Source organism: Choloepus didactylus, chromosome 3, assembly GCF_015220235.1.
Source record: "Choloepus didactylus isolate mChoDid1 chromosome 3, mChoDid1.pri, whole genome shotgun sequence".
Classification (NCBI taxonomy): Eukaryota; Metazoa; Chordata; class Mammalia; order Pilosa; family Megalonychidae; genus Choloepus; species Choloepus didactylus.
In genome coordinates, this window is record NC_051309.1 from 78407236 (window position 1) to 78551414 (window position 144179).

Below are 144179 nucleotides of genomic sequence, written 5' to 3' on the forward strand. Positions count from 1 at the left end.
TTTTGTAAGTCTTATGTCTTTTTTTGTCCTCAATTCTTCCATTAATGCCTTCTTTCATATTTGTTTGATTTTGTATTGTAATTTTGAGTCCCTCCTTATTACCTTCCATGTATCTTTTTCAGATATTTTCTTTGGGGCTACTATGGGGCTTAAATTTAACATCTTAAGTATATAATAATCAAATTTGATTTGATACCAACTTAACTTCAACAGCATACACAAACACTCTTCTTTTTACCCATCTGTCTCCCTACCATTTTTGTACTTGTTACAAATTATATCTTTATACATTGTGTGTCCAAAATCATAGATTTATTTTTACATTTTATTCATTTGCATTTTCAAACCTCTAAGAAATAAATAGTGGGGTCACATACCATAAAATACAGTACAAAAGTACTGGCACTTATAATTACCCAAATGGTTGCCTTTATTGAATGTTTTCATTTTCTTATGCTGCTTTGACCTACTGTCTAATGTTTTTGCCTTTTAGTCTGAGGAACTTCCTTTAGTATTACTGTACAGCAAGTCTAATAGTGAGGAACTCCCTCAGGTTTTATATAGGAATATCTTAATGTCTCCCATGTTTTTGAAAGACAGTCCTATCCAATATAAAATTCTTGGTTGGTGATTATTTTCTTTCAGCACTTTAAATATTTCATCCCACTGCCTTCTTGCCTCCGTGAGAGGCTAACTTCTTTAGCCCTCTGATCAAGCAGATCAGCTGGGGGTGAAAGTGATGTGCAGGGTACTCTCCTCTTTTCTGAGTCTGTGTTTTTTCCTGGGCTTGTTCTCACTGGAGGCCTTAGGAATTCGCCAGTTTACAGGAAACTGAAGACTCCCTGTACTCCATATGTGACAGTCTTCCTCTCACCCTTCCGTTTACTGTATTTCATGTTTTAAAGTCAGAAACCCACCTTGATTTCATTGTTTCTTTACTGGGCTTTATCTGTCTGCAAGCTGCTTCTGCCTGCAGGACAGTTCTGGGAGGCTGAACCTTTGATGATCAAACAGGCACTGAGAAAGTGTCCTTGGAAAGAGCACAGTTAAAACAACAATCTCAGGCCATGGACATGTAAAGAACTGTCCTGGTTCAATTCCTCAGCTTGCCAGCCGACAGATGGGCACTAACATAAATGTATCCCAGTGTGTAGGGGTTACTCTGTTTCCTGTAGAACAGGGCCAGGGGCCCAGAATCACAGTGCAGGCTAGCTCCGGAGCTTGCCAGTAAGAGTGCCATGAGATTCTCCTACTGGTTTTAAGTTGTGTTTTCTTGATGTGGCACTTGCCCAGTTACTGCAATTCTTTAACTGTTTTCCAGAGTTTTGAGGAAGATGGCTCTGCTACTTTTCCTAGTAGTTCAAAGATTCTGTGGGGTAAATGGAACCCTAGAGCATTTTACACCACCACCTTTGTTGACCAGAAGTCTTTGCTTGCATTTAAAACTGTTTCTCTACACTCCCATGATTTCAAAATGTTTATATACATTGTAAATAAAATCCAATAAACTAATGTTGAGTACCTACTGCATTCAATACACTTTTCTAGGTGCTGCAAGAAGTAATACAAAGAAAAATATATTAAGGCCACAACACTAATGATTTCATACAAGATATACGATGAGCATGTAAGAAATTATAATGAAAGGCAAATTTCAAATTTCTGCCTCAAGAATAGAGTTAACTAAAAAGAGAGATATTGTATGTTACCACTAATGTGAATTCTGTGAAAAATGTACAATGTTTTATACTGTAGAATGTAGGGGACCTAGAGATACCAATTAGTGGAGGGGGAATGATAATCTAATAAGAACAGATAAACTATGGAGGGTAATCTCAATGTTATGGGAATGCTCAGGAATGATTATGGTTTGTAAACTTTCTTGGATATAGTAAGATCATGTTGGAAGCAATAGAGTTATCTTAGGTATTTTTTATCTTATTCCTTTGTTTTCTTAGGGGTTGTTAATTTTCTTGGGGTATGGTAGGAACATGTTGGAAGCAATGTAGTTATTTCAAATTATTTGTTTTTCTTACTCCTCTGTTTGGACATGGTTTATTAATTTTCTTGGGGTATGGTAGGAACATATTGGAAACAAAGTAATTATTTTAGGTTATTTGTTTTCCTTAATCCATTGCTTTGTTTGAAATGTTGTGGGGTTTTTTTGGTTGTTGTTTGCCTGTTTGTTTTTAATTTTTTGATAAACAAAGTTAAAAAATTGAAAAAAAAACAGTAGAAAAATGGGAGTAAAAACTAAATGACAAATAGGGTGGGATGGGGGGATGGTTTGGGTATTCTCTTTTCACTTTTATTTTTTATTCTCATTCTGATTCTTTCTGATGTAAGGAAAATGTTCAGAAATAGATTGTGGTGATGAACGCATAACTATATGATCATACTGTGAACAGTTGATTGTATACCATGGATGACTGTATGGTTTGTGAATATATGTCAATAAAACTGAATTAAAAAAAAAAAAAAAAGAATAGAGTTAACTGATATTGTGTTGTACACACTGAGTTCACACATTGGCACACAGACCAGGAAAGTCTTCATAGATGTGACTCTGGTCAAGGACTACAAAATGGGCAGTTACAACAGATATAAATGTGGCAAAGTGTGAGGTATTTCGGGGAATGGTGAGTGATTCAGTTTAATTGGTTTTAAGACAAGAAGCAAGGAGTTGTGGGCAGTAAGACATAGTGGGAGAATAGGTTATAATGGTGGGTGGGAACATGTAGTTTAATTATGACAATAGCTAATATTTATCAAACACTTCTTTTGTGCCCAGCACAGGGCCAGGCTTTACATGTATTATCTCAAATAACTCCCCAAACCATCCAATGAAGTACATGCTATTATCCCCATTTTAAAAATGAGAGCACACAAGAGAATGCCAGATTGTAGGAGAGTAGATTAGGGTGAGGATTTAGAATATGAGGGTTAAGACTGTGAAGTCCAGATGGAACTGTGGGTTCAAGTCCTACCTAGCTCTTCTATTAGAGACCTTAGTAAGTCATCTAACCTCTCCATGGCTTCATTTCCTCAGCTATAAAACAGGGTTGAAGTAGTAATTTCCTCATGGGATTGTAATAAGCATTAAATGAATTAATACATGTTAAGCCCTTACAATATTCCCTGACATAATGTAAGTGTTATTAGTTTGAACAATTGCTATTTTTATAGGTCAAATATTGGCAATTTCAAATGGTTTAATCTAAGGGTGCCAGTTGTTATTATTAATTTAGAAGACAAATGAATGCCATTGAAGGTTTTTGTCTTCCCTAATGGTATCCTAGTCCTTTCTTTCCTTTCACATGTAGCTATCTCAATCTAATTGTTATCCCCGACGTTTTTGTCCACTTTATCAACTGACTTGTAAATAGATTGCTTTCCCTTTCACTTACTGAAACCAATCAGAACATCTCTAAGCCAAATTCAACAGTAACATTGCTTGAGTGAACACTTCAATATTTCATACGGCCAAGAGATAAAACATACCACCATGTTAGAGAGAGTGTTAAAAAAGTTTCTGTATTTCTTTAGTTAGTGGCTCAGGCTTGTGGAAAAGGAGACAGATATACAGGGGGGTCAATAAATATATTTCAGATAATTTATTTTATTCATCCACTCACAAATTCATTCATTCCTTTATTCAATCGATTTTTATTGAGCACATCCTATAGGCAAGACACAACATTAAGTACAGCAAAGTATAAATGTGGTAGGGCCTCTACCATTAAGAAATACAACCTATAATCTAGAACTGAATTTAAATCAATATGTAACTGGTAGTGAAATATTTGGACCACCTAAAATGAGGATAAATGGTTTTGTGAAGAAAGTTTATTGTCTTGTATTATGCAAAGGTGACTCTGAAGTGAACATATTTTTGTCTCAGAAATTATATTAGTTATCCATTGCTATATAACAAATTATCCCCTAATTTAGCAGGCTACCAATAACAGACATTTATTATCTCACACAGATTTTTTTATTTTTTTGATTGTCTGTTGTTTTCTTTGGCTCAAGGTCTCTTGAGATTGCAGTCAAGTTGTCAGCCAGGCTGCAATCATCTGAAGGCATCCAAGATGTGGTCCACTCATGTAGCTGCTAGCAGGAGGTCTCATTTCCTCACTGGCTATGGTCAGAAGGTCTAAGTTTCTCACCATGTAGGCCTTTCCATAGGGCTGCTAACGACATGGCGGTTGTCTTCCCTCAGAACTAGTGATCTGAGGGAGAGAGAGAGAGAGAGAGCAAGGAAGAAGCCACAGTGACTTCTCTGACCTCATCTCCAAAGTCACATGCTGTCACTTCCACTCTAATTTTTAGAAGTGAGTCACTAAGTCCAGCCCATTTGCAAGGTGGGGGATTAGACTCCACCTCTTGAAAGGACGAGAGTCAAAGGCTTTATGGATATATTTTCAAACTGCCACAGAAGTAATGTTAATGTCCTGTTGAAATAATTTATTTAAACTTTTTGCATTGAGTAGAGCTCTGCACTTGCATGTACTTGCTACTTTTTGTTGACAACTTTTTAATCATAACTTTAAAATTCCTTGATTTAAAAAGTAACACATTATTTATAGACTGTTTAATAAATATAGAATAAAATAATAGTGATGAATCACCCATAATTCTACAATCCAGATATAATTATATTTAACATGTTTTTGGTTTGTCAATGTGTGCATAAATATTAATACACATATATCCATATCTTATGGATAATAAATATTTTGCAATATGTTTGTGAATTCTTATTTAGTTACATAAGGAGAATATACCTGGACTAGTCAGGGTTCTCCAGGGAAATAGAACTGACAGGACGTATAAATGTACACATATATTTTATGTAAATATTATGAGATTTATTATAGGAATTGGCTCACACAACCGTGGGTATAGGCAAGTCCAAATTCCATAGGGCAGGCCACAAGATGGGAACTCCATGAAGGTTTTCGATGATTTCCCCAGGAGAAGCTGACTGGCTGAAGAAGAGATGGAAATTTTTCCTGCTGACTGCCGAAATCACCAGTTCTCCTTTTAATGACTTCAACTTATGGATGAGACTTCTCTCATTGCTGAAGGCCATCTCCTCAGTTCACCGCAGGTATAATCAGACATAGATGCAGTCAACTTACTGATGACTTAAATCCAAGAAATATCCTCACAGTAAAAATAAGGCAATGCTTACCTGACCAAACAACTAGACACAACCACCTAGCCAAGCTGCCTCATGAACTTAACCATCACAGTACTTCTATAATGAAAATTTATTTGGAAATGTAATTCTAATGGTTGCATAACATCCTAGGAGTAAGTGTTCTTTCATCTTTTTTCCTTTTTTTAAAAACAATTAGGCTATTTACTTCTTTTTGTCACAATAAATAACAGTAATGAATCTTTGCATAATGTTTTTGTATTTATGATTATTTCTGTATAAGATCCTGGAATAGCATTATAGGATGAACTTAACAGTAAATTGCTTTCAAGAAAAGTTATATCCATTTGTATTTCCACCAGCAGTTTGAGTGCCCATCTCATTGTAATTTGTTGAGTATTTAATATTATCATTTACTAATCTTTTCTAATTAAATAGACCAAATAGTGACTCCCATTTTTCTTTACTTTGTGTTTTGTTGACGTGCCAGTTATCATTTTGCCTTTCAGTTCCGAATTCACTGTGTTAGAGGTCTCTGTGAAAATGGATGTGGGCTCTTAAAATGGTTTTCCTTTACAGCTTGCATGATGCTACGTTTTGTCAGTAGAGGGCGCTGGGGAAACATCGCAGGAGATACAGGCCATTAACCGTGAGGTGAGCGTGGGCTGGCTGATCAGGCTTCTCGAGAACGGGCTTTTTATTATTATTACTATTATTATTTCTCGTGTACTAGCTGCCTGCAGGGTGCAGCTACCTTCAGCAGTTATCTTCCCCACCCCTTTAGCTCTTGACTGGTGCAGCGGTGGCAGCGTAGCCTAGGGCCCCAGCGCAGGCCTGTGCCGAGCGCAGAACCTTACGCAAGCTCCGAGTGTGCCCTGCGGAGTTGGCTATCTAGACAGTCGGGCCCGACCTTTGTCCGGTGCAGCCTCTCAACGCCGTCCCTGCTTAAGTTACACACACAGGTGTACTAGTTTTCTGCAAAAGGACAGCTCTCCAGCTCCCAGTCTCAGCAGAGCCCGAGGCGACATCCCAACTCTCTCTGCGACGCTGACTCCTTTGCCTGTCAGCCTCTGCTTACCTGCGCCCCAAGGCTTTTACTGTGCCCTCCTGATTCTGACAGTCTGATAGCCCCTGCTATCAGACTCCTACTGCATACCTGCCTACACGCCTGGCTTCTCTGTACTTGGGAGGTTGTTTTTGCTCACCTGGTGACTGTGACCCAGCTCTGGCCTGGACTACCCAGCCAACTTCTCCTCCATCCAGGGGGCTGCAATTTCACCTTCTCCTGTGAATTATTAACGTACCACTCCAAGTTTGTTTTTGTTTTTGTTTTTCCTATTTTTCTTTTTGGGGTATTCTCCCTCAGCCTTAGAGTACCCTTTTAGAATCCTCTTTCCACCTCTTTCCATCTTTGCAGTAAGTCTCATATCAAAGCTTAATAATTCTTTTTATTAAAGTCCTCTGTTTAAATTGCTAAATGGTTTCTGTGTCCTGATTGGACCCAGATTATATAGCCGATAACTGGTAAGATGAAACTTGTTTCATATACTTAGTAGTCCATTGCATTTCTTCAGTAGTTTTTCTTTTCAGGCCATCTGCCTTTTTTCACCCTAAATGGGCCTGATAATTTTCTTATGCATTTTGTGGATTTTTAATATATTAAAGATTAATTTTTTTGTCATGTTTATGGCAAGTACCTGATACTACTTTAAACTTTTTATAAATATACTGAATTTTAACTATTACATTTGCCTTATTTTAGCAAGATGAGACCATTTCATTATTAATCAATACATGAAGAATGAAAATGCAAGCCTTTGCTTAACACAGTTAGGAGAGACTTCCTAGGACTGAAAAGGTTCTAGTATACTGTCACTTGCATCCAGTTTTTAAGTTTTGGTGATTATGAGAAGTAATATCTTTGTCTTAAAATGTTTCATATTTTAATATTGTAAATTAATTTTCCAACTAGTTTTATTACATACAACCGTATTCCTTAGCACATGTAACATAATCACTCTAATGCAATGCTATGAAAATAGTTTAAAAAATAGAAGAATGTTACTTGAAACACCATTTTTAATATAGAGGCCATAAATAAAATCAGGGATGATACTTTTGGCATCTTTTCATTCTCAGTGTTTTTTTCAAATGGGTTTCGCAGACTTGCAGACATTTGAGGAAGTACCTTGAGAGTTGTCTTGTAGAATAAGAGGAAAGCTGAGACGGCCAGTTCCAAATTCCCTGCCTGGCTTCAGTTACAACAGCTTTGCTTTATTCATTATATTCATTCAACAACAAATAGTTATTGTGGGCCAAGTACTGTCCTAGCTGTTGAAATATATTAGGCCTCTGTGGTATGTTTGAAAAAATAAAAAAGTAAATAGTTCATCTGACTTTTTTTTTTTTAAGCCTTTTTGAATACTTTTTAGAGTCACCGGTAGAACAGTACAAAAAAAGAGAAGGTGTCAGGTTGAGAAAATTAGAATTTGGATTTCTTACCAGTGTTCAGAATCCATTCCATCCCTTAGGACAGGTAGCTCTGATGTTACAGATAGCCAAAAGTCACCTAGTAGTATAAAGTCAGCCCTAGTTTTTATGAAGATGCCAGGGTTTTCAAGTAGCTGTGAAACACTGAAACCATTAGATTCCTTGGTGGTGTAAAAGAATGTGCTTCTTTTTTATTTCAGGAGCTGGCAGCTTTTACTTCTGAGTCATTTCTGAGAGTCAGTTGATGATATTTCAGTTCTCTTGAGAGTTCCAGCTACAAGAAGTTTAAACTGCATGATATCTGAAGATTGCATTTAAATTCAAGTTCATTGGATGTTTACTGTAAAAGATATTTGGAATACACAGTATCCAAGCTTATTTCAGTTACTGAAACTAAATTCAAGCTCATTTTAGTCCAACTGTGAACCCTAGTTAACCACATCACTTCGAAGACAGGCAACTTTTTTTGACATCAATTTTCTCTGGATTCAAGGTCATATACATTTGTGTGAATGCCAGTATAGAATTTATGAACTCATCAAATAGTAAGGCCTTTCTAACTCTGTTGGAGCATTTTAGCAATAACAACCTATAATGCTAAACTGTCGTCTCTGTTTTTACAACTTGTTTCCTTTGAAGACATTCCAGTATAATAGCCTTTTCCCTTCTGAATCTGAAAATGAGGAGAGAAAGAGTATTAAAAATTGAATGCATTTTGTGCCATTGAACCATTTTAGGACCAAGCACCTAGATTGCTTGCTCTTGACTTACTTTGTTATTGTTCTTTGAATCTCTCTTTTCTCTTCTTCATTTAATCTTTGAAGAATGGATTCCAAGAGAGAAAAATGAAAGTTAATGTACTGAGCCACCTGGCAGGGAAGAGAGAAGAAAGCAGAGCATTTATGTAAGAGGTGTTGAGTCAGGAGGGACACAAAGACAGATTTAGAGTAATGGGTGTCTGTACATCACTGCTAATTTCTTCTGCATCTTTATCCATGAGGAAAATGCGAGCATTCTTTTTCGAAGGTCCCTGTAGGAGCCTCTGCAGTAGTGGAATGTCTGTCTTCTTTAGTCGTCTCTGCTCTGCAAATGAAAATGAGAATCAACTACAGAAGAGTTCACAATAGAGAAAAAGAAGAAAGATAATTTGTCCATTACTTTTCTTTGTTTGGTTCATCTTCAAAGAAATAGGACCTGCAAAGAACGTACAACAGGGGGCACTCGCTTAAAAATTGAAATTAAAAACTTTCAATGAACTAAAAATAGAGTTCTTTCTTTTGATATATATCAAAAGAATTCAACCATGTATTTGGTTAGGATGTTCAGTTATCTTCAGGCCCATCTATGCCTTTTATCAAGCAACATACCTCAATAATTCCTTATCCTTTCTCATTCATTCATTCATTCATTCATACAGCAAATATTTATTGATTCTTTACCAGTTCAGTTAATGTTATTCCATCTTTCCAGTTGTTCAGGTCCAAAACCTTAGAATTATTCCCAATTCCTATTTTCTGACTCTAAATCCAATGCTTGGCTCTTCCTTAAAAGCATATTCACCCCCTATGTGGGACATGACTCCCAGGGGTGTAAATCTTCCTGGCAATGTGGGACAGGACTCGCAGGAATGAGTCTGGACCTGGCATTGTGGGATTTGGAAAGCCTTCTTGACCAAAAGGAGGAGGAGAAATGAAACAAAATATAGTTTCAGTGGCTGAGAGATTTCAAATGGAAATGAGAGGTCATTCTGGAGGTTATTCTTATGCATTATATAGATATCCCTTTTTATTTTTTAATGTATTGGAATAGCTAGAAGGAAAAACCTGAAACTGTTAAACTGCAACCCGGCAGCATTGATTTTTGAAGATGACTGTACACCTATATAGCTTACACAGTATAACCATGTGATTGTGAAAACCTGGTGGCTCACACTCCCTTTATCCAGTGTATGGACAGATGAGTAGACAAATAAGGACAAAAATAAATGAATAATAGGAGGGGGTGGGATATTTTGGGTTTTCTTTTTTACTTTAATTTTTATTCCTATTTTTATTTTTATTTTTTTTGAGTAATGAAAATGTTCAAAAATTAATTGTGGTGATTAATACACAACTGTATGATGTACTGTGAACAACTGATTGCACATTTTGAATGATTGTATGGTATGTGAATATATCTCAATAAAATAGAATTAAAAAACAAGACAAAAACAAAACAAAAACAAAAAACATATATTCAGAATATTTTTGAGATCAGCGGTCAGTGTTTTTATTATTTCTTTCATCTGTGGGCTTTATCTATTCATCTATGAAAAGGAGTTAAAGAAAATACCTTCCAATTTGATATATTCCCAGAACTTCAAACTTCTGAAGTTTCTAATATAAATACTCCCATCTCAAAAGTAACTAGCTTTTTGTCAATGCAGTTTCACATTGTGATTTCATTTTTATCAAAATAAAACATGAACATAGTGCCCTTATATTCACCTTCCTTCCTCCCCCCCTCCCCCACTTCCTTATTTCCTTCAGTGAAATTATTAGTGAGTGCCTCTGTGCCAGGGCACTGTTCTCTGTACTGGGGGCTATTGTTGAACAAAACCAACTAAAATCTCTTCCTTCATGGACCTTACATTCCAGTGGGAGAGAGATGATAAGGAAAGTAAATTAAATAAAACATGTCATATGTTAGTGATATGGAGAAGCATAAAGCAAGGGAGGGGCAGGGTAAAAAGTGTAAGTGTGTATGTGTGTGCATGTATTTGTGGGGGTGGAGATGGGTTTTGCAATTGTAGACACTGTGGACAAGGAAGGCCTTAACTGCAGAATTAACGTTTGAGTCAACACTTGAAGGAGATGAGGGATCCCGAACGATGAAGCTATCGAGGTAAAGTGTGTTCCAACAGAGGCACAAGTAAAAAGACCTGGAAGCTTGCACATGCCCGCTGCCCTCAAGGAGCAAAGAACCAGTGAGGCTGAGGTGGAGTAGATGAGGGTGGGCAGTACAAGATGAACAGGAGAAGTAATGGGGTCAGATCGGGCAGGGCCTTGCAGGTCAGGATAAAGCTGCTCTGACAGGAGAAGCCATTGGAAGATTTGAGAAGAATGAAACAGTCTGATTTACATTGGCTGCTATGCTAAAAATGGACTGAAGGGGTGGGCGGATGGAGAGCAAGTAGTCCTTTCCATGCTACCACTTATCCATAAGCCACACTTCCCAAGGCTCTGAAAAGTCCCAAGATTCCAGACTGTTCTCCTCCCCTGGGGTGGGCTTACTCCAGGAATAATTCCAGAAGTCGAGAATACAGAAGCCCAGCCTCCTCATAACTAAACTGACATTACCGTGCCTGTTTCCACGGTCATGGTTCATTGCCGTTTCCACGGAATAATTTATACCAGTTGAGTGGAGGGATTTCCATAATATATTTTTAAGTGAAAAATGTAAGATGCCTAAAAGTATATATAACATGATCTTATTTTTATAAAACAGTCGTAATTCCCTATTTAAGTATGTGGTAATTTAGTCGTAATAATTTAGCCTTTCTGATCAACCCAACAGAATACCTTTTTGACCTCCACATCTTACTTTAACTTGGTTTTGCATCCACAGTTTGTTTCATTCTTGATATTACAGAGCAAGACTTCTTGCTTCATGACCTTACTGCATAATCACCTGGGGTAATTATTGAAAATGCATTTTCCTAGACTGTCCCCGGATCTTGGCTCAGGAACCTATATTTTAAATGAACTCTCCAGGCAATTCTGCAGCACATTCAACTTTGAGAAGCACAGGCCTAGTGGATGTGAAGGGCAAAACCCATCTGTTTTCCAGAATCTCATCCCAAACAGGTGCCATGTGCTTCACTCTTTTCTCTGTCTCTGGTCCCTAATGAGTGCTGGCTATGATCCTTTTTGGTTACAGATGTTATGTATAAGAAAATTTGACACAAAATATAAAAGAAAATGTGATTTTCATGGGTGAAATATTAAAGAACTGTATTTTTTACAGTGAAAATAGCCATATTTTTTCTGATTATAAAAACAAAACATGCTATTATAATTGAAACTATGAAAGAAAGTAAAAGAAAGGAAGTAAAAAGCAACTAAAATCCCAGTATCCCAAGATAATCAGCATTACAATTTGAGTGGCCATCCCTTTATGCAAGTATACACAAATACAATTTTACATAAAGGCAGTCATACCATACCTGCCATTTTTATTGCACACATCCTTTTTAAAAATCATGTTTTAGTAGGCATTTTTTTGCTTATCATGCTCCTTCCCCTTCCCATCCTCTTTTCTGCTCCTCTCCACATCCCAACCAGTTAACCAGTGTCAACAACTTAGTATTTATCATTCCATACCTCTCTCCCTAATCAAATGATCATATACACCACATACTTAAGTACAGATTTATTATTGTTTACAAAAATGAGATTATATTATACGCACTTTTAGGTAACTTGCATTTTTCACTTAAAATATATTATGGAAATCCTGCCATTCAACTGGTATAAATCTAACTTATTTCATTTCAAGGCTGCAAAATAATTACATATTCAGTCATTCCCATGATAGGTAACTTTGTTTTAGCTTTCTGTCACTATAAATAAGCTTGTAGATTAATCTCTAGGTACTAATGTGTTTATTTTTGTTGAACAGATTCTTATAAGTGGGATTGCTGGCTAAAGGATATGTAAACTCTCAATTTTAAGAAATATTGCTAGAATGATTTTCAAAAAAAGCAAAAAAAAAATATATATATATATATATATATATATTTCACCAGTGTTGCATGAAAATACCCTTTCACCTGTATCCATGTCAGTCATAGGTAGAATCATTTAAAAAGATTTTGCCCATCTGAAAATGTGAAGTTGAACCTGCATTGTGGCTTGAACCTGCATTTCCCTGGTTACTGGTGTATTTAAGACTTTTCCTAAAAGCATCTACTGGTTATTTTAATCTACTCTTTAAGTTGCTTTAAATTACTTCATTCTATTTATATTTGATTGGTTGTCTTTTTGTTAACATTTCATGAGAATTCTCTGATGCTGCAAGTATTAATCTTTTATCTAATGTCTATTGAAAATATTGTTCATAACCTCTTCATATATTTTTTCAATAGAAAAATTTTAAGTTTTCATACAGTCTAGTAGCTCTTCTTTTTATTTTATATCTTTTGGTTTTCTTGTCCTTAACACTAATATATATATATATTAGAATTTTCAAATATATATGTGTGTGTATAGATATACACACACATATATATTTATTTGTATTTAAACTTGAAATTCACAAGGGCTTTAATTATGTACATGTTTGGAGATCCAGGTTCTATTTTCCTACAGTTGTAGTTGTTCTGGGATCAAAATTTTTAATTTTATTTGATTCACTTCTGGCTTAAACATTCTAACACTTAAATTATAACCTTAGCTCTTTCTACAATTTAGCACTTAAAATTTTTCATTTTTGAGATTTTCAAAAATTTCATTTTAGTACTGCCTTAGGTTTTCTCTAATCTCCCTAACACTCCCAGATCCTAGCACCTCATGTACAGCATCTTCCCAATGTCCTATTTCCAACTTTTTACCCCTTTCCACTAAGTTCTGAACATGCTTCTCTACTGAGGAGAAAATCACACTCGTACAATACGTCCGACCCTGTGCTGAGAAAAAAAGTATAACAAGGTCAGAGAAAAATGACATGCAATGATAACTACAGTGAAAGCTAGAATGAGATGGGAAAGCCAAAAAGAAAGAAATACAGAGCTGAACAGTGCCTAACAATTCCTGGAGAACACTCAAAGGGTCCCCAAGGGTTTTAATCTTCCAGATAATTCAATATCTGGCCAAGAAGCAAAACCTTTTGTATCAAAAAATCTTTAAAGATATTCTATTTTTCTTTTGCTTTCCTCTGAAATTGTGGAACATAATCTTCTACAACACAGACGACCTTCCTTCCTTCTTTCTTACCCTCTGGTCCTTTGCCCCTTCCCCTCTTCTCCCCATTGCCCCCCAGTAGGAGGTAAACTTCTCTTCCGCCTTCCCTATTGGAAGAAAATTATAACATACTGGAGTCACATAAACAGAGTGAGTTTTAAACTATCAAGCTTTCTTACCTCCTGTTGCAAAAATAATGTAAAGAGCAAAATCCTGGGGATTATTTTCAATCTGTCAAAAGGCAAAAATGAACAAACATGAATTCTTTATTGTCATATGATGTTCTCTAAGCCAACTAGATCCAATTTATATATCTGCTTCCTCACTTCTATTTTCACTCTCAGACATAAAACCTTCTCTTACCATTGGGAATAATATAAATCTTTCATGGCATAGTTAGTAAACACGGTCATATAGGAAAGAATCCTTCAGAACTGAACAGCTGATTCAAGTAGATTTTACATGATCATAAGTCTTTTTTTCAAAGAGTGTGGTTATGTGTCTAAATTTAAATTATATATAAGATATTTATAGATCAGTTTAGTGATAATTGTTACCTTAAATTTTTGGAGAAGTTGCTTTATTACTTCTTCAGTTCTCATGTTACTGTTTATTCTGACTTTAGTTTCTGATTCAAAGGCTGGAATAAAAATTGATGTCTAGAAAAAGAAAAGATTGTGGTATAAATCCTTTAGGTTATATCAAACTAACAATAGCCAACCTCTTGGACTTGGCCTTCTCATGGGGCAAAAAAGCCTAGGTCACTAGTTTAAAAAGTCTTCATTTTTTGTTTTTTTTTTTTGTTTTTTTTTTTTGTTGTTGTTGAATATTATCTAGTCCTTTAAGCAGCTTTATACTGTTTCTAGAAAAAGTTAGGTAAAATATCATTTGAGTATACTTACAACATCACCAGGTAATCCTACCATTCGTTGGTGTAATTTAAAATCTCAAAATTAACCATTATGATTAAGAAAAAATCAAAAGCAATGTGATTAGGATTTTTCAAACTTATGTGCCTTGCTTTCCTCTTTGGAAATAATTGTTCTAAATTGTTTTAGCTTGACTCATATGAAACCACTGCTTTTTAGTAGGTCAGAAATAGTCCAATGTTGGCAATTTCATATGCTTCAGCTTCTATTATAAAATCTCACTTGAGGATTGGAGTAAAAGTGCAACTGATTAAACTCTAGAATGATGTTTCCTAAAAGTTGCTCTAATCAAGAGTCAGCTTTTCAGATGATCATTGGTAAAAGATTTCTATGATCAGGTAAATCTAGGAGTTCCCTCTTCAGGACTAAAACTGCACCATAAAAAAAAATCATACAAAACTTGTAACCATGAAATTTTCACTCATAATGTGATTATTATCCCTATTTTAAATAAATAAAATCCTTTTTAAATATAATACCTATTAGTGGTCAATGGAACACACTTTGGAAAATGCTAGCCAACAATACTTGTTCAGCTAGGATTTCCCAATCTTGTACATGTTTTTTGGGCTGAACTATCTATTTTGGCAAGTCATTGTAATCAAATTAGTGATTAGATGGCAGAATATATAATCCCTGAGGGTTGTGACATTATTCTAGAAGATGTCACAGAATTCTCAAGTATCTATTAATTTAACATAGGGCTATGTACCAAGAACTATTCTAAGCCCTTTATAAATTAACTATTTTAATCCTTATGACAAGTAGACAAAATTAATTTTAAAATCTGTGACACAAATGATATATGTTCAAATTTACAGCAAAAGAAATCTTAGTGAGTGGAAGCGAACAAGATAGGAATTTGATGGCATAAATATAACTTATGACATTAATTGTAGAGGAAATGTGACTCAATGTTTGCCAGAGCATAGTGGAAACTAGCAAGATAGGAATTTGATGGCATAAATATAACTTATAACACTCATCGTAGAGGAAATGTGACTCTATGTTTGCTAGAGCATAAAATAGGGGAAAAAGTTTTACTCAGTAGGTAGCAGAAAGGAAGAAATAATGGCATGAGATCTGGATTTAAAAATAAAAAAGGATAATTAAGCAAAAAGTTTATTTCCATATATCTCATTTAGTAACAAATGGGGTAGGCTCAGCAGAAGTGAAGATGGGTAAATTTTAGAGTGGCTCAATGGAATTTTAGAGTGGCTCAATCAATTGGAAGATGGGTAGATATATGTCAAAGTGTATCTATGCATTGCATTTGTGTGAATAAAATCTAGAGGGATATATGTGAGTACCAGGCTTCAGGGTATGGAAGTAAGCAAGCTTTCAGGGAAACTATGTGGAGGATGTCTGGAATAAATTTTTCTAAGAATGAAAAAGCTCAGTCCTGTGGATGTTGTAAGGCATGGAGGAGGTACTCTGTGACACTTATGAGCAGTGCTTATGAGCTCCATGGAGCCCTGGAGAACTATATGTTTATCCTGCCCTCAGATAAGGGTATGTTAGATAAGTGGTTTAATGCTGCTTCATGGAGTATAGTAGGAACAGTAGTTAGAACTCAAAGAGACGTAGGTCCTAGTGAGACTAACTCCAACTTTGTCAACTCACTTAATATTGTAAGGCCTCAATAACTTCATTTATAAAATAAGAGAGAAGGACTAGATGATGTCCAAGAGCCTTTCTAAACAGCCAACATGCAATGAATTTGGAATCATGTTTTTCAGAGCTTTATTTTAAAACCCCCTTCTTTACATTAGTTTTGTTGGCCAAAACACATAACCCTGTTATAATAGAATTTATCGTTGCATGGATAGAAACATTCTACTGTTCAAATCATATTTGGCATAATTTATCTCCAAATATCACAATCTGAGGTTCAAACTATGGGTATTATCAGTGGTCTAACAATATTGGCTTTATCAAGGTGTCTTGTGCTATAAAAACATATTTTAAGACTACATCAACTTAAATTCCTGGATGTCAATCATTGCATACCCATTAATAGGCAGACTGCTCTTTTCTCTTAGTTAAATTGCTGTGAATGACATTTGTATAAAACATCTGTAGTGCCAGCTTGATCTCATTCAATCAACAACAATAAAGCTAACATAAATCAGATTCTTCCTTTGTGTCAGGCACTGTGCTAAGTGCTTGACATGCCTCATCTCAATTAATCCCCTCAACAATCTCATAAAGTAAAATGAGAGAATGATGGCCAAGAGATTATGTAATTTTTTAATCTGTGGTCAGCAAAGATTTTAATTCATTGCTCCAAACTCCAGAGCCCAAGCATTTGACCACTACTCCGTGCTGCCAACATAGTAGAAATTTCATATGCAGGACAGTAATTCCATCCGAACATTGCTTCTTTAGAACAATATGGCTTTCATAGGGCTACTTTAATACAAGTCACACAATGAGAAGATGACATGCAGCATAATTTCTGAAGAGAGGAAGAAACAGGAAGAATTGATAGTTGCATATCTGTGGGGACTGTCAAAATGACTTCATGGCCAGGAAGATAATTCTTGAATGAGAAAAATGTCTAATTTGAACAAAGAATTGAGAAGGGAGGGTTCTCCTCAGAAAGCTCCAAAAGGCAAATTACTGATATCCCAAGGGTGGAAGAAGAAGAAACCAGGTTGAAAGCCTGACAGAGAAAGCCCATAGAGAAATACATCAGTATTCTTAAAGGGTTCAGAATGGTGCCTGGCAAGAGTAAATGCTTTTTAAGTATTTTGTAAAATAAATGAATGAATGATTGTTAAAGTACATAACATGAAAAATATTTGAGTTCTAGAAAAAAGTAACACGAAATATTTCCCACCTTCAGCAAAGTGAAATGTCTTACAAATACTGTGGAAAGGTACTATGCTGGTTTGAATGTATGATGTCCCCCAAAATGCCATTATCTTGGATGTAATCTTGTGTGGGCAGATGTATCAGTGTTGATTAGATTGTAATTCTTTGAAAGTTTCCATGGAGATGCACCCCACCCAACTGTGGGTGATGACTCTGATTGGATAGTTTCCATGGAGGTGTGGCCCCACCCATTCAGCATGGGACTAGAGCACCATATAAGCTCAGACAGAAGGCGCGAGATTGCTATAGCCAAGAGGGACACTTTGAAGAATGTACAGGAGCTGAGAGGTGCTGCAGATGAGAGACAGTTTGAAGATGGCCGTTGAAAGCAGATTCTTGCTCCGGAGAAGCTAACAGAGGACAAACACCCCAAGAGCAACTAAGAGTGACATTTTTGAGGAACTGCTGCCTAGAGAGGAACGTCCCGGGAGAAAGCCATTTTGAAACCAGAACACTGGAGCAGATGCCAGCCACATGCCTTCCCAGCTAGCAGAGGTTTTCCGGACGTTATTGTCCATCCTCCAGTGAAGGTTCCCGATTGTTGATGTGTTACCTTGGACACTTTATGGCCTTAAGACTGCAACCGTGTAACCAAATAAGCCCCCTTTTATAAAAGCCAATCCATCTCTGGTGTTTTGCATTCCAGCAGCATTAGCAAACTAGAACAGGTACACAGAAATTTAACAAATATGAAATGAAAAAATAAGAATACAAATTGTATCTACACTATAACTATACTTCTGTAAATAAATGATATGGAAGGGAATGTGGTAAAATAAAAAGTTTGATTTATTTGAATAAATAGGTGTATGGCTGAGTTTTCCCCTTTTATTTAAATCTTGATATTCAAACATACTTTGAACTAATCTCTGTTGTAGCACCTCTATTATTTTGGCATCATTTGTTAATGTGTCTGTTTCTCTGCCCAACCCCTGAGTTCCTGTTCCCAGTGCTTGACACAGTGCCTGCCACTCCAATGGGGTTCACCCAGTATGTTGGTTTACAACTTGGTTTCTAGGATCAGACAAAGCTGGTTTCAATTTTGGGATTACTACTTAAAAGCAGTGTGCCCTAAGACAAATTACTTAGCCTTTGTGAACTTCAACAAACTCTTAGGTAAGGTGGGGAAAATTATAATATCTACTTCATAGGGTTGTTTTAATGATTATTGATTAATGAGAGAATGCATTAAAAATCCATTTAAAATTAAAAATTTTAAGTATAAATTGAATTGAGTGGTATTGTTAGTGCAATATACAATGTTATTTTAAATTGTATTAATGGAATTGTAACTCACTTCGTGGTCATAGAAGTGCCCGTTAATAGAGGCTCTATGGTTCTGTCTATCTTTTCTGTCCATTATTGGAGTCTTTTTCCTCACCAGGGTTGCTTCACTCATGCTTCTGTAGAGCAGTGGGGATTCTGGCTCTTCATCTGCACGAGGCTTCAGAGTACTGCTGTGATACAAAAAAGAATCTGGGAGGAATAAAGATTATAAGCCCATGTCATTTAGCTTCCCAACTCCTTGTTTCTTGGGTGAATTTGTATATATTTTCTTTAGCTTTAGGAATATTTCTATTACCTGGCTGTTTAAAAGTCCATTGCTTAGTTATTTATTTACTTATTAAATGCTGCCTGAGGCTGTCTTTGGCAAATTCTTCCAGTGAATTATGTATCAAAGAAATTGATCATATGATTGGAATTTGAATGCTCTTCCAACCTTAATTTTTTGGGAGATGAATACACCATATAGGATATCAGAATGTTAGAGCTGAAGAAAACTAATAGTCTATCAATTCTGACACCATAATTGAAGTACAGTAAACTGAAGCAACTTTTCTTTGGTCTCAGTACTTATAGAATCAGGTTTGGGTCCCTCTTTTTCTTTGACTTAAAGTTCTTTGAACATTTCCTAAAACAATAGACAAAGTTCTAGGAAGATCCTTGGGAAGGCAGTTATGCTCTAGGAAAAGGCTTGAAGGATTTTGTTTTCTACTTTTATAATAGCAAAAGGAAAACAATGCTTTGGTCTAGTACATATTAATAATATATCTCAGAGATAATGCACATATTTTTTCCAGAAAATGCAAAAAGTATGATATGAATGGCTTTTTAAAATGTAATTGCCCACTATCATATTACTTCTTTCACTGGGATAGGTACACATGACAGTGATCCATAATCTACTCGTCATAATTAGGTCAATGGGTTATTCAATTTCTATAGCATATTTTGGAATATAAGAATATAATATAGTATTGGACTGACCTAGTATCTATTGCGTGGGCAAAGAATATTTAAATGGAGTTAGGCCGAGCCGTAATGTGTTCCCAGCAGAGGTGGCAGAATATTTCAAATCTGTCTTCTCCCTTGTGGTTAGCATCCAGATGATGGGTAGTACTTTTGCTAATTTCTTTAACTAAGCATGTTCTTATCTAAGAATAGGACTATCTGGTGGCTTTGTGTTCTATTTGACTTTGAGCTTTTAAATAATTATCTATTGCAATTAAAATATCATCAAATACACAGGAGATTCTTCATCCTTCTCCAGCACTGGCACTTATCTAATTCAGACGCATTAGGATACAGATTTGTATGGTATCTTTGATGCCAAGATATTGGGATTCCATTAGGACTCAAAGGGCTAATTGGAAGGGCCTGTATATAACAAGATGCCAAGAGCACATAAGGTAAAGAAAAGGGACTCCTGACAGCAGAACATGTTTGTTATAGGACCTGGTTGTTAAGAAGAAAGCAGAGGAGGCTGAATTGACAAGGGTTTGGAAAAATAAAACAACTAAACATTAGAAGTTGTTAGAAAGCTCATGAAGTTAATGCCAGCAGGATATCTTGTTCAGTCTGAACTCAGCTTGATAATAATCTCACCCAGGAACATGAATGCATCCCCAACCCCAGTGATCAGTTTCTCCTTGGATATCTATAAATGAGAATTACATGAAAAAAATCCATGTAAAATACAAAGCTCCTAGGAGATCATTTGTATATATATATAAATATATATATATATATGTATAATATATATATATTGTTATATATAACAGGATTTTATTGAGTAGTAGAGTGTGAAGTGTTATGTTTCAGAGAAATATTTGTCATGTTTGATATAAGTTAAAAGTCTTACTAATAAGACTTTGATACTGACCTTCCTGAGAGTTGTTTGCTTCAGTCATTGGAATCTGGGTCCTGTCCAGCTCACTAATATGATAAAGATCATCACATTCCCCCCAGCGTGTCATTCGCCTGAAAAGTGGTAAGTCATGTAAGTGACAGCAATTCTATTCATATCGAGGCCCATGATGGTTTTCAGATTTAAAACATTAACATAGTACTTATGGGTCTCCATAGGGAAACATACCATCCAAAACTAATAATAATTTTATATTAAAATTATATTTATACCTGCATAGTCAAGACTGTGCTTTAAATACCTCCTGTACTTTCATTGAGCGTGTCTTGACATCATAACACAGTACAGTACAGGGGAACAAAAAAATGGCTCAATATATGCAGCGTTTGGCTCCCTTTCCTACCACACTGAAACATAAAGTTATATAGATTCTGTAAGACTTATGTGTAACCAACATAATCCATTGCTGTAAAGATAACTTACAATACTCTTAGAGAATTTAGGTACAAAAGTATTCATTCTGCAAACAGGTATTGAGTATCTATTGTATAGTATCCAAAGCATTGTCTAGGTAGAATGGATCTAAAATAACAAGACATGGCACCTGTCTTTAAGGCCCTTTACTACTTATGAAGAATGCAATTTACAAAGGAGAAAAAATGTTTGAGAATCGTCTTTGCTGGAAAATTATGATTTCAAATAGGATATTAACAGTTTGTAATGCACTCTAGCCCTCAGAATAAATAAAATTGGGAAACTTCTTATTTTTACAGCAGGGTCAAGACTCTATTTTATTTATCTAGTCTTAAGCAAGTTACCTTTGTTCTCTGTGCCTCTCAGTGTCCTAATTTGTAAAACAGGCATGACAATAGTATGAGGTAAGATACTGTTGTTGTAAGGATAGAGTTAACTCGTATGAAGTCCTGGAAACAGTTGTTAGCATATAGTAAGCAGTCAATATATGTTAAAAATTGTGATCATCCCCATCTTCATTGTCATCATTATCATCATCATCATCATCATCATCATAATCATCATGATCTGTATCCATTTTGTCATGGTCCAAGGACTATTGGAACACCAAGGCATTCTTGGATTGTTTTAGGTAAATAGGCACTAAAATCGATAGTATCAGTCTTTACGTTCCTCTTAACAGTCTTTTCCACAGTATCTGTTGTGCTTATGACCAAAAAATTATTCACCCATAGAGAATCTGTGGCATTAACTCTACCCAAGTATTAGTGGTGGCAACAAAAATTATTAATATTAATAGTGGTGAACATGAATAAGCATGATCTTTTTTCCCAGACCTTTGACTTTTATGAAGTCTTTTTACAACATTATATCATTCAACTTTCACAATAAATTTATAAATAGGTAAGTGTGCCAGTTTGGATATATTGTGTCCCCCAAAAGTCAGTCTTGTGAGGGCAGACATTAATCTTTTGATTGAGTTTTCCATGGAGACGTGACTCAATCAACTGTGGGCAAGACCTTTGATTAAATTACTTCCATGGAGATACGGACCCCACCCACTCAGTGTGGGTCCTATTAAAGCACTGGAGTCCTATAAGAGAGCTCACAGACAGATGGAGCTCAGAGCAACTGAAAGAGACTTTTGGAGAGATGCTAGGAGCCAACAGAGATGCTTGCTGATGCTTAGAGATGCTAAGCTAGGAGAAACCCAAAGATATTTTGGAGAATGCCATTTTGAAATGCAACCCAGGAGCGAAGGACCAGCAGATGCTAGCCAAGTGCCTTCCCAGCTGACAGAGGTGTTCCGGATGCCATTGACAATTCTTCATTGAAGGTATCCTCTTGTTGATGCCTTAGTTTGGACACTTCTATGGCCATAGAACTGTAAATCTGTAACCTAATAAATATGCTTTATAAAAGCTGATCCACTTCTGGTATGTTGCATAGCGGAAGCATTAGCAAACCGGAACAGTAAGAGAATCCTAATATATTTGTTAATTAATTTTCCAGCAAACTCTACTATCTATAATAGAGCCAAAGCAAATGTCGTATGGTTCATGAGCTATAGTTAATGAAGTTTCTCAGTTAACTCAGAAGAGAACTATTCAAGTCTTGATTCAGAATCTAGTTACTCTTTCATAGATACAATTATCTTTTCCCCCAGTCTATAGCAGATTAATAAGCAAAAGGTTGTAGATACAATTATCAGAGAAGGAGGATTTGCAATGGAAAAGACAGAAACTAAAAAGGTAGAGCAACCTGATGCTATTTCATATGGGGAATATGAGAGTCTCCAAGTATGCCAGATCAGTGATGTACTACATACATTCTTGGTGAACCTGGCAGACTTCACACCTGTCCTCCCACCCTCTTACAACTCACAAATACAGGAGGTAAATGTGGCTTGATATATATAGTGTTTGATCCCCCTTTTCTCCCTACCATCTACAGCAGAGACCATCAATTTCCAGGTCTAGATTGTGTAATTTGAAATGTCACCACATACAACTATGCCCATGACTAAGTTTAAAGGCAGTTACCCAGGGTTTTCAAAAGAAAGCTGGTTAGAACTTTACGTAATATCAAATAACTTAACTTGCCCAAACATGGGCTATTTGAATCACTCTGACCAAACTTTAGGATGTGTACATTTGCAAATTTAAATTGTGGGAAGGTCTTCTCATGAGTTGCAAAATAAAAAGGAGGTAAAAATTTGATAGACAAATAGAATGTGGTCATTTACCTAGATGTATTGTAAGAAAGAAAGAAAAACACTGTTGATGCTATTTACATATACACCTGTCTGGCCTCTGCTCTTTTTGTCATTGTGCCATGACTTGTCCAAAGCAAGCCAAAGCTGACTTTGGAAAAACATTCAAAACAGAAGTGAAAAATGGGTGCAAGCAAACATAACCTCAATGAGATTGTTCTTTTATTTTTTAATGAAAAATTTCCAAAACAAAACACTTGGACAAGATATGAAAGATCAAAGTACTGCCCACAGAATAACTTCCACAAAGGATCATAGGTGGTCACAGTTCAAACAAACTGATTTGTTTTTAAGCTTCTACCACTCTCATTAAGCTGACACTTCCTCAATGTGACTCATTTCAAATACAATTAAAACAAGCTAGCAAGACAAGGCTGATGATTCCTCCAAATGGTAAAGTGAAAGACATAAGACTGTAGCCCTTCCTGCAGCTGAGTACACAACTTCCATATTCTTTATTTCACTTCCACCCTCTGGAGCTATCAAACCTGTGATCGTGTGAGAGCAGAGGTTTAAGTTCTGCCCACAGAAACCCAGTATGGGAAAACAAACATAGAAGAAATCTTACAGAGTGAGGGGAGAGTCAATTTCCTTACAATATTTGGTTTGAATTTAAATGAATGTCACCTTAGGAGTGGCAATATAAGTGAGGATATCTAGGATTGCACTGAAACAAAGAATAGTCCCCTAAGTGGATGTGCACCTCATCAGAGAACCAGAGGCCAGGGGAAAGCTATTCCAAATTGTGCTGTCTTCCTGCCCTGTGTGTTCAGCTGGCTACCATTAAGTATTCTTGGCTAATTACCTGGAACAGCACTACTATCCAGTGTCTTTTCTTTTTCAGTGTGAACTCCTTTATTATTGCTTATAGGGCAGGTCTAGTGGTGATCAACTCCATCAGCATTTGTTTATCTGGGAATGTCTTAATCTCTCCCTCATTTTTGAAAGAAAATCTTGCTGGATATAAAATTTTTGTTTGGCAGTTGTTTTCTTTCAGTGCTTTAAGTATTTCAATCCACTGCCTTCTTTCCTCCATGGTTTCTGATGAGAAGTTGGTACCTAATCCAAATAAGACTTCCTTGTACATGTTGCTTTTCTTTTGCAGCTTTCAGAACTCTCTCCCTGTCCTTTGCATTTGACAGTTTGGTTAGTATGTGAAGGGGCATATATTTTTTCAAGTTTATCCTCTTTGATGTTCTCTGGGCTTCTTAGATATGCATATTCATGTTTTTTGCTAAGTTTGGGAAGTTTTCAGTCATTACTAATAAAGATATCCTTTCTGCCTCTTTCTCTCTTTCTTCTTCTGAGACTTCCATAATGTATACTGGTATGCTTGTGTCCCAGAGGTGTCATAGGTTATTTTTTTTTTAATTCAATTTTATTGAGGTATATTCATATACCATACAATCATCCAAAGTGTACAATCAGTTGTTCACAGTACCATCATATAGTTGTGCATTCATTACCCCAATCTATTTTTTGAACATTTTCCTTGTACCAGAAAAAGTGAAAATAAGAATAAAAAATAAAAGTAAAGAACATCCAAAACACCCCCCCACCCCATTTTTCATTTAGTTTTTTGTCCCTGTTTTTCCATTCATCCATCCAGATACTGGATAAAGGGAGTGTGATCCACAAGGCTTTCACAATCACACTGTCAACTGTCATAGGTTATTTTTGCTTTTTGTAATTCTTTTTACTTTCTGTTCCTCAACCTGACTCATTTCAATTGTCTTGTCTTTGAGTTCATGGATTCTTTCTTCTGCCAGCTCCAGTCTGCTGTTGAAACACTCCTGGGAATTTTTCATTTCAGTTATTATGATCTTCAACTCTAGTAGTTCTGTTTGACTTCTTTTTAAAATTACTCTCTCTTTATTGAGATCCTCACATTGTTCATTCATTGTTTTTCTGAATTCATTTAGTTCTTTCTCTGTATTTTCCCTCATCTCCTTGAGCATACTGAGGATCTTGTTTTAAAAAGTCTTTGTCTAATATGCCCATAGTCTGGTTTTCTTCATTGATGTTTTCTGGATTTTCGTTCTCTTCCTTTATATGGGTCATTTGTTTCCTGTTTCCTTGTTTGTCTTGAACTCTTGTTGCATACTGTACATTTTAATATTTTAAATTTATTCTCTGAGATATCTGTTTCTTGAGTGTGTAACCAGCTGGTGACATGACAGAGATTTTCTTGAGTGTCAGCTCTCCTGTCAGGAAGGTCCATCCAAAGGGAATGCAAAGGGTAGGGTCCTCCCTGTCTTTCCTGGGCCTGGGTCTTGTCCTGAGCTTGTGCTTCCTAGCAGCCTTAGGAGTTCCCCTGTTTACAGGAGTTTGAATGCCCCTCTACTTTCCAGGAGACAGACCTTCTCTCTCTCTGGTGTTCCATTGCTGGACTAAAGCATGTAAGACTTTGCCCCAGGCGATCTGCCTTAATTGTTTGTTATACTCCTTTCCTTGTCACAAGATGGTTTTACGTGAAGGGCAAATTTTGGGGGGTGGGCGGACTAGGGGAGTACGGGGACATGCCAGAGAGGAGTTTACCAAGTCAGTCTTTCCCAGCTGGAACAAGGCCTGAGGCCCACAAAGGGAGTATCCACTTGCTTCAAAACTGCCCTTGAGAGGGCTGAGGGAGAGGCCAGGAAGGATACCAGGGGCAGCTTCCCAAAGCTGCACTCTTCTTGAACTACCCAGTGAATACAACCCTTCAACTGTTCTCTGAAGCTCTGTGGAAGACTACTGTCTTTTAAGTCTCCTCTGCTGCCTTTGTCCAGGGCAGGTTGGGGTAATGGCTGCTCTCAGACATAGGACCCCAATGATCTAAGGTAGGTAATTAAAAGCTGTGATCAGCAAAGAGCTAAGTCTGGGAAGTTTTCAGTCATTATTACTACAAATATTCCTTCTGCCTCTTTCTCTCTTTCTTCTTCTGGGACTCTACCCATATATCAGTGGTGGGCAAACGGATTTTTACATGCTTTTCTGGCAACAGCAAGCTACACCTGGGTGCAGACCCTATTCCTGCCTGCCAGGAGACTGGGAGATCTTCAACAGAGAGAGCAATTTACTGGTATTTACCATAATTTACTAGCCTCTTCCTCCTGCTCTTCTCTGGATTTGTACATTGTTCTTCTGAACTCCGGAGATTCAAAATAGTTAATTCAGGCAGTTCCTGCCTCTTTAATAGCTGTTCTGATGGAGGGACTGGTTCCTAGAGCTTTCTACTCTGCCATCTTCCCACAACCCCAGCCAATTTTTTCTGCCAATTCTTACCTCAAAGAAATATCTGATACATTCCAAGGGTATGTGCAAATGTTCTCTGAGGAAGTCTTGTTACTGTGGTAAAGGGTAAGGGGATGATGTTTTCAAGGTAGTTTTTCCTTAACTTAAAAGTAAATAATTCTATTTGCTGCACAGCAATTGTCTGATATTTAAAATGCAAATGCGCTCCTATAGAAGGTGCATATGAAGTGATGACATTATTTTATCATCTGCTACAGTATAAAGAAAGGTCTCAATATTACCTTGTCCATCTAGGCTCATGAAACTCATCCATAAGATTAGGATTTCTACGGAACAAGCCTTTTGAATTTGAGAAATTAAAAAATAGCTTGGGATAGCCATTCAAAACAATGTTGGCTTAATGTACTAATTCAAGTACCATACTTCATCCTCTTGACATCTTCCTTTAATGTTTCATGCTTATACTTATCAAGGTTTCATGAATCAAATAATTAAAATGCAGCAGAGAGAGCTGGCTGCCAAGAGAACTTTGCAACAAGTTCTTAGGCAGTAAGAATGATGGCTAATTTTGCTAATTCATATCTTGCACAGTTTTCTAGCAGCAGGGCCCACAGAATTTTTTTTTTCCTTTTAATTGATGCTTCCAGTCATTTAGAATCATTGACCCCATCAGTCATTTAGAACCAGAAGGGCATCATCGGGCTAATGCTGCAGCCTCCCTTCTGCTCTTCCACTGCACACGGACAAGCCTTAGCTTAGATGGTGGACTAGTTGGTGTGGTGCATAGACAGTGTTCTCACAATAAAGCAGAGCTAATTTAACCACAGGATTCTGGGGGATACACTAGACACTAAATTTTGAGTCCCCTCTTCATGACAAGCACACTGCAATGCACTGGGATACAAAGATAACAAAGGCATGTTTCCTACAATCCCATTGTGTGGAGGGCAAGACATTTGCTCAGATATACATTAACTACCTGCTCTGAAAGTGACAACCTCTGAAAGGTTGTCAGTGCACTTAATACATACTGAGGGATCAGAAAAGGTTTTCTGGAGAAGGTGTTACCTGATCTGAGTCTTAAAGAATTGGTAGAAGAGAGTCTGGCAAATGGTTATAGAGAAGTGTGTGGAATTCCAGGCCAAGGGTCATAAAGGTTAGAACTGCATGACACGTGCAGGGAATTATGAAATGTTCAGCATTTCTAGAACACACTGTTAGAGAAAGGTTGACAAGGCGCAAATCATGGTGGGGCTTACATGTTTTCTCCAAACAAAAAACAAGTCTTCCCTCAAGGTGAAATCTGAGTTTCCTTGGTTACAACCAAAGATGAGATTGAGGAAACTGTCCAGGCACATTCTGTCCATCCTCTCCTCTGCTAGAACTCCAAACCATCTAGCTATGGATGGGAGGATGGATGGTATGAAGGGAATGCTTGGTATCTCTAGGTATACACAAAATGGAGATGCATTGGAAAGTCAAGTACTAAAAAGGAAGGGAAACAGCAAGGAGATAAGGAAGGAAAGAAAGAAGGAAGGGTGGGAAAAAAACTTTTATAGGTATTATTATTATTGGAAATATTTATTAATTTTCCTGAAAATTGTAAGGAGTGATGAAAAAAATCAACTCAATTTGCATATTCAAGTTATAGTTGACTAAAACCACACAGGGAAGTGTTTTGTGCATTTATTTAACTTCAAATAAATAACTTCTGCTGCACAAGATCAGAACAAATTGGTGAAGCATAATTAAGTCTCCCTTCTGGAAAGCAAGGAGGGCCCTTTGTTCCAAGGGAAGGAAAATTAAAAATTTATCCCCTTTCTTGGTGACCAGGCCAGGCTTAATCTAATCTTGCCTTCAGATTTTATCTTTTTGAATGAAAGGAATGTGTTCTCCCAGGAGAGAAGCAATACAGTGGAAAGATTAAGAGCATGGGCTTTGGGGCCTGTAGACCGGAGGTCCAGGTCCAGCTCTGCTACATGATAATTGAGTATCTTGCACAAGTTTCTTAACCTCTCAGAGACCTGGTTCCTGGATACATACATCACAGAGTTGCTGGAGAATTAAATGAGATTGTGTACAAGGCATTTGCTAGAGCTCCCACCTTTAAGAAGGCATACAATAAAGCTGGATATTAAGATCATCTTTAAAGGAATTAAAAACATGAAAGGTTGCTTACCCTTTGCAGGAAAACACGTCTGGCGACTTAAGTGCAGTAAAAGAAGGGATTTGTTTCTCATCTTGTATTTTCAGCTGTATAGGCCGTTTTACTCCCCAGAAAATGTCCAGCATTCCTTCAACAATTAGCTTGCCATCTTCAGACTAGGGAAGAGACAAATAATCCCAAACATTGTTTTGTATTATTTATTGAAGGTAAACATTTTAACTGAAGATATAAAAATTAAGTCTGTAAGATCTCTTAATAGATAAAGAAACCCCAGGGGGAATTGTTTGGCTTCTAAATTTATCTGCAAAATAATACGATTTTAGGGAACATTCTTTTAGTTTTCGAAACAGTTAAATACAGCAAAGCAAGTAAGTCAAAATGGTAATGACATATCCACCAGAGGGCACAGTAAGTTAAAATGCTTTCTGAATTCCAATTCTTCAGTTAAGTGGGAGTTTAATTCTCTAATTTTGTTTAATTTAAAATTATAGCAGATTTTAAAACTATACTAAACTAGGAATTAGAAGAAACAGCTATTGAGAGACTTAGTGGTTGTCTTCTCACTTTTGACAAGGAAAAATTTAACTCAGAATTATGAAGAACAAATCAAATAATGTATGCGGAAACACTTTAAAATGCAAAACACTACAGAAAAGTGATATTTTACAAAATCAATAGCATTTGAAAATTTTTTTTAAATTAGAAATATAACAAAAGAAGGAAAATCTATGCAAACAAAGAAAAATGAGCAAACATGGATTGAACCCTTACTTACAGTGGGATATAAAGAAATGGCAAGACCAAGCCACATCCCCATGGAACTAATGTTCTATTTTTCTCTTTTATATGTAAAATTATTTTTCTGTTATTAAAATAATGCATTATCATTAGAGAAAATCTGGAAAATACAGAAACTAAGAAGAGTTATATTCCAACCATCGAAGCCTAACTACTGTTATTATAAAAATCAGTTATTAGACAGATTAATATGACTCAATTCTTATTTGAGAGCATAATGATGAAAACTTCTGGAATCAGATAAATCTTGTTTGAACCTTAGCTCTGCTACTTCTTAGCAAAGTGAACTTGGACAGGTTGCTGAATGCCCTTTAGCCTGGGTTTCCTCTTCTGAAAAATGGGTATTAGAATAGTCCCTAATTTATAGGGACTTGCATTCAATAAATGTTCAATAAATATTATTGCTTATTAATTTTTTTGGTTCATAAGCCTATTTTGGAGTCACTTCTGAAACAAAGTTTTGCTCTTTCTACCACTTTTGAGCTCACATTTCAGATTACTGAGAGTTCAGGTTACTGGTCAACTGTTTTCAACAGCCAAACATAATTTGTTTTTTAGAAGACACTGATGATGCAGCTCCTACAGTTTTGGCTATTGATATATAATATCTTTTTTTGCCAAGTTAGAACCCAGTTAATACTTTATGTAAAAAAAACATAGAATAACTGTTGTCTTGAGGTTATCTGATTCTTACCTTCAAGAAGAAATACTCCAACTAATCTCAGACAATGATTTTTTTTTTTCATTTAGTGAATACCAGACTATTTTCTAATATTAGAAAACATCTCCTCAGAGATTGACTACAAAGAAGTCTTTCCATAATCTGGCCAAATATCACCACTTCTACCACCACAGGCCTAGTTCAAGCCACTGTCCCTGTGTGCTTGAATTATTGCAATAGTTTTCCATCTGGTTTACCCCTCTCTTCCCTTTGGTCCTCCAATATGCTCAGAGTAGTTAGAGTGATGCTTTTACAGTGTAAGTTAGTTAATGTCTCTCCTCTAATCAAACCCTGCAGTGGCTTTTCATCTCATTCCAATTACAGACCAAAGTCTCTACAATGATCTACAAGACCCTACACAGTCATGCCCCGCTTTATTGTCTACTTCTGTACTTTCCCTTTCTTACTTGCTTCCAGCCACACTGGCCTCTTTGCTGTACCTTGAGTGCACCTGCTAGGCTCAGGAACTATATTTAGGTGGCCTTTCTACCTAGAATGTTGTCCCACAGACCTCTACATGGTTGGTTCCTTCACAGCTTTCAGAGTCTTTGCACTATGCCCCTCTTACCCCACCCTACTCTGATTCCTGAGTCTCCTTCTATGCTTTGCTTTTTTCCATAGCTCTTAACATTGTCAGACATACCACATATTTTACTACTCTACTCGTTTCTTGTCTGTCTACTCTACTAAAATATAAGCAACATGAAGGCAGGGCATTTGTCTAGTTTCTCCATTGCTATATCTTTAGCTTTTAGTACAGTGTCGGGCACATGGTAGACAATAAATATGCTTTTTTGCTTGATTAATTAATCAATCGATTAATTAGTTAACCACAGATGAAGAAAGCTGCACATCATTCTCCATGAACTGCTCCTTTTAACAGTGTCCATCATTGTAATTAAGTCTCCCATAAGTCAGAAGATTTTGAGAATGGTGGATTTTAACTTTATTGTCCAGCAAGTAAAGATTGAAAGGTTTAGCAATCTTTACTTTTGAGAAGGTAACTGAAATACCTAATTGAACTAAATAATTTAAGCTCACTAATAAGGGACAGAATTCTTTGTAAATTTCCCTTCTGCCCCAACTGCAGATTCAAGTCAATCATTGCTTAGTCAATAGTGTGCCATGAAATCTGAAGGTTTAAATCAGGGGTAGAAAAGTCTAATGTTCCTTGGGGCCATGAAGATTTTGTAAATATGTGAAATGAGTTCCACTAGAATACAAAACTGAGTGGAGAGACCAGTGGAGAAACAGCATTCAAGTTTTTTAAAAAATTAACCCTATCAGCTGAAAGCAAGGAAACCAAGGAGAGAAGGGAAAAACTAGCAGATGCTGCCCTGTGCCTTGGCATGTGGCAGAGGAGCCAAGTATCTCCAGCAGCCGGTCTTTGGGGAGAAAGCATCAACTTGATATGCCTTGATTTGAACATTTTCCTAGACTCTAACTGTCAGTGAATACATTTCCATTGCTTGAGCTGAACCATTTCATGGTATTGCTTTAAGCAGCTTAGGAAACTAAAACAAACAAAAACTAGAGAGTAATAATAATTTTAATGCATTTATAGTACTTAATAGAATATATCCAAGCATAATTTAAATAAGCTTATATAATCATCTAGGTCCCTTCCAAATTCACAGAGTCAAAAAATGGAAATTACAGCACAAGTTATAATTTGAATGATACATAATATTTAGGCATGATTTCTGATCTCCAAACAAAAATGTATCTGTATGAAAAACAGAACATCTTTTAGACTAAAAACTAGTGGCACTGCAAAATACTAGCAAAATTGCAGAATAAATTAAGCTTTATAATACATTTATCTTACTCAAATTTAATCTTAACCAATGAAAAAAATTAATCCTATATTTGAAAAAACAAAAACAAAAACAAAAAAAAACTAAGGAAATACAAAGACAATTTGACTAGTAGTCTGTCAGTTGTACCCCCAAAAATGCTTTCTAGCTTTCAGGACTTTCCCAAATGTTTTCTTAACAGTTTTAATTAGTTATTATTATGATACAGTACACATTCATGGTATCTAACTTACTCATTTAGCAACTAAATTGAAGTTCACTTTACATATATGTCATGATTTATTTGAACAATCCCCCATTGGTAGAGATTTTAGATATTTTCAAGTTTTCTCCATTACAAGTGATACCACAATGCACATCCTTTTACATATATCCTGGTTTATTTGTAACAGAGTATCTAGGATAGATTCCTAGAAGAGTTGCTGTTCAAAAGATATTCATACTCTGGTTTTAAGATAGAAAGGAAACATGCTACTAAAATTATTTTTAAATGCTTTCCTATTCCAAAAACGCTCAGAAAGTCACAGATATTCCAGCACTGGGATTTTGCAACATAGTCTAAAAAAAAAAATCAGAATCAAATTAAAGATTCCCCTGTTTCTCTCAGATCATTTGTGCCACTAGACGATGACTCCAACTCATCCTGACTCCTCTGTACATTGATAGCATTTTTTCTGTGACTCAAACTGTATTGCATTTCTTTGATGGGCTTACCTGTCCACATAAAATGTGCAGATTTTTCTGGTTTCTATAAAAAATGTTATAGGTCTTCAATAAAGAATTAAGTTGTTCCCTAAAAAAAAATTATTAAATTCAGTTACAATCAATCTTAGGCTCTTTAAGTAAGTACTTTCAATTTATAAAGGTGTGAGGTAGGAAAAAAAAAAAGGTTCAATGGAATATTTTGGTCACTTTAACTTAATGTATGTCATTGACAACTGGAGCATTCTTAGAAGATCAATTACTGATGAAGCTGTTGATTCAAAAATATAAATAACCAAAGACAGGGAAATGACTGAGGTCAAAGTTGTAAGGAAAGTATTATGTGACAGGAGGCAGCCATGAAACAAAAATTTGGTTTCATGTTTCTTTTCTTCTTGCAACTTTTAACCAACCTCAATTAAGCACCTATTACACGTCTGCCACTGTGCTTCCCTCTGGGGATACAGAGATGGTTAAGGAGTGGTCGCTGCTTCTGGAGACCTCACCTTTGTGGCAGGTAGACTCTGGGGGTGGGAATGCGGTTCCTGCCATGCTTCTACCCTTCTCCTCCATGCCCTCACAGCTCGAGATGCTTATCCTATCCTCTAGCCCCTAAATACGAGCCTTTAGAAAATAAATGCTTTCCTGTTCTTGAACTGAGTAATTAACCAGAAGACTGCCACATGTTAAACTTACCTCATTGGAAGAAACATATTAGAGATCAGATTCTCTTAGCTGAGGAATTGGGTTGGTCATCCAGAGTTTCTGTAGTTCTCTGGGAATATATTTCATTCATTTCTGCTTCTACTTGTGGGTAGAAGTGAATACTTAATTATTCAAATAAACACCTTTTATTTTTTTAAGAGGGATGTTGTCAGGACTATCACATAGAATCATGCCCAGAATTTAGAGTCAGAAGATATTACAGTACAATCCCCTTATTTCACAACTGAGGACACAGGTGCCTTAGGAGATCAGGTAACTGCCCAGACCCCACAGCTAAATGGGTAGTAAGGAAACAACGATGTGCTCCAGTTGCCTAGACATTTCAGGAATGCCAATCTAGAATTACCCAATGATTCTCTTAGGAACTTTAATCATGCCTTCAGGTATTTAGGAAATGCTGCATCACAAGTTTTAAATACTTGAAGCACAGTATAAAACCCAGAACACTATTCCTGTGGTGCTGACAAGCTGCATATTGGACGCTTCCCTTCAAGTCTTTGCCTCTCTAGATACAAGGAAATGACCCTCATTCCAGAGGACACAAACACATCAAGCAATATGACATCTTCTGGGCAATTGCTGATAATAGACAACTGCTCAGATTTATTGAATTCTGGTTATGTGCCCAAGATTATGCTACACACTTTAAGGAGATTATCTCATTGAAATCTCATGGCACCTCCATAAGGCTCATGCCATATGCTTAGGAAATTGGGGCTTAGTATGGATGACAACCTTCCCAGGACCACAGAGCTGGGATCTGAATTCAGGCAGTGCTCTATGCTGCCTTCTGAAGGAGAAAGGGAGTTGCCTCTTCCTCTGAGAGCAGGATTTGCCTGGCTGCACAATCTATGTCTGTTCAATTTTCACTTTTCACAGTGTTTCAGGTTACAAAGTACTTAGGGATACAAGGGCAGAGAACTGGATTAAAAGGCATCAAGGAACTAACGCCTCTTGATGGTGACATAAAGCATTGTGGAATTCCTTTCCCTCACTTAGCTCCAAGAGTCATGCTATGTAGAAATAAGATAGCGGAAAACCCCCAAATGGTAAATTAGCTTATAGAAAACAGAACAGGAATCTGAACCCTTTACTGGGGGAAACAGAGATCTTGCTTAGACCATAGTTAGTATAAAACAGGTTCACATAGTATAAAACAGTTACAGTAAACTCCTCTGACTGTTGTTTTATTTGGTAAGGATACTATATCTAACTGTGAGATGGTAGGAACAGGGGGTTTAATGATGATTAGAAGTAGCACAGAGAAATTCTAATACTCTAACAGAGCATATGAAATCTAGAGTGGTGGCAACAGGGAAGAACAGATATCTGATTGTTGTGTGCTGGGTACCTGGGGAACAAATTCTCTACTGGACCTCAGAATACAGGTTTGCCAAATCGACCAAATGTATTTATGCTATTTCTCATGAAATGCTTTTTCAAAATGAGATTTGTCACTCCATGGCTGACCTTAGGTAAAGTCAAAGGAAAGAACTACTTTTTAACAAAGAAATCAAACTGGCTCAAAGTTATTACATTCTTCTCTATGGGCACAGTTAAGATTTGGCCACATCATCACCCTAAACTGTAGAAAATATTTTACTAGAATCCTATGCTTTAGTGATCACTAACCTAGAAGAACCCCTGGAGACAGTGAGGACCCAAGTCTAGAAGTAGGAGCATGAGCAGAAAGGCTGATGATGGCATTCCACATGCATTGGAGAAATTGGAGAAATGACTGAATGAAGAGATGAATAAATGGATATGCTAACCCTGAAGACTCCAAGGGGAGGTTAGGAAGGGTGAAGAAAATGGAGGAGTAATGGATGGCACAGCAGGATGTACTTGCTTTGGAATACTGGCCCATGGGGAAGAAAGAAGTGTGAAGGTGGTGGTGGTAAAAGGGCAAAGAGAGATGAGGGTAGGAACTGAGTGCTTAAAACAGTCAGGAGAGAGCTTCTACCATCTCCCATGATCACATATACTTTCCAAACTTCATCTGGACCCATCTGCATTGTGACTGAACTCTTTGTACTCGTGACTAAAGCCAATCCCTCTACTTATACACTAGATTCTATCTTTCTTGTTTGCTCAAGGACATTGCTCCAGTAATTCTCCCTTCTCTACCACACCCCATATCTTCATATTTTCCTTCTTTTTTGGATAATTCCCATCAGTGCAAAAACATGCCTTATTTTTCCAATTTTTTTTTTAAAATATGAACAAATTTATACTGACTTCACTTCCTTTCCAGCTTCCACCCTCTTTCTCTCCTTCCTTTTAAAGAAAAAATCCTTGAAAGTGGTGTTAATATTGGCTGACCCCAAGTCCACTCTTTTCATTCTCTCTTGAGCTTTTTTCTACCACTCCAAGAAAACAACACTTCTCAAGGTCACCAACGACTTCCATTGGTACTACATCCAATGGTTTTTTTCCGTCAATCCTTATAAGCTGACCTGTCCTGCAGGATTTGATCCAATTTATTCCCCTCTCTTCCTTGAAGGATATTTACTTGTCAGGCAGGATATCACACTGGCCTGCTTTTCCTCTCAACTTTCTGCCCAGAACTTCTCAGTCCTTATTGCTTGCTACTCCCTGACCACTAAATGTTGGCATCCTCATGGGCTCAATTCTTAGACTCCTTATTTTTTCTGTCTGGACTCTCTCACAGTTTATCTCCCTACTTTGATGTCTGTGTTGATGACTGTAATATCTCCAGCCCAGACATTTCTCCTAAGCTCTGGACTCATATATGCAACTGCCTACTCTACCTCTCTATGTGGATGACAGTAGGCATCTCAAACTTATGTCCAAAACTGAGCTCCCATCATCACATCCAACTTGCTCCTGTGCCAGTTTTACAAACTTCAGTTAATGGCAGCTCCATTCTTTGAGTTTCTCAGGCCAGAATCCTTGGTGTTATTTCTTGATGCCATTTTTTTCTCTCACAATCCATATGCAGTTCATCAGCTTGCTTTAAAAATATCTCCAGAATTTCACTGGTTATATCATCACTCTCGCTGCTACCACCTGCGTCTAAGTCACCATCATTTCTCATGTTGATTTTTCTAACAGGCTCCTAAAAGCCTCCCTGCATCAGCCCTCGACCTCCTGCATCTATCTTCAATTCAGCAGAAATTCTTTTAATGCAAATCTAATCACAATTCTACTTTGCTTAAAACTCTCCAGTGTCTTCCCATTATTCAGAATACAAACCAACATTCTCACAATGACTTAAGAAGCCAGCCGTGATCTGGCCTTTGTTATATTTCATTTCTTACTATTCTCTCATTGACTCACTACACTCCAGCCCACTGGTCTTGATGTTCCCTGAATACCCAGGTGCCCTTCCATCTTGTACTTGCTGGTCCCTATGTGCAGAGTGATCATCACAATGCTAGCTAACTCATTGATTTTCTTTAACTATTTACTCAAAAATCAATTTCTCAGGGAGTCCTTCTTGAATACCCAGTCTAAAATTTTGCCCTTCCCCCAGATTTCATATCCTCTTTCTCTCCTTCCCCTCTTCCCCTAGTCACCATCTAGACTATTATACATTTTACTCATTTATTTTGCTTATTTTCTAGAATGTCATATTCATGAGGGCAGGGGCATTTTTATGTTTTGCTCACACTCTATTCCATGTGCCTGGAAGAGTGCCTGGCACATAGTAGGAACAAATTATTGAATGAAAGTTTCAGAAAATTCTTATTCTAAAAAAAATGAAACTTACCTAACAAAGGGGGAAAGCTTTTTTGATATACGCAGTTCTCTGAAAAAAAAAGCTCATGATACTAAAATATCAATTCACATGCTAAAAATCCCTTTGATCCTCGATATCTGTCTCCTTCAACAAGAATATAGGATCCATGAGGGCAGGGATTTTGGTTTATTTTTTACACTGCTCTATATCCAGTATTTAGAGCAAAGATTTGCTTATAGTAGGCTTGTATTCAATAAATACTTACTGAAAATTGAATAGAATTCATGTATATTAATTTTGACATGTTTAAGATCATGTAAAAATACTTTTTGTGTTTGAATTTTCTTACTTATAATTTTTATTTTGCACGTTTTCAAAGATCAATGTGCTCCACATAATTATCACTTAAAAAGATTCTACAAAATTCCTCCTGCTATCACTCCATTTCCCAAGTGGGTTACTTAACATTTTTAATGCTAGTGAATATTTCTGCTCTAAGTATCTTTGGAGCACACTGACCTTTTTCCCTTGGGGTCCTTGCTGTGGGCTATTTCTTAAGAATTATAGTACTGGTAAAGACTATGGTCACTTTTATAGCTCTCATTATTGAGTGCAAGAGCAGCACACAGAAATTTCAGGTTCACTTGGGATACAACTCCTGAAATGCTGAGATGCAAGAGTTATTATTGAAGCAAATGAAGTTTTACACAATCTTACTCCCCCAGCTTCTGTTTCTGATAAAACTGCATTCTAGGGTATGTAATGTATTTATCTCAGGACCATGTAGTCAGAAAGTTTATTTTGCGGGAGCAAGTAACTTGGAAAATGTTTCTGTACCTGAACAGAGCTTCGTTGATCTTTCCCAATTGAAGCAAATCTCCGAACAACCTAGGGAGTCAGCAAATTGTGGTCTGGGGCCACTTGTTTTGGTACATAAAATTTTATTGGAACACAGCTATGGTAATTTGTCCATGCATTGTGTTATAGCTGCTTTCCTGCTATCACTGCAGAGTTGAGGAGCTGCAACGGTGATCATATGACCCACAAAGCCTGAAATATTTATTACCTGGCTCTTTACAGAGAAAGTTTGCTGATGCCTAAATTATTGTGTAACTGGATATCTTCCAGGCAGGGTCTTTCTGATTGAGTTTTAATGTGTATAAATGGCAATTGGAAGGATCTGGAAGTGTGGAAGATGATTGGAGTGCAGTAAAACAAAATGAGGAATTATAAAAGAGAATTCAGAAGTTGTACGAATAACTATAGCAATGGTGAATGAATTCCAAATGTTTATTACACCTTATCAAAAGAATAAATGGTAGCCTGTAACATTCTTGTTTGACTTATTGGCATGGGCGGCCCAAGAAGGGTTATTCTCAAATTGATCGCCAATGGATCAATGTCATTTTAGGGATTGGAAAAATGTAGACTTCTTAAAGTGATAGCCCACAATGGTGATCTGGAACCAAGAAAAATAATAGCTAACATTTATTAAACACCTATTACATGTTATGTTTTGTTCTAACAGCTGTATGAATTAGCCCTTTAAATTTTCCTGGCAATGCTAAAGATAGATCTTATTCTCATTCTCAATAACAAATGAAGAAATTGAGGTTCAGAGAAGTCAAGACAACTCTCAAGTCACATAGCCAAGGAGGTCTGCCACCTGTGTCCCCCACATGTACACTCTACCCTAACCCGTTTCTCACATGGTCTCAGGAAGCGGCAGAATGCTGAAAGAAAAAATCTGAGTTCTAAACTGCCTTGGTAAATTAAAGCTGTGATCATAAATTCATTTCAGTAAGAATTAGTGGAGAGATTATTTTAGGGGGAAAAGAAGCTGTCCAGATAGAAATGGCCAAGTGCTGACACAAAAAAGAGACTGGAAACTTAGTGGCTAATGAGCTAACAATTAGTCAGCAATCAATATCATTTTTAAAGTGACACCTCACACTGGGAAGAGTAAATAAAATTTTGAGAATGTGGAACTACGAAATAATCTCCAAAAATCATGGTAAAAGAAATATGTGAAAAAATATTATGCCACATGAGAACTTTAAAGTAGTAAAAAACAAAACAAAACAAAAGTGTACACTTATACTTACATGGGCAAGAGTTTTGATTATTCTACTTGAGCATATGAAGGCCGAGGGAGAATGTAAAAATATTCCTTCTCCTTAACTATTTATAAAGAATGGACACTAGCTAATTTACCCTTCCTCTGATATAGATATAACAAAAGTAAAGACATATGCTTTAAATTCAACATGAGTAAATTGGAGAAAGTACAACAGAACATTTCTAGGCACTATTAGTGGTTAACCACTGTAATGAATTATAGAGTAAGGACATAGACTTCCTGGGAATCTCCCCTCTCTGAAGGCCTTTAAAAATAAATCCTGGGAGAACCTAAGATGGCAGCTAAGTGAGACAGGGCAAAAAACACCTCCGTGAAAAATACTAGATAAAAGCCAGAAAGTGACCCAGAACACCAATTCTAGTGATGCACCAGCCAGACAAGGTCTGCTAAATCCACAGGGACTGTGCATTTGGTGAAACCGGGAGTCTGCATTCTGAAACGAGTGAGTGAGCTGGCTGAAAGTCCGGTGGCTGCGCTGTGGTGTGGGGAAACCGTGGGTTGGCGTTTGGAGATGGACTAGTTCTTTAAAAAAAAAAAAAAAACAACCCGGGAGTGGCTGTAGATACGGCAGTGAGAACTGCGCAGTGAAGCGTGGCAGGAACGAGCTGTGCCAACACCACAATATCTGGCGTGGAAGATAGCCCTTCCCACACCAGCTGCTAATTGTCTCAGAGCCAGGAGGGCAGAGGGGAGCTAAAAGGAGAAAGAAACCACGCCCCTTGCAGCCATCTTCCTGGCAGGCTGGGGACACTCTGGCTCAGGGCTGGAGCCATAGCCCAGAGCCACGCCAAGGGTCCCAGTGTGATGGGGAGTGTTTCCAGCAGCACCGCGCACACGCCACAATATCGGCCGTGGACAGGGGCCTTTAGTGCACCCACAGCTAATTGTCCTGGAGCTTGGAAGGCGGAGCTGTGCGAAAAGGGGGAAATTGACATGCCCGATTCAGCCATCTTTACAGCAGGCTGGGAATGCCCCTGCATGGCCCGGTGTCCCAGGGCTTCCCTGGAGGGCCGGCGAGCACTTGTGATGTGGCACAGCCTCCCCTCAGCAGAGGTCCTGGAAGAGCACAGCTGAGAAGGGGGACCCGCTCAGAAATCCCAGGGACCCTACACCAATACCAAGGACTTGTGGGTCAGTGGCAGAGACAATGTGTGGCAAGACTGAAATGAAGGCTTAGACTCTTGCAACAGCCTTAAATCTCCGGGAACACCTGGGAGGTTTGATTATTAAAGCTGCCCTGCCTCCCTAACCACTCAGACACACACCCCACATTCAGGGCAAACAGCACCAACAACACACCCAAACTTAGAGCACCAACTGAACCCTACAAGAATCAGATCCCCACACACCACAAAGACAAAGTTGGGGAGAACTGACTTGAGGGGAATAGTTGGCTCATGGATGCCATCTGCTGGTTAGTTAGAGAAAGTGTACACCACCAAACTGTAGATCTGACAAATTAGAGACTGGTATTTTTCATATACTGAAAGAACCCTATCAAGCAAAGCAAATGCCAAGAGCCCAAAAACAACAGAAAATTTTAAAGCATATGATAAAACCAGATGATATGGAGAACCCAAACCCAAACACCCAAATCAAAAGATCAGAAGAGACAAAGTACTTGGAGCAATTAATCAAAGAACTAAAGACAAACAACAAGAGCTTGGCACAGGATATAAAGGAGATGAAGAAGAGCATGGCACAGGATATAAAGGACATGAAGAAGAGCATGGCACAGGACATGAAGGACATAAAGAAGACCCTAGAAGAACATAAAGAAGAACTTGCAAGAGTAAATAAAAAAATAGATGATCTTATGGAAATAAAAGAAACTGTTGGCCAAATTAAAAAGACTCTGGATACTCACAGTACAAGATTAGAGGAAGCTGAGCAACAACTCAGTGTTCTTGAGGACCACAGAACGGAAAATGAAAGAACAAAAGAAAGAATGGGGAAAAAATGGAAAAAATAAAAATGGATCTCAGGGATATGATAGATAAAATAAAACGCCCAAATTTAAGACTCATTGGTGTCCCAGAAGGGGAAGAGAAGGGTAAAGGTCTAGAGAGAGCACTCAAAGAAATTGTTGGGGAAAACTTCCCAAACCTTCTACACAATATAAATACACAAAGCATAAATGCCCAGTGAACTCCAAATAGAATAAATCCAAATAAACCCACTCCAAGACATATTCTGATCAGACTATCAAATACTGAAGGAAGGAGCAAGTTCTGAAAGCAGCAAGAGAAAAGCAATACACCACATACAAAGGAAACAAAATAAGACTAAGTTGTGACTACTCAGCGGCCACCATGGAGGCGAGAAGACAGTGGCAGGACATATTTAAAATTCTGAGAGAGAAAAATTTCCAACCAAGAATACTTTATCCAGCAAAACTCTCCTTCAAATTTGAGGGAGAGCTTAAATTTTTCACAGACAAGCAAATGCTGAGAGATTTTGCTAATAAAAGACCTGCCCTACTTCAGATACTAAAGGGAGCCCTACCGACAGAGAAACAAAGAAAAGAGAGAGATAGAGAGAAATGTAACAGACATATATAGAACATTACATCCCAAACCACCAGGACACACATTCTTCTCTAGTGATCATGGATCTTTCTCCAGAATAGATCATATGCTGGGACATAAAACAAGCCTCAATAAATTTAAAAAAATTGAATTTATTCAAAGCACATTCTCTGACCACAGTGGAATACAAATAGAAGTCAATAACCATCAGAGACTTAGAAAATTCACAAACACCTGGAGGGTAAAAATGAGGGGGAGATGAAAACATTCCCAGATAATCAAAAGCTGAGGAACTTCATCACCAGTAGATCAGTCCTGTAAGAAATGCTAAAGGGAATTGTGCAGGCTGAAAGGAAGGGACACTAAACAATTGACTGAAACCACATGAAGAAATAAAGATTTCCAGTAAAGATCACATGGTAAATATAAATACCAATATTACTGTATTTTTGATTTGTAACTCCGCTATTTACTTCCTACAGTATCTAAAATACATAAACTGTAATGATAAATCAGTGGTTTTGGACTCAATGTAAAATATGTAATTTTTGACAACTACATAAAGGTGGGGGAATGGAGGAGTATAGGAACATGGTTTATGTGTCCTATTGAAGTTAAGTTGGTATCAAAGAAAAACAAGATTGTTATAGATTTAAGAGGTTAAATTTAAGCCCCATGGTAAACACAAAGAAAGCATCAGAGAATATGACCATAGAGATGAAAAGTAGAGTAGGGGTTATGAGTAGTGGGGAAAGGGGCAATGGGGAGTTAAGAAATGAGTGTAGGGTTTCTGTTTGGGGTGAAGGGAAATTTCTAGTAATGGATGGTGGGAAGGTGAGGGCATTGCAACATTCTAAATGTGATTAATCCCACTAATGGAATGCCAGGGAGGGTTGGAATGGGAAGATTTAGGCTGTATATGTTTCCACAATTGAAAAAAAAAAAAAAAAAAAAAAAGACAGTCTAAGTAATGACAATTAAAAGCCAAGGATGATCCAGGATGGGAACTGAAGATGGAGGAGAGGAGGCTCAAAGGGTCACATTTGGGACATAAGAAAAAAAAAAAGGAAATATAGAATGTAAGCTTTGTATCAATGTTGAATTTCTTGAAGTTCTTAGCTGCGCTTAATGGGATTGCATAAAAGAGTGTTCCTTTTCATTGGAAACGTATATGTGAATTATATTGTTCAAGGATGTGTGCAGCTTGCTCTCATATGTTCAGAAGACAGAGCAATAGATGATGGATGATAGAGTGGAAGGGAGGGAGGGAAAGAAAGAAAGAAATGGTGTGACAGAATGTTCAAGTTGGTGGATTGGGGTATTGGGGGAGGGGGATCGGGGTATGCTGGAGTTCTGTGTATGGGGTTTGTATTGTTTTTGCAACTGTTCCTGTAAGTTTGAATCTATTTCAAAATGAAATTTTAAAAAAAAGATAAATAAATAAATTAATTAATTAATCCTTACCTTTCCCAGTTATTTAGGTGTGTCCCATTAGACAGCAAGAATGATAACTTTTTAGGTTATCATTCTATAGGAAACCAAGTACTATATATATAATGTCATTATGTCTGCTGACTGATTGAAATTCTGTCCTCTAGCAGAAGGCATGCACTAATGATCATCCATTCATACCTGCCAGAGATTCGGTGTGAGCACAATTAAGGGACCTCAGTCACATACTGAGGGTGAGTGAGAGCTTCAAGGAATAGATGCTGCCTATGTAAACCTTGGAGGGCAAGAATTAAGGAAGGGTGAGAAGAGTGTACCAGGCAAGGGCAACATTACAAAGGCCTTGTAGCTATTTCTAGTTTTTGGAGAAAACTCAAGAGTTGGAACTCTGAAAGTATAATAGGTAAAATTGGTAGTGGTGAGCAATTTCTTCAGCTTAGACTTCATTCTGCATGTACTAGGCAGCCACTGAAGGTTCTCAGCAAGAGAAACACATATACTAAGGGTCACTAGGTACAGTATGGAAGATGGGTCTCCCGACAAGACCAGATGGAGACAATAAGACAGTAAGACTGTTGCAACACTGTTGGGTTAAGGGTGTGGAACAAGGCTGATGTTCCATGGAAAGGGGGTCAAATGTCCCACATATGTGGAAGGATCTAAAGTCTGGAAGGGGCCTAAAAGAAGAATAGGGATTTTATCATTTTAGGCATCACAAAGTAATCAATTAACTGTTATCTGGGCAGTCCCTAGTAAGGAAAGAGGGTACCTGTTTAATATACTATGTACCTATCAATAGTAATTTTTCTACAGATTTTCTAGGGTGCACTTAAATATTACATATGGCCAAAAGAAAAAGAAAAGAAAGCACCATTAACCTCTCAACCCTTAAACAGTTCCCCACCCAGCCTACACCAGATGGTTTAGCATGTACTATATAATTGTCATAACAAAGCTATAACACAAGTGATAAGAAATGGATTCTATAGCCAACTTTTCAGTTTATAAACTTGTGATATCTAGCTGCAGGGATGGCCAACAAGTAGTCACAAGGTTCCAACAGCTTTTATACTTTATGTATGATACATAGGAAAATGATTTTCTAAGAAAAGGGCTTACTTTTTGGGAATAGGGAATATTGCTTGACACAATAAAAATGGAGTGAATGACTCTTTTCCTAAACTAAAGAATGTCAAACTTCCATATAAACTGGACATTCAACTAAAGGAACACATAGAACCATAAGCTTCTCCAGAACAAGAGTTGTCACTGTACCACTGGCAGTACAGGGAGAGGCTCCTGGAAGTGGCTGACGGACACTTAGAATTCTTCAGCACCACCCCTGGAAGAGTGCTAGTCAGGGCGAGATTTAAATGGGGGCAACAGGTGGGACTGAGGGGGCTGAGGGGACTCCAGGGCTCCTGTTCCTTTAAGGCCCCCAGCTTGACTCTAATGAGTAATGCAGGACCCGAAGCTAACTGTACAATGCTTGGATGTACGTTGGACTTTATGGGTAGAGTTGCAGCTGCTTAGCAGATGGGAATTACCTACATTCTGACATTTGCATGAATAATGGACTTCACCAGAAGGAAGTTTCTTAACCCTATCAGACTATTTAGCTGGCCTGAAGAAAGAATTTTTATTTGATTTTATAAAACTGTACTATTATGCATGGACATAGAACAGCATGGTGGGTGGAAGGGAAGTATGAATGGATGCCAAATATTAGTTGTAATTAGAGTTTTTCCTCTTCTTTAAATCATGATTTGTAGCATAATTATGTGGATATCTGATTTCTTTTGAAGTCAAAGAACTCTGTTCCCCCCTTTACAAGTACTTCTTTCAAGGGAACCCACTAAGGACAAAACAGAAATACTCTTGGGAGCTGTAACCCAACACAAACATCAGAAACTGCCAGGTGACGCAAAATAAAACATCAGCGCAAAATGCAACCAATGTAGCTGCCAAAGGCTTTAGCCATGACTGTGTTTCCTGAGTTTGTGTCACTTCTGTCTCTTGGGGACTTGCTCAAAAACATTCATGGTTCAAATTAGGCAACCACTGAAATTCATCATGCGTGCAACATTTGGAACAACATTCTGCTGTGTGTTGCCATGTTTAAGAGCCAGAACCGAAAACGTTTTAGTCTCTTCAAAGAGATGAAAAATTGAGGCAGAATTAAAAAGTTAACTTACTCTCTTGTACATTTAGTTTCTTTTTCACTGATTTTATTTCAGAGTGTTAAATTTTAGCAATGAAATAATTTAACAATTTTCATATAAGTTCAAAAAGCTGAGTTAAAATTAATGTAATATAAAGGCTCTTTTTTGTAAGATAGCTAGGAATTAAACATGCCATGGTAATGTAATTATTACATGATTATTAGCTAGGTAGTAAGTTTACTAGTGATTTTTATTTTATATGTTACAATTCTGAATATTATCTGCACTTTATATGAGTGTTTACTACTCAAGTTTTTTTTCACAATTTTACTTTCATAAAACCATAAAATATAAACTCATGCGTGTTTTTTGGAAAGGTGGAATCAGGAAACATGAGGACCACAGAAAAGAATAGACAGTCTTATTATAAATACTAAGCCATTTGACAAGGCAAACCATCATTCCGTCTTACTAAAGTCTGCAAGCAGGGGCAGAATTCTCTTAACCCACTTCATCCTTCATTACTATCAAACTTGAATCCTGGTATTAAAATTGGAAACTTCTGCATCCCCTCTTCCGTGTTCATCCATGGCTCCAGGCCCTTGCCTTTGGCCTCATCTCCTTGCTCAAATAAAATTATGAAAAAGAATGCCTTTCAATCTTCATAGACACCATCTGTACCTGGCAAAGGTGGTTATTCACATTTCCATTGCAAATGAAGCCAATGGGTTACAGTTTGAAAACTGAGAAGCAGGGGTTAGAGAATGGGTATCTTGACTGGAGAAAAAAAAATGCAAACTCCAAATCATCAGGGAGCTCTGAATTTTGTTTAACTCTCCAGACTTCAAAGCCCTGAGGCTACCCTTTTTTAAAAGGAAATGTTTCTAATTTGAAGCAAGTATGTTAGAGTATCACTGGTTGTTTTTGGTGGTGGTTGGGATGGTGATGTCTATGATTTGTTTTCTCCATTACTTCTAGGAGATCTATCCTTAGACCCCAATTCCATCTTCAGTGCTGACAACCAATGACAAAAGGACCTCCATTAGTGATCTAATCCGGAAAGCAATATGACTAAATTTCTTTCACCCTCTACCATAGATTAGAGCAAAACAATGAAAGACTAAGTTATATTTTCACAGTATTTAAAAGAAACTTGAAGAAGTGATGGCTAGTTCAAAGATACAAAACAAAGAAAACACCCAAAATTTTTGCTCAACTAACAAAACTCACCCTTTGAATAGAGAGGCTTTAGGGACTCAGAACTCTGTCACTAGATGTTGACAGATGTGTGGCAGAGTATAGAAGAGAGAGGCAAAAAAAGGATTGTATAGTGTTCTAGATCTGATAATTCTTATTTTTAAGAGGATCCCTTTACAAGGATAAATTTCAGTATTTGATATTTTAACACAGCAGCATGTTTTCCAACAGCCTTAAATGAGAGGAGACTCTTGTCCCTACTCCATTCCTATTTGTGGCTTGGCTTCTAAATATTTTTATGAAAAAAAAAAAACATTTAAAAAAAGGACAATCTGTTATTCCAGTTGGCAATGCAAAAGTTGCTTCCATATCAGATCCTGTTTTCTATTGCACGTGCAGCTGATACCCCAGGGGCAGCCCAAGCAGGTGGTAGATGGGAAAGGAGTGAAGAATGCATATGTTCTGCAATGTCCTCCTGCGGCCTGACATAATCCACAAATTATTATCAATTTTTATTTTTTGATTCTAATTCAGTAGGGACTTGAAACTACCTCTATTTTGATGAAATACAGAATTTCTTTTTAATAGCTTATTTTTTGTGTGTGCTGGGGTGGGGGTTGGGAGGTTAGGCTGGAGGGGTGGAGAACAGATAAAGGAATATCTAATAGCTAAGAATACTGTTTGAAAGCTCCAGAAAAATTGTGTGCCCCTATCTATATGGACAACATGAAAACTAGTGGTACATATGCTCATTTCAGATCAGTGGTTCTCAAACTTGAGCGTCAAAATCAGCTGAAGGACTTATGGAAACACAGATTGCTGGGCCACACCTGCAAAATTTCTTATTAATATATCTGGGCTGGGGCCCAAGAATTTGCATTTCTAACACACCATAGATGATTCTGATGTTGCGCTTGGACAGTGAACTGCACTTAAGAACCACTCTGAGATCTTGGGGTGCTAAGAACCAAGGTGATATTATTCTTTAAAGGAAGAGAAGTCTTTCTAGTGGCAGGATGCAGTTGAAATAGGTGGTCATTCCAATTAGAATCAAAATAATTACATATAATTGGCCTACTAACACTCCCACTGCTCCCCCAACTGTTACTTCAGTAAGAATGTGAGAACACTGTCCCATCAGACATACACTGGAATGAGGTTTGCATGTTTCCTATTGCCACTGAAACAAATAGCCACAAACTTAGTGGCTTCAAAGAATATAAATGTATTATTCACAATTCTGTACACCGGAATTCTGATGTAGGTATCACTGGGCTAAAATCAAGGTGTCAGCAAAGCTGCATTTCCTCCCAAGGCTCTAGGAGAGAGTCTGTTTCCTTGCCTCTTCTAGCTTCTAAAGGTTGCCTGCATTCCTTGGCTCATGACCACTTCCTCCATCTTCAAAGCCAGCAACAGTGTGTCATGTCTTTCTCACACAACATCACTCTGACACTGACTCTTCTGCCCTCTTCCATATTTACGGGTCCTTATGATTACATCAGGACTATCTGGACAGTACAGGATAATTTTATTTTAAGGTCAGCTGATAAGCAACCTTAATTCCATCTGCAACCTTAATTACCCTTTGCCCTGGAACCTAACATATTCATAGTTTCCAGGGATTAGACCATAAACATCCCTGGGAGGCCATTATTCTGCTTACCACAGGATTTAAGAGTGTCTCCTTCTATTCAACTCTTGTCTGAACATATGGGAGATAATTTGTTAGGAATCAGTGAGAGGCTGACTATACAAATGGACAATGACCCACTATCAGCAGCAACCAGACTGGGAAACTGTGGCCCACTACCTACAGAAATCAGTCCAGGAAACTGGTCACCATCTACAGCAACCATTCTAGGAAGCCAAACCATAACACCAGTATTAACTGACCCAGGACTTGATCAATAACTAACAGCTTCCCTAATTACTACTCCTGCTTCCAAGGTAGGACCAACTGGAGACAGACAAATATGCTTCCCTACCCAATCATATATGAAGCTCCATTCTTGTAAGTTGCCTCCAGCTTCCTTGTGTCAGCAGCCTCTAATAAGGCCATATTTGAAGTCTTCCCTTTTTCCACTATCAACTTTCCCACTTCTTCTTTACCTTTGAACCTTTGCCAAACGCAAGTGATGGTGGCCAACTCCTTTGCTACAGTAAGCTTAAAATAAATAAGGTTTGTTTATTCTCATTAGTTTTCTTCATTTGTTTCCACATCAGAATATGCATTTTAAGCAAGATTCCCAGGAAATCTGTATGCACGTTAAAGTGAGAAGCACTGACGTTAGGTAGCCTTTGTGTCCCTAGATACGAAACCGTATTTAAGGGTGACATGTCAGTCAAGCCATAGTACCAACATCCCAACTTAAGTTCTTTGAGGTTGGCCATTCACATACTCATTCCTATTCAACAAATATTTATTGAGGGAATACTCTGTAATAATGTAATACATGTTGGGGGCACCAGAGTGCACCAACTGATGAGGTCCCTGTAGTGATGGGACTTATATTCTTGGTGGAGGAAGATGGAAGAAAACAAAAGAGTAAATAAATAAATATGATAATTTCATGTAGGGATAAATGCTATGAGAACAATAAAACAGGATCATGCAACACAGTGCTTAGAAAGAGGGCGTTTTGGAGAGGTAGTCAGGAGGCCTTAAATCTTAAACTGAAACCTCAATAATGGGAAGGAACCAACCACATGAAGAGTCAAAGGAGAATGTTGCAGGCAGAAGATGCAGATGCCACATCCCATACACAGGGCTGAGCTTGGCAATTTTTAAGGACAGAAAGAAGGTCAGTAAATGAGGAGAGAATGGTTCATGATGAAGTTATAAAAGTCCTCCCAGCCAAAGGGAGTTAGAGACTTTGGTAAGGAGTTTGTGTTTTATTCTGAGTGCAACAGGAAACCTTTGGAAGGTTAAAGTAGGATGATGTAATTTACATTTTGAATGGTCACTCTGGCTACCTGGAAGAGAGTAGAAGATAGGGTCAAAGAAATGGAAGCAGGGAGTCCAGATAGGAGGCTATCACAGATGTCCAGGCAAGAGATAATGGGTAGCTTGAACTAGATTGGCAGCAGTGGAGATGGTGAGAAGAGGTTGTATTTGGGAATACATTTTGGAGGTATTGCTGTTTGGACTTGCCGGGGGGCTGGGTATAGAAATGAGGGAATGGGAGCTATTTAGTTGGTACCTAGCTCACAATGGGGTCTTGCTTCTCATTCTCCAAGGTTTGTTCTTTCACTTTAGGTTTTTCTGATAGAAAGACTTATAGATTTGTCTTTTAAAGCCAGTTAGAAGGTAAACACAGGTGTACCCACAACAGCAGCCATTATTGGAGCAGATGCAAACTGGCTGTAAAACAACACCCTTTGCATACAAACAGCTAAGGACTTTTGAGTTTATCGAGGATGATTAGTTTGCCTTCACCATCTGATGTCCCTTGTTCCCTTGGGAGGGAGAAATAATCTCTTCATTATATTAATGAAGTTTTTTATTTATTTTACTGATATGCCTTTCAGCCTCCTGAACCTCTGGGATTGTTACTATAGGGTCAGAAGCACAACAGGTGGTCGGTGATTCTCTGGACCATCAATATGGGCATGAGCTAGAGACAGGAGCTTTCCTGTTGCACAGGCTCTCACATCTAGTGGTCCTTAACTTTGTTCTCTGTGATGCTGCCATGACTTTGACTGCTGATTCTTACTGTATTTGATAAACAAATTAAGCAGCCTCCTCATTTCTATTCTAAGCATCTTCCATTTATTCTCTACACTATATAGAATGTGTTTAATCATATCATCTGCTTTGTTCAAAATCCTTAAATGTCTTCCCATTGGTCTTGGGATTAAAAACCCCAAATCCTTATCACGGCAGATAAAGTCCTGCTTGGTCTCTTTGCCGCCTTCCTCTTTAGTCTTCTTTCAAGAGAAGTTTTTCTCTGTGTCCTGTATCTTAGCCCCACTAGGCACCTTTCACTGCTGGGACTCTGTGCTGCTCCCTTTGGCCATAAGGATTCCTGTGGCAGAAATGCTTTCCTGCCTACTTCCCTTAACCTCATTCATTCTCCCCTCTTTCAGATCTGGGCACAAATATCATTTCCAGGAAGACTCCTTCCTGGAACTCCTTGTTTAGACTAGGTCTCATACAACTGGGTTCCTTCCTTTAGAATACTTACCTCAGTTTGCTATTGGTCCTTGTTGCTGGACTAGCAACATCAGCACCACCTGGAACTCATTAGATATGCAAATGCCTGGGCCCCACACCAGACCTACTGACTGGGAAACTAGGGCAGTAGAGTGCAGCAATCTTTAGTTTAATAACCTCTCCAGGTGGTCCTGATGAAGACTCTAGTTGGATCTGCAGCTTTAGACAGCAAGGTCCATGAGAGTAGAGCTCTTGTCTGCTTTGCTCAAAATTTTATACTCTAGTATCCTCCAGTACACATCTGGCTCATGGTATATTCTCAGTAATTATTTAAGAAATAAAAAGATAAAATTGAACCCTGAAGTACTCTTAGGGGAAAAAAAAAATCTTTCACCAGTGTAGCTAACGCCCCTGGAAATTCAAGGAAGCACCTTAAGAGTAATATTTGGAAGTTTTTGACTATTGACTTCATCAGACTCTCTATGGAAACATTTTTGGTATATCTTGGGCATATAGATGACCTTTTTTTTTCACCTACAGAAATAACAAAGTAGGTAAATGTGGAGTAGATAAACTTTATTGGGAATAACAGATTGATTCATATTTATATACTCAATATATACTTTAATAATCTCCCATTTAAAGTAGGGCTCAATGAATCACTATTGACAGTACATGTGTACTGAAGAATATCTACTCTGAAGAAAGCTTCATAAATGACTTATTGACGTTTTGTGACATGACACATGTAATCAAGTTTCTTGTACTGAAAATTTCTTTTAGTTTTACTGGGTCATCAAACATGAATCATGTGATTTTTAAAAACAATCCCCATGGAGAAAGCATTTCTCATTTTTAAAAGAGTTGATACTAAACAAATGTTCCTGACCTTTTGCCTCTGGCTTATTTTAAAATCCTGACCTCTTATAAAAATATGTCAGGACGGGCTTCCTTAGCCTTTGCTAAAGACAGAAATCCAACAGTGGGAGAGTGATGCCCTCTCATTATAAACCCACCTATAGGGCTCACTGAGGCAGGCAGTGTCTGCTCCTATTCCTTTGATCAAGGGAAGATCCTGGAATGTGGAACCTGGACAAACATTGCCTTCTGGCTCTACTGGCGAAGTAAGAAGTAGTCTCTGGAACACTGGCCCTTTGTGTTGAATTTGTGCTTAGAAGTGCACATGGCTGGGTTCCTTTGTTTCAGTCAAGGGTGCAGCTAACATACTTGGAAAAAGAAAATATTTGGAAAATATTTGGAAAAAATACACTTTTTGCTAAAATTCATTATCTGGCTGATTAAACTCATTTACTAAGGACGGGGAAGCACGCGTGTCTTTTGGGCTGTTGGTAGAAGAGGTGCAGCCTGGAAGGATTTGCATTGGGTTCCTAAATGGGAGAAAAAGGCTAGCAGGCTCTGAGAGTGAAATCTGATCTTCATTCTAAAGCCGGATTTGAACCTTTATTTTTTTTTAGAGGGTTGGCATTTACTACCTCGAAATGCCCTGATTTCATGCTGGGCCCTGAAATGGAAGTACTTTGGCTTTGAAAGCAACCATGCTGGTGAACCAATTTTTGCTCAGCTCTCTTAGAATAGTAACCCTGTACAGCAGAGAGCAGTAGTGGCCCCAGGCAGTGTTACAGCAAATGGAAACTTAGTCATTAGACCGTGAAGCTAAACTATGCCAACACCCTTCAGAGAAGTGTCTAAACTCAGAGAATTCTAGTCCAGTAGGAAGATAGTTTTTTTTGCTCACCATACTATCAATATCAGGACCTGTTGCTCTATTGATCATATAAATTCTCATATGAAATTTGCTGAAACCAAAATTTCAATTAAGCAGATTCTATTTTCCTATTAATTTCTAATATTTCCATCTATTTCTGTGCAGGAAAATAAAAATCCATTAGGAAGTTGGTAAGTTCTGTCTTATTCACTAGAGCAATGTCTAGCACAAATTGAGAACTGAATAACTAACTACTTGTTAATTGAATAAAAGAATGGGGTTATTTGGCTTGTGGATATCATAATTGGTCAGCCGTGTTTTATTTCTAGGGACTGTTTTGCAGAGATTTCAGAACCTTTGGTGTCTCCTCTTCAGCAGAGCTGCCCTCCCTTGACCATCCCGGATGTAGGAATTTCACTTACGGGGGGAGGTCTGGAGTTTTCAGAACTTTAATCTTTGTTTCCTCTGAGCAGTGATTCTTAGACTTCAGTATGCATCAGAATCTCTCGATCAGTCCTGAGGCAGAGCCAGGATCTACGTTGTTAAGGGGTCTACCCTGTCAAGAAGCATCTGAATCAGAATCAGATGGTCCATTGATTTTGAGACATGCCATCTTCAAGTCTGGTTTTGTGTAAACGTGTTGCTATAACGTTTCACTTTACCAACTGGAGCACCAATCAAACATGGGTACCAGGGCCTGAAAGGGGCTCTGGATTATAGAAGATAAACTACTAGTCTCAATTCTGTCAATTCAAATATGACTCAAAACAGGGAGCACTAGAATCTCAGGCCTTTCTTTGGACCATCTCCTTCAAAAAATATGTGGTTTCACTGTGACATTCTACTGTAGATAAATAATAAAATGGAAATGCAGATAGGTTTTCAAGATTTAATAGTTTTCTTCCTCTTCTTATAGTCCTAATTGCTACCAAATATTTATTAAAAAGATTTTCAGAGATAAGAATTATTACAGAAGGTTGACTTTAAGACTATTTTGGAGAAGAGGGCCACAGTGGGCTTTTCAAACTAATTATTCCTGCACTACTTTCATGATTTTGGCCAATTCCAAGACCCAGCTGTGCTCACTTAATTTTTTTCTAATCCAGCAATAACATTTTGTGAAATCAAAGATTGTATTGGCTAGTTAATGTTTTCTAATACTTTCTGTATGTGTTCAAATAAAAAAAATTGTCGCCTGTTTCACCTATAATCATCTTATGTACTAAAGTCATTCAGGTACCCTTTGGGAAATTGGGGGTGCAAAAGATGCTTGGATCTTACCCTCAGAAGGTTTATATTCTACCTGGGGAAATTGAGTGCCTGTTCATGAAACAATAAAGAGAGGCCAGGAGGTCTTAAGCTGTTGGTGAGAGGGTAAACTTATAAAATTTTTTAGAAAGCTAATTTGTAGTCATAATATTACATTTATTTGTACACTTTTATCTAGTAATTCCACTTCTGAACTAGTCATTGTATATTCAAAATTGGAGCCATCTTGAAGACCAAAACTGAATGTTTATATTATGACATTTCTATATCACTGAATATTACAATGTCATTAAAATCATCTTTAGCAAGATTTTCTAGTGGTATGGGGAAATACTTTTAATATATTGTAAGGTGTGTAAAACAAGATACACTGTGATCTCAACTATGTAAAATAGAATCCCCAGAAGGTGAGAAAATGCCAAAATTAAAGAGTGCATTTTTTTTTCCTGGATGGTGGGATTATGGATTACTTTTATTTTCTCCATTTACTTGGCTCTATATTTTGTCAGCTTTTACAATAACAATTTATAATAAAATAGAAGATATTATAAAAACATAATTATAATTGTGAAGAAAATACGTTTAAAGACCAACTAAAAAATAATTAACAAGGGCTGATTAAAATCTTCCTGAGGCTCAGGGAGAATTTTATGGGGAAAATGAGAACCTGAGATCAGGCTATTATAAAATATTGCCAAGGAAACAACAAGATGACTTGGTGATGAGCAGTGTATGGAATAGACGTCTATTTCAGTGAAAATCAAGACATAAATTCATGGTATGATCACAGAGATGAATAAAAGAAGGGGATGTGGTAAACTAGGATGAGAAGTTACCACTGACTGGCTGGTTATGGCTACATATGATATGGATATATATCATTTAGAACAGAACCAGTAGCTCTGGGAAGGTGAAAGATTAAACTGTTCTAGAGAAACTGAGGATTAAAGAAACATGAGGTATCTAGAGAATAAAGAGAAACACACAAATACAAATGACCTAAAGAAAAAAGAGTAGGAGTACCCCTAAAAGCAGGAGAGGACAAGTGTGGGTGAGGAGCGTCTGTCGGACATTTGTCTGGAGGTTTCATCTGAGTAGAGAGGTCCTAGCTCATGGGGACATCAGTGAGTACAGCCAGGGGACTATTGATTGCCATTTGGTATACCTGGTACCTGTTTAGAGGGCTTTCCAATCTGATCAGAAGAGTCCTGTTTAAAGAACTGGGGGAGAAAGTCCCTTGCTTCCTCAGGAATTCAGGAAATAAAGAAATAAAGATAAGAAAGCTATTTCACTGCTGAAGTAGACTAAGGGGAAACAGCTGTAACCTCAAACAGAGAGGCGGGTCCAAAGAGTAGTTTAGCGATGCATTGGTCGAGTTAGATCAGAATCATGATTTCATGAGATGAACTTAGTTAAGCCCATTAACAGCAAAATATGTACACATGTTTTTCATTCTTTTTGGTTGTGTGCTGTCCCTTCCCGGACCTTCCCTCCCAGTGTGGTAAATTTGTTTTCCTGATTGGTTAAACATACACTGTGCAGAAGGCAGATGGGCAAAAAGGGACACTGGTGTGGACCCACTCTGTGGTCTTTGGAGTCTCCTCTCTTCCTTCCACAGTTTTCTTTTGGAGGAGGCCAATGTAGTGAGGGGACTTTTCCTTGGAACCGTTCTGAGTTCTTTCCATCTTCTTCACCTTCTATCACTCTCTCATGAGCCTTTCACCCTTTTATTCACAACTCCTCCCATTTCTCTATCATTTACCTTGAACCCCGTTTGCCTCTGTCCCTCTGTGCCTCCCGTAGATAACCGTGATCTGCAGCTAGAGTGATCTTTGTAAAATGTTCAGTCAGATCCTGTTACTCATGTGCTCAAGCCCCTTCAAGGGCCTTTCATTTTATTTACTTGGAAAGACAAAGTCCTGTTAAGATCTAGGAGACCCTCCATGCTCTGGCCCCCTTATGCCTCTGACCTCACATTCTCTTACTGTCCTTGCCACTCACTTCCCCTGCCCTGGCCTCCTAGAGCCTCACAGGCATGCTCTTGCCTCAGGGCGGTCCACTTTCTGTCCCTTGCCTGGAAGGCTCCCAGCCAGACATCTGCATGCTTGCCTTTTACCTCCTTCAGGTTTTTACTCAATTGCTACCTCCTCATTCAGGTCTTCTCTGACCATCTTAAATAAAACCACCCCCCTTCTCACTCCTCACCCCCAATACTCCTTACTCTCCTTTCCTGCTTTATTTTTACTCTTTGTACCTTTCAGCATTTAATAGCACATAGTTTTAACCCATTTATCTTACTTTTGCCTGTATCTCCCTTTATAGGATATAGCCCCATGTGGCCAGGGATTTTGTTTGTTTTTTTCATTGCTGAATGCTCAGGGCCCAGAAGAGAATCTGGTCCACAGTCAACACACATTTGATGATCAGATAAATTAATCATCTATCTTTCAGCTCATGTTTTCTTCATACCTTTCTCATATTTCACATTTATCTTCCAGGGGTGGCTTCAATTCCATCTATGACCATGTTTGTTTCCTCTGCTCCCCTGTCACCCAATCCGGTATCATTTATGTCCCTTTCCTCAATCATTTATTTGGCTTTGTTTCCCTTCCCATCCCCTGTGAGACTTAAATCATGTTCCAGTACCACTTTGTCTTTTTGTTCCATCTCCCCACACCCCTTCAGCTTCTGTTCTAGCTCAGCCTGCTTCAGTTCCATCTTTATTTTTATAGTTTACAAATCCCAAACCAACATTCAGGGCTATTTGCTGTATATAGGAAAACAGCTGTGGATATTGGCCATATATTGCATAACCTAATATTAAAAATGAAAAACGTGTGTCCTGAGGAGCAAGGTGGGGGAAGAGGCGAGGACAGGAAAGCCTGTTTTTAAACCCCTTGAGCTAAGTCTTTCTTTGGATGTATCATTTATGAAGAGCCTTAGATAGTTCACTTAATGCTGCTTTAAGAATTGTGCCAATTATTAAGACAGAAATTTAGCTTTTAATGAATTTAAACCACTGTTTATGAAACATGAGTGATCGTTCCATGAGAAGCTATGGCTTAGTAGTTTTTAGGCACATAGTTATTCAATTTATTATCAGGGTTTCATCTAGTGAATCATATTTTTGGTCTTATAGATTATAAATCATGTTTAGGAAAAAACTTTGAATGGAATAAGCCATAAATGACTGGCAAGTAGAATAATAAATAGTAGGGGTGTGTGGTTACCTGGTAATGAATGTCCTCTCATTGATGAAGATCCAAGAAGGGTACTGGTGGGCCATCATAGTCATCTTTCTCTCTTTCTTGAGAGTGTCCGAGGATATCCTAAAACATTAGAATAACATTAATGATTTGTTCTTCTGATGCATTCAGAAATTAGTTTATGACTTAAATAGAAAATTTTGCTGTGTCTATAGCATGTAAAAATATTCTGAGGAGATGTTAAGTGCTATTTCATGTATGGGCATGAAGATAGGGTTGGAGAAGGAAGAAAAAGGAAGAATATTTTCTTATCATGTGCCTGCTATAGATCTTACACTATGTGTGCTAGGCATCTTATAGATGTTATCTCATTTAATCCTCACACCATATCAGCAAGGTATAGGTATTACTATCTTCTTTCAAATCCCTTAGTAAGTAGAGAAACAGATAATTTGAAACAATGTTTGAATGTTTTCAAGTCTCCAGATTTTTTCTTTTCCCCAATATTGTTTTTGTAACCTATCTATGAATGGGCCCATTCAGAAAGATTCTTTCCAAAGATTTTTTCTTTCTACAGGAATTAATATTGAAAATAATTAAGATGTTCTTCTTGAAAATCTTCAATCACAAGAGCATAAGCTCAGAACTCAGAATTTTAATCACAATTTACTTTGAGCAGTTTTCTGAATGGCATCCCCTAAACCTCCTTTTCATGATAGTTCATGATAATTCATTTAAGGAACAGGTAATAAGGTGTTGTTTTCTCTGTTTTTTTTTTTTTTTCCATAGAAGTTTTAAGCAGTGTTTGGGTATTTTCCTCAATATATGCTTTTGAGAAAATCCATTTTATCTCACCTTATATGTGTTCCCATTTTAAAATCAAAAATTATACCTTTCATCAAATTTAGGAAAATACATAATAAAGAAAGGGGACATGTAATATAAGTTTGACAATCTCTAAAGAGATGAAAAGGAGAAAGAGAGCATATTAAAAGAGAAGTACAGGATAGGCCACATATATATAACTTGACATATAATTTTTGGTAATCCAAGAGATTGATAATTGTGGGATAGAGAGAGAAAGAAAGAGGAGAAGGTATATAGAGGTTGAGGACATAATGCAGTAAGAGTCTTGGACCATTATAAATGCTAATTATTTGCAAATTTATAATCAAATTCCTGGATCAAAATTGCACTGATAACACCATTTTACTGTTGAAAGCTGTATTAGCTATGTTCCTGGTAAGAAATGCATCCAGTATGTTTGAATCTTGCATAACTCCTAGTATAAAGAATCCCACTTCTGACTCTTTAAATATTTGATTTGTAATAGGACTCTGTGGACTTTTTCATTTTTCAATTCTATCCAGGTTTCTGATGCCACAAGGTTCTAGTGATTTAAAAGTTATTATCCTGTTCCATCTCTCTATAAATGTCCAGATTGCTTGGAGTGTTTGAAGCTGTTATTTCCTGATACAGGGCCTACTTTTTATTAAGAAGAATTTAAAGAAAAAAGAGGAGTCATATGAAGAATTCTTCCTGGCTGTGATAACATCTCTGAGATCTTGCTGGTTTTATATTTTACAATAAAATTTCCAGAAACTTATGAAAAACTCAGTTTTAAACTTCTGCTTACTTAGAAGTTGCGTTATTTTCCTTAAGAAGGAATCAGATTCCCAAATGCTTTACAATCCAAACAGAGGCACTTTGCAATCGTTGGAATTTGGAGGAGGCAACATGGAAACAAAAATTGGTTAAAGTAGAGAAGAAATCCTAGGGCAATGTTTGGACAGGTGCCCAGAAGAGACAAATGTATTTTGTAAACTGAAAAGCTACAGATACAGTGGCTCAAGGCAAGGGTGGATTGGCTGAATTGGCAAGTCTGCTTTTGCAAAATTTCTAGAAAGAGTTCTCTTCTATATAATTCTGTGCGTAGAAACATATTCCTTCTATTGCAGCAACTCAACCCAAACAGGTTGAATCTACCCCAGTCAGAAAAACATAATTTCAAGTTTCTAGTTGAGTAAAATCAAGCTCTGACTTGTCGGCTCAATTAAATATGAGGTAACATCCTTCAAGTCTCCTTCAGGCTCTGGAAACTGCAGTCAATCATGAATAATCTCCTTCTTTATGTTTTCACATAAATGGCATTTGGGTGTGACTGGAGATTTTAAGGTTAATATTTTCTAGTTATTCCATTTTGCAGAACTTGAGTATTTAATTACCATTGTTCCAAGCCCATAGAATCAAAGGGAGAAGAATCGGAATAAAAACATATGGTGGTGCAGAGAAAAGTTGTTCTCTATAAAAAGTAAAATGGGAAGTGTGATTTCCTCCTTTTCCTTCCAAACAGGATTATTTTGGATGAGGTAAGGTACTGGTCCAGAATACTATTCCAAAGAAACCTATTCTCACAAAATCTCTTTTCCTCTATAGCACTTTGTTAATTTGAAGTCTTACATTGTTTAAAAGCCATGAGCAGGTCTAACTAGGCATACTGTAATAGTTTCTAAGCTGACTTCTTATTGAGAAACTTCCTTTATACGTTTACCATTTTGACCATCACGTCATCCCTTGTCCACACACCTTCCATGGGATCTCATTCTTATTAAATTCAACCCAAGTCCTTAACTGAACATTTAGGCTTCCTTGAATTCTACCCAAACCTACTTTTCCAAACTCAAAGTTAAAGTTCTTCTTCAACACCAGAACTTTTAGTTCTACTGGCATCTCATACCACCAAGTCTCTGCTGCTCACCTGCTCCTTCCCACTGGGGGACTGTTATCTTTTCAGGTCTGTATATCTGCTTCCCTGCTCAGTGGGCCTCATGAAGTCTCCCTAGAGCCCATCTACACTGCTTTGATGTTACATGTTGCTTTCTACCTCTATTTTCATTATTAATTTATACCTTATTCCCCTTTCTGCTCATATTCCCTTTTTCAAAGATAGGTGCTCCTGTAGGTGGGACTGTCATCCTTTTTGACTGAGAGTACGTCATTGGGAGGACATCACATGGAGGACTCACAGAGGACTCACACGGGAAGGGACAGAAAGTTAGCCAACCAGATTAGGCACATTAATTTTAGTCAGAAGCCACATGGGCATTTTAGGCTGCCCTGGGATAGAGCCACAACATGCCCCATGAACCCAACAAATCCCAGTTACTCATTCACAGGATTTGGTCAGGGCTGACTGGTTATACAGCTCTTGCTTCTGCTTTTAAAACCCGAGTTTTGCCCCTAGATTTTGTCATTCTTGGTACCAATACAAAGGGTTATTGATTCCCTCACCCCTGTGAGATTCCCCAGTAATGACCTGCTACCCAAACACTACCTTCTCTCTCTTAGATCTGGACTATTTACCCCTTTAATTTTACCCCTCACTGTTCCTCTTCTCACATATGCCAATGGCCTATACCTTGCCAAATGGTTCATTCTCTGTCCTCATTTTCTTTGCCTTTTAGCAGCATTTGACAAATTAGTTGCTTCTTCCTTTTGAAATACTTTCTTTTGAGGCATTTGAGACAAAATAACAACAGTCACTTTGTCTTACTTTTTGCTATCTCACAGGCTTCAACTTTTCATTCTTCTCACCCTCCTCCTCTTTCAGATCACTACATGCTGGCTTGTGCTAGTTGTCTTTCCTTGGCTCCTGTTCCAGTTTGCTAATGCTACCATTATGCAAAACATCAGAAATGGATTGGCTTTTATAAAGGGGTTTATTTGATTACAAATTTACAGTCTGAAGGCCATGAAATTGTCCAAATTAAGGCACCAACAAGAGGGTACCTTCACTGAAGAAAGGCTGATGGTGTCTGGGAAACCTGTTAGCTGGGAAGGCACATAGCTGGCGTCTGCTGATCCCAGGTTGTGTTCCAGCTCCTTTCTCAGCTCCTGTGCATTTTTCACAATGTTGCTCTTGGAACGTTTTGTCCTCTCTTAGCTTCTCTTGAGCAAACTCTGGCCTAGCATCTCCAAAGCATCAGCAAAAGTCTACTTTTAGTGGCTGTCTCCAAAATGTCTCTCTCAGCTGCTTTAAGTTCCTTCTGTTTGTGAGCTCTTTTATAGGACCCTAGTGATTAAATCAAGACCCATCCTGTATGGGTGGGGTCCATATCTCCATGGAAACACACAGTCAAGAGATTCCAACCCAATCAACACTAATACATCTGCCCCCACAAGATTGCCTTAAAGAATATGGCTTTTGGGGAAAAATGTAGCCAAACTGGCACAGCTCCCTTCTCTTCTCTACTTTATTCCATGTAATCGAATTCATCTGCAGCCTAGCCTCTCTGCTAAGCTCCAGACTCACATGGCTGTCTAATCTTTACTTGGATGTCTAACAGGCATCTCGATGTCAACACAGCCAAAACAGAATGATTGACTTTCTTCTATGCTCCAGATTTCCTTCTCCAAAATTCTTTCCCATCTACCTAATTTGGCATTACAACTAGGAATCAGTCTAGTTTTTATCTCCTTCATAATAACTGGATTCTAATCCAAAAATAAGTCTAATTCACTATCTTCAACATATTTTTGGAATTCAAAACCTCCTATTTCCACTCCACAGCTCTAAGCCAAGTCACCATCACTTTTTTTTCTCCTGGATTACTGCATTACTGGATTTCAGCCTTCTAACTGGTTTCACTGTATTCACATTGTGACTTGTATTTCATTCTCCACACAGCATCCAGGATGATGGATTTAAAGGTCTTTTCATGCCATGATTAAAATCCTGCAGAGAGTAGAATCAAAGATGGCAGCATAGAGAGGATTGGAAACTAGTTAGTCCCCCTGGAACAGCTAATAAACAACCAGAACAACTAGTAAATAATCTGGAATAACTGCGGGGGGACAAACATGACCATCCACTCATCATACACCAACCTGAATTGGGAGGAATGCCCGAGATTGCAGCATAAATCCTGTAAGCAAAAACTGCAGATCCAACCCAGGAGCTCCATCCCCCCATGGCCCAAGCTGCAAAGCCTCATGGTGCTAGAGAGCAGCTCTCTCTGAGGAAGTGAATACAGCTCAGCTGATCTCCAACTGGGGTTTTAATTAACAAATGTGGACTGCTCCATACAAGCTATGAATCCCCAACAAGCAGACAGAGGCTTTGGGTGATGACTGACCTTGAAGAGCTGGAGGGTAGCCACGAACTGGCCCTGAAGGGGGCTTTCTGTCCCTTTTTCTGCTCAGTGGAAAAAGCCTCAGCCATTTTCAGTTCCCAGCGCTCTGACCCAGACAAAGGTGGAGATAGCACAGGCAGAGAGAGACTATTCAAATGCTTATGACCTCTCCCTAGGGGGTCTATTTTCTCTAAGAGGAAAGAGGTGGGGCCCAGCTCTACTACCCGCCTTCCATTCAGAACCAGATCCCAGAGCCTGGGGGAAATTAGCCACCGGCCACACCTCCTTACACCAGTCTGGAGTTACAGGCTGACAGGCACCACCTGCTGGGCAGAAAAGCACAGTGACCTGAGGCCTCACAGAGTGTACCAATTTTCTAAGACGCACCCTCAGGGAAACTGGATACTGAATAGTTCTTCCTTCTGGGACTGGAGGCTGTTTTGGTCTGGGAAAACCTGATTGGGGTAACCAAGGAAACCATGCCTAGACAACAGAAAACTACAACCTACACTAAGAAAAATGAAGCTATGGCCCAGTCAAAGGAACAAACTTATATTTCAACTGAGATACAGGAATTGAAACAACTAATAATAAGTCAATTCAAAAAGTTTAGGGAAGATATGGCAAAAGAGCTGAACCATATAATGAAAACACTGGGCGTGCATAAGGTAGAAATTGAAAGTTCAAAAAACCAACTGGCAGAATCTATGGAAATGAAAGGCACAACACAAGAGATGAAAGACACAATGGAAACATACAACAGCAGATCTCAAGAGGCAGAAGAAAACACTCAGGAACTGCAGAACAAGACTCCTGAAAGCCTACACACAAAAGAACAGTTAGAGAAAAGAATGGAAAAATACGAGCAATGTCTCCGGGAACTTAAAGACAAAATGAAAAGCAGGAATGTATGTGTCACTGGTGTCCCAGAAGGAAAAGAGAAGGCAAAAGGGGCAGAAGCAATAATAGAGGAAATAATCAATGAAAATTTCCCATCTCTTATGAAAAACATAAAATTATGGAGCCAAGAATCATAGCATACCCTAAACAGAACAGATCTGTATAGGCCTACACCAAGACGCTTAATAATCAGATTATCAAACATCAAAGATAAAGAAAGAATCCTGAAAGCCACAAGAGAAAAGCGATCCATCACATACAAAGGAAGCTTGATAAGACTATGTAGGTTTCTCAATAGAAACCATGAAGGCAAGAAGGAAGTAGGGTGATATATATAAGATACTGAAAGAGAAAAACCACCAACCAAGAATCCTATATCCAGCAAAACTGTCCTTCAAATATGAGGAAGAGCTTAAAATATTCTCAGACAAACAGACAATGACAGAGTTTGTGAACAAGAAACACTAAAGGAAGCGCTACAGACAGAAAGGAAAAGACAGGAGTGAGAGGTATGGAAAACAATTTTGGGAGATAGTAGCACAGCAATGTAAGTACACTGAACAAAAATGACTGTGAGTATGGTTGAAAGAGGAAGCCTGGGACCATGCGGGGCACCAGAACAAAAGACAAAGGATAAAGACTGGGACTGTGTAACTCAGGGAAACCTAGGGTGCTCCACAATTGTAATAAAAGGTACAAATATGTTTTTCATGAGGTAAAATGAATGAATGTCAACATTGCAAGGTGTTAAAATAGGGTGGAATTGGGGGGAAAATACAATCAATGCAAACTAGAGATTATAATTAACAGAAACATTGTATTATCCTTCCTTTAATATAAAAGGCAATATATAAAAGCTAAAGGCATATGGTGGGGGAGGGAGTGGTGGATAGGGGAAGGGTATGGAACTCCTGGCATTGGTGATGTTGTCTGACTTTTTATTCTGCTTTAGGTTAATGCTATCTTTCCTTTTGTTGCTTTCTAGCTGTCATTTCTCTCTCTCTCTCTCTCTCTCTCTCTCTCTCTCTCTTTCTCTTTTTCTTTTGTCTGTCTTCTTTGACTCTTCCTCCTTCTTTGTGGAATAAATGGAGATGTCCTTATATAGATAGTGGTGATGGTGGTGAATACATAAATACATGAATATACAGGGAACTATCGAGTGTTTACTTAGGATGGAATATATGGTGTGTGAACAAAACCATCTTAAAAAAATGGGTTGATGAAGAAACCTTGAGTGCACTATATTGAGTGAAATAAGGCAGACACATAAGGACAAATATTGTAGGGTCTCACTTGATATGAACTAGTTATAATATGTGAACTCATAGACATGAAATATAAGTTACCAGGATATAGAATAGGGCTAAACAATGGGGAGTAGTTGCTTATTATGAGCAGAATGTTCAACTAGGGTGAACTTAAACATTTAGAAATGGACAGGGGTGATAGTAGCATGTTGTGAGAATAACTAACAGTGCTGAAAGGTGTGCAAAGTTGGTGGAAAGGGTAAGCTCAGAATCACGTATGTCACCAGAAGGAAAGTTGGAGGTTAAAAGATGGGAATGTGTAAAAGACTGAATCTTGTGGTGGACAATATCCATGATTAACTGTACAAATATTAGAAATCCCTCTCACGAACTAGAACAAATGTATGACACTCTAACTAGAAGTTAATACTAGAGGGGTATATAGGAAAAATATATATATAGCTATTGCAAACTATATACTACAGTTAGTAGTATTTTAACATTCTTTTATCAACAGTAACAAATGTACTATACCAAAACTATGAATCAATAATGGTGGGGGGGTGGTTAGGGGTATGGGAGGATTTGAGTTTCCTTTTTTTGTCTTTATTGCTTTTCTGGAGTAATGAAAATGTTCTAAAAATTGAAAAAAATTAATTTTGTTGATGGATGCACAGTTGTATGATGATGCCATGGGCAATCGATTGTATACTTTGGATCTTTGGATAGTTGTATGGTAAGTGAACAATCTCAAGGAAAAAAAAATGTATATATATATATATATATCCTGCAAAGGCTTTTCAAGAATGAACTAAAATAAAATATAATCTCCTTATTATGGCCCACAAGGTCCAGTCTAGCTCTTTAGCATTCTCCCTCTTCATATTTCCTCACTGATCAAATTCCACCTACATTGGCCTTCTTTTTGGTTTTCAGTCACTCCCTAAATTCATTCCTGTCTCAGAGATTTGTACTGGCCTCTCGTCTTACTCTTCCCTGGGACTTTCCCATGGCTGCCCCCTTCTCACATGCTGTTTTGGTTTGCTTAAGCTGCTGATGGATTGGCTTTTACAAATTTACAGTTCTAAGGCCATGAAAATGTCCCAATTAAGGCATCAGTAGGATGATACCTTCTCTGAAAAAAGGCCAATGGTGTCTGGGGTTCCTCTGTCACATGGGAACACACATGGCCAGAGTTTGCTGGTCCTTTCTGGGGTTTTGCTTCTGTTTTTAGTGGCTTTCTCTAAAATGTCTCTGGGCTTCTGTCTTAGCTTCTCTAAACTCTCTCCAAAATGTCTCTGCCTTTATCCTCTCATAGAGGACTCCACCAAAGGGATTAAGAACCACCTTGCATGGGTGGGGTCACATCTCCATGGAAACAACCTAACCAAAAGGTCCCTCCCACAATACGTATGCCTTCACAAGACTGGATTAAGAGAACATAGCCTTTTATGGGGTACATAACAAATCCAAATTAGCACACATGCAGATCCTAGTTCAAGCATCTCTTCTCACAGAGGACTTCCTTAACCAAGAGTCAGGCTGTCACTATTACATTATTGTCATTTTAGCACTTACCAGTATCTAAAAAGAGCTTATTTATTTACACAGTCTTCTTCATCTTGCATACAAACTTCTTGAGGACAGGGATTTTTAATTTTTATTTATTTATTTTTTTAACATTTCTCTGTGTACCTTTAACTCTTAGAATTTTGTCTGGAACAGGGCAAAAAAAAACTGTTGAATGACTGACTAAATGTAAATTTGCAGATGAGATATGGTCTGAAAGATTAAGTACTGCTTCTAAAATCTTCTTGATCTCATGGTTAACATGATATTTTAGCTGGGACCAGAAGTTAGGGATATTATGAAATGAATGGATATTTTGAACTAATGAAGGCTTCTTAAAATTACAACGTGAAAATCCACAGTGATGGGCTGAAGAATCATTGCAGTGGCTTCCTGGTTGGCTCCCTCTCTATTTATAGTCATAAAAAATATAGCAAAGATGTCATTAACAATAGTAATAATCACTATGTAATTATACTGCCAAACTCATTGTGATCTACGCTGAACTATATCCCAGCCAGCCTCAGAAGATTTCAGATGTGATTAAAGGATATCATAAGCACTTACATTATTCTCTGAATTGAGGAAATCAATGGAAACAGGATACTATTTTGGTTCATAGGTAGTATATAGGAAAGAAGTAAATAGGAAACAATATTGACCATACCAGAATCTAGAAATTTGCTAAACAAAACATTCAAGCAGTTTAAATACCTGAAAGGAAAAACGTGATTTGGTAATTTTCACCATTATAAGTAGCTCAATTGAGGCACAGACCTATGACTACAAATAGTTTCCCCTCCCCTTTTCCTCATGCCAATTAACCATGATTCATAACTAATTAGAACTTGGTGAGTCCCTTGTGAATGTCTTATAAATTTTAAAGACTTGGTAGATTTAGGGGCCTAAATTTGTTTCCTCAAAGGCATAAAAGGAGGATGACAGAGGTTATAGAAAGCAGAGACAAAGAGGGAATTGTGAAGAAAAATAATTACAGTGATCTAGAACCGTACAAGTCTTATTTTGGACATTCACAATTATGTTGGTAGATCAGAATAAACTATGACTTGAGGAGGAAAATAATTGTTAAAAAGCTCATGTACTTTACTTGGAAGGTGATGCATACTTAACTACCAGGTCCTAGGGCCAGAGCTCATTAACTTAGAACTGTCTATGAAATAAGGTCACAGATTTACTAAGCTTGTATTTACTTTTTTATTTTGTCCAGACCAAATGGGGTTTTGAGAGATAGGGAATTAGATAGGTCAGCAATTAAGTCCTGGAGAAATAAACAGTCCTGGCACTATTAGGCAGGTTTAGGCTTACACAGGCCCAGGTGGCTCAACAGTGGGAAGAGACCAGGCTCGATAAGGAAGTGTGAAGAGAACAGGGTAGAATTGTTAGGAGCAGGCAGATGGGATGTGGAGCCTGAGAAGGAAAATGAGATAGCACGTTTGTGCAAGCAGCGCCGAGACTCTGGAACATCTGAGAGCACCAGTAGTTTGCCTTCCACCCTGCTCTCCAGTTAACTTGTGACCAGAAGAGGCCAGAGGACAGGAGTTGAGTCCAAGCCCTGAAGAACTCAAATGGGCTGGTCATTTAAAGTTCCTCCCTGTGCCCAAGCATGGGTCAATAAATGGCTTACTTACTTAAAAGTGGAAAATATGGTTCACTTCTTTGCATAGTCAACAAATATTACATGAGCTTCTCCTCTGGGCCTGCTGCTATGCTGGCCAAAAGATGCAAAGCCTATACCTGTCTCTACAGTCCATTATTCCTGAGGCCACTGGGGACATGAAGTGTCACAATGGCCACATGTTCAAATGAATTGAAAAAAAAAACAAAACTCACATATGCTAACTTTCCTATATTTCCTAGACAAAGAGAAATTCTCCTGCCTCTGAATTTTCACAGCAAATTATCTGCAGCTTTCTAATCACTTACTGCTTTCTCTCTCTAACCATATTTTATTTTACTGAATTTCACTGTTAGCTCCTTTAGGATTATTACTTACTTTTGTTTTCTGTCTTCCAGAGTGAGTGCACATATATAAGTATATAGATAAAACATACAAATATTGAATATATTCAATATACAGGGCCTTGTATTAATATACTAACAGTATTTAATTGACAGAAATGAGACTATGTATGATTATTTTCTTTTTAATTTCATATGTACTTTCTAAATCACATGCAAGGAACATATCTTACTTATATAACACATACACACAAAACCCGCATAAAAGTTACCAAAAAAAAAAAAAAAAAACAGAAAATATCACATTGGAATAAAAAGTGTATACTTCCATTATCAAGTAAGGTTATATGAAGGGCTTTACTCCTGGAGGTTTTTTTAAAAAATTATTGCCTTTGCCTGAAGTAGCAATGGGAATTCACAAATTCATCTCCAGAATAAAGCTGTTTTCTCCAAGCTCTGACCTGGACCCTTGGACTAGAGAAAAGCAGCGGCATATACAATTGCACCACTTCAAGGAAATGAGACAAAGCATCTAGTGATTCTATCCATTATCCAGTTCTTTGGACAGGAAAGGAAGCAATAGAAGTACGTTTTCTGGGAAATATTTGGCTCCATTTATTTCTAAAGAATGTGCCTCATTTGCAGAAAAGTTGAAAGTTAGCATATAAATACTGTCACTTTATTGAGTGATATTGATTGCAGCCAAGAATTATTTACTTTGAGATGCAAGTAAAAATTTAGTATAGTCATTGAGTTGAAGACAGGAAAAAAACAGGATGTGGACCAGACAGACTTCTACGTGAGCATGCCATTGCAGTGGGTTCAAGTAGACTTTAAGTGTCAGACCTTTAATATTTTACTGCATATTTATATGATATCTAATGTCATGACCTTTATTTCCCCTAGAGTGCCCTCTGGGAGGTGAGGAAAGCCAGAGTTAGAGGAGAAGCAAGCTAGTATAAGCATAAGTAAGCTAGCCACTTAAGGTCTCAAGACATCTTGCCACCACTCAGTCTGGGGGAGGGCACTCAGTTTGCCAATGACATCTTCTGGAATTACTGCTGTGGCACAGCTCAAGGGTTCTATGCTTCATCTGCATTTCCAAGAGGAAATATTCAAGTTGACTTCACAGGTATCACGACTCATTTATCTGTTCATATGTTGGATGTAAAAAAAACCAGCATCCTCTCACCTCATGCTCAACTTACTAGACTCTGGGATGATGATCAGAAGAACTTTTCCTTCAACCTCTAAGCTACTTTTTATATCATAGACCCACAACACTTAAAGAGGAGACACTTGAATGTTCAACTACTGAAGGCAAAGGTGTCAGTTAGTTTGGTACATGAGATTATGTCAAAGCAGAATGTTACAGTGCATCTGATATGAAAGTGATGAAACTGCTATAATTGATAGTTTGGATAGAGATAGATTAATTATTGCAAGAGAGTTAAGTCTCTAATCCTAGACTTTAGTGCAAAGGGAGAATATCCCTAAGGAGTTCTTTCTTAGAAGTCATATTTTTCAGTTGACTTATACCTGGATATTTTGGAAAAAATAAATATTCATATGTATCTATGTTCAACACCAATGTTTTAACCAACAAATCTGTACAAGGAAATTGATCAGGTTTCTGCCTAGATCAATTAAAGATGTAGGATGCTTCCTATTTTATGAACTTGAAACAAGTGTCATGTATCAAACTTTTTATTACATGTCAGAAAGACATGTTACATGCATGTATACTGTTGTGAAGTAACTGGAAAAATGGACTTTTTAAAATTAATCATTGCTGGTTATTTATCTCTCTCTCTTTTTTGATTGACCAAAATATTTAATAGTTTATCACAAAATATTATACACATAATAGAAAAGCTTTTATACTAAAACAGGCTTTAGAAAGATTTACACCCAGTTATGTGGTTTAGTAAATTAATCTCAAATATTTATCTGAATTGGACTACTATTCTTTATTTAGACATATGCCTATAAGAAATAGAAAATCAAATAACTTGATTTAAGGCATTCTAACAATATCAATTCAGTATAAAGTTGTATTGAAGATATGAAAAACATGAAAAATATTTAGTGAATACTGGTACTCTAATTTATTCTAAACACATTTGATTCTTTTATGTCCTTAGCTAAACTGCATTAAATATAATCAGACCCCAGAGGATAATAACTTAGTAAATTTTAGTTTGGTTGGCTTTAGAATTCTACAAATTTTACAGATCTGTAATAAATTTTAGTTTGGTTGGCTTTAGAATTCTACAAATCTGTAGAATTCTCCAGTCAATATGCAATTATAAATACATTGGAATATTTCTATAACTTGGAAAAAATCCCTAAAATTAATGACCATGTTAAGCTAGGAACAACTGCAAATGATTTGAATATTTTATTTTATATTAATAAAATTAAAAGACAAAATAACATGAATGGAAAAATCTACCAAGTTTGTCACCCTTCCTGAAGTTAGCAATGCTAATAAAACTAACAGCAAAAATAACAAAAATGGCCTTTAAATAAAGTTTCATAAAATAAAGTCACTTCCCTGTGGTTTAAGCTTCAGAGGTAGAAACTGACAAAACACAGGTATTCTTTTATATTCTTGTTCATAAACACAAATGAAAGTCAATATCATTTCAGTACAAGCAATTCAATACATGCTACAATATAAGGACATGGACTATATGGCCTAATGTGAGCAAAGTTATTTAAGAGAAGTCTCTCCATCAGAACTCAAATGCTATAGGTTCTATAATATAGTAGTGTGTGTAACTCACCAGCTGTAAAATTCTCTTTTCTTTTTTAAAACAAAAGATTAATATAATTGTGAGTTTTCCATAATAAAAGTGATTGAGTAGCAACCACTGTTTGAATTTGTCACCAGGTACTGTATTTGAAAAGTGGCAAGAAGCCAAATAGTTTCATTGCTACTCAGACAGGTGATGCTTTGTCTACCTGCCACCTGCACACATATCCTGGACCCACTTTCTGGAAACCAACCCCAGTGTCCCCAGCTGGCCACCCTCCCTCTGATGGCCCCTTTTGTGGAGATGCTTAGTTTTAAATTCTAACAGGAGATGCCATGTATAGAACATTTGGTGTGTGTTCTAATTAATTCTGTTTAATAAGAATCTATTTCTATTTAATTCCCATCAAAGCTCTATTTCACAGATTTTATTATAATGCCTATTATATGGATGCCAGATTGAAGTCTAAATAGGTTAAGTAACCTCTATTAATTGGTGGAACCTCTTATCAATTGGCGGAAACAAATGTTTAGTTCAGTCCTCAGTTTAAAAGATCTTCCCAGTTTGACGATTCAATACACTGTTTTAACTGTAAGGATGCTCAGAGAAAGTGGGCTGACATCCAGGAGTCTGGTATCTTTGTGAGGGTTAGCATGGCACGAATTCAAGTAAAGCCCTCATTGGGTTGCTTCCGTGGAGGAAAGGGGAGGAGGAAGGTTCCAAGCCCTTCCCGCCCCCAACACTCCTCCCACCCTCAACGCATCTAAACACATAGAACTTACCTTGGCCAGGAAAGGAAATCAGAGAAAATCAAGAGGAAAAATAATGTCCTGGTTCAAGCTGCTTTGAATGTGCTAAGTATGGGTTCTGCTTTCTGCTATCTTGCCCTCAACTTGACCCCAGGGAGTGGATTAGAAGGGTTCAATCTCCTGACCCCAATTTTCACCTGGTATTCACACTGAGCAGAAGAAGCCTTTTTACCTTAGCTGTTGTGCTAAACTTGCCTAGGAAAGTTTGTTCCCCTGGCCGATCGCAAACTCTGATTGTCGGAAAGTCAGTGCTCTGCACCTCGCCTGGGACTTCACAGTTCGCTCACCTGTACGGAAGTTCCGAGTCAAGCTTGAGAGGGGGGGCGGCTGGCGTCACTTTCCCGAGCATGGCTGTGCGCACTGCGCCGGCCAGTGCCTCTCCACACAGAAGTCAAGCTCAGGAGGCTGTTAATTATTACTCCTTTTCACCACCGCAGGGAAATTTTAGAAACCTGAGCCACTCCCTGTGCCACGGTGCATGTTGGGAGTGTTTACTTTCTTTCTTAGGAGCAGTTGATAGGAACCCTCCTTTGCTCCCTGCCACATGTCTTCAGGAGAAATGAACTGACGTCCTGGTTAACGCTTTAACCACTGAATTTGATTCTAATCTCTAATCTCTACTCTCTGATCTATCTGAACTATATATGGCTGCAAGAAACGACACTAACTAGGACTGAATGCCATTTTTCACGTTTCTTTTTAAAATGTTCTCTTTCAGTTTGAAATTTCTTAATTTTCTCTCTTTTCTTCTTTTCCTATCCCATTTTCCTACCAGTATCTTCTCCCCCAGCAGGTTCTCACACCTGAGGATGTATCACAACCACCTATGTAGCTCTCTGAATCTGCATAATCTGGGCCTCTCCAACTGTAAGATTGATCTAGCAGGTCTGGGGTAGGCATCAGGCATCTCTATTTTAAAAAATAAGCTCTACAGTAGAATCTGTAAACATCGAAGTTTGGAAACTTCTGTAATGAAGCATAAAAGAGGAGACGAGTTATGATTTAATTATCCACTGAATTTAATTTGGAGCCTGCTTTTCTTTAATACCTCCAATTTCCAAAAAGTACACCAAAAGACTTAGAGACCCTCAGAAGACAGGTGCTATGGAAATAACAAGTATTATTGGTATTTTACCTGTTTCCTGTGTAAAGCAACTATTGATAATTCTTTTTAATAATGGGTTATTTTACAAATGTAAATCGTAGAGCCCTTAAAATTAATTCACTATGACTCTTACAATGAGTTCAGCAAGCACAGTTGATTCCTGGTGTCCTCTGGGTTCAAATGCCAAGTGGCTGACCATCATCCTAGATTTGTAGGTTACATATTTGATAGACACAGATCATCATTTTAAGCAGGATTCTATAGGTCTTTAACCCATGAGGTGTGGAGACTATGAACGATCATATTTATCATATTTGGGGCTATTTTTAATGAACTGAACTGAATCAGGCAAATGGGCTTATTGAATCCCAACCAAATCCTTTACAATCCTATGTATGAGGACAGTGTGACTTGGCATTACTTGTGGGTGTAAGTTTGATTGCCGAGTCATACTGTAGAACTCCCTGGTTGTGACTGCTGGTAGGGACTGACCTTTGAGAGATGACTAACAGGGCTTGCAATGTTTACAGCAGCTCAGTTCCAGAATGTCTTTGTTCAAATCCAAGGTTCACCTCCTCTCTTTGTACTCTATAAGGATATTTGCTTATTATCAGTATTCAGTCAACATCGTTTTGCATTTTTTGTCTGTAAGTATCTTAGGAGCATTTATTCTGGTTGCTGGTTTCCAACTGGTTTCCTTTAGTTAGAGGCTCAGTGACTCCTCTGTTTTTGTATGTTTATTCTTTTGAAATATATAATTTTTATTTTGTAATTTACAATATACATGATTACACATATGCAATGTGGAAAATTTGGAAAACAGAAAAGCAGAGGAAAAAATCACCTACAGTTCGACCTCTCAAATATGGTTACTATGAACAATTTGATGAATGTCTTTATTGACATATTTTTCCTATGGATATTTATCAAACTGGTATTACCTTTGGCCTGTTGTTTTATAACCTGCTTTTATTATATAAAATATATGTTGAACAATTTACCATAAGTCAGTTAGCCTTTTTTCTGCAACACAATTTTAAATAGCTGCACTGCATTCCACCATATGGATGTAGCATTATTTAATCAGATCCATATTGTGAGAAATTTATGTTACTATAAAGAACACTACACTGAATATTTACACATAGCTGCACACTTCTATGTTTAAGCTTTTTAGATAAATTTTGAGAAATGAAGTTGCCAGATGAAAGGGGAAAAGGTAGAATGCTTTTTCTTCAGACTTACTTTGTAAATATTTTTTGGCTCATCGTTTTCTTATTGATTTTATAAGATTTTTTATATATTAAGCACATCAATTCTTTGTCATTTACACTGGGATTACATTTCCCACATTATTCTTTGCCTTCTAGCTTTGTTTATGGTAGATTTTGACATACAGAAGTTTAACACTTCAGTCAGAGCTATTAATATTTTTCTTTAAAACTTATTCATCAGTGTTATAAAAGCTTTCCAATCCTTAGAGTATATAAATATTCATATTGTTTTCTTGTAACTTTTTAATTTAGTTATTATATATTTATTAAGTTTAACGTTTTAATCCATCTGGACTCTATTATGTTAAAAGCAACGATATTTAAATCTAACTTAGTTTTTCTAAATTATTAGTCTATTATGCAAGTAGCATTCATTGAATGATTATAGATTCTTGAGTCCATGAAGGCAAGGACATCTGTCTTATTGTCTATTTTATTCCCAAAGTTTGGTGCAGTCACTGGCATGCCTGTGGTTGCTCAGGCCAAATGTGCAGTGGTCACTCTTGATTCCTTTCTTTCCTTGACTCCTCACCCATTAAATCAGCAAGATCTGAGGTTGTATCTTCTCTGCATCTTCACTATTACCACCTAAGATGAAGCCAGCATCATCTCTTGCCATGACTCTACAAATGGCCTCCTAATTGGTCTTTATCTGCTGCGCCACATCCATTCTCCACTTGCAGCCAGTGTAATATTTTACAAACATAAATCAGATTCCAATACCACCTCTCATTTTCTTTGCTGAAAACCTTCCCAGTGACTTCTCCTGCATCTGGAATAAAATCTAATACCCGAACTGCTTACTATGGCCTCCAAGGCACTACATCACCTGGCTGCCTCCCTACCTCTTTGACCTTATCTATCCTCTGCTTTCTTGATACTTACTCTGTACCAGCTACTCTGGTTTGATTTTTGCTCCTGCAACTCACAAAGCTTGTTCCTGCCTCACTGCCTTTGCACTTGCTATGTCTCTGCCAAGAAAACTCTGCTTTTGTCACAGCTAGTTTCTTTTTAATATTCTGCTTATTTTTCCTCAAATGTATCTCCTCAGAGAGGACTTCCATCACTGTCCTATCCAAAGAATGTTCCCAATATTTCTTTCTCACCATACCTTATATTATTGTATTCATGAAAATTACCACTATCTGAATGTATTTTACTATTTGGGGTAATCTGTTCATTTTATGTCACCTCTCATTGAAACATAAGCTCTAAGAGATCAGAGAACTTGACTTCTGGGTTTACTGCTCTATCCCCAGTGTCTAAAACAAGGTCAGGCCCATGTAAGAGGCTCAAGAAACATTGTTTCATGAATGAATAATGGTAGCAGAATAAATATATGTTGAGTGAATAAATGTAATTTTTCCTGATTTGAAGTGACACCTTTATCAAATACTGTAGACATACATATTTTTTAACACACTCCTAGAATGTGTATTCTCTTCTATTGACTGACATGTCTATGCTGGCATTATTTCAACATTATATAGCTTTAAGGTACAATTTAATATCTGGCAGTACAATCTTGCCACCATTTTTTCAAAAATTTTCTTGACTATTTTTCCCTTATAATACTATATTTTCGTTTCCAAGATGCTAAAACAAATACCATGCAATTGGTTGGCTGAACAAAGGGATTTTATTGGCTCATAGTTTCAGAGGCTAGAAGGTTTGTTTCTTTCAGGGGTCAGCATATTCTGGTTAGCTGGCAATCTTGGAATTCCTTGGCTTTTCCATTACCTGGCAATTCACATGGCAGTGTCTTCTCCTTTCTTTTCCAGGTTCCATTGACTTCCAGTTTCTGGCTGCTCCATGTGGCCTTTTTTTTTTTTAGCCTGTGTCTGAATTTCATTCTGCTTCTGAAGGACTCCAGTAATCCAGATTAAAGCCCAACCTGATTCAGTTGGGCCACATCTTAACTGAAGTAATATCTTTAAGAGATCCTATTTACAGTGAGTCCACACCCACCAGAATATGGACCAAGATGTAGAACATGTCCAAATGGGGACACAACTCAGTCCATCACATACCATAATAGCTGCTCACTGTAGAATAATAATAATTTAATTCCCATTTAGTGACTTAACCATAAAGCATTGTCATTGGCAATTTCTTCTAAGCCAGCAGGCCAATTCACATCAGCAAACTATGATTTCAGGTCCATGAGCAAGGATCCCAAAAGAATGGATTCTTCTTGGTTACTGCCTTTTTCCAGGGTGATGAAGCATGTGCTGGATTGACTGCAGTAATGGCTCTGATTTGTTCATGTCTCCCTGTATCCTCTGTATCTTCTGGAAGGGTCCTCCCACACTGATTCTAGGTTTGACTGTGTGACTTGGTTTGGCCAGTGGGTCAGTACTAATTTTATATATGCAGGACTTGAAAATCACATGTGCCTTGGGGCTTTCCCTCTTGTTCCGCCTATGGCCCTGAACCACCGTATGAACAATCCTTGCCTGTTGGATGATAACAGACACTTGCCCTAGCTGATAGTTACCCAACCACTTGCAGGCCTGCAGCTGACTGCAGTGAGTTCAGATGAGCACAGCAGAAGAACTGCCCTTCTGAGTATAGCCCAAACTGCCAGTCCACAGAATTGTGAGCTTTTACTGTAGATCATTGTTTAAATTTTGGGGGTGGTATGTATAGTAGCTAACAAATCAATACATCTGGTATGTTTTTCACACACATATACTAACACCACACACACACACACACACACACACACACACACACACAAGCACATATACCAATATTACTAATTGGAAAGTAAGAAAAATACTTGGTTCACAGTATGCTCCTACCACGATTCTGCTTAGGAAGATATAGGCACATAGAAATGGAGAAGAAAAAAAGAAGAGATTTGGATTATAGTTATGTTGGGACTTTTCCACAGACCACAAAGTCACTCATGAAAAATATTTAGAGGTGCCCATAACTTGAAGAAAATAAGTGGAGAATATGAAATTACCTGATTCTAACACTGTATGACCCAACCGCCATGGGCTTTTCATATCAGTTTCTTTCACCCCATTTCATATTTGAGGCTCTATTTGAAGCCTAAAAACTAAGCAGAGTAGCTTCAAACAATGTGGGGACACCCAATAAAATCCTAACCAAAAAAATTGCCTTAATGAGGAAACTAAGTATTCATAGAGAGCATGAAAAAATTACTTTTCTGATATATAAAACGTAAGATAAATATATTTTACAATTGGAAGTTTTTACCATAAAGATTTTAATAAATTAAAATAACTATAACAGAATTATTTTCTGGGAAAAAATCCCAAAATTTATCTTGAACTTGATGAATGAGCCATCATTTCCTGTTTAAATTAAGGAACATGTAACTGCTTTTCTAGGAAAACAAAGACTTTAAAACTTTGATTCCTAAAACATTCTTTGTTGAGAAAAATAAGAAAAGAAAGGGGAAATTCCCTTTAAAAATTTCCCCAAAATTTCATCAAAGCAATGCTGTTATTGATTTACAGGTCATTCTCAAGCTTTTAAATAGTTGATGGATTGTTTAAAAGTCTAACCCTTCCATAGTTATATTGTAGGGCTGAACAGTGACTTTTGAGTCAGGTTATAATTTACCCTGATGATGATGATGGATGCCACATGGCTGTTTTTACAACTTGGACATTGAAAAAATGATTATATTAATTGATAAGTGATAAAACAATTTCTACTTCTAATGCATTTTTTTTGTCCTCCAAGAGGCAGTTTTTTAAATGCTATTTTATTGAGTTATACTCACACACCAAATAATCCATCCAAAGAATACAATCTGTGGCACACAGAACCATCATATTGCTGTGCATTCATTGCCACAGTCAATTTTGGAATATTTCATTACTCAAAAATAAGGAAAACTAAATAAATGAATGAATAAAAAGAACACACAAACCATCCCATACCCCTTATGCCACCCTATTATTTATGTATGTGTTTGTCTTTATTCTATTACTTAGCTGCCCATTCACTGGTTAAAGGGAGTGCCAGTCACCAGGTTTTCACTATTACATGGTCTCAAGATAAAAGCTATATAGTTATACAATTATCAACAAGAAACAAGTCTACTGGATTACTGTTTGTTCTGGTTTGCTAATGTTGCCATTACAAAAAACATCAGAAATGGATTGGCTTTTATAAAGGGGATTTATTAGGTTACAGATTTACAGTTCTAGGGCCATAAAAGTATCTAAACTAAGGCATCAGCAAGAGGATAACTTCACTGAAGAAAGGCCAATGGTGTCCAGAACATCTCCGTCAGCTGGGAAGGCATGTGGCTGTGTCTGCTGGCCCTTTTCTCCTGGGTTGCATTTCAAAATGGCTTTTTCCAAAATGTCTCTGGGCTTCTGTCTCTCTTAGCTTCTCTCAGCAATCTGCTTGGTTCTCCTGGGGCAAGCATCTGAGTCTGTGTTGGCTCTTAGCTTCTCTCCAAAATGTCTCTCTCAGCTTCTCTCTAAAGGACTCCAGTGATCTAATTAAGACCTGCCTTGAATGGGCAGGGTAACACCTCTGTGGAAATAATGTAATCAAAGTTCTCTCTTACAGTTGTATGGGTCTCACCTCCATGATAATAACCTAATCAAAAGTCCCATCTTAATCAAAAGGCTAATAAGTCTGCTCCCACTGGATTGCATTAAGGAGCATGGCTTTTGTGGGGGACATAATAGTTTCAAACCAGCACATTCCACTCCCTGGACCCCCCAAAAAAATTTCTTTCCAAACGCAAAATATATTCATTCCATCACAATGCATATAAGTAAAAAGTCTTATCAAAATCAGTTAAGGCATAGTTTGTCCTAAGGCAAAATTCTCCTCCGGTTGTGAATCTGTGGAATTCAGAACAAGTTATCTGCTTCCTATATACAAAGGAGGTATAGTCATAGGATAAACATTCCCATTGCCATAGGGAGAAATTGAAAGGAAAACAAGCATCACCAGACCTAAGCAGTTCTGAGAACCCGCAGGGCATACTCCATTAGAATTCAAAGTCTGACAGTCATTTATAGAATGACATTTTATCCTCAAGGCTTGAGAGAGCAGGAATCCCACCCTTCCCAATGGCCTTTGCTGTGGCCCTGTCCTCTCTGAATGCTGGGATGATTGCTCCATGCAGCGGGGAAACCACCTTCTTCTTGGCCCCACCATCCTCAAGCATCGGAGCACCACCCAGACTCTGCATCTCCAGGCAAAGGCCTTCCCCTCTCTGAAGAGTGGGGTGGTGGCCAGGCTCTCCCCAACATTGAGGGAATGTTCTCTACCAAGGCCTGGGGCAGCAGCACTCTTCCTGAGCATTGAGGCAGAGGATTGCCCTCTGTCTCCAAGGCAAATTCACTCTTTCCATTTACATAGGTAGGTATGCTCTCCTGGTCTGAGATTTCTTGGCATCAGACCTTAGCTTCCATGGTTCTGCCTTTGAAGAAAATTTTCCTTCAATTGTCCCTTTTCTGTCCCTTTTAGTCCCAGACCAGCAGTGGTTTTGTTTATACAATGTTGCAAAAAAAAAAAAAAAATTTGTTGGCTTGGCATGCAGCATGCAAGGGTCAGAACCATCAGACAATAGGACTTTTTCCACAAATCCTTTCTGGAGAACTCCATCTCCAATCATGGCTTGTACTGAAATAGCTAGCTAGTTCCATGTTTCAGTAAAGCCTCATGTGGCACACTATCCTCTGGGGTCTCACTTTCTGGAAGCTCAGAAATTTCCAGACCATCAATTCATGGTTTCTTTGTACCCAAGAGATCCCAGCTTCTCTCTTTCCTCTCGCATTTTACTATAAGCTCCAAGGAGAAGTCCAGCTGCATTTTCCACTTTCAGTTTGGAGATCTCTTCAGCTAAGTATCCCAGCTCATCACTTTCAAATTCTGCCTTCCATCTGACACCCGGACTCAATTTTGCCAAATTCTCTGCCACTTTAAAACAAGGATCTCCTCCCTTCTAGCTGGCAATGATACATTCATCATTTCTGTCTAAGACCTCATCAAAAGTAACTTTAGAGTCCATCTTTCTACCAACAGTCTCTTCGAAGAAGTCTAGGCCTTTTTTATCAAACTTCTCACAACTGTTCCAGAATCTTCCTCTTATCCATTTAAAAAGCCATTCCAACAGGTTTGGTATTTGCAAACTCAGCAGCACCCCACTTTACTGTTACCAAAATCTGTTCTGGTTTGCTAATGCTGCCATTACACAAAACACCAGAAATGGATTGGCTTTTATAAAGGGCATTTATTCGGTTACAAATTTACAGTTCTAAGGCCATAAAAGTGTCTAAACTAAGGCATCAGTAAGAGGATACATTCACTGAAGAAAGGCTGATGGCATGTGGAGCACCTCTGTAAGCTGGGAAGGCATGTGGCTGGTCATCTGCTTGTCCTTTGCTGGTTTTTATATATTATATCCCCCAGAAAAAGTGATATTCTTTGATGCAATCTTGTGGGGGCAGATTGATTAATCTTTTTGATTAGGGTGTGAACTCTTGATTGGATGTTTCCATGGAGATTTGACCCACCCAACTGTGGTTAAAACCTTTGATTAGGTTATTTCCAAGGAGATACAGACCACGCCCATACAGGGTGGGTCTTGATTTAATCACTGCAGTCCTATAAAAGAGCTCACAAAGAGAGGGACCTCAGAGCAGCTGAGAGTGATATTTTGGAGAGCAACTGAGAGACACATTTTGGAGGTGGCCATTGAAAGCAGACTTTTGCTGAAACTTTGGAGATGCTAGCCCAGAGTTTGCTCTGGAGAAGCTAAGAGAGGACAAAATACCTCCACAGCAACATTTTGAAGAATGCACAGAAGCTGAGAGAGGAGCTGGAACACAACCTGGATCAGTATATGTCAGCCTTGTGCCTTCCCAGCTCACAGAGCTTTTTCTGGACACCATTGGCCTTCCTTTGGTGAAGGTATACTTTTGTGATGCCTTAATTTGGAAACTTTCATGGCCTTCAGACTGTAAATTTGTAACCAAATAAACCCCTTTGATAAAAGCCATTCCATTTCTGGTATTTTGCTTAATGGCAGCACTAGCAACCCGGAATAGACACCTTCCCTGAAGAAAGGCCTCTGGAACACCTCTGTCAGCTGGGAAGGCATGTGGCTGTTGTCTCCTGGTCCTTTTCTCCTGGGTTGCATTTCCCAATGGCTTTTTCCAAAATGTCTCTAGGCTTCTGTCGCTCTTACTTCTCTCAGCTCTCTGCTTGGTTCTCCTAGTGTGTTTCTCTAACTGTCTGAGGTTCCTCTCTTAGCTTCTTTGAGGCAAACTCTGGGGTTTGTCTCTTAGCTTAGCATCTCCAAATGTCCTTCTGTCTGCATCTCCCAGCATCTCCAAGCATCTGGGTCTCTGTCAGCTCTTAGATTCTCTCCAAAATGTCTCTCTCAGCTTCTCTCTAAAGAACTCCAGTGATCTAATTAAGACCCACCCTGAATGGGTGGGTTAACATCTTTGTGGAAATAATATAACCAAAGGTCTCATCTGCAGTTGGGTGGGTCACATCTCCATGAAAACAACCTAATCAAAAGACTAATAAGTCTGCCCTATGAGATTGAATTAAAGAACATGGATTTTGTGGAGGACATAATAGATTCAAACCAGCACACCATTCAACAGATTCAGGTATTTCCTACTAGCTATTCGAATACACTAGAAACTGAACAGGAATATCTATATAATGTATAAGAATAACTTTCATATTGACCTCTTGACCCTATTTGAGATCTCTCAGCCACTGAAGCTTTATTTTGTTTCATTTCTTTTCACCCTTTGGTCAGGAAGGCATTCTCAATCCCATGAGGCCAAGGCCAGGCTTATCCCTGGGAGTCCCTGTCACTTGTTGCCCAGGAAACTTACACCCATGGGAATCATGTCCCACGTAGGTGGGAGGGTAGTGAGCTTATCTGCAGAGTTGGCTGAGAGAGAATCTATATCTGAACAACAGAAGAGGTTCTAAGAGGCAGGGTTTTTTTTTGTTGTTGTTTTTTGTTTTGTTTTGTTTTCTTGCTTTCTGTTTTTTTAATCTAGACAGCTTTTCAACAGTGAAATGGAGCTTAAAAATATCTTCAACAAGGCGGACTCTGTAACGGTTTTAGATATTACCTTCTTAGGTGAAGGATAAACTGTTGCATCTTGTCCCTAATACAACCAAAGAAGAGGCCCAGGGACTACTTGGCCTTTTTGGATTTTGGAGACAACATAGTCCTCATTTGGGTGTGCTACTCTGGCCCATTTACCAAGTGACCAGAAAAGCTCTTAGTTTTGTGTGGGGACTGGAACAAGAAGAGGTTCTTTGACAGGTCCAGGCTGCAGTGCAAGCTGCTCTGCCACTTGGACCATATGATCCAGCTGATCCAATGGTGGTGGAAGTGTCAGTGGCAAATAGAGATGCTGTTTTGAGCCTTTGGCAGGCTCCTATAGGAGAATCACAACACAGGTCTTTAGGATTCTGGAATAAAGCCTTGTCGTCCTATGCAGATAACTACTCTCCTTTTGAAAAACTTCTTTTGGCCTGCTACTGGGCCTTAGTAGAGATAGAACATTTAACCATGGGCCACCAAGTCACCATGAGACCTGAGTTGCCTGTCATGAGCTGAATGTTGTCTGACCTGCCAAGCCATAAAGTTGGGCATGCACAGCAGCACTACATCATGAAATGGAGATGGTATATATGAGATACAAGATAGGGCCCTAGCAGGTCCTGAAGGCCCAAGTAAGCTACATGAGGAAGTGGCCCAAATGCCCATGCCCCCACTCCTGCCACATTACCTTCTCTTTCCCAGTCCAGAGCTATGGCCTCTTGGGGAGTTCCTTACAATCAGTTGACTGAGGAAGAGAAAACTTAGGCCTGGTTTACAAATGGTTCTGCATGATATGCAGGCACCACCTGAAAGTGGACAGCTGCAGCACTGCATCCCCTTTCTGGGATGTCCCTGAAGGACAGTGGTAAGGGGAAATCCTCCCAGTGGGCAGAACTCTGAGCAGTGCACCTGGTTGTTCATTTTGCTTGGAAGGAGAACTGGCCGGAGGCGCATCTTTATACTGATTAATGGGTTGTTGTTAATGGTTTGGCTGGATGGTCGGGGGCTTGGAAGGAACACGATTGGAAAATTGGTGACAAAGAGGTCTGGGTAAAATGCATGTGGATAGACCTGTCTGTGTGGGCAAAACCATGAGGATATTTGTGTCCCATGTGAATGCTCACTAGAGGGTGATTTCAGCAGAGGAAGATTTTAATAATCAAGTGGACAAGATGACCCATTCTGTGGATACTTGTCCACCTCTTTCCCCAGCCACTCCTGTCACAGCCCAATGGGCTCATGAAAAAAGTGGTCATGGTGGTAGGGATGGAGGTTATGCATGGGCTCAGCAACATGGACTTCCACTTACCAAGGCCAACCTGGCCACAGCTACTGCTGAGTGCCCAATCTGCCAGCAGCAGAGACCCACACTCAGTTCCCGATATGGCACCATTCCCTGAGGTGATCAGCCTGCTACCTGGTGGCAGGTTGATTACATTGGACCACTTCCATCATGGAAGGGGCAGTGATTTGTTCTAACTGAAATAAGCACATACTTGGGATATGGGTTTACCTTCCCTGCACACAATGATTATGGCAAAAACTACCATCCATAGATTTACAGAATGCCTTATCCACTGTCGTGGTATTCCACACAGCATTGCTTCTGATCAAGGAACCCACTTCACAGCAAATGAAGTGAGGGAATGGGCACGTGCTTATGGAATTCTCTGGTCTTACCATGTTCCCCATCATCCAGAGGCAGCTGGGTTGATAAAATGTGGAATGGTCTTTTGAAGGCTCAATTACAGTGCCAACTAGGTGGCAATACCTTGCAGGGCTGGGCCAGTGTTCTCCTGGAGGCTGTGTATGCTCTGAATCAGTATCCACTCTATGGTGCTGTTTCTCCCATAGCCAGGATTCATGGGTCCAGGAATCAAGGGGTGGAAACAGGAGTGGCACCAGTCACTATCACCCCTCATGATCCACTAGGAAAATTTTTGCTTCCTGTCCCTGCAACCTTAAGCTTTGTTGGTCTACAAGTCTTAGTTCCAAAGGGAGGAGTGCTCCAACCAGGAGACACAACAATGATTCCATTGAACTGGAAGCTAATACTGCCACTTGGCCACTTTGGGCTTCTCATGCCTCTGAATCAATAGGCAAAGAAGGGGATTACTGTACTGGCTGGGGTGATTGATCCTGACTGTCAGGAGGAAATAGCACTGTAACTACACAATGGAGGTAAAGAAGACTTTTCCTGGAATAAAGGAGATTCTCTAGGGCATCTCTTAGTACTACCATGCCCTGTGATTAAAGTCAGTGGAAAACTGCAACAACCCAATCCAAGCAGGACTACCAATGAACCAGATACTTCTGGAATGAAGGTTTGGGTCACCCCACCAGGCAAAGAATCATGGCCAGCTGAAGTGCTTGCTGAGGGTAAATGGAACATGGAATGGGTAGTGGAGGAAGGTAGTGATAAATATGAACTATGCCCACATGACCAGTTACAGAAATGAGGACTATAATGGCATGAATATTTCTTCCTTGTTTTGTTATGAGTATGTTTGTACATAAAGCAAATATTCTTTTTCTTATCCCCTTATATGATATAAGTTATACTGTTCATGCTAGAGTATCTAAGTTTTAGGATACCAAGTTTAAGAATGAATATTACCCAAGGATTTGCACCCTATTCTGGAGAGATTTAATGCATTTCCAGTTGTATGCAGGACAGTTGAGTATTGTTAGATGTAAAATATATCAGTTTTTTTTATTTATAAATTAAGCATGGATTAAGGTGATGCGTATAGCTGCCAAGTTGACGAGAGGTAAATTGTGATGGTTAGGTTCATGTGTCAACTTGGCCAGGTGATGGTGCCCATTGTTTGGTCAAGCAAACACTGACTTATCTGTTGCTGTGAGGACATTTTGTGGACTTAAATCATCAGTACATTGATTGCATCTATGGCTGATTATATCTGCCCTTGTAAGGGGAGTGTCTTCTGCAATGAGAGACATTTAATCTAATCTGTTGAAGGTTTTTAAGGGGGAGGTGATAGCTTCAGTAGTCAGAAGAGAGAACTTTCATCTCTACTTCAGCCAGTCAGCCTCTCCTGGGAATTCACTGAAGACCTTCAGTGGAGTGCCAGCTTGTAGCCTGCTGTATGGAATTTGGACTTGTGTATCCCCACAGTTGTATGAGACAATTTTATAAAATCTCATACTATTTACAGATATCTGCTGTTGGTTCTATTTCCCTGGAGAACTCTGACTAATACAAACCCCATTAAGTCTTCTCTGTTGGAGAAGAGAAGAGATTTAAAAGTACAGATACATTAAAAATTTAATGGCAGAAAGAAGCATAGGGTATTGTGGTATTTTGATAGATTTTAAGAGGTAGTAGAAGAAAAAAATTACCAAATGCTCATGTTCAATGAATGGAGAATCATTTTCAAGTAAATGAAATAGGCAGTAATCATCCTCTTACTCCCAATGTTACTGTCTTTTAAAACTGGCTATTGTGTAAAAACTTGAAATACAATGAAATATGACAGTGATTGCTGTTTTTCTAAATATGACATTTAACAAGTTTTGATTTGTATTCTATTCTGCTTTTCCATTCCTTCTCCCCCAATATATGCATACACATACACTTCTTAATACCATACAAGACATCTTTTCAAGTATTGAAAATTATCAATATATTTTATTAAAAATTAAATCCCAAGTGCCAAGAGCTTATGAGCAAGTAAGATCAATGTACTTAAACCTCTATTTCAAAAGTTGAATGACATCACAAGTCAAGTTATAGCCTTGGCATGCTTTAGGGATTATTGTTATAGTGACCATATTTCCAAACTAAAAATTGGGTTGCTTGGTTTGACTTCTGGACAGAATACATGAAATTAGGACTTTAATTGGAGGTCAGAGCTATGTGATTATTAAACAAATAACACATTGTACTCATTAATATAGGCGATATATGATATGCCCTGTAGTTGTCCCTTCATATTTACCCTAAGGACCACAGTATTGACTGCCCCCATCAATTACACATTTATTCCACCATCTTGTTCTTATAGCACACACTTGGCTCAGTAGTCATACTGGAAGGTAACAGTCTGTGTGTGTGTGTGTGTGTGTGTGTGTGTGTGTGTGTGTGTGTGTTTTAGTTTTTCATGCAAAAGTTCTCATGCCATATTTAACATAAAGTTATGAACTGTTGTTTTTCCTAGGAGGATCTGCATTTTGTTCTTGATGCCAACTACATACAGGACATATATTGTAAGCATAGGTGTTTGTATAATTTCAGAAAACAGGATAACGTAGATTTTGTAGCCACAACATGTAGCTTCTGGAGCATATCCTGTTTCCACTTCCTTCCTGGGGTAAATTCTTGTGACATCACATAGAGACCAGCACATTGGCAGAATGATGTTAAACACTTGAGCAATGTAGTTTTATATCTTCAGGGTGGTGTCAGCTCATTAGTTAGAATAAAATACTGATCAAAAATAAATATTAGTCTATCTGAACTGCTGCCATTTAGGCTATGTATTTTTTTTTCACATTTCCTCAGTGGCCTTTCCTTTCAGCTTCTAACATTCTGTGGTTTTACTGCTTTTATTTCTTACTGGTCCAAGGATCTCAGTAATTGAAAAGAATGGTCCCCAGATTTCCCATGCACTATAAGCTACTTTTTCTTTTTAAATACACTTTTTGAGGTATAATTTATATTTAATAAATGTAGCCATTTTATGTGTACAGTTTATGAGTTTTGACAAATGTGTATGCCCTGTAACCATCAAGAGAAAAAACATTTCTTTTTTATTTTCAGTACAGACAGCTTCTTCTTATGGTCCTTTGAAGTTCCCTTACCCCTAGACACAGACTACTACTGATATGTTCCTTATCATTATAGATTATTTTGCCTGTTCAAAATTTCATAAAAATGGAATTAATCAGCATATACCTTTTGTGTCTGGCTCCTTTTGTTTTGTCTAACATTTCTGAGATTCATCTACGTTGTTGCATGTGTTAGTAGTTTATTCTCTGATCCGCTGAGTAGTAATCTGTTGTATGAATGTAATTTGGATTTTGAGTTGTCTCTATTTTGGGGCTAGTATGAATAAAGCTCCTATGAATTTTCATGTACACATCTTTTTGTGAACATGTTTTCTTCTTTTTGGAGTAAATATTTAGTGTAATGGTCAGTGTTCTCTAGGGAAACAGAACTGACAGGATATATATATCCATAAACATTGTGAGATTTTTAATAAGAATTGGCTCATGTGGCTGTGGGGATAGGCACATCCAAAATTTGTGGGGCAGGTGGGAAACCTGATGAAGATTTTTGATGAATTCCCCAGGAGAAGCTGACTGGCTGAAGTAGAAATGGAAATTCTCCCTTCTAACTGCTGAAATAATCACTTCTCCTTTTAAAGCTTCCACTGATTGGATAAGACTTATCTCATTGTTGAAGGCAATCTCCTCAGTTGATTGCAGATGTAATCAGCCATAGATGCAATCAACTTACTGATGATTTAAGCCCATGGAATAGCCTTACAGTAACAATCAGGCCAGTGCTTGTATGACCAAACAACTGGACACAAAAACTTGGCCAAGTTGACACATGAACTTAACCATCATACCTAGGTATTGCATTGCTGGGTGGCAAGTAATTGTGCTTTCAAATTTAATTTTAAAAATGCCAAACGGTTGTCCAAAGTTATTGTATCATTCTACCTCTCACTTGTATTGACATAATATAAACTGTACATATGAAAGTGTACAATTTAATAAGTTTTGACACACATATACCCCCATGAAATTATCACTGCAATCACGATAATGTACTTATCCATCATGCTCAAACATACTCAGGACTTTTTGTAATCTTGCACAATTTTACATTCACACCAACAATATATGAGAGTTCTGTTAATTCATATTCTCATCAATACTTACAATAGTCAGAATTTTAAATTTTAGCCATTCTAATAGGTGAATAGTGATGTTTTGTTGTGGTGTTAATTTACATTATCCTAATGACTATGCTGATTTGAAGCTGCATGTACCTCAGAAAGTCCCCATTCTTTTAATCCATTCCTGTGGGTGTAGACCTATTGTGGATGGGACCTTTTGATTAGGTTATTTCAATTGAGATGTGACCCATCCAATTCAAAGTGGGTATTAATCCTTTTTACTGGAGCCCTTTATAAGAGGATAAAGGACAGAAAAAGGCAGAAATAGTTTAGAGAGAAAAGCCTTGGAGATGCTAAGAGAGGAAACACAACAGTTTGGAGAGAAGCCACTGGAACCAGGAGCTGAAAGTAAGGAAACCCAGGAGTGAAGGACCAACAGACTCCAGCCCTGTGCCTTGCTCTCTGACAGAAGAGCCCCAGATGCCAGCAGTCTTTCTTCAGAGAAGCTATAATCCTGCTGATGCTTTAATTGGGACATTTTCATGGCCTTAGAACTGCAAATTTGTAAAACTAATACATTTTCATTGTAAAAGCTAGCCCATTTCTGGTATATTGCATTTCTGTAGCTTTAGCAAACGGAAACACTAGTGATGTTGAGTATATTTTACATAATTATTAGCCATCCATGTTTCTTCTTTGGTGAAGTGTCTGTTCAGATATCTTACTCGTTTTTATTCTGTTGTCTGTTTTGTTATTGTTATTGAGAGCTCTTTACTCTGGATGCAAGCCCTCTATCAAATATGTAATTTGCAAATATGTTCTCCTAGTTTACAACTTGTGTTTTCACTGCAATAAGGGTGTCTTTCAATGAGCAGAAGTTTTTAATTTTTATGAAGTCCAATCTATTAATTTTTATTTTATGTGTTTTGTACCTAAGAGTTTTCTACTTTTACCTTTGTATCTAAGGAAATTTTGCTTAACCCAAGATCAAAAAGATTTTCTCTTATGTTTTTTCTAGAAGTTTTATAGTTTTAGGCTTTATGTTTAGACCTATAATCCATTTTGTTTTAATTATTGTATATTGTGTGGGAAATAGATCAAAGTGTTGTTTTGCATATGGATATTCTACTGTTCCATTTGTTCAGAAGACTGTCTTTTCTCAACTGTGTTTCCTTTGTATCTTTGTCAAAAATCAGTTGTCCATATATATGTGGGTCTATTTCTGGACTATCTACTTTGTTTCATTAAGGTATTTGCCTATTCTTATCCTAATACCACAATCCACAATGCTTTCATTACTGTACCTTATAGTAAATCTTGCAGTCAGGTAGCATCAGTTATCTAATATTCTTCCTTTTCAAAGTTGTTTTTACTATTCCAAGTCCTTTACATTTGCATATGATTTTCATTATCAGCTTTCCAATTTCTATAGAAAACCCTGCTGAGATACTGATCGGGCTTGAGTTAATTCTATCAATAATTTAGTCTTCTGACCAAAGAACATGATATATCTCTCCAGCTATTAAAGTTATCTTTAATTTCTCTCCATAATGTTTTATGTTTTTTGGTGTACAAGTCTTGCATATCTTTTGTCAGATTTATCTCTATTTCATATTTTTATGTTATTGTATGTTGTATTGTTTTAATTTTGAAAAATATTTCTGCTGCATATCAATTGATGCTTATCTTGAGGAAAAGCAGTTGTGAAAATTGAGTTGTAAACTGAACTAGTCACTATTTTCTTGGAATACTATTTTTATTTTGAAAGAACAACAGAGACAAACTATGGTTAATTCAGGCTTGTGTATTTGACTGTCACCACATCACAAGTATTTCGGTTTGCTAAAGCTGACAGAATGCAATATACCAGAAATCGGTTGGCTTTTACAAAGAGAATTTATTAGTTTACTAATTTACAGTTTTAAGGCCATGAAAATGTCCCAATTAAGCCCATCAACCAGATGATACCTTCTCTGAAGAAGACTGCTGGCATCCAGGGTTCCTCTGTCAGATAGCAAGGCACATGGGTGACATCTGCTGGTCCCTTGCTCCTGGGTTTCATTGCTTTCAGCTCCTGGTTCCAGTGGCCTTCTCTTTGAGCTTCTGAGGGTCCTCTCTTAGCATCTCCAGGGCTTTTCTCTCTGAGCTGTCTCCAGACTTCTTTGGGTGTTTCTCTATGAGCAATCTCTCTGCTTTTTCTGTCCTTTATCCTCTCATAAAGGACTCCAGTAAAAACAATTAAGACTCACCTTAATGGGGTAGGTCACATTTCAGTTGAAATAATCTAACCAAAAGTTTCCATGCACAAGAGGTCTGTACCCACAGGAGAGGATTAAAAGAACATGGCCTTTTCTAGGGTACATAACAACTTCAAAACAGCACAACAAGTAAATAAAGTGAACCTGTTGCTTCAAAGAGAACAACTGAGAATAGATGTTGCTCATGATAAAATTGAGTTTTTAAGCAAAACTAAAATTTGGAAGACGCTTCCCAGTGCTTCAAAACTTTTCCAATGAGATAAGGGGTAATATTAGCAAATGTGATTCTTTAAATATTGTATAATGAAATCTGTCAATATTTGGAAGATCTACATCACTCATCAACATCCAAATGGCCAAAACATAATCTCACAAAATCATGCATGAGTTAAAGATTCATTCAAAGTTCAAATTAGGCTAGTAGATTTTGATATAACAGAGCATGAAAAGTTCATTGATATAGTTTCAGATTCCATTTTGCAACCAGTCTTTGAGAAACTACCACTTGTTGAGTTTTGGTATATATCAAAGAATATCCACAATTATCTGAAAATGCCATCAAAATACTCTTCCTTCTAACTACATGTGTGTGAAGCAAATTTTTCTTTATTTTACAAAGATTGAATGCAGAAGCAGAAATGAGAATATAAATGATTTCCATTAAGCTAGAAATTAAAGGAATTTGCAAAATGTAAAACTATGGCATTCTGCTCACTATGTATTTTTTGCTTTTGAAAATTAATTATTTTTCATAAAGTATGTTAATCTGTAATGAGTTTATTATTTTAAAAGAAATTAATATGTAAATTAAAATTTTTTCAGTTTTGGTTTCTAATATGGCAAATATTGATAAATGCAATCCACATAAACAGAAGCTCTTTGAGGTCCTCAATCATTTTGAAGGGTGTAAAGTGATCTAAAAATTTTTAAAAATATGACAATTGCTGGTTGTGAGCAAAGAGGTGGGTGGAGCTAGAGTATTAGATTTGGGAGTAATCAAAATTTAGCTGGTAATTTAAACGTGCATGTGAATGAAATTGCCAACAAAGGATTTATAAAGGTAAGAGAAAAGACTTATAAATAAACCCTGAGATTTAGTTCCTTAGCCTGTCTCAGTCTCATTCATTTCCTTATCTGAAAAACGGGGATAATATTCTATGCACTTAAATGTTTTTATAAATGAACTAGCATTTGTAAAATGCCTGGTCCAAAGTAGGCACTCAATAACGATAATTATTTTTATTTTTTTCTCTGAGGGCTAACAAGAATCCGTTCCTTAGACATTCACCAAATGACTCTTTGGTCAGGTACCCTTAGGTTAGGTATTTTAAGAAACTATGTTTTTAATAAACACCCAGATGATTTGGCTATGGGTAGTCAGGGGACCCAAGTTGACAAATACGTGATTAAGTAATTTGCCCAGGTTCATCCATCTAATAGTATATGTGGAATAGTACAATGTCTGATTCATTCAAACATGTTCTTGAGTGCTTACTACATGCAGGCAATATTCTAGGCTCTGAAGAGCCAGTGTTTCACAAGATAGAATGAAACAACTAAACTCTTTCAAAAATAACATTCCATCTCTTCATAAATGAGTTTGATGAAGAATTCTTGAGGTAAATTATGCATGGTTGTGCTTCAATTTCAGCCACTGTCATTTAAGAAAATGACAATTAGGTATCCATTGAAAAATAAAATAGCAAATGGTACGTCTTCAACGTAATACAATCAAATGCCATATAAATTTCAAGACAATTTAATTTAATGCAATTCAGTGCAATACATTATGGTATAATACAGCAAAAAAAACAACACAACACAATGTAATGCAGTACAACCTGGTGCTACAGCTTCGAGTAGTTCAGCGCAGTGGAATTATTTAGCTGCGTCATAGGTCTTGGACTGTGGCGCTCTCTAGTGGCAGAAACTGAAATGCATTTTTTTTTTTTTTGTGAAAGACAACGTATGTGAGGACTCCAACAGCACCCTCTAGTCAAAGAGGACTGAGCCAGCTGAGCCCAGCTGACGGCCCCATTATACAGCAGAAGTCATAGACTATGGGACCTACATGAGCTGCCACATGAGCTAGTGATGAAGTCACTAATCACGTTGTCCATACTACTGGTTGTTTTCACCGTTTTGTTTTGATTTGTGACTTATAAAAGAAGAGTAGTAATCAGCCTGATTCTCCAGTGTGCACATGAGAGATTGGTGTGGCAAAATAGGAGTGTAAGGAACTCTGTGAAGGTTTATGAAGAAATAGAAGAATCCATATCCTTTATTATAGAGTCATCTCCCCTCCATAGTTTGAGAGCTCCTAAACTGGCTGAAGATAGCAAGGGAGAACGTTAATCTGAAATTTCTTATTTTAAAAAATGCACATGAATAATTATAATTCATTCTATTTATATTTACTGAACACCTGCCATGCCTCAGGCTCAAATGAAACACACACACAGACACACATATTAAACCATTTCATACTCATTGTATGATCTTTTCCCCTTAAACATTTGCTGAGAATGCTGAGAGCTTTCTTTGTGCCAAGCACTTCACTGCACTGCCTTATTTAATCCTCATAATCAACCAATGATGGAAGTAGCATTATCAATATTTAGTATACTCAGGATTAGTAACAGGCCCAAGGTCACAATGCATGTAGACAACATTGGTCTGAGCCCATTCACCAGGAAAGTGGTGGGATATTTGCAATTAAAAAGAGTATAAATGTTTGGAAAAGCCTGTTTCATCATGGGTTCACTTGGGGAATTCACAAGATATGTCTGTCACTCCTCTTTTCTAATATGAACTCCCTCACATCATCCTCTTCTCTCTCTTTCCTTCCAGCATTCATGGAACATCTGTTACATGCCAGGCACTGGTAATAGACTCTGAAGACACAAATGTGGCAGAGTAATTTACTGAGATATTAATTTATGTTTCTCTATATATTTTTATTTTTGCATCCTAGGAAGATAGTCTAGCTCTTAGGTGCCTTTGTCCCAGAGAGGTGAAAAGCAGAAGTTGCTAGAGACCACCTTCATTCAGGTTTTTGTTTTCTTAAAACTTAAGATGTTAAAAAGGTTGTGTTGGGGGAGGAGGAGAGACAAGAAAAGAAAATAGAGCTTTGGAGAATGTGAGGCAATAAAAGGGGATATTTCTCTGGACTCTGAATGGGACAGTGCCAGTGGATCCTAAAAGCAGCTATGACTCCCACTGACAGCCCCCCAGAATGGTAGCAAGGAGAATGTGTAGGGTGCACCTCAATACTACAGACCATCCAGACTTGAAAAAGACACCCAAGATCCAGGGGGCGTTTTAGGTTGCTAAAGCTCACAGAATGCAATATACCAGAAATGGGTTGGCTTTTATAATGGGGACTTATTTATTAACTTAAAGCTTACATCCTTAGGCTATGAAAATGTCCAACTCAAGGCATCAACTGTTGATGCTTTTCCCTGAAGACCAGCTGCTGGCAATTCTCAGGTCCTCTGTCACATGGCCAGGCAATGTCTGCTGGTTTTTCCCTTCTCTCCCAGCTTCCAGCTTCTAGCTGCTTCTCTCTCAGCTTCTCTGGGGCTTTTACTCTGGGTCTGCTCTCTATCTTTTATCCTCTTATGAAGGACTCCAGTGAGAGGATTAAGACCCACCTTAAATGGGGTGGGTCACATCTTAATTGAAATAACCTAACCGAAAGGTCCCACCTACAATAGGTCTGTACCCACAGAAAGAGATTAAAAGAACTTGGCCTTTTTGGGGTACATAACAGCTTCAACTCACCAGAGTGTGTGTGTGTGTGTGTGTGTGTGTGTGTGTGTGTGTGTGTGTATTTCACCTTTTTAGCAATCTTATCATAGAACTGCTTGTAGAGGGATGTCAATCTAGTTCGTATTTGGCTGGAATACTCCTTGCCATTTGTGTGTACAGGTGATTTCAAACTTTGAGGTTTCTTCTGAAATTAGACAGCTGATCCAACTATCTGAGTGACAGCAGAAAATCCAATGGAACACACCAATAGGAAACACACTGACGTGCAAATGCGACATGGGATGGAGAAGCAGGTGTCTACCATGGTGGTAAGGACTGTGGTAAGCTATAAGGCCCAACATGGGGGAGCCAAATTATACAACATTTAAGTGAGGTCAATGGAGAGACTGAGTCATGCAGCATATGTATTATTCTTTGAATTCCTGAGGAAGGCTTCATGGAGGAAATGGTTTAGAAGATAATGAGAAACAATCAGTTTGTTCATGTTTTATTGCACAACACAATTTCCATTTCTTAGTTTTAAAGGTAACTATGACTGATCACATTTTCCCAAATTCTCAGAACATAAAGCTTGTTTTCCTTGAATTTTACAAAATTGAGTTTAATTCAGTTATAGAAATTGGTGAACATAATATGATGGACCCAGTGTGAATGAGTTTATTCATTTGAACCAATCATGGTGAATTTTAAGTTACAAAATCCAGCCAATGATCTGATTACAGCTTTGGTCTGGAGATAGTTATGGATATTTTTATCTTCAGAAAGCTGTCCACAATGAAGCCCTTATTTAAGTGCCTATTAAAACCATACATTGTAGAAAGTACATTTCTCCTTTTAAAATTATCGGAAGGACCTCAATCTGTACAGTGTTGGAATCCATATATCAGTTAAAAGCTTTTGGTTGCAGATATCAGAAAACCCAACCCAATGTGGCTTAAACAATAATGTGGATTTATTAACTCATATCACTGAAAGCCAGTGCAACATACAACATCAAATAGGTTTTGGTCAGGATCTTAGCTCTGCTCTTCATTCTGGCTTTATCTCCAGCCTGGCTGTGACCTCAGGGTCATAAAATGGCTGGCTGTCCATTTCCAGGAGAACAAGGATCACTTCTCATAGTCATCAAATGTATTTCCTGAGCTTCACCCTGATTGAACCAAGGTGAACTGATCATTGTTTCCAGGGGTGTGAGAATATGCTGATTGTCCCCTGGAGCTGAAAGTAAGTCAGCCCAATTAAACATGAAGGTTACTACATGATTGCTGTTTAGTTACTGTAGATCAGGGAAAACGTGTTTCCTCAAAGGAAAATCTGTGTTCTCTTGGGAAGGGGAAAAGAGGGCGTAGATGCTGGACAGGTCTGTCCATGACGTTCCACTTAACTTTATCCCTATAAGAAGTGATACTTCATCCTACCTGTAGGTGGCAGTATTGGATTTAAAGCGCGGGCTCTGGAGACAGGCTGTTGCCATTCAAAATCTTAGTTCCATCAGATACTAGCAGCTTCGTTTTATGTGAGACACTTAACCCCTCCACGCCTCAGCATCTTTATTTGTAAAACAAAAATAGTAGTATCTTCTTTGTAGAGTCGCAATGAGAATTCAATGGAATAATGCATATTAGTCAATGACCATAGATCTTGTCACTTTGTTAATACTTTGAACTGTGTATTTATGCATGAAGTAGCCATTTGATGGGTTCTAATAAGGTATCACTTTTACCTGTGTGGGCATCTACTTGCTGCCTGTATGTTTTGGAGGATTTTCTTCCTAGCCTCAGGTCATTATGTCATTTGTAGGAATTCATTTTAGGACCTACTTCTTTGACTCAGAGCCTGAAGGTAGGTCTGATACTTAGAAGGGGTGTATTGTAGCACACATTGGTGTAAATGTTTAAAAGAAAGAAAGAGAGAAGAGAAGAGAAGAGAAGAGAAGAGAAGAGAAGAGAAGAGAAGAGAAGAAAAGAAAGAAAAAAGAAAAAAAATCCTCACTAGGTGTTCCTGATGGGAAGTTTCTTCCACAACATGAATATCGTTCTTAAATGGTTTTAGAACAGGGTATAGCTGCATCCAGTTGGACATCTATTTGGAAAATCACCACACAAGGCCTGCCAACCCACATAGAACAATGATATTTTCGTTATTCCTTGATTACTTCCTTTAACTCTGGTAGTTGGGAAGCGGAATATATTCACATGGCAATAATCAAATTTTCTTACGGCTGTTAACACTTTCATTTCATGTTAATCAAGTCTCACTCTGGAAACGACTTCAAGGTGAAGTGGGGAGTAGGGGAGGGAGAAAGGTGGTGATGTAATTCTACTCATTTGTTTTAAAACTCATCCATGTGGGGGCTAAAATTGAAGCTTGGATTATATTCTTTTGGGAAAATCTATATGAATACTGTAATGTGTAAAATGGTTGAATTAGCACATAAGTGAAATCTAATAACTCTTTGCTTTTCAAAATGATTTATCTTAAGTATTTACTGAAGTGTCAAATGGTGGATTCGAAATATGATTTGTGTTGATAAACCCTTATACAGGGGAAAGAGTATAAGCTCTGGGGAAGGAAAGGTCTTTTAAAATCCTGACAGTACTATTTGTCAGATGAGTGACCTTGGAAAATGACTCAACATCTCTGAGCCTCAGTTTTTAATTCTGAAAAAAGTATAATACCTTCTTTGTAGTGTTAGTGGAAGATTGGAAATAATGGACATAACTGTCTAACAGTGTGTGCCAGATATTAAGAGCACAAAATTATTATTTATAAAGATTTACTGTATGTGCACATTTGTAGGGAAATGTCTGTTATATAAGGCAAAGCACACCTTCACTTAGAATTCTATGACCTGTTGTTGGAGACCCTACACCTGATCATAACACATATTCCTGGCACAAATCTCATGGTTTCAGGTCTAAAACTGAGAAATTTACGTACTTCCTAGTATCTCTGAGGGGAACAAATAACACGGGAACTGCCACTATTAGCTCATTAAACCAGTAATTCTTAGTCTTGGATGCACATTATAAGCAAATGGGGAATTTTAAAAAACCTCAATGCCCTGACTACATGGAACAATTAAATCCAAAGTTCTGGGGATTGGACCAGGCATCAGTATTTTTTAAAGCTTTGCAGATGATTCAAACTGCAGTCAAGGTGGAGAACTATTGCTCCAAACCATTTCTTCTCAAACTGTAAGGCACATATGAATCATCTGGGGGTCTTGTTAATGTGCAGACTCTGATCCTGTAGGGCTCTGATGGTGTCTCACACCCTGCATTTCTAACATGCTATTAGGGGATGCCAATGTTGCCAGTTCCTGAACCACAATTTCAGTAGCTAGGCTCTTCATGGGACACTCACTAATTCTAAGAGGCTACCTTCTGTCTCTACCCTCTCCCTTCCTCTTAGTGACATTGATCACTAAATCTTTTTCTTTTTAATTGTGGAATGTAACATATTTACATAGATGTGATAACTTTCCAAGTGTAATTTAACAAGCAGTTAAAGATCAAATTTCAAAAAATGTTATGAGTTACAGTTCCACAGTTTCAGTTTTCTTATTGTGAAATATAACATATATGCAAAAAGTTGATAACTTTCAAAGTACAATTTAGCAAGTAGTTATATAGGAAATTTCCAAGAATGTTATGGGTTACAGTACCATAGTTTCAGTTATTTCTTTATTGTGGTATATAACATATACACAAAAAGGAGGTGATAACTTTCAAATTACAATTTAACAAGTAGCTATAAAACAAATTTCAAAGAATGCTATGGATTACAGTTCCACCATTCAGGTCATTTCTTCTACTATTCTAACAGCCTAGCAAGTAAGAAAAAGAAAATTATATACCGATTCAGTATTCATAATCCTTTGTTAAATTCTATCTTGTCTGTTACAACCCCTTCCTCTAGTTTAATCATTTTCCCAATCTTCAGGGATGTCTAGGCAGTGACCACCCTAACTTGTTCACGTTAAAAAGGAGCGTTGACATTATGGGAAAGGGGGATGCAACTGGTTGATGTTCTTGAAGAGGCTGTTGTCTCTGGGTTTTTATGACTTGGGAGAAATATAGACCCCTGTTTTCAGTACAAGATGACTCCTATTTTATCAGGAAAATTAAGTTGTTAAAGTGTTTTACATAAAGTAGCACGTTGAGAAATGCATCTGAGTGCTCAGGAAAATTTTTAATGAAGATATTCATGTACAACCAAAAATAAAGAAAAATGCTTATTTGCTTAGATTTAAAAAATCAAGAATTGTCGATGCTTCTGCCTTTTGGGTTTGAATGCTTAAAGCAGCTTTAAATGAAACTGTCTTGTCCACAATCATGTGGCTAAATTCCACCAGTCAGAATGCTACTTGATGGGTCTATAACTGACCTGGATTTTGGTCACAGGAAGCAGAAATTCCTGAATAAATTTCAGTCTTGCTCAGCATATGCTACAAGGATATTCACTTTAGTGGTGGGCTTGGATACCATTTGAAGGAGATAGCCAAGATATTGAATATCCAAATTCTTACACTTGATATTTTCCTGTTTTTGCTTCTTTAAGCCTGGCATAGAGACTGAGCTAGTGACTTTTGAGCTAGTAATATCTGGGTTTGAAATCTCAGCCCTACCCTTTTTTCTGTCTTTGAGACTGGGGCAAGTTATTTTGCCTCTCTGTGACTATGTTTGGTCATTCACATGAATAGTGTTTATGATGATCTCTTATAACAGAAAATCCTGATACAATTGGTTCTAAGAGTGGCTCAGCATCTTGGTCATGTCATCAAGGACCTTCTGATCCTATCACATTGACAGTGTCTTTCTTTTTGGTTACTAGATGGCTGTGGTAACTCCCAAGAATCACACCTTCATAGGACAATGCCCTTCATATAAAGAAAGCAGAAATCTATCATGTCTGTATCTCAACAGAGAATAAAGTCCTTAGTAGACTGTCCTGTCTTCTGATTGACTGGAAATAGGTCACATGCCAACTTCAAACCCAATCACTGGCAAAGAGACTGGTATTATCATGATGGCTTTAGACAAATTGTGATAAATGTTCTTGTTTCCTGCTCAAACTATCTCTGAATTAGGCAATTAGACATTGGCCCATGGAGAATGTCAGCAGGCTTGTTACCCCCAAACTGGTTCATTTCTTTACATGAGAATGTCTTCAGTTTACAACAAGGAAATTTTGTTTGTTTGACAAAAATGATCCTAATTTTGTCACCATTAAAAACTTAAAAAAAAAAAAAAAGATTTTAGCTAGCAATTGAAAACAATATGCAATTCTTCCTTGGAGGTGGCTATGTCCTATTTATCTTTGTATTTTAAGAAGCTGACAAAATTCCTGGTTCATAGTAGATGGTCAATAAATGTTGTGCTGAGAATAATCTCAAAACACGTTGTTTCATCCAAAATTACCTGTCAAAGTAATAAGGCAATGTTCTTGGTTGAGCCCTTAAATGGTTTATTACCATACTTCAGACAGCTTGACAATGGCCTTCCAGCTTGTTGTGAATGCAGTTGGCAGTGTCAAGTCATAAGCTGTCATTACTTGGTATATATAGACAGGGTGTGTGGATTAGATTGTTTTCTTAGCACAAAGCTTTCTGTGAGTCCCAAGCTTGTTGGTGCACATCAGCCCCTGCATTCATAGCCAAAGGATACCAGTAGTGATGAGGGCCAGCTCACCAAGTGCTAAGACTCAATGATTCTTATGCCTGAGTCAGAGCAAAGCATGAGGGCTCAGAAGTCACCATAACTTGTTTGGCTGGCTTTCATGAGTTAACCAACGGGATTTGGTAGTCAACTCATTTCTCGGTAGGAAAAAGATGAAAGCAATGTGCAATACTAGAAGTTTCTTGAAAATGAAATACTTGAAGATAATTGAGAAAAGTCTGAAGGAAGTGAGAATCAAAAATAGAAAAGGAACTTAAGAATGTGATTTTCTGGAAGGCAGGGACCTATGACTTCTCTACCCTCGGTCCCCATCAGTCACCTGATACAATACTTTACATTCCATGGGGACAATCCTCATAGAATTCACATGTGCCAGAGACCCTTTTCCTCTCCTCAAACATGAACACTGCAAGTCAGAGGAGCATTTGCACCCATTAGCTCTTCTAGGCCATCATCCCAACCTAGTGCCATCTTTGAAGGAGCAGATATGTAGGGGTTGGCCACACACTGGTAGGACCTAGATTCAGGGAACCAAAGGAACCCAGGTTGACCAGTTAGCTTGCTTTCCAGTCATTGCTAATCTAGGTAACTCTTGAAATCCTCCTTTAATCACAGTCCAGAGCATGAACTTCCTTACCTAGGATTCCTCATGACTAGACATTGCCTTAGGCATGAAGCAGACATTTTGGGAATAACGCTGACTTAGAGTTTAGTTGTGAAAACTTCAGATTCTGTAACCACACTTTCCAGTTGAAGTCCCAGCTCTGCCATATTAGCTCTGGGATCTCAGGTGAGTTGCTTCACCTCCCTTTACCTCATGGCCTTGCTTTGCTCATCTCTGTCATAAGGCTGTAATGAACATTAAATGAGAACAATTTCTGACACACAGTAAATCCTATATAAATAAATAATGCAAATCTTTACCAACTTTAGCAATTCTAGATGGGGTTTGAATACCAGTGGCATCAACCTAGCAAACACTGGGCTGCACAAGATAGGGGCCGACATATTCTATATAATTACTTGTTCTGGTCACCATTTTATTTCAACATTTTTTGTTTAAAAATTTTTTAAGTATCTTTCTTAAATTTTTAATCCTGAAATTAAAATATAAGATTTTTAAGAGCTGGGATTTTCTCTATTATATATTAGATTAAAAATGAACTGTTTTCAGAATTAAAAAAAAAGCATTGAAAAGCAATCCCATCACAATGCCTAAACAACCAAAATTCAGTGACAAAGCCCTTAGTCTCTCAAGGGTTGATTTCTTTGCTCTCAGTGTAGTGATCTGATTGCTTTATCACAGGATTTTTCTAACCCATTTGATATGACTTTAGAATGGCTAGACCTTTCATTTTAAGGAGTATTGCATGCTAGGCTTACTACCTGCATAACCAAAGACAGAGGATATGGTATCGAATAATCCCCGTTTAGAGAATTAGGAAGTCTCATGAATAGGTCATACATAGTTATGATTTTTTGTTCAACCAGCGAAATAACTAGCTATAATTCTGATGGGCAATATGTTGGTGAAACACAACAGTGCATCCTGGTCTAAAAGATAATATTTTGTTTTTTTTTTTGGTTTCTGGTCATTACATGTACATAGCTTTTTGTAGCCCACTTAGAATAATTATCATATCAGGGAAGTGGATTTGGCCCAGGTAAGTAGTGCAGCAAAGTTATTTAAAATACTGGCTCTAGAATTAGAGTACGTGGGAATAGATCAAATCCCTGACACTTGCCTGGTGTGTGATGTCAGGCTAGTTCCTTGACCTCTCTAAGCAACTACTTTTTGTCAGGAAAATTGGCCTAAAAATAATACCAATGTCATTAGGTTGCTGTGAGCATCAACTATGAAACTGCTTATTAAGGGCTTAGCCTAGAGACTGTAGAGTAAGAGCTCACTATATTTAAGCTATTACTATTTTTCTACCATTTGAAGACACTTTCCTACCGTGCATTGGTAAGTAATAGAATGCTGAAAAGACAGCTCTTCCTGATGAATCCCAATATCTGCTTTATTCAGGGAACTCTAATTTGTGTTTCCGTTAAATGATTTGAATACTGGTGGGACCAGAATATTCTAGAATTGTGTACCTAACCTGTTTCTGTTAGAACCTGAATGTGAGTCAGGTCAAAACCAACTGCCACCTTCTTATGCTGTTTCTATTTGATGAGTAGTCTACCTTCTGCCCATTGTTTTCCTTGACATGCCACAGAACTATTGAGAAAATTCTCACCACAAGAGAGTAGGTTCCTGGAAGGAGGAAGTGACTTGCTTGAGGCTATGTAGAACCAAGTTTCTGTAGAACTATTATCTTAATAATAATCAACACTTACTGTATATTTACTATAAGCAGGAGCTTAATTAAGCACTTTACATGTATTACCTTGCTTAATTCTCATAACAACCTTTTAGAAAGAGACTTTCATTATCTTGTTTTCATTTGAGGAAATCAAAGTTGAGAGAAGTGTGTAATTTGTCCAAGTCCGCACAACTCACAAGAGCCAATGTGTGCTCTGAACACTTTATTATGCTGGATGCAAGAACTTTTTACCTAAAACTTGTTGTCCCTCTGAGACCTGTAGGGTGCATATATTTTTGGGAGGGAAAGGACCCACTTCTGCTATGTGTTTTCTTTTTCTTTATCTACAGATGATCAGTTCATTTTATGAACTCACAAGATGAATTTTTCATGGTAGGCCAGCTATAGAAAGTTTGGCTTACCTTTGAGAGTAGCCAGCTGGGTTCAATTTCCTACAATTTAGTTTTTCAGTTTTAGGAAGCTATGGAGAAGGTGTGACCCACACCCAGTACTTTGTTAGTGTTCTTATGTTATAGACTTTGATAGGTCTCCTCTGTAGGGATCTTCCAACCAGGCAGTGCTAAAGACCATACAAACAAACAAGCAAAAACCCTGTCATAGATGTTTAGAGTTTGTAAGAAAGGGATTCTATTTGTGACTCACTTGTTCTGTAAGAACAATATGCGGTCTAAAGGGAGTCTGGGATCTTATCCTCCCCCATCACACTGGACCCGTGTTTCTATAACTGTGTGTTTCCTGGAAGTTAGTAATAGTCATCCAGAAAAAGTGCCATGATCGAGTACGTTTGTGAAAGTCTGTGTACTATTAAGTTAGACAGGTCTCTTCAGAGCATTTATTTGACCATGTTCATGTTGAATTTCTAATTAAGCTACGAATAACTGTAGAATCATTTTTATGGAGCATCTTGTGGGACTACTTTCCTATAGAACACATTTGGGAAATGCTGATAAAAATGGTTAAGGTTATAGACTAAGGGTTCAAATCCAGTCTCCACCAACTTCAGCACTGTGTGACTTTGGGAGACTTATTTAAACTCTCTGTGCCTCTGTTTTTTCCATCAGAAAAATGAATATAATAATGGCATTGACCTCATAAGGTTTTGTGCGGTATGGGCATGGTAAGCATTCAAGAAATGTTAACTGTTATCTTTGAGAAAGGATACTCCAGGGTTTAACTTCTGGATTCGTTTTCTCACCCTCATGTAATTTAATCTCATTTCCTCTTATATAGTCATCTGCTGACCTGGTGAGGGGAGGGGAATAACCCCAAAAGTCAAAAACAAAAAAAATATACCTTGATCATTGACTCTGTGATGAGCCATGACCCAGCCTGCTATTAACCTTATGATGCAGTTAAAAATAACATGAAACTATGGAAGCTTTAAGAGCAGCAAGAATTTCCTTATATAGTAAGAGGGTTAGTGTGGCTGTTCTCCCAGCCTACATGTAGCTCATGCAATAAATTCATAATTTGGAGTTTTTCTGACTGGGGAATTCCTCACTTGAGGCTCAAATATTCTTCCATGATAAGGCTCTCTAGCAGGGCTACCTGTGTAGGAAGAATGACTGTAGTGTTCTTTTCTCAGTTGCTGCTTCTCTGAGAACTCTACAAGATTCAGACACTTCAGTTTTGAGACATAAACTTAGCATGTTGCCCATTTTAGAAAAAAAGAAGACACTCAAAGGATATAAAATGGATGGTAAAAATGTTAAAAACTGAATTGATGAGGTAGGCATGGGACTCTAGATGATAAATACCTCTTTTTTCATTTTAATTCCAGTGGCTACCACTGTGGAATTGTGGGGCTGAAACCTGTTGCTTTCTTTGAAGGTATGTTGGACTCTGGGTAGACTATAAGCATTCAGCTTCAATGTCATCTTCCTTCAGAGTAATCTTCTTAGCTTCAAGATCATCTTCCTTCCAAGATGCCCATGCAGATTCTCTCCCATTACAACCAAATTGACAAGCAGCAGTAAGAGTGATCATGGAGATGAGGACTAGGCGGTGGGGGATATATTGTTCGAGTAGGAGAGAGAGCTCAGCAAATCCTGCTTCCTGATCCATGGAGAAGAGTGAATGGGAAATGTGACTTTAGGCAGCATATGTGGGATTTAGGCAGTATTTATAATGCCAGCCTGGAACTAGTCTAGCCAAAATGGTGGAATTGTTCACCTGGGATACTCAGCACAGGGATGGAAAAAAAGTGACGATAATATAAATTGTATCTTATTTTAAAACTTCCTGCCATGGAAGTATATTCCCTTGGAAAACTCCACCAGAAAGTATTCAATGAACCAGACATTTATTGCCTAGAAGGATAAAAAGGATCATGCTGGTATCTCTGGCTCTAAACCTTCTGCTCTAAATAATAGTGTTATTGAACATACATTTCAGTAGAGACTGAGAACGTGGCTGCTGAGAAAAAGCAACAGCCTCTCTTGCAGGTAGGTGTGGTCATGTGACTATATTTCAACCAATGGGATATAAGCAGATGTGGTGTAGGAAACATCCAGGGGGTGTCCTTCTGCCATTCCTTCTTTCAGCTGATTGAAATACAGATGTAATGGCTGGAGCTTGGCAGTTACTGTAGACCATCAGATGGCAGCAGACTGAGGAATCTGAGTCCCTGACCCTGGTGAGGACATTAGAACCCTGTATTGCTTACTTCGGAATGTTGTCTAAATGAGAGGGAAATGAAATTCTATCTTGCTTAAGCCACTGTTAGTTTGGGGTTCTGTACATACAGCTTAACTGAATCCTAAGTGTTGCGCACCCCATTTTTAAAATGCAATTTTATTGAGATATAGTCACACACCGTACAATACATCCAAAGTCTATAATGTGGCTCACAGTATCATCATGCACACCCCATTCTGAAAGCAGATGATGAGTTCCAGCAGTTGAAGTTTAACAACAAATACTTAAATAACTACCTGATGGGGGCAGGCGAAGTATGGAGACTTTAAAACTTAGGAATTCTCTCCAAGATTTTTCTGTAAACCTACAACTTCTCTAATAATAAAAAAAAAGAATGGAAAAATAATTTTTTTAAAAAAGGAATTAACTAAACAATCAACCAACTACTGTCTTGTAACTTATTAATTCTTCCTCCTAGCTTCTCCATGTCTCATAATGACCACACCATATTTCCTGCCACGCAAGTCACTTTTAGTCATATCCAAATTCCTGTTCCAAGTTATATTATTCTAGTTCAGAACCTGAGTACTGTGGTCTGTTTATTATTGAAGCCTCCCCTAATTGTGCTCTATCCACCATCCAACCTTTATTCTTTCTCCCTCCTCATACATTTCTTCACATTTCATCTGATTCCTAAAGCACATGCTACCCTCTCTAAAAATCTGTAAAAATTTCCAATTTTCTATTTGATGAAGTCCTGATGTTTTAGCCTGGCATTCAGGATTCTTCATGAGCTGGCTTAACCTTCATTTCCAGGGTCATTTCCCACTCTTCTCCTGTAAACTCCTTTCTGCTGCATTCTGGCCATACCAGATGATTAGCTATTCCTCAACACATCCTGAAATTTCCTTATATTTATTCATGCTCATCCAGTATTCTGGAATGACTTCCTCCTTCACTACCACTTACCAAAATTCTGACTGAGTTTTAAGACTCAACTAAAATGCCACATCTTGCCTTTGGATCTCTCCTTTGGATCCCCATCTTGCAACTGCCCATGGTCCTTCCGGTGGAATTTTTCCTGCCTGATGTTTTAGTTAAAGTGATTTTTATAGCTTTCTTTTAATCTTGACTATAAGCACTACAAGGTCAAATGTTTGGTTGGTTTCATCTTTATACGAGTTCAATTTCACAAATGTTTGTTGAGCACTTACTCTCTCCAGAGGCTTTATGTTGCTTACTGAAGTTATTACTACCAAAACACTGTTCTCCATGCTCAAGGAACTCATTCATTAGTGGGGCAGAGGAGGGGGACAATGTGTAATATAGGGAGGACTTTAATTCCATATGATATTAACATTTAAAAAGAGAGAATTAAAGTTTACTGGGAAGGAAATAGAAATCACAATAGAGGTTGTGTTTCTTTAGTTCAGCATTGGGACAAATGAGAATGAGTTCAGAACAAAATGGCTGAGACAAAATTATGTGATCTTGAATCTGATTCTTATTCTCAGGAAAGGTGGAACAAGTTAGAGCTAAAGTGGAACAAACCAGAGCAAGCCTACTTGGATCTTCCCTGCTATGGCATGGAGCTAGTAAATTGGGCCTGAAGCTGTAATGCAAAATATTGCATATTGAGTGATATCACTGGGATTCCCTTTCCCGCTTTTTACATAGATAAATTATTGAGTAAATAAATGTTACCCAAGGTTTTTCTTATCAAATCTGTCCAAGTTGTTCCAGCTGTAACAGGGTGCTCATGACTATCTAGAGAAGAAGTTGGTGTTAACAGGAATTCACAGAATCTCATTCAGGCTAACCTTGCTTGGTAGTAGAGGGGTGAAAGGGTTGGTTAATATAAACTTCATTCAATGCTTGATATTAATTTTTAAAGGAGATTAAAAGCATGTTAGCAAATACTGTAAGAGGGTTACCCAGATTGAGGGGGAAAAGCCTAAATAATTGATGGAATTCAGAAGTAAATGCTGTGTTCAGGAAACCAAAATATAGTTCAGTAATAGTGGATTGTAAATTACTGCAGAGAAAATGAAAGGAGGTAAAATTGGAGAGGTAGGCTTGGAAATCATATGCAAGAAACTCAGACTTTATTTTATAAGATAAAGAGGATAAAACGGAGGGGATACCATTGAATATTTTTGTTTGTTTTTTTTTATTTGTTTTACTATAAGAGGGAGAGGGTCAGAACTATATTTTAGAGAGATCCCTCTGGAAATGAGGACAGGTAGAAAGTTATTGATGTCATTCATGCAAAAGATGATAAAAGTCTTTACTAAGATTTCAGCAATAAATTGGAAAGGGGAAATTTGAGAAATACTTAAGGGGCAAAATCATTAGGACTTACTTGAGGATTGATTAGTTACTGGGAGTGAGAAGGAGTATTCGAGGCTATTTCCTGGCTTCTAAGTTTACTGTGTTGCATGGATTCTAAATGCCACCAAAGGAGAAAGAGTAAGTTTGGGGAGGAAGTAATGAGCTCAAATTTGAACAAATTGCACCTAGCTTGTTGGTTGTCAGTTTTCAAAATGTCTACCAGTAAAACCTGTTGATCAAGCAAAGCTAAGTTTATTAGAGTGCTACCCTGTCTTAGTGAGATCTCAAAAATGCTACATTAACATAGGGAAGCTATTTCATTTTAGGGATTGGGCTGGGCATTTTTAAAGCATGTATTGCAAAGAGGGGAGCTGTCTGGCATGAATGGGGCTCAGTGAGGAAAGGGTCCTGATCTCTTGATGAGAAGCTAAGTCTTGATAGACGAGCTGTTTAATTGACTCAGTCTTAACTTCCAGGAAAAGTGCTTCCTGGATCAAGTAGCTAAATTATTTTGCTTGGTATCAGCATTATTTAACATCTAGACACAGAAGTATGTGCTAATCCACTATTGTTTAATTCTTAAGATGTCATAGGATATTCAATCATACAAGTTCAGCAGGCTATCTAGAAACTGGGGAATGAGGTCAGGAATGGAAATAAGGGCTTAGAATCATCTGCATAGAACATATTTCCTGACAAAAAGCAGGAACAAAAAAAAAAAACAAACCAGAAAAACCTCCTTCGAGAGTATCCTCTATCCAGGATCACTCAGGAAACTAAAGCTTACAAATATTCTCAAACGTTAGTGACTTACTCTCTAAGCCCAAAAGGGAAGAAGAAAGTGAACATTTTCTTGTTCTTTTTCTCTTTACTGTCTTTAGGGTCTCTCAAGCTAGGAAATTACACTGCATATTTTTTTTCTGGTCCCCAGGTAGAGATTACAGCAGAGAAGGGTATCTAAATAATTGCCAGATTTTATTAATATTTTAAAAGTTTCAACAAGTTTCCTGAGCTTAACCAGTTAAGCCAGACCAACAAATGAAGGCTGGAATAATAATAAAAAAGGCGGTGGGGGTATACAGGGCAATATGGGGGTATATTGGGCAATATATATCAGCTATATCCTCATCCAGGCTCTATTCCTGAACCAAATCTGCTGCTTTGTTATCAGGACAATGGAATGTGTAAAACAAGCCTTGGAAATTTTCTCTCTAGGAAAATTATAGGTTTATGGTTTTCACCAGAAAATAAGAAACATAAGCTTCCATATTGCCCATGATCTGTAATTATCTCTGGAGAGGAAGCCATTATCAAACTTGAGGTAGCAGAGGAATAACAAGGTGGTAGAAAATAGCCTTTACTGTTTCTTTCTTCAGATGCTTCACTTGTTCTAAAGGATGAGCAAATATACTGAGTGCATTTAATTAATTCCACAAAATTTATTAGGCACTTAACTATGTATCAGACACTGTTAGAGGGGCTGGGAATATGGGAATGGACAAATTAAAGTCTCCACTCTCATGGAGCTTACATTGCTGTCATGGACACAAGCAAAAAATAGAAACAACAAAACAAAACAGATGAATATGTATGTCAGAGGATGATTAGAGCAATGCAAAATATATAGTAGATGAAGGGATAGAGATGGGTAGGGGATGCCATTATCAATAGGAGGAAGGGAGGCCTCTTAGATAAGGCCATATTTGAGCAGAGACTTAAAGTGAGGAATTGGAGCATGTGTGCATGTATCTGGGTGAAGAATTTTCTAAGCAAACGGAGACGCCAGTGCAACAGCCTTTCAGCCATTCTCCCTGTATTAATTACATGATAATACAAGGAGTTGGCCTATCATTTCAATATAAGTGGTAGTATCTGATGACAGAACGAAGGACCTAGCCAAAGATTGGTATAGAATGCACCAGGACATCTAGATACAAAGTGGAAACCTGGGTGGAATAAAAAGAAAAAAAAAAAAAAAAACAAAGGAAGAGTTTCCAAATTTATATAAATATGGACATCCAAGCATATTAGTTTGAGAATATCTTGTCTGCTGCAAAACTGTTGCTTCTCCTACTGACCTAAGTTGCCAGGAGCTCTCTGCACTGCCCCAGATTTCAGACTTTCATACTACAACATCCTCTCTGGGCTCCAACTATTTCAAAGCCTCCTCTTCATCACTGGCTGCAACCTCCTCATAAACACTTATTCTCAACAATTTTTCTTTCTTTTTCCCCCAGCTGATTGAACCTTGGTCCAAAGAATCTCTCTTTCCACGTGAACTAGCTATGCAGCCCCATGGCTTCCTGAACATCTGAGTATTAAGAGTAGTGAGGATTTGAGGAGCCCAAAGGCCTTGACCAAAAGAGTACAACATGGAAATTTTAGGTTATTGACAATGCTTTGTTTTGTTTTGTTTTCCCAAAAAGAGCATAATGTATGTTGCTAAAGAATGTGGGACACCTGGTCCTAATTGTGAAAAGATAGTGTTGGATTTATATACTTATACAAATCCCCAAGGCAAAGAAACAAAGCTCTCTGGCAGTGCTCTCTGTGGTGGTGTCGTTGGTCAAGGTAGTGCTCTGCACAAATTAGAATCTCAATAAATATTGGTTGAATTGAACTGGAGGCACCTTATTTAGAAAATTCGCAGCATGTTTAACACTCTTTGTGTTGGAGTCATCCTTGGGAAATAACATTTAATTAGCATTCCCAGTATACTGCATTGTCTTTAGGGAAGAGTTGGAAATGAGATTCTTCTTAGTAGTATGCTTTCTTTGTTCTTCCAGTAGCTTAGTGTAGATATGTAAATATAATCTTAATTTCTTAATTGTTTACTGTCTACTTCAATGACTCATCTTTTTTTTTTTTTTAACTTAAAGGAACCTAAAAAGATCCCTATATTTATTTTACATTCTAGAATAAGAGGCCCAGAGAAGTTACATAGGACTAAAAACCAGTTTCCTGATTCTTAGGTTGGGATTTTTTTCCATTACAACATTCTGCCCTTGATGGTTTCCCATTATTGCTTCATATTCCAGGAGCATCTGCCACTTTTTGAGAGCACCAAATACAGAGATAAAACACAACGCCATAAAATCTGGACTCCTACAGACCAAGATATGTTCTTACTAGACCTTTGGATTCTAAGTTATCCCAAGACTGAGGCTAGATGTAGGAAGAAACAGTGGAGTTCCAAATGAGTATTTATTTCAGACAAACAACAAATTTCTGCTGTTCTTTCTTACTATACTTACTGTCTAGGTAGTTTTTTGACTGAAGTTATTTTTGTCATCAGATAGAAGAACATTAGCATCTTTTTTAGTTTAAGAGTAGCCCAGTTGGAGCTCTCCAACAGTTGGCCCAAAGTCCTGTGGAATGACAGATCAACTAATATTTTAAGCACCAGTAGCTATTTCTTTTCTAATGGTCCCACAAAATGATTTTAGGTAGAGTTCATTATTTGCATTGACTAATGAGGTAGCAAAGCTGCTATTCATGTTGGCCAGTTGTTTATCTATAGACCAAAGGACACATCTTAGTTAAATAGAAAACTTTCTCCTCAAAAAACAAAGGAAAAAATTTGACTCATCTATTTGAATAGAGTCTTATAACTGACATATTAAGATTTATGACTAATAAAGAACAAATATACTTTAAAAAAAAAGAGTGAGAGAAATCCCCCAGTCTTTAGGTAAGTCTTGGTCAAAAATATATTTATAAAGTATATTCATTTTTTTGCATGCAAAACTCAGTGGATGATGATCTAAATCTTTTCTTCCTCTTATTAATCAGGGTAAGGAGGTCGGAAGTAACATAAGGGGTTTTGCATTGTCATAATGCCTCAGCATCTTAGATCCTATCCTCAGGTCCCACCGGGACCACCCCTGACGCCAGCTTATGCAAGATAAACAGCTTCTCACTCTCCTTCCTGCATCCTGGCTGGGATCACTCCCCTGTGAAAGTCAAATACAAATTCTCCAGTCCCCATTCTTGCTTGATCAATAGCTACAGTTCTACCCATATAACACTATAAACGTAGTCTCCAGGTCCACTGTAACCTCTTGCTCCCCACCTGCTTGGCTGAGCCTATGCTTCTGGCGTGTTTCCCCATGTGACCGTGCCAGACATGTCACTCCTCTCTGTTCTAACCTCTGACCTCTGAGTTCTAATAAACTTTTTTTTCATACATCTTTGGTGTCACTCGTCGCAATCTGCCTATCCATATAAAAGTCCTTGCCTCACAGGCAGTGAGGCAATAATTACAGAGAGAGGAAAGCTCTGAATTCTTTTTATTTATTTCTTTTCGATTAAGTAAAAGATGTTAATATGTTGGCAAAACAAAGTTATTACTCCACCCAAAATCCTCGGTGGAAAATAATACTCATTACAATCAAAGCAAACAAAATTATTTACATGAATAACCAAAAATCAATAGACAACTTTTTTGGGCTCTGCCTGCACATGATTTGCATAGGTGTCATTCAGCGGTACACTCATTTCTTTTTTTATTTCATGTTCAACATTTGAATCTGGAAGTACTGTTTTACTTCCCTTTAGGTTGTTATTTCTTGACCTCTTTTTTTTTTTTTTTTTCTTTTTTCCTTCACATTTTGCTTAGGTTGATGAAAGACAAAAGAGGAATAAATGGACCAAAAAATATCATAACTTCATTCTTTTAAAAGTCCTACTATGTGCCAGACTCTGCTTGAGTCCCTGGGAACACCAGGGGTAACTACTTGCTTGGCACTTACATGGGATTTGGGACAGGGGACAATAAACAAATAACACAATAACTGTTGACCATAGAGGGGGCTAATTTAGTTTGGGTGTTCAGAAAAGGCCTCAGTTGAGAGGCAATACTTGAGCTGTGGCTTGAAGCCATACACAGCTCTGGGGACAGACATTACAGGCAGAGCAAAAGTTCCTGATTTGGAGTGTAACTTGGTATGTTTGAGGATCAGAAAGCAGGCATAGCAGCTGGAGCAGAGGGAGTGATGCCTGAGAGCTGGGGATGGGCCAGAGTTTGAGGACCCAGAGGTATGGTAGGAAGTCTGTACTTTACTCTAGGTACAGTGGGAAGTCATTGGAGGTGTTTAATCAGGGGGTAGTGATATGTTTTGATTTATTCTTTAAAAGATCATCTTGGCTGTTTTATAGAATGGAAGCAAGGAAATTACTAGGAGGCCCTTACAGTAATCCAGGTGAGAGGTGTTGTTGAGGTTTGGGCTCAGGTAGTAGCAGTGAAGATGCAGAAATGCAGACAGGTTTGAGGTGCATTTTGAATGTAAACCTAAGGGTAAATTTGTGGACGGTTTAATGGCAGTGTGGCAGGGAGAGGGAGGAATGGAGGATGAGTTCTTAGTTTGGGACTGGAGCAACTAGGTAGTAGTAATGGTATCCTTTACCAAATTTAGGGAGACTAGAGTGGGGGTAGGGTGAATGGGTTTGCAGAGGGAGCACTAAGAACTCTGTTTCGACCAGGTTATCCTGTAAGGTCTCTATGACTTCCAAGAGAGGTATTGTTGCTAATAAATAATATCTTCCATTCATAGAGTATACCATGCACTTCAAAATTTTTGTTTGCATGGTGGATAGATTACATAGGCAAACGTGGAGAGCTGGACAAGAAGGAGACATGCATGAAGGAAGGAGGGGGTTCAGAAGCGTGGAGGAGAGTTCGCACTGATGTGACGATCACTGTTGAGTGCTGTGCCAGGTAACCCAGCCTTGGCTCTGCCACGTGCCCCTGAGAAGCTGGCTTGCTTTTCTTCACCCTTGCCTTTTCCAGACCAACTCTGGGAGTTGGGGAGTGAGAAGAAGCACTTCCCAGAATGAAGACAACCTTGACTGACTTATTTATTCTCTTCTCCTTTGTAGTTCTCATTTGCCTTTGAAACTCTTTTCCTGGTCTGTTTGCCATTTCAGCTGTCAGCATTTTAAGGCTTCCTTGTCTATGACCTTCTGGGGTCACTGAGATCTAAGAGTCATGAAAAGAAATTGCTTATTCCAATTGAGCAATAGTTCAGCATTGACCTCTTAAATATTTATATTTCAATAAATTTAATGTCAATGAGTTAAATTAAAGCTGAAGGCAGACCTTATAAATTGTTTCTTGCCTTTCATATACTCACTTGCCAACTGAATTTGAATTTTCAGAGGAACATTACTTAAAGTTACTAAGTAATGCTTCGGTCAGCAACTATTTTTTCTTAGCTTTTTGTTTTGAAATAATTATAGATTCACAGGAAATTGCAAAGATATTATGGAGAAGTTTGGTGTACCCTTTACCCAGGAGTGATTGTTATTTTTAAAATCCTAATACATTCCCTTTAATTTGAAAGGACAAAATCTTTTTCTCTCATAAGTAATTAGGTCTTTTGGTGTGTATATATATATGCATTTCTACTGTGTATATATCCAGAGTGCAATTATTGGGTCACAGAGATGTTAATTATTGCTGTATTAATTGTAAAAGTAGTATGTGTTCATTATATAACATTTTAAAAATAAAATAGCAAAAGAAAGAGAAAAAACTGAAACGATTCATAATCCAACAACTGAGATATAATTTACGTGTAAAGACTTCCTCATGGGTGGGGGAAGAGTTTTCCAGGAAGAGGGAAAAGCTTGTGTATAAGCCCAGATGTTAGAGAGAATGTGCTACTTTCAAGAACTGAAGGAAGTTCAATATGACTGGATCTTAGAGTGTAAGTGGGTGGTGTGGGAGAAGAATATGGAGAAGTTGATATGGGCCAACTAATAAATTTAAATTTAGTTTTTATCTTAAGAACAACAGAAAAGCCATGCAAAAGTTTTAAGCTAATTTTGTGTTTTATTTAGAAAGACCATTCTGCCTACCATGTGGAGAATAGGTTGGAGTGGAGAAAGGCTTGAGGCAGGGCAACCATGCTTTCTAGTAACCCAGGCAAGGCATGATGTGTATATAGACTGGTGAAATGACAGTAGAGAAGAAATTGTGGTTGTTGATGGGATTTGGGAGGTTAAGAGAGAGGAACAAGTCAAGGAGAGATCCTGGTGTTCTTGCTTGGGCAGCTAAGTAGCTGATGGTTCTATTCACAAAGAGGAGGGGAGATCTAGGATCAAGATGGAGATGATGAATTGGACTTGGATTTACTCATTTGGGGTGAATCATGAGCCATCCAAGTGGCTGTATCTGGGAGGCAGTTAGCTGCATGGTTCTTTAATTCAGAAGAGAGGTCTGGGTTTAAAATAGAGGCTTGGAATCACTAACAAATAGATGGTTACAAGGGTAAGAGGATTTCTAATGAAAAAAATATACAAACAAAAGATCAGATACAGAAATCTAAGAAACAGAAATATTTTAAAAGATGGAGAAGAAAGTATTCTTTACAGAATAAACTGAAGCAGTGTGGCCCCAGAGGAAGTGGTGAAACCAGATGAGTATAATGATAGTGAATCCAAGTGAAGAAAGATGTCCAGGAATATGGGAGTAAGCAACAGAGTGGTCACATGGAAATTAAGAAAAAGAAGTAGTATCTGAACACATGGCCACCCAATTTATTTTAATCAATATCAACGTCTGCAGACCTCTAGACATATACATTTCTCAAATGTTGAAAGCAGTTATACTTCCTAATACATAGATGAGGATGATCTAAAATTCTAATTTAATAGAAAAAAGTGATTGACAAGGTTTGGAGGCAAATAGTTTTCATGAGATAAAGCTATGGAAATGTTCCAGAGATGGGATGGCTGGGCCCAAAGCAATCCACCAGAGTGAGGGGCTGGGGAGGGGTGGGGTAACCCTAACCTCTGAACTCCTTTTGAAGCAAATTTAGAGGACTCTTAGGGAGAAAGGGATGAACAGCCTTTGGGCTACTCTCCTGGGGGTGATCAGCAGGAGGTGAGGAGAACTGGAGTCAAGAACGAAGGTGAAGGAAGAGAAATCAGAGATGACATACATGCAAGACATCTTCTGACATTTTAGACTGGTAGATTTCTGTGCTCTTATCATCAATATAGGAAAGGAAACACTGTGATTTAGTGTTTTCCAGTGGTAAACAAGCACATGTGGAAATCAAGAGTACTTGCATGTATTACTATGGTTGTGTTTAGGTAATAATGTTTTTGACTTGGATGCCTAGACGCTCAAAAATATTTGCTTGTCAAACATATGAGTCTCGTAGGAAGGTGAAGCATATACCCAAGTACCTTTAATACAAAGCACTGTGACTCATGCTATAACAGAAGTATAAATATTGTCTCCTGTGAGATTGGGGAAATGCTCATCTATCTGAAAACAAGCACATTACACAATTAACTTCCATTAGAAAATAATCTACTTGATAGTAAACAAATAAAATTATAGATTCATATGCTATGAAACTGAAAGACACCTTCAAATCATCTTAGAAAAATTCTTGTTCAAATAGTTTCAAAGCTACCTCCTACTGCACATGCTGTGAGGACTCAACCAATAACATTTTTGTAAGTAAAATAACATTTTTAATCCACAATCTGGGGCTTAGTTTGTTATTTCTGTCTGGTGGACACTGTCAAATATATTTAAACATTTGATTTAATGTCTGTGCCATGCTTGATTTAATATCTGTAGTACTGAGTAATTTCATGGGAATTTAACACAATGTAATCATTTTGTGACTATCTGATACTGAAATATAAGCGTATCCGTGGGGTGACTTCCTTAAACAATTAACAGAAACCAAACACACAAAACCAACAGCAGAACAATACAGGCATGTATGATGGCCCTTTGAAAGGTTACGTTCAAGAGCTGTACACTTTGTTTTTAAGAAAAAATCAGTCCCTGAAATTATAGACTTCTATAAAGAGATGTAGGATGAAGAATTGAAGTGATGTCAGAGAATCCAATTAGGATTAAAATTTTATTGATGCAATTTAAGAGCATTCAATTAGAATTAAATTTCCCTTTAAAAGAAAAATTATTGGGCAGGAAGGGTAGTTTAGCAAGTTTAAGTTACTGCTTTTAGAAGCTGAACAGTATTGCAGCAATCTGTCTTAGACAAGGAAAAGTGAATGGACTGTCAGTCCCCACCCCTGCCTAGTACCAGCCCTGCCTCTGTCTCTCCCATCACGGTCTGCTCCTGTTTCCTCATCTGTTAAATGAGGGAGTGGGTTAGATCAGTTGTCTCCAACCCACAGATCCAACTTCTCCTTATTATCACACATATTTTGTATGATGCATATTTTATACTGTTCCCTATTATCCAAAAATGAAATGCCTAAGCAATACAATCTCTTTGCACACATAATTTATAAGAACTCAACATAATATCCTAGCAACAATATAAAGCAAACATAAAGGAAAAGCATTTTAAAATTAAATAATATGTATTTTATTATATAAGTGTTCAGGCACAGCTATACTGAAAGACAATGGAGAAGACAGATGCATTTACTTCCTTATAGTAAGTCTACATTTAAAGAACTAAGAAGTTCAGAAGTCATTCATATAAGAAGCACACAGAAATGAAAGCATGGAAGTTTGAGTGTGGACACTAGAATAAAAATTAATGTTAGGATAAGTAATAGCTGACCAGGTTTATTTGTAGATGATAAGACAAAAAGGGAAATGGAGAAATTAAGGAAATATGGCATTTCTTTGACAGTGGTATTTGCAGTTTCTTTGTAAAATCTCTCTCTTTTTTTTAATCTTGATGGTTTCACTGATTCATTCAAAAAAAATAAATACTTGGCACTTGCTAATTCAGTACTCTGGGGAAGTGAGACGAATAGAGAGTGCTAGGGGAGTGACGCTTTTTATAGTGTGATGAGGAGACCTCTCAGAATAGGGGACATGTATTCAGAGATTAGAAGGAAGCAAGGAACTTGCTCTCTGGGGAAAGACCATGCAAAACAGGGAGAACATTGTGGGGAGTTGTACTTAGTGTGTGCGGGCAACTGTAAGAAGGATAGCACAAGAAGACTGGGGCAGAACACACAGGATGAAGTGGTGGCAGTGGTAGAAGATGAGGCCAGAGAAGTGGGGAAGTGGCTGTCAGAAGTAGAGGAGATCATGTAGGGGCTTAAAAGCCAGTTAAAGAGCTTCTGCCTTTTTTCTTGAATGAGGCATTGAGCAGAGTAGTAACATGATAAACTTGTATTTTAACAGGTGCTTTCTGTTTCATTCAATCAGAATCAATACATTTTTAGTTGAAAATAGACTTCAGAGGTTTAAAGGAGGAAGTAGGTAGGCTGATTGAGTATGCTATTAAGGAGACTCTGAAGGTGATGGTGGCCTTGACTTTAATGGTAGCAGGAGAGGAATTAAGATTGGTTGAATTTCAGATGCATTTTAAATGCAGAGCAATTAGGGAGGAGCCATGATTGAAACCAAAATTTAGCTCAAGTAACTGGAAGAATGGATTAGCCATTTACTGAAATAGGGAGACTTAAAGAGGAGCAGGACTGTGTGTGGGAGGGTAATAATGCTCCAATAGCTGTGTGTAGGAGTTTAATAATGGGCATGCTGTATTTGAGATTCCTATTAGGCATGCACATGGTGATGGTGCATGGTGATGGTGATGAGGCAAATGCATAAAGGAGTATGGAGTTTAGAATATGGACTGGAGATTTATATTTTGGATTTATCAGTGTAAAGATGATATTTAAAGCAATGAGATTGCATGAAATTATTAAGAGAGTGGATCCAGAGAAGAAAACAGAAGATGATGGTCAGTAGTTAATAAAGTGGATCTGTTGGTGGAGATTGAGCCAGAGTAGCACATAGAAGAGGAATTAAGGAGAGTGGTGCCTTGGAAATCAAGTGAAGAGATGTGTTTATGGAACGAGGATGTGATCAGCTATGTTCAGTTCTTCCAAACTGATTAAGATGAGGATTGGTTCTGACAATTGGATTTAGGAACAGGTCTTTGGGGGCCTTGATGAAAATTATTTATGTAGAATAGTGAGGATGAAAACCTTAATGACATGAGTTCAAAAGAGAAATAAAAGTGAAGACAACAAGTGTAGACCCTCTTTTGAGGAATTTTGCTGTAAATACTAACAGAGGAGTGGAGTAGAATCCAGAGAATGATGAGAGATCCAGGGAGTTTTTGTTTTTGTTTATGATTTTTTAAGATGTGAGGTTATAAAATGTGTCTCTGCAGATGAGCATTATCCTCTAGAGCAATGCTCTCCAATAGAACCCTCTGTGACGTAAGCAATGTTCTGTGTCTGTGCCGTCCTATATAACAGCCTCTAGTCCCATGTGGCTATTGAACACTTGAACTGTGACTAGTGTGACTGAGGGACTAAATTTTAAGTTAAATTAAATGTAAATTAATTTAAATTTAAATAGCTACATGTTAGTGGCCAATGTATCTGGCAGCACAGCTTTAAAGAAAGAAACTTTGGTGAAACAGGAGAGGTCCAGTTGCTGTATTAATGACCTTGAATAGCTGAAAGTGGAAGTGTTCCCATATACAGGTAGAGGGGTTGACCTTACATAGGGGCACGGACAGTGGATCCATTGTGGCAGAAGTTTCAGCATGTAGATTCAGATACAGGCACGTTGGTAGATGTGGTGGTGGCTTATGGGATTTCTCTTCTGATTGTTTATATGTGTTCAGTGAAATAGGAAGCAAGTTTGTGTGAGACGGTGCAGAGAAATAGGAAGAAGGATGCATGGAAAGGTGAGGAAGTGGTTTTGGAGTAACAAAAAGAGAGGAGGAAGAATCTAGCACCTTGCTTCACCACGGGCCCTCTTGTGATTAGTGGTCTGGAATTTAAAGAGACTTTAGTTAGCAAGGTTTTGTGTTTTTCTCTATCTATAGTCAGACAGTCAAGGTGCAGTTGAATTTAAGTAAAGTTAGAGTTTTTGCCAGAAAATTGGATAGGAAGGAAGGGGCAAGGGAGAGATTAAAATGATGACCATGGAATCCAAGCTGGGTAAGGGGCCAAGTGAACATCCCAGGAAAGTGAGGGACAGTGAAAAGGTCCAATGGATCCTAGAATAGTCTAACCTTGTTAAATAAATAATGAATATAGAGTTTCTGTCAATGGAATTCTAGACATCTCATCTTGTCATAAACAGTCCAATAATTTTTCTTCAGTTTTCCTTTTCTTACCATAACAGTTTTGGAGGATTTTAAAAATATTTTTTCTATATGAATCTTTGTTTCAGGATTAAATATTTGAGGTATTACTCCAGGAAAATTTTGTCCAATCTTGAAAATACTAGAAAGAAGGTGTATTTCCAGTTTCTACTGTCACACTTAAATACCTCATCTAATGGTTTATCAAATAAAGAACAGTTTTGCATTCTCTCTTCTTTGAATCCAATAGACCAACTATTATTTCTGCATATTACCAAAGACTATCCACATCCTTTGTTTTGTGGCAAAATTTTGTTTAAAATTTTCATAAATGAATTATTAGTTAATGCTCAAAAACTTTTGGATACTAAAGATCCTTGTTTTCACAGATTTATCTTGTATGCAACCTTTTTTGCCATGTTCTCATGCAATTTTCTCTATCTTGCATTTTTTGAGACACAAAAACATAGATGGTTTAATAGGCAAAGCTTTATGAGATAAGTAGTAGTTAGCCCTGCTGTACAGGCATCTCATTTTATTGCACTTTGCTTTATAACACTTTGCAGATATTGCGTTTTTTACAAATCGAAGGTTTGTAGCAACCTTGCATGGAGCAAGTCTATTGGAGCCATTTTTCCAGCAGCATGGGCTCACTTTGTGTCTCTGTGTCACATTTTAGTAATTATTGCAATATTTAAAACTTTTTCATTATTATTATATCTGTTATAGTGATCTGTGATCAGTGATCATTGACATTACTATTGTAATTGTTTTAGGGCATCACAAACCATGCTCAAATAATATAGCAAACTTAATCAATAAATGTGTGTGTTCTGACTCTTCCACTGCCCAGCTGTTCCCCACTTTGTCTCCCTCTCCTTGTGCCTGCCTATTCCCTGAGACATAATTTTGAAATTAGGTCAATTAATAACCTTACATTGGCCTCTAACTGTTCAAGGGGAAGGAAGGGTTGCATGTCTCTCACTTTAAATCAAAAGCTAGAAATGATTATGCTCAGTGAGAGAGGCATGTTGAAAGCCAAGATAGAACAAAAGCTAGACCTCTTGCACCAAACAGTTAGCCAAGTGGTGAATACAAAGGAAAAGTTCTTGAAGGAAATTAAAAATGCTACTCCAGTGAACACACAAATGATAAGTTAGTGAAACAGCCTTATTGCTAAAATGGAGAAGGTTTTAGTGATCTGGATAGAAGATCAAACCAGCCACAACATTCTCTTAAGCTGAAGCCTAATCCAGAGAAAGGCTCTAACTCTCTTCAATTCTTTGAAGGCTGAGAGAGATGAGGAAGCTATAGAAGAAAAGTTGGAAGCTAGCAGAGGTTGGTTCATGAGGTTTAAAGAAAGAAGCCATCTCCATAAAATAAAGGTGCAAGGTGAAGCAGCAAGTGCTGATGTAGAAACTGCAGCAAGTTATCCAGAAGATCTAGCTAAGGTCATTGATGAAGGTAACTACAATAAACAACAGATTTTCAATGTAGACAAAATAGTCAAATAGTCTTCTACTGGAAGAAGACACCATCTAGGACTTTTATAGCTAGAGAGAAGAAGTCGATGACTGGTTTCAAAGCCTGCTGTGGGTAAAATGCTCTCAATCAGCATTGCATGCTCCAGAGAAATCTTTTGTAAAAGGAAGAGAAAGTCAATGCAGCAAACTTCATTTTTATCTTATGTTAACAAACTTCATTGTTTGGATAACACAAACTTCATTGTTATCTTATGTTAAGAAATTGCCACAGCTACCCAAACCCTTGGCAACCAGCATCCTGATCAGTCAGCAGCTATCAACATTGAGGCAAGACCCTCTACCAGTAAAAAGATTACGACTTGCTGAAGACTAAGAATGTTTAGTGTGTTTTAGCAATAAAGTATTTTTTAACTAAGGTACGTACATTTTTTTAGACATAATGCTATTGCACACTTAATGGACTACAGTATAGTGTAAACATTACTTTCAAATGCACTGGGAAATTAAAAATTTGTGTGACTCATTTTATTATGCTATTTGCTTTATTGTGGTGGTCTTAAACCAAATCTGCAATACCTCCAAGGTATGCCTGTATATCTGTTGCATTTAAGACTAGGACCCATTGAAAAATCATTAGCTTAAGTTTGAATTCTGCATTCTCAACCTGTCTTGTCCACCTCTTATCTACTATTTCCCAAACACATATTGCTTTGCACCCGAGCCCTTTTTTAAAAAACATCAAGTCTTGTATAGTGAATATAAATCTTACATCACAAACTTAAGTATATGGGAAATCTCACATTCCTTTTTTTAAAAAAATCATATTAAATCTGACCTTTGTTCTCTATCTATCAGAGTTGTAGAAGATTTAACTTCAGTCATTAATGTGTCTCCCTGGTTCCCACCACCCCAATACCTCCAAGGTCTAGGAGACTTATGCAAAACAAAACATTTGGATGCTGTCCCTCTGATCTTGTTATCCATAAAAGACCCTTTTTCTAAGTCAGCATGGTCTGATGAAGTGCAGGGCTACATGCGTGGTGCACAGAAAACTCCAAGCCTGGAGCACAGATCAGGAGACTATGTTTAGAGTACTGAAAGATTTATCCTGTTGGAAATGCCAGATCTAGTGTCTAACTTTCCTAAGTATAAAGTACAACCATTTTCCCAGAGTCCTGTCACCTTACTGAGGATCTGACAAGAGAAGGTCGGAGTCCTCAACCCAGGTAGAAACTCAGACCTTAATGTCTTTCCTGGTTTTGGGCAATATACTTTTCCCCCCTTATCACACTTTTTCCTCTTCAAAGACAGTCTTCTTTTTCCCCTCCCCCTCCAGAACTGATAGGATAACCTCAATTACTTTAGGTCTTTGCAAAAAAAGAAAATGCTAGTGGTTAGACACCATCTGTTTTGGAGCCAATAAATTCAGACCTCCCCTGAGGCAAGAGAATGCAAAATGTATAGGGAGCATAAAATAATAATACCATATATTATTCCACTGCACCAGAAAACGTCATAGCATGCCCTGGCACATCAACTGTTCCTTTAGTGACTTGCTAAGGGAGAGCCGTACATACAGCACACTCTGAAATTCTCATGCCTAGCCCTCTCAATTATTTGTCCCATTAATGCAATATCTCTTTTCTAGTTAGAGTTTTGCTATTCTAATTCACTGTGGCCTCCAGTTACACATGGCAGGTCTAAGAATGCGCTCTTTCATTTGTGCCTGAAGGAAAACTAACCAACTTGCCAAGTCTGTTCTTGCATAACTGTGGCCAGGATGCTCTACTTCCCTAATGCCCTACTGACCTCCTAGAAATCATGAGGTTTTGAGCCATGTCATACAATCAACCAAATAACAGCTTCTCAGGAGATTAAGCCCCAAAGGAGGAAACACATTTCTGCTTCTCTGGGTTGTGTCGTGTGGTGGTACATTGTCTTCAGTGTAATGGTAACTTCAATGAAAACAAAAGCAGTTCTGGGAAAGAAAAGCCTCCCAATTCATGAAGCTTGGAACATAAGCTTTATAACAAAGGGAAAAATTCCTTCCGACCTTGGGAATAGACTCAAACTGCTCTTTCGCTGTTTAGTTTCATTGACTCAGTATTATTTCTGGGCCCCTTAACCCAGCCAGCTTTGTGAGCTCTCTCTGTGGCCCCTTTTCACAGCCTAGGCAAGGAATAGGCTGTGGAATCCAACTTTGTTGGCTTAATTGTACACCATATGGTGAAAGAAATTCCTGAAAATAAGGAAATTTATAAAATAAGGAGGAAATTTATCAGTTCCAGTTTTACTCTAGAAAATGTGTTTTCTGTCAAGTCCATTCTTATTCTACTTTGACATGATAATGTCGTAATAAATGTTAAAGGCATCTTCTCAGTGCAAACAGAGTAGAAGAGGGTCAATGACAGTATCACACTCCAAATATCCACCATCCCCAAGGGATATGGGGAGCAGGGGAAGGTCCTGATTATTAAAATTTCTTTTGTTTAGTCAAATATAAAATGAGCTTGTTATTTGGTGATTGAAACTTCATTGCAGTTAGTCTCCAGATATTTATTACGTGTCTTCCACAGGCCAGTATAGTTTTCACGTAACCATTATTGAAATAGTCCGATATTTGAGCTTCTTGTTTGTTGAAATAAAATTCAAAAGCAAGACAAATCCAGGAATGTCAAAAAAAAAAAAAAAAAGTTGATGTCAGAATTTCTAAATTCTCAGTGCCTGGAAGCAGGGATCAAGTAGCTATTCAAAAACTGTCAAAAACTTACTTCCTGAGCCTCAAGGGTAAAAACAATATTCTCTTGTCTTTGTTATGCTCATTCAATGTCTTAGGTGGTACACACTCTAGAAGCTTAAACTCAATTCCATAACTTATTCTTTCTCCTTGGAGTAGTTCAGGTGTTTAGGAAAGTAGCTCAAAGATTTCAGACTGGAATATTAAGTAATATTCTGTTTAGTAACTTAAAAGGTTTTACAGGGAAGGGAATATATCTCTAAGGTAATATTTTTATTTTCTCATTCTTCTTCCATATCCCCCTTTTTTGTTCTCTCCTCTTCTCTCCCCTTCCGCTCCTTTTCCTTTCCTTTTTCTTCCTTATTTCTCTCTTCCCATTCTTCTCCTCCTTTTTCTTCTATTTCTGTTTCCCTCTTTTCCCTAACAAAAGGAAAATCTGGGGTTGTTTGGGGTAGTGATGATGGTGAGTGGGAGGTCCTTACTTGAGGAAAAGAGTAGGTGGGAAATGGGACTTTGACTTGAGGAAAGAATAGTAGTTTTGTGGTTTTACAAAGTGACTTGTCTATGAATGTCTTTGCTCATTCTTTCTGGTGAGACAATGTGCTAGTTGGATTCTAGATTATGAACCTTACTGTCTTGAATTTCTGTTATTTTCATATAGTGAAAATTGTGCTAGAAGGTGGGGATACAAAGATGAATGGTATGTGATTCCTGCACTCAAGAACTCATTATCTAGAATGGAGAGTAAAAATAATTTCAGCTATAAGAGGTAGTTATTAATTTAAAATATTTAAATAAATACTTTAAGTTTAATTCTCACAGAAAATCACAAGGGCATTGAAGCACCTAACATTAATGTTTTGGGGGTAGACTTACATAAGGAAGATAGAATGCAATCCCATGTACATTAAAACTAAGTCACAGAGAAATGACATAATTTGCAGAAGGTCACACATGGAAAAAGTGGTAGAGCTGGCATTTAAAACTGTGCAGTTTGACTCTAGACTCCCTGCTCGTAATCAATAATGGCAAAGGAAATAAACCAGCTACAGCTAAACAGAATGTCATGGATGAATCACACAAACACAGTGGAGCCAAAGAATCAAGGCATAAAATTATGAATAGTATGGTTCCATTTATATGAAATACTAAACCAGGCAGAATGAGCTGTACTGTTTAGGAATGTAAACAAAGATTGTCAAATTATAAAGAAAGGCAAGGAAATGATTACTGACGACTGATTACCTAATGTCAGAAAGTGGTTACCAAGGGAAGGAGGGAGGGGATGCGATTGGGAAGGGGTTCCTCGGGGTGCTGGCAATGTGTTATTTCTTGATTTGAGTTGTGGTTATACATATGTTCATTTTATAATCATATTTTCAACTGTAGATCTGTGTTCTTTTTACTTATTCTGTGAATATGACATCTCTCACAATTTTAAAAACAGAAAGAAATAAGAAAAAGATAGCAGTAGGAGAGGTGACTGCAGGGGAGAGCCCTGTGAAGGATCTGCTAAAGATCAGGGCCACAGAACTCTGTATATAAGTGTTTGAGAAGGTTTTAGTTCTTTGCTTTTTAGCCATTAACCTAAAATGTCTGCAGAAGCCTTCCTAAATTTGTTTAGCTTTGAGCAAGGAAATCTGGGATCCTGGTGGCCCAGCTGGCGTTGATTCTGATCTGCCCCACTGTGGAGCCATAAAGAGCTGACTGACCCATCTCCCTCTGGAGTTTGGAGGCCCATTTTTTAATCTGCCTTTACAGGTTTCTCTTGCGTGTGCCCACAGGCACCTCAGAATCAACATGTCTTGAAACAAAAGTCAGCAGTGGCAGGATGAACTTTTTAAATTCTTTCCCTTTCCTCCTGGGATTGTGTTTCTATGTGCTGAGATGACAAAGGGAAATAGACATTCTTTCAGCATAATAATTCAAAAGATGCCCACCAGATTGCTTATTGGAGCAGTGTGAAAGAGCTGAGTACCTTGCAAGTACGGCGTCCCTCTGGCACTGTCCTCTGTCTTCCTTCTCTCCTAGGTGATTCATCAGGGAGAGGATGGAGATGAATTGCTGATAATGAGGTCAAAAGGAACGTCTAGGAGTCCTAGCAAAAGGAGTCAAAGGTCAAAGGGGCTTTGGCAGAACAGAGAACAGTAGGAGGAAGTGGTATGAAGTTCCTCAACCAACTTGGAGGGGATGACTTATTGGGTAACAGTAAAAGAAAGGTGTGGCAAATCCTGTAGAATAAGAACCAGAAGCTGCTTTGGACTGTCAAGCCATTCTTACTCTTTTTTTTTTTTTTTTTTTTTTTTTGCTGTTTTTTTTCAGCTTTTTGTTAGACTAACATCCAGGCCATGTGGGTCAAAGACTATGCTGCCCCTTTTTGTCCTTAGTTCTGGAGGCTCCACATATGTTCAGTTTATCAGCTCTACAAGTATATGTTAAAAACCAGGTATCTGGGCAAGGCTCTGAGAGCCACAGATATGACAATGCCTTCTATCTAGGAGCACACAGGTTAGCAGTGAGGATGACAGAGCATGAGTGCCTGGCCTTATGCAGCCTCTGGGTTGGATGCTAAGGATAAAAGAAAGGAATAAATACAGCCCATGACTTTAGGGAGTGTGCATAGAAGTTAAAATATGCAATCAAGAAAGAAAAAGAGTGTTGTATATTATATAGAATTCTCCATGGACATAGGGTGGGAGAGTGTTAGACTTGGGGAAGGAGTTTTGGAAAAGAATTCTACAAGAAATAGTTGAAGAGCTGAGTTTTGAAAGTAGGCACTTATTATTATTACTTTACATTTCAATTAAAAAATCCCTTTCTTCCTATTTTTCTTCTCACAGTGTTCATAATACAGTGCTCTGAACCCAGTAAATGGATAAAGAACTGGGGGAGGACATTTGGGGAAAGGAACTAGAATACAGTTTCAATAGTAAAGGCTTCCTGATGGGATATCTCTACTCAGAATATAAGCAAGTATTTATTTCAAGTATAATTACTTGGCCAATTTAAGACATTTTATGATAACCATGGGGAATGGTTAAGAAAAGCAGGGAAACTTGGTCTTCCTCAATGGATCCTTGAAAAACTTGTGCAATGCGAGATAGAACCACCACTGATGGTTTAGGAACTTAACCCACCACACTGATATATGTTAGAACATTTCATTTTTTCTGGCTTTAATAAACTCTTTTTACAATTATTAATGAATAAACAAACACATTTATTCATTGAAGAATTTCTAATGTGTTAGAATTTTAACAGCAGGAAATCAATTTCTGAACTTGCACTTACCACTTAAGAGGCATCAAATTGCTGATGAAGTAAAAGGCTGATAGTCATGTCATTTCCTGATGGGATACTTTCACAGTTAGGGCAGGAGAAGGCTGAACATTAGGTGGCTGGCCACAATGTGTCTTGCAATATATTCATGAATGTCTGAGGTTTACATTAAATTTTAGGAACAAATGTCACTGAATTAACTAGAGTGGAATCCCCATCCAAGAGTAGGGATAAAGAATCAGATAGCTGTGCATGGAGCCAAGAGTGTCTTCTGTGCTTCAACTTTAGAAATGGCTTCTTTCACACTGGTACTGACTCAGGAAATGCTGTTTCATGGGCTGTAGCTGCTTGTCAGGCTTATGACTCAACAAACTGAAATATTAGCCAAATGAACTTCTGTTGCTCAATGTGGGCTACTCACTCACAGCACAAACAATTTTGAATATAATAATCTGCAGCCTCAGAGCTGCCAGACGTGAGTTGACTAAGAGGAGCAAAACTGAAGCAGGAGGAGGGGCAATCTGACCTTGGCTGTAAAGGGCAACAGGATGCCAGAGGACGTGTGGTCATATGTTCCAGTCCCTCCTACTGACATGGCAGGCCCATGACAAAATTTATGCAAATACCACATGGAAAATAAGTTCTCGAAGACAACTTTGTGTCTGCTATTTCCTGGTTTTCTTTTGGCCCAGTCTATGGTGGTATTAGCGTATTTTAAAATCTGGCTCTTCCAATTTTCCTACATGCTAAGGTTGAGAAGTACTGATTTCACAGAAAGGCCAAGGTCTGAGTTTTAGAGCTCCCTGTGCTGGGAGTAAGAGAGGCCCCCGGGAAGTGTGACAACCCAGGCCGTCTCAGTGACATTCCTTTCCTACCCCACCCCCCTTCTCAGAGTGGCCAGGGTTCTTTAAAAGAAAAGTAATTATTACCTATCCTGGGGACTGAGGTGCCTGGTACTTGTGTGATGACCCACTTCCCTTTACTCAAGCCCCCATTCCAAAAGTGCACCGTTCCCTAAAGTTAAACACAGTATCAGTTTCATTAAAAGAAAAGAAAGGCCCAGAAAAACGAAATATTCTGCAATTGGAGAATCATCATCCCAAGGGTCCTATGGGAACTCATTGTTGGTCAGAGTGTTTGCCAGGGTCAATTTAATCCCTCTTGAGTTCCCGCTTGTCATTCTGTATGTACATGCTGCCCCCTCCCCCCTCCCCGCGGAGCCTCTGTTCTTGACCTTGCACTGTCCTCTGCTGAGTGCCTTCTTTCCCCTACTTTCAGTCATCCAGTTTTTCCCCATCCAGGCAGCTCTCTCGGCAGAGGATGTTTGTCCTATGAGTTTGTTATCATTGGACTGATTGGTGGATGTGGTTCTTTTGATACAAGCCATGGCTCTAGTAATGAAGTGCTAGAAGATCAAGAAGTTATTACTCATAGGCTGGGCATCCCTTCCCAAAGATGAGGCATTCTGTATCCCTTAATTCCTATGGGTAGATTTCAAGTAGGAATTCTCAGTGACTAGTTCTGGGTCCACTTTTATTGACCCCATTCCTTTTCCACTGGGAACATGGAGTTCTAAGCAAAACCAAAGTCTACGTGTCCTGGGGTGGGGTGTGTTAAATTATTGTAACTGAAATTAGAGAAAACATTTTACAAGTGGAAGGGGCCTAAAGAATAATCTACTCCAGCTCTCTCAATTTTCTGATGAGCAAGGAGAGGTTCAGAGAGTTACTCATTCAAAGTTGCTTGTTGGTGCCTGATTCTCACTTCTGGAAACTGTCAATTATACCATCGTATCTATTTCATAACGTTCTTGGTAAGGGACACAATAAAGTGCATTCAATTCAACAAATAAGTATTGACTCCCCACCTACTACTACTACTATTACTAAGTTGTACTACTACAGTTACTATATGTCAGTCACAGATCTAGATATGGGATATCCACACAAAATGGTAAAATGAAGCACACATTTTTTCAGAGAATGGATTGCAATAAAAAAACTATTCTTATTATAGTTATGACCTTTATTTGTCACATTATACAATGTGATAACTTGCATTGGAAATGGCTGGCTGCATGTGGTTCTACCAATGCGGCGAACATGTTATCTTCTGTCTTCCGTGGCATTCCCAATTTAGAACATTCTATGAATGCATGCCTAGGGCCAGGCATCCTGTCCTCTGGTTCTGACAGTGTGGTCACACTAATCATAGTAGACAGAGGGGTGGGCCACCTAAAAGGCATGCAAGAAAAGCAGCCCTAGAGGAACAATTACAGAAAGCCCAAGCAGACATAACTGATGGGGAAAATTTGTTTTACAATTTTTTTAATTGCTATTATTTTCTTGCTAAAGGGTTATATTGAGTCCGTTTCCTCTAAATATTTTTGTATAAAAATTTCACTTTAAAAAAACCCCTCTAGCACAAAATGTAAATAAAGACCAAGTTGGGGGAGCAGGAAGGAGCACTCCTCCCCTGGGCAGACTAATAATGAGGGCCCTGGCAGGTCATCTCTCTGTAGGGAGGCCTCTCCTAGACCCAGGTGAAACAGCCCTCAAATCCCCCATGCCTTTCTTTTGATTCCAACCTTTTTTATACAAAGTCTTCTCTTGACCTATATAACTGTTCAGGCATCTTGATGACGGCAGAAACATTGTCCAGGATAGAAGCTACCAATATTGTGTTCTCTGAATTTTGGATTAGGACTTTGGCATGCTGGAATTTTTAAACAAAATGTTTCTTATGCTCTGTGGTATGAATCAAATTGTCTGAACTCTCCTAGGCAGGAATTGTATCTATAAAAATGACTTGATAATTTAGATAAAAACTAACTCCTCAAAAGTTATTCTTGTGTTCAGTACGTGCCTTGCTCAATATTTTCCATAAGTAGCAAGACCCAGCCCTTGCCCTAGAAGAGTTTACAGTTCAGAGAAGGAGATTACATGAGATAGGCCACAACTCCTGAGCAACTATTCTAAATTTAGTAACAATTCAGAACAAAGGCCAGATCATGGCTCTCTGGGATTTCCACATGAAGTCACAAGGCAGAATCCCATTCTTGTCAAGTAGACATCCCTCACTCAACAAATTTATACTGAGCGCTACTATATGCCAAGGACTAATCTAGGCAATTGGGACTCACCTGTAAATAAATCAGGCACAATTCCCTGCCCTCATGGGAACTTAAAGTTTAGCAAGTCTCGGTTATTACATTGGTAAATATGAGGGGTCCACATCCCATGATGCTCTGCAGCCCTGAAGATAAGCAAGAGGCATGCAACAAAGGAGATGAGTCACCAGGACTAGGTGGAAGACCCACTCTGAGAGAAGGACCAGCGCAAGAAAGCAGAAATAACTTCTTCCTACAATTTTAAATTTTGCCATGAGCTTTTGGTTGAAATTTTCTAAGCCAAAATAATAATGCACAGACCGTGAACACATTCCCTTTCTGAAAATTACTCTTTGGAGGATGTACTACCCTGAAAGCTGCATGACAGGCCCTGCTGGGTAAGGGAACAGTGGGTGTTTGCTGGAGCTGGAGTCAGAAGAAATGGGTCCCAGATCTAAGCTTTGTGCCTTACCAGCTTTGCATAAGACAATTAAGTTCTCAGAGCCTCTGTTTCCAATGATTTAAATGTAAAAAGTTATAAATGCTAAGGTGTTTATTATAGAATAATTATAAATATGCATACTAATATCTAGATTATTAAATTCTGAGACTATAGGTTGCAAAGAGGGTGAAAACTCAAATAAAGAGAATCTGCTCTGGGTCAAGCAATGTGCTGCCTTTTCAAGTAGTTCTTTTACTTAATTTTCACACCAACTTTACTAATTCTATTGCATAGGTAAAATAACTGGGACGGGACTCGGAGTTGTCTAGAGTCACATAGGTGGCATGTGGGTGGATGGGCTGGAATTCTAACTATGAGCTATATGATTTTGTACCTGTGTTCTTTTAACTGGGCCAGGCAGCTCCCCTTTCACAGTAAATAATACCGTCAGAGAATCTTCTAGGTAACTGTTTTACTAAAATGAAATTTCCCTGAACAAAGAAATGATAGCACTTTTTGGTCAAGGGAGACTTTTTGAAACTTTACAAATATGTACAAGGATTACATCTTTTTTTAAAAAAAATCCTTCTGATAATGACATTTACCTTGATCCTTTTTGGGAGGATTAAGTATTTACTTTAGGACATTACATTTATTGAGATTATAGTGTAGCAAAAATGGTGGATTTTTCACATAAGAAGATTAATTGGATCTCCAGTAACTTTTGTAATAATAGCTATAACATACAGATAGTTATTATGTTCCCAACTGGCAAAGGGTTTTACATTTATCTTAATCTTACCATATCCTCTCTGGGTAGTCTCTCTTTTACAGATGAGGACAAGGAGAGTGAGAAAAACTCATTTATTTGTGTGAGGTCATACAGTTTGTAAGTAGCAGAGGTGGGATTCAGGTCTGTGGAGAGCTGTCTCACCTGCTAGGCACTGCTTGGCTGCCGCTCCTTCTGACCCCAGGGTAACAACAGACAGTGTATACATAATATTTATGACGAAAACCTAGAGAGATTTGGCAAGATTTCTGAGGATTGTGTCCACGCTGACGAAGGTCTTGTCTTTCTGATTTCCATCATTGCTTAAGTTGTTCTAAAATATGCATCCTCATGTTCAGACAACTAAATATGACCCCGATGACAAATGTAAGTAAGAGCACTCTGTTTCCTTGCCAGGATACTGAATTGGATTTACGTCATCGCAAAAAGGGAAATGAGTTATCTGACTGGATTTGGAGAACAAGCCTGCACGGACTATCAAGGACTCTTGAATTCCAGTTGTTATTGGTACCATGTGCAATTAGCCTCTGTTGGCCTGGAATTTCAAAGCAAAGAGTAGTAAAAAATTGAGCTTAAAACAGTAGTAGTAAAGTAACTTTTTTTTTAATGAGAGGGAGGAAACAGCATCTAAGACTACATATGTTGGATAATTCTTTGGACTATACTAAATTTTTAACTATTAGTTTCAGTTTCAGTTAATTCTGGTATGAATTAGCGCTCCCAACTATTTATAGCTAACATTGGGCTGAGCTCTGTGTTTTACACTTTATGAGTGTTAACTTAATCCTTTACTAACTTAATTATTTATTATGAGATAGTTACTCTTACTGGCACCGTTTTTTTAGACTGAGAAAGGAGATGTAGAACGGATGAGTTATTGCCCATTTCTAAACTAATGATGTATTTTGAAATGAGTCTTAAACCCAGTACTATGTGACTTTAGAGGCTGTGTTTAAGTAGCTCCTTCATTACATAGAGACAGATTTCCAGTTTCCTTGTACATGGGGAGATTAAGACCCACAATAATAACAGCAAGGCTTTCATAGCATGTCACCTGTGCTAACACACTGAATTCTCACAGCAGTGCTCTTTTCATCTCAATGTTATGAAAAAGCAACACAGTGCAGCAAGGTTAAGTAGCTTGCCCAAGTTCACATACTAGCAGGTGGTGGAACTGGGATTCAAATTCCAAGCATCCTGCCTCCCAGAGTCATGTACTTAACCACTACTCTATCTTGCCTCTCTGAGTTATTCATTTAATTAATATGACCTAAATATGTGTGCAACTCCTTTAAAGAATTACTCTGCACACTGTTTAAATTGATACAACGCATACATTTCAAGTTTTCATCAAGCCTCCAACTTTTACAATCATGACTCTGTTTTTTAACAAAGTCTCAAATTAAAATAAAACAAAATGGATGTAGAGTATCCCATATGTCTTAATCAATCCTAACAGGAAGATCTTCTAAACATTGATGAAATCTCTAACTCAATATACTCTTTAGTTCCCAGGGCTTTTCTTCTTGGGATTTAATTTGCATATGCGCACTGTGTCCTCAAAGCGTCACAAATGTGTGAAATAGCATCTTGGAAAAGAAGTAGGCACAGTACTGGGCATGATGGAAAAAGGCCAAGGGAAGCACAAAACCATCTGGGCCTGTGGGAAAGAACCTCTAGTCCTTCTCTTTCCCTTTCCTGTAGCAGAGATCCTAACATTCCTAAGAGGAAGGCCACTGGCAGCCCCTAGTTCTCAGAACTATTGGTCTGTCAATGAAAATGAGCATTTTTTATTTTGGACAAATTAAGTTTTAGATTCTTATTGCTTCCCAAGTGAGATGTCAAATGGGCAGTTGGATATTCAGGTCTAGAATCACTTGGTGCCAAGAAATCAATCAATCGATCAATTAATCAATATCACAGGCAAAGTGATGCTGATAGCTCAGGGTTGGAGAGTGTTAAATGCAAACAGAACTAGGTTTTAGTCCAACCTTTGCCATTCACACCCTATGTCATCTAGGCCACCATATTTAACCTCATTGAGCCTCAGTTGTTTCAGCTTTGAAATGGGTATTCATTCAACAGTTACAGACTGAATGCCTGCAGTGTACCAGGCACTGTTCTAGGTGCTGGATATAGCAATAAATAAGACAAGACAAAAAGTCAACCCTTGTTGAGTTTATATTATAGTGTGTGTGAGAGAGGAGTAGGGTATGGAGAGTCAGGTAATAGACAAATGAAAAGGTAAAATATACAGCATGTCACATGAATATAAGTATCAAAGAAAAAACAGAAAGCAGGGAAGCTGAAAGGAAATGTCTGTTGGGGGTCGGAGTGGAGATCCAAGATGGTAAAGGATTAAAGTTATCAATAGAATGGTCAAGGAAGTCTTCACTGAGAAACAGACTCAGAAGCAAAGATTCTAAGGAGGAGAAGGGATGGAGTCATGCAGATATTTAAGAGAAGACTGTTCAAGGCAGATGGAACAGTGAGTGCAAAGGCTTTGAGGCAGGAACCTGCCTGGACCCTATCTGGTGGAGTCAAGAAAAATAAATCAGTGTGGCTAAAACAGATTGAATAGAAATCAGCAGGGTATAGGAAAAACAGAGGAGCCATGGATGCTTGCACAGTTGGAAAGATGGACCTGCCATTTATTGAAAAGGGAATGTCTTGGGGAAGAGTTAACATAATTTTGGAAAAGTTAAGTTTGTGATTCCTTTGCTGTCCAATTGAGATGTCAAATGAGCAGCTGGGCATTCAAGTCTGGAGTCAATAGAGGGGACCAGGCTGGATAGGTAAATGTGGGAGTTGTCAGGTATTAATGATGTTTTAAGCCATGAGAAGCAGATATAGATAGAGAAGGGCAGAGGTCTAAGTTCTGAGCCTTGGGGTTCACCAACCTTTAGATGTCTAGGAGGAACCTGTCACAGAATGATTAGAAAGGTAGAGGATTGTGATAGTTTGAAGCTTTGTGTACCTCAGAAAAGATCATTTTCTTAAATTTAATCCATTTCTGTGGGTATAGACCTATTGTAGGTGAGACCTTTTAATTGGGTTATTTCAATTGAGATGTGATCCACCTCATTTAAGGTGGGTCTTAGTCCTCTCACTGGAGTCCTTGTAAGAGGATGTTTTTATAAGAGAGAAGACACAGAAAAAAGGCCCCAGAGAAGCTGAGGGAGAAGCAGCCAGAAGCTGGAAGCAAGGAAACTTGGGAGAGAAAGGAGAGACTGTCAGGTGTCACCATGTGCCTGGCCATGTGACAGAGGAACTGAGGATTGGCAGTAGCTGGTTTTCTGGGAGAAGATATCACTGGTTAATGCCTTGAGTTGGACATTTTCATGTCCTAAGAACTGTAAGGTTATACGTTAATAATTCCCCATTGTAAAAGCCAACCCATTTCTGGTATATTGCATTTCAACAACTTTAGCAAACTAAATCACTTGGTTTTCAGCTTTAGCAGACTGAAACAAGGAAAGTAAGGAAAATGGATTTTCCTAGAACCAAGTAAAGAAAGTAAGTTGAGGAAGAGGAATTGAGCTGCCAGGTCAAATGCTGGACACTTTTCTCATAGCATTATTGTGAGAATTAAATAAAATAATATTTGTACATCACAGCATAATACCTGGCATAGCACATGGCAAAATAAGAACCTAACAAATGCTTGTTTTCATTTTTTTATTTCTATCTTGGACTTCCCAAGTACAATTCAATCTCATTCATAATTTTACAACATTTTATCTACTAAGTATTGTGATTTTCTTTTTCCAAAGACAATGAAACTTTAAAGAATGTAAGAAAATGCAGTATTTCTTAGAAGTAATTCATAAGATATCAAGATTAATTCTTTCCCCCATAAATGTATTTATTCTTTAATAAACTATTATAGTGAGAAAATCAGATCTGATATACAGAATTTTACTTCCTAACTGGATTTTTAGGAATAAGTCATTTTATGCAATAAGGGACAGCTAGAAGGAAGGAAGGAAGGAAGAAGAAAGGAAAATAGAACAAAATAGGACTTTTTTTTTTAATACTTACTCTAGGTGACACTTTTCCAGATGCTTTAAATGTGCATCTCCCTTAATCTGCACATTAACCCTGAATGCTGGAAATGATTCTTCCCAAATGCTGGGACTGAAGTAGTCCAAATATATCTGCTGCCTGGGGGCTAACATGAGTTGTGAGCCAGCCATGCCAGTGCTTTTTCCAAATGCCAAGAACTATTTATACTAAGGGAGAATTTGTATCAGTTATTGATTTGCACTGAAAAGTGAAAGTGACCGAAGGCAGGAGATATGCACCTTCTGCCCAACAGTGTCTTCAGCCAAGCCTTCAATCAGAAACTGGGGAATGGTATGAATAAGTAAACGTAGAATCAGAGTTTTAAATCTCTTTTGGCCAAGTCCTTCACTTTCCAGTTGAAGATAATTGAGGCCAACTGACTTTCTTCCAATTCCTTAAGCAGAGGAAAGGAAAGGATTTGGGAGCACAGCCAGGGGAATCCTACCCTTGGCTTGTGATGCTGATAAGTGAGCAGGTGAGCCCAGCCTACAAGGAATGTACTGCTAGAACACTGATTAGGATTGAGTTGAATCTGTTAATCACTTTGAGTAGAATTGACCTCTTAATAATATTTAGTATTACAATCCATGAACACAGAATGTCTTTCCATTTATTTAAGTCTTCCCTGATTTCTCTTAGCATTGTTTTGTAGTTTTGTGTATAAAGTCTTTATAACCTTGGTTTGATTTATTCCTAGATATTTTATTCTTTTAGTTATTATATATGGAATTTTTTATTGATTTCTTCTTTAGATAGTTCAGTAGTAGTGTACAGAAACACTACTGATTTTTGCATGTAAATTTTGTACCCTGCCACTTTGCTGAATTTATTAGTTCCAGCAATTTTATTGTGGAATTTTCAGGATTTTCTGTATATAGGATCATGTCATCTTCAAATAGGGAAAGTTTCACTTCTTCCTTTCAAATTTGGATGCCTTTATTTCTTTCTCTTGCCAAATTGCTCTGGTTCGAACTTCCAGTACAAAGTTGAATAACAGCAGTGAAAGCGAGCATTCTTTTCTTCTTCCTATCTTAGAAGGAAAGCTTTCAATCTTTCACCATTGAGTATGATGTCATCTGTGAGTTTTCACATGTGTTCTAGAAATCCTTCTATGCCTAGTTTTCTAACTGTTTTTTTTTTTTGTCAAATGCCTGTTCTGCATCAATTGAGATGATTCTGTGGTTTTTATTATTCATTCTCTTGATGTGGTGGTATATTACATTAATTTTCTTATGTTGAAACAACCTTGCATACCTGGAATAAATCCCACTTGATTATGGTGTACAGTTCTTGTGATGTGCTGTTGCATATGGTTTGCTAGTATTCTGATAAGGATTTCTGCATCTATATTCATAAGAGATACTGGTCTGTAGTTTTCTTTTCTTGAAGTAACTATATCTGGATTTGCAATGAGAATGATGTTGGCCTCACAGAATGAATTAGGGAGTGTTCCCTCCTCTTCAATTTTTTGGAAGAGTTTGAGCAGAAGGATAAATTCTTCTTGGAATGCTTGGTAAAACCTGCCTGTTAAGCCATCTAATCCTGGGCTTTTTTTTTTGAGGGGGGGGGGGGATTCTTTATGATTCAATCTCTTTACAAGTTATTGGTTTGTTAAGATCTATTTCTTCTTGAGTCAGGGTAGGTAGATTGTGTGTTTCTATGAATTTTTCCATCTCATCTAGTTTATCTAATTTGTTGGTGTAGAGTTGTTCATAGCATCCTCCTATAGTTTTATTTCTGTTGGTTTTTTCTTTATTTCTTATGTGGTAATGTCCACCTTTTCATTTCTCATTTTAGTTATCTGAGTTGTCTCTCTTTTTCTTGGTCAGTCTAGCCAAAGTTTTATCTATTTTACTGCTCTTTTCCAAGACCAGCTTTTGGTTTTGTTAATTCCCTCTATTGTTTTTCTCTTCTCTAATTCATTCATCTTTTCTCTAATCATTGTAATTTTCTTCCTTCTGCTTCCTTTGTTTAGTTTGTTCTTTTTCTAGAGCCTACAGTTTTGAGGTTAGGTCTCCAATTTGACATCTTTCTTCTTTTTTAATGTAAGCATTTAGAGCTATAAATTTTCCCCACAGCACTGCCTTTGCTGCAGCCCATAAGTTTGGGACTTGCTTCAAGATATTTTCTAATACCCCGTGTTATTTCTTCTTGACCTCATTGGCTGCTTAAGAGACCATTGTTTAGTTTCTGCATATTTGTGAAACTTCTATTTCTCCCTCTTTTACTGATTCCTAGCTTCATTCCATTGTGATTAGAGAAGATACATTGTATGATTTCAATATTTTTGAATTTATTGAGACTTATATTGGGACCTTACATATTGTTTATTCTGGAGAATGATCCATGTGCACTTGAGAAGAATGTGTATTCTATTTTTGTTGGGTGAAGTGTTCTATATATGTCTATTAGGTCTAGCTGGTTTAGAGTATCATTCAAGTCTTCTATTTCCTTATTGATTTTCTGTCTGGATGTCTTATTATTGAAATTGGCATATTGAAATCTCCTACTATTAGTGTAAAACTATTTCCCCCTTCAAATCTGTCAGTATTTACTTTGCTTTGGGGGGGGGGGTTCTGCTATGAGGTGCATGTATATTTATACTTGTTATGTCTTCTTGTTGAATTGACCCCTTCATCAGTATAAAGTGACCTAATTTGTCCCTCATAACAATTTGAACTCATCTATTTTATTTGACAAGAGAGTAACCAGCTCTCTTTTGGTTACTACTTGTATATTTTTTCCATCTTTTCACTCGCAACTTATTTATGTCTCTGTCTTTAAGGTGACTCTTATAAAAAGCATATAGTTGGGTCAGACTTCTTTTTTTTTAATCCATTCTTCCAATCTCTTCCTTTTGACTGTAGAGTTTAATCCTTTTGCATTTAAAGTAATTACTGATAATGCAATACTTTCTCTTGCCATTTCACTGTTTTGTCTTGGTAAGTCATGCCTTTTTTGACCATCCATTCTTCCATAATGACTACTTCCATATTTATTTGTTATTTGTTTTTTGTTTTCTTTTGTTTTGTTTTTTAGTATTAGACCATTTTGAATTCCTTCTCATTTCTTTCTGAATATCTGCATATGTTTTTTCTTGTATTTTCTTTGTGGCTACCATGGAGTTAAAATTAACATCCTAAATCTGGAACAATCATATTTGATTTTATACCAACTTATCTTCAATGGCATACTCATACACTTTTCCTCTACCTATTAATCCCCACACCTTTTTTGTATTTATTACAAATTACATCTTTGAACAGTATATGTCCAAACCATTGATTCATGATTACTTTTTTATGCATTTGCATTTTAGCATGTATAAGAAGTAAGAGATGAAGTTACACAACAAAAACTACAGTACAACAGCATTGGCATCTGTAATTACTCATATGGTTACCTTTACTGGATTCCCTTATTTCTTTATGCTGCTTTGAGCCACTGTCTAGTGTCCTTTCCTTTCAGTCTGGAGAATGCTTTTTTGTATTGCTCATAGGGTAGGTCTAGTTGTAGTGAAATCCTCAGCTTTTTAAAAAATTTTGGAATGTCTTAATCTCTCCCTTATTTTTGAAAGAAAGTCTTGCTGGATATAAAATTCTTGTTTGGCAGTTTTTTTTTGTTTTTTTTGTTTTTTTTTTCTAGTACATGAAATCTTTTATATCACTGTCTTTTTGCCTCCATGGTTTCTGATGAGAAATCAGCAATTACTCTTATTGGAATTCCCTTGTACATAACTTGCCGCTTTTCTCTTGCAGCTTTCAGAGCTCTCTTTGTCCTTGGCATTGGACAATTTGATTACTGTGTTTCTGGGAGTGGTTCTCTTTGCATTTATCTGCTTTGAAGTTTGTTGGGCTTCTTGAATGTGCATATTCATGTCTTTTGTTAAATTTAGGAAGGTTTCTGCTGCTATTTCTTTAAATATTACTTCTGTTTCTTTCTTCCTTCCTTTTCTTCTTTGCTTGCTTTCTTTCTTTCTTTCTTTCTTTCTTTCTTTCTTTCTTTCTCTTTCTTTCTTTCTTTCTCTCTTCTTTTTCTGGAACTGCCATATGCATATATTGGTAAACTTGGTCCCACCAGTCTCTTAGACTCTGATCATTCATTTTTGTTCTTTTATCTTTCTACTCCTCAACATGAATCATTTCAATTTTCTTGCCTTCAAGATCACTGATTCTTTCTTTTGCCATCTCCAATCTGCTACTGAAACCATCTAGGGAATTTTTCATTTCAGTTATTGTGTTTTTCAAATCTAGTATTTCTCTGGAAAGATTTCCATATTGTTCATTTATTATTTTCCTCATATCCTTTAGTTCTTTCTCTGTGTTTTCCTTTATCTCCTTAAGGATATTGAGGGTCATATTTTAGAAGTCTCTGTCCATTAAGTCCAAAGTCTGGTCCTCTTTCTTGATGGCTTCTGGATATTTATCTTATTCCTTTGGATGGGCTATCATTTTCTGTTTCTTTGTTTGTATTTTAATTTTTTTGTTGTGTGCTGTACATTTTAATATTTTGAAGTGTTAACTCTGACATATAGTCCCTGAGTTGTCTGTTTCTTAAATTTGTATCTACCTAGCGTTATAACAGAGATTTTCTTGAATGCCAGGAGCTAATCAAAACAAACAAACCAAAGCAAAAACACCTTTCACTGTCTCTGCAAATTGGCTCTGCTTTGGCTGATGGTATCCTTCAGAGCTTAGTCCTCCTATTAAGAAAATCATCTTGAGGCAAATAGTGGAGGGTCCTCTCTTTCTTATCTGAGCCCATGTGGAGCCAGAACTGCAAAACCTATTTCTTCTGTTGAGCTTGTGCTTGCTAGAGGCCTTAGGAATTCCCCATTTACAATTACAGGAGTTCAAGCAGACTCCCCCTCTACTCCCATTGAAATAGACTTTCTCCCTATCCTGTTTTCTCTCTTGTGTGACTTAAAGCAGGTAGTCCTTTGCCCCAGGCCACTTCAACTTAATTCTTTCTCACACTTTCCTACCTATCTATAAGCTGCTTCACTGCCTTCAGAATAATTTCTGGGAGGGTGAGCCAGGTAAACATTCATGCTCTGTCTCTCAGAATTCACCTGATAGACTGGCACTAACATACGTGCACCCATTATGCACTCAGGGGCCACTTTTCTCCCTCTGGAACAGGGCCAGGGCTCCACAGTGGGAGCACAAGCTCATCCCACCTTGTGTTGTTAAGGGGATGAGGGACGGGCCAGCAAGGGCAACAAGAACTTCTTCTATGGCTTCTGAAGTTGGATTTTCTTCATTCTGGTTAATGCAACCCTTTAACTATTCTCCATAGTTTTGAGGAAGGTTACTGTCTTTAAGATTCCTCTGCTGCTTCTCCCTGGGAGTAAGGGTGGGGGTGGAGCAATAGCTGCCCTCAGAGCCTATTCCCAGTGAAGTAGCTGATCAAAGCTAGAAATCTGCAATCAGATTACACACACCCAAAACTTGGAGAACCAAGTCTTTATGTGTCACCTTGAAACTAGCAAGCTGCACCAGGAGTCAAAACTCCAGTCTTCACTGCTGCCTGCCATGAGCTGGAGGAAAGGGGATAGCAGCCACTGCAGAGAGGGTAAAACTCACTGCTATTTATCGCCATTTACAAGCCTCTTTAGTCTGCTCTTCCTTGGATGCTCCACAGTGTTCCACTAGACTCCAGAGTTTCAACGTAGTTGGTTCAGACCTTTCCTAGTGATTCAATAGCTATTTTGGTGAAGGATTTGATTCCTGGGGCTTTCTACTCTGCCATTTTCCCACAGTCCTACTCCCTAATGGTCTTCTTAAAACTTTGATGCCACAGCCTAATCAAAACAGAAACAAATAATAGATTTTTATCCTTCTTTTTTCATCCATAAATCAGGCTACATCTGCTACTTAACTACATAAAGATAAATCTAATTGTTATGATTTTTAAGCTTTTAAGAGCAGTGATCCTTAATTGCTATCTAGAGCTCAAGAAGGGTCAGGGAAACCCTCCAAGTCATCCCAGTTTGGTCCAAAATGCCAAGCTCAGCTACCCTTCAATTTGGCTGATGATATTTCATGTAACAAAGGAAGTACTTTTTGCTCTGAGTGATTTTTCTTTTGGAATCTTACCAACTTGAAACATGAGAGGACTAAATAGAGATAATACTCTCTCAAAACAACTGGCATGGTGCTTGGCTCAAATAAGCACTTGTAAATGTTACTTCCTACCACTCCTTCTCTTCCTACCACTCCTTCAGCATCATGACTATTCAGCTACATTATGCCTAGGAATAAAGACTGTTCAGTTCCCTGAAGAGAATGCCCTCTAATGATTGACACTAAGTATCTCCTTTTTACTCCTCCCCCATGCCCTTTTCTTCTTTTCTTACTACTTTACATTAGAAAATTCAGGAAGCCAAAAATAGATGAATCCAACACAAAAATGCCTAGGCCACTTGGTACATAAGAAATACTAAGTAAATGTTTAAAAAAGAAAAATTAAAATGTCTAAATGTTACAGGCTATTGCTAGATGTCTTAAGATGTCAAAGACATCTGGGCTGAATGGATATACTTCACAAATCAATATGCTTGCCCTAGGAATGGGAACAGGTAAAGCTTTTTGCTCCTCTAAAGTGACTCTTGGAAAAAAGTTCTTCATAAACCATCATTCCCAAAGTATTTGTGTTGTTCAGATTTTGATTGGAGGCCTCAGGGTGACCCTTAGCTAGATGAGGCAAGAACAACCTAATGGCCCTCTTCTTCTCCAGTTATGACTTACCTTATGTTCTCAGGTAGATCTCCTTCAAATAAGAGTCTGTGTGTCAAACTTCTCATGGTATTTTTATGTTCCATTCAGTTTTGTTTGTCTTCCCAAGCCTGATACCTGTCTGTCCTTACTTGTGACTGCCAGTTTTGGTTCTGATTTTAGATTTATCAGTGGACCCTAAATCTGACTCTCATTGTGTTTCTGTATTTAGTGCTAGTAGATCTTGGTTCCAGATATTTATCTACTTGCTTTAGTTCCTGATTCTTGCTCTGACCTTTGCTTTCTGGGGTAAAACTTTGCCCTTCAAATTTGCCACTTAAACTTGCTTCCTTATTCATATTTTCCTTCAGATGACTCCACTTGCTGAAATCTTCTTCATATTCAAAGTCCAGCTTAATTGTATTCTCCTCCAAGAAGCCGTTCCCAATCTTCCCCGACAGAATAAAACTATCTCCTCTTGACTCCATTATTTTTTAGTTGCACCTTCATCTCAATATTTCTTCAATTCTGCCTTTATTGTGTAGCTATCTTGAAAGCAAAGACCTCCTTTCAAGCCTAAGGCTCGTGAAATGCTGTGGACAAAGTAGTGACCTTGATTTATTGAATTGAAGGGCTGGTGATTCCACCATGAGGGCAAGGTGCTCACTCTAGGTGTCATTTAGACTGGAGGTGTAGAATATGTGGCATATGACAGCAGGCCTGTTTATATCAGGCTTTGCTTGGTCAAGCCCCAAACCTGACCATTATTCCAAATATACAAGAAACTGCTCTATGAAGTTAGACTCAAAAGGACTGAAATTTAGAATGAATTTCTGAGAATATTTGAAATCAAGGTACAAACAACTGTGACTGACATGGGTAGAATGCACACAGATTTGTTTTCCAATCCACAGAAAATAATGGTGAAGGAGGCATCAGCTGGAGCTGAGAAGGTTAAATGTAGGGAAATTCAAAGGAACTATTACTTTTTACAATGATCAATGCACTTGTAACTTACCATTTAATAATAGGTTTATATAAACTCACAGCTTATTATTAGCTGGGTCCCTAATATTCTTCAGTAAAACAGTTGTGCCATGGTAGAAATAGCATTTGACTTGGAATCAAGTGGCCTGATTTTGGATCTGGCTTTATACTTACAATGTGAGCATGGTAAAGTCATTTAACACTCTGACCCTCAGTTTCTTTCTCTGAAAATTAGAGATTTAGTAAACCTAGTTGGTGCCCATTCATATCTTCCTTACCGGGCCAGTGCATCCAATCCCCAGCTGCTATGAATGCTGGTCGATAATGGCTCACATACGATCACCACCTTGCCAGGAGAAATGCCCTTAGCTGAATGGGCATTGCTGCCTTGTCTGAGAAGTTATGCACCCCAGCCCCCTTCCTTTGGTGGCTCATAGCCAAACAGTTGTCGACATGTCGAGACAGGGAGTAATTATGCCTATCTCACAGAGATGTGAGGAGGAAATAAGACAGAATACATAGAGTGCCTAAGATGCTACAGCAAATATTAAAATAAAAAAGAAAGACAGAAGAAAGAGTAAGAGAGAAAAAAAGAAGAAAGAAGAAAGATAGAAAGAAAAGAAAAGGAAAAAGAAAAAGGAACTAAGATACATGTAGCACATTGCTGACCTATAAGCTTAGGCTCATGATGTCAAAGAGGATAGTCATGACCTTTTACACTTTCTAGGACAGAATTCTTGGCAGAATGGGTGGCAAATCTAATCTAATATGCAGAACAGGCTTTCTAAATCATTGGCAGAAATGCAGTCTCATGATAGAGCCAATAATGGATGAAATAAGAGAATGTAGTCCTCTATGTCAGGCTGTCTTCCTTAGCAATTTCCTGGAAAATTACAAACATTGCTTATTGCTCATTGTTGCTCTTGCCCCATTGGAAGCTGATGTAAGGTTTGTTTTATGTGAGTCCTCAAAGTAAGCAACGATGAGTAATTCTCTCAGTAAATGATAGTGATAATAATCATACTATTTACTGAATGCCTATTGTGTGCTGATTACCTACACTCATTATATCAGTTTATCCTTTAAGGTGGTTATAATTACTCCAAAGTTGCACACTATCAGTTAATACTTCAAGGTAGTTACAGTTACCCCAAATTTGCACACAGGTAATTGAAAACATCATGAAATAACTTGTTGAAGGCCACACCACAGGTAAGTGTGTCAGACTCAGGATTGGAAGCCAGGTTTGTCTGACTGACAGCCCATGTGCTTGCCACCGTTCTCTCTGTAGACCTGAATTAGTGCTGCATAAAGAAAGGCACATGTCCATATTTCTAGTTTTTGTTAGTTTCTTTTTTCTTACACAATTGGAATAGTGTGCCATTGCTCTTCTCTCTCTCCCTTCAATCACCAGCTTTCCTTTAACTCAGAATAAGTTTGCTGCTGCTGAGTGAAACAGTCGCTAATGGTTCTTCAGTTGCTGATGGTTCTTTCCTTGAGCTGCCTTTCTGAGACTCTGTAACTTCCATATGGTTTAGTGTTTCTAGGTTGACTATAGGGAACTGAGACTTTTCTGACCACCCACACTAGGCCAAACTCTGTGCTAAATGTTTTTAGCTGTGCTAAAGCACTTTGCTAATGCTATCTCACTTAAGTCTCAAAGCAGCCTGTAAACCAGTTACTACTAGCACCAGTTTATTTATGAGAAAATTAGAAATAAGAGATATTAAATAACCTGGTCAAAGTCACACAGTGGATGACAGATCTATTATTTTTATCCTAAT

General features: G+C 37.8%; 1 protein-coding gene across 3 annotated transcripts; it reads right to left on the reverse strand.

Annotated features, from left to right (window-relative positions):
- Nucleotides 1-7134: 7134 nt before the first annotated feature.
- RASSF6 (Ras association domain family member 6) lies at nt 7135-71763 on the reverse strand. Of its 3 annotated transcripts, none has more exons than XM_037829964.1 (11): nt 71675-71763; nt 57016-57114; nt 32745-32778; nt 28707-28849; nt 20563-20660; nt 18697-18875; nt 14151-14252; nt 13773-13824; nt 8619-8737; nt 8426-8523; nt 7135-8327 (listed from the first exon to the last, which is right to left on the reverse strand). In XM_037829964.1, the coding sequence occupies exons 1-11, from the start codon at nt 71734-71736 to the stop codon at nt 8252-8254; spliced, it is 1062 nt and encodes a 353-aa protein (XP_037685892.1). In that variant the 5' UTR covers nt 71737-71763; the 3' UTR covers nt 7135-8251. The 3 variants fall into 3 exon arrangements, with proteins under 3 accessions (XP_037685892.1, XP_037685891.1, XP_037685894.1); XM_037829963.1 differs by having other exon boundaries at nt 32745-32823; XM_037829966.1 differs by lacking the exon at nt 71675-71763 and adding an exon at nt 71560-71645 and having other exon boundaries at nt 32745-32823.
- Between the last annotated feature and the right edge of the window lie 72416 nt (nt 71764-144179).

What these genes read in the sequence shown, in the direction of transcription:
- RASSF6 (XM_037829963.1), bottom strand. Translation starts at nt 71,736, where the DNA reads ATGCTCGGGAAAGTGACGCCAGCCGCCCCCCCTCTCAAGCTTGACTCG. An exon ending in GACTCGGAACTTCCGTACAG is followed by an intron (nt 57,115 to 71,674) that starts GTGAGCGAACTG and finishes CTAATGTTTTAG; the next exon opens with GATATCCTCGGACACTCTCA. An exon ending in GACGTGTTTTCCTGCAAAGG is followed by an intron (nt 20,661 to 28,706) that starts GTAAGCAACCTT and finishes ACCACTTTTCAG; the next exon opens with GCGAATGACACGCTGGGGGG.